The following is a 144,179-nucleotide window of genomic DNA, read 5'->3' on the forward strand; positions in this document are numbered from 1 at the left end:
GCAGCCTCCATCTTCCAGCATGTAGAAGAGAGTAGATTGAAGTCCTCCAAGTAGCATCGCATAGCATAATCCTACCCGGCGATCCCCTCCTCGTCGCCTTGTTAGAGAGCGATCACCGGGTTGTATCTGGCACTTGGAAGGGTGTGTTTTATTAAGTATCCAGTTCTAGTTGTCATAAGGTCAAGGTACAACTCCGGGTCGTCCTTTTACCGAGGGACACGGCTATTCGAATAGATAAACTTCCCTGCAGGGGTGCACCACATAACCCAACACGCTCGATCCCATTTGGCCGGACACACTTTTCTGGGTCATGCCCAGCCTCGGAAGATCAACACGTCGCAGCCCCACCTAGGCACAACAGAGAGGTCAGCACGCCGGTCGAAATCCTATGGCACAGGGGTCTGGGCCCATCGCCTATTGCACACCTGCACGTTGCGAACGCGGCCGAAAGCAGACCTAGCCTAGTAGGCGTTCCAGTCCAATCCGGCGCGCGCCACTCAGTCACTGACGTCACGAAGGCTTCGGCTGATACCACGACGTCAAATGCCCATAACTGTTCCCTCGTAGTTGGTTAGTGCGTATAGAACAAATGGCCAGACTCAGATCAAATACCAAGATCTCGTTAAGCGTGTCAAGTATCCGCGAACGCCGACCAAGGCCAGGCCCACCTCTCTCCTAGGTGGTCTCAACCTGCCCTGTCGCTCCGCCACAAAGTAACAGTCGGGGGCCGTCAGGAACCCAGGCCCACCTCTACCGGGATGGAGCCACCTGTCCTTTCAGCCCCCTCATCAGAATCACTTGCGGGTACTCAACGAGCCGACCCGACTTTAGTCACCACATGTGTCATGTATATAAAGTATATAGTATATACCCGTGATCACCTCCCAAAGTGATCACGGCCCAGTAGTATAGCATGGCAGACGGACAAGAGTGTAGGGCCACTGATGGAACACTAGCATCCTATACTAAGCATGTAGGATTGCAGGTAAAGGTAACAACAATAGTAGCAAGGATAGGCTATGCATCCGGATAGGATTAACGGAAAGCAGTAACATGCTACACTACTCTAATGCAAGTAGTATAGAGAAGAATAGGCGATATCTGGTGATCAAGGGGGGGGCTTGCCTAGAAGCTCAGCCGAGGAGGGGTCGTCAACACCGTAGTCGAACTGGGGGTCGCCGGCAGTCTCGGGGTCTACCGGAAAGAAGTAACGGAGGGGGAACACAATAAATAACAGAGTAATCAAGCATCATAAAGTGTAACATGGCATTACGAGGTGCTAGAGGTGACCTAACGTAGTAGGAGGTGATACCGGCGAAGGGGGGAAACATCCGGGAAAGTATCCCCGGTGTTTCGCGTTTTCGAACAGATGAATTGGAGGGGAAAAGTTGCGTGTTTGCTATGCTAGGGATGTGTGGCGGACGAACGGGCTGCGTATCCGGATTCGTCTCGTCGTTCTGAGCAACTTTCATGTACAAAGTATTTTGATCCGAGTTACGGATTATTTTATATTAAATTTTAAAGATTTAATTCATTTTTAGAATTAACAGAATTAATTTAATTAGAAAATGTAATTATGACGTCAGCGTGATGTCAGCATGATGTCATCAGTCAACCGTCTGTTGACTGGGTCAACACACGTGTGGGTCCCGTTCGTCATTGACTAAGAATAATTAATCATGATTAATTAGTTAACTAAGTGATTAGGTTAACCTAAACATAATTAATTAAGTTAATTAATTAATTAATATTTTTATTTTGTTATTTTTTAAGTCTTTTAATTTCCCCTTTTTTAACTTCTGAGGCGTGGGGCCCCCTAGTCAGTGGCTATGGGGGAGGTTAACGGGCGCACGAGCATGGGCGCCCGAGCAGGGTCGGGCGCGGCCCAGGTGGTGGTTGCGGCGGCCGGCGATGCGAGTGGCCGCGGGCGGGGCCACGGCAGGCGGTCGACGGCGAACGGCGCCGGCGGTGAGTGGCGCCAGTGGTGTAGAACCAGAAACAGGGGCCGGCCATGGCGCGGGGGCGCGGGCGGTAGGAGAAGGAGCAGCGCGCGGCGCGTGCAGGAGCAGAGGCGCGCGATGGAGCAACAGCAGGTACATGGCGACGCGTGGTCGCGGCCCGTGATGTGCGCGAGCGGACGACGGGAAGGGCGCGGGGAGCACGGTCGGGGATGGTGCCGTAACTTGCGAGGGAGAGAGAAGGAGTGGGGCTCACGGGGGAATCGTAGGGCACGGGCACTGGGTGTCGAGGAGGAAGACAGGGACGAGGTCGGCGACGGAGACGGGGAGGCGATCCGAGGCGGCGAGGATGAGGTGGCGCCGGGCGTCGGGGATCGGCTCGATTGCCGATCCAGATCGGGACGAGGGGGATCCGGCGGAGGGGGTCTCGACGCGGTGACGCAGCTACGGAGCCACGGGGCGCCGGCAAGGGGCGCAGGTTGCCTACCCCGATCCAGATCGGGGGAGCCAGAGAGAGGAGTGGGGCGCGTGGGGGGTGGTGGTTGCTGCGGGTGGTAGCTAGGGTTACGGGGGATAAGGGGAAACCGGGGGTGGGCCGATCGGCTGGCCTGGTTGGCCTATATGGGCCAGGGGCCCAGCAGGGGAGGGTTGTATCTTTTCCTTTTTATTTGTTTTGGTTCTTCCTTTTCCTTTTATTTATTTTTCTTTTTTTGTTTGATTTTATGTCTAAGGGTTATAGTTTTATAAAATACACAAATGGTTCCCGAATTAGTATTACTATATTTACTACTGCCACATAACTTTGGCACCTAAATAAAATATTTTCATAATTATTTAATATCTAAAAGTATTTAAATAATAGTTTTTGCTACTGTTTTATTACCATTTGAACATTTAAACATTTTATTAAAGTGTGGTTTCCTCACCACAATTAACTTTGCATTACTTGGCACAACTCGAACATTTTAGTTTTAATGTTTGAAAAGTTTTGTTGTTTGCCTTTAATTAAATTTTGATTTTGAATCGGTTTTGAACTAACCCGAGATTAACTCCGGTGACAGAGGTGACGTGGCATCATCAGTAGGGAATTACTGTAGCTTAATTATCCGGGCGTCACAGTGTCCACGGGAGCACAACCCACCTGGGCGCGCCCTGGTGGGTTGTGCCCACCTCGGCCGCCTCCCGCACCGCCTCTTTTCTCTATAAATACCCCCAAAATCCAAAAACCCTAGGGGAGTCGACGAAACACAATTCTAGCCGATGTAAGTTCTAGAACCACCAGATCCAATCTAGACACCATCACGGTGGGGTTCATCATCCTCATTGGTGCCTCTCTGATGATGCATGAGTAGTTCATTGTAGACCTATGGGTCCTTAGTTAGTAGCTAGATGGCTTCCTCTCTCTCTCTCAATACAATGGTCTCTTGGAGATATATTCGATGTAACTCTTTTTGTGGTGTGTTTGTTGGGATCCGATAAATTTTGAGTTTATGATCAGATTTATTGTATCCATGAAAGTTATTTGAGTTTTGATCTCTTATATGCATGATTACTTCTAGCTAGTATTTCTTCTTCAAATCTTTGGTTTAGTTAGGCCAACTAGATCGATTTTTCTTGCCATGGGAAGAGGTGCTTTGTGATGGGTTCGGTCATGCGGTATTCTTTTCCAGTGACAGATGGGGCAGCATGACACGTATTGATCATTGCCATTAAGGATAACAAGATGGGGTATATTCCTACATGAATAGATCTTGTCTACATCATGTCATCGTTCTTATTGCGTTACTCTGTTTTTCCATGAACTTAATACACTAGATGCATGCTGGATAGCGGTCGATGTGTGAAGTAAAAGTAGTAGATGCAGGCAGGAGTCGGTCTACTAATCTTGGACGTGATGCCTATATAATGATCATTGCCTGGATATCGTCATGATTATTTGAATTTCTATCAATTGCACAACAGTAATTTGTTTACCCGCCGTATGCTATTTTTCTCGAGAGAAGTCACTAGCGAAATCTACGGCCCCCGGGTCTATTCTTTATCATATTTGCTTTCCTATCTATTATTTGCCACTTTTATTTTCAGATCTATTATTCCAAAAACCCAAAAATACCTTGCTGTAATTTTTTATTATTTATTTTATTTCACATTTTATTGAGATCTATTTATCCAATCTACTACAAACCAATGTATCTTTTACCCGAGAGGGATTGACAACCCCTCTTACGCGTCGGGTTGCAAGTATTTGTTCTTTGTGTGCAGGTACCATTTACATAGTGTTGCTTGATTCTCCTACTGGTTCGATAACCTTGGTTTCATCACTGAGGGAAATAACTACCGTAGCTGTGTTGCATCATCCCTTCCTCTTCGGGGAAATACTGACGTGGACACGATCCATCATGTAATTAGTTACTCCTGCCTTTCTACTTCCTTTCGCTGATATGTGGGGCATCCGGCAACGGGGTCCACATGCCATGCACCAAATTAGAGTGTACAACTGCACGGTAGACTCACCCCGGTCGTAGCGCCGCAGTAATGCCCAATGAGCCATCAAATCACAAAAACCCCACCTTTCCGGCAGTAGTAGTAAGCTGGACGGACGAAGCATCAATATTTCAATCGGCCTGAATCCCCTTCTCCCTCGTCTGCTTGTTCAGAGAAAACCTCCTCTCGACTATTGCTTAGGGTTTTCCCATGGAGAACCAGGTACAAATTCTTCATCCATCCCTGATAAATTCTAGTCCTAGGAAGGCAACCGCCATCGTTGATGCATTTTTCTTCCTACAGAATCTAGTGTGTTTCATTTGCAATGCCCAAAGTGTGAGGACCATATAGGTTTATGCGCCCTTGGCGAGACGCCAGACTTGTTGTTTCTCATCCTAACACAAGATTTTAAAACGTGCACAATGTGTTCCTAGAATCCCCTTTTCTATCTGGGAGGGTTGGGGTTTTTTAACATGCTGTCGACTAATTTGGAAATTTGGATTGCTATATTTGGATAAAAGGTACAAGTACCATGTTCAACACTAACGTGAAAGAGGAAATTATTTCTAGAATAAATTGTGTTCTAATATTATTTTTCCTATAGTGCATCCCTTGCTCTGCCAGAACACATGTACTCACGAAGGTCGGCCTTGCCATAATTGAATACACCAGTTTAATGGTGACATTGGAGACACACCATGGATATAAGTTCACAGCTGGGTTCATGAACCAAGAAGATCGCTCCTTTTTTATGGCCGAACTTGGATAAACTTTCTCAAGTGTTACGCGCTGAAAGTTGGCACGCGAATGTTGATGGAAATAGCAGAACCTGGTCTCATCTTCCCTGTGACCTTCCACCCCGACGTCATTCCAGTAGTTCATCCATGTTAGTTTTGTATCTGGTTCTTGCATGTTGCCTCAATTATTTCTTAATCCACCCATTATGTCTAACTAATCAAAATCTGGCTTTAGAAGTAGCATTGTGATTCCCTTCTCTCATGAAGATGCTACTTCTAACTAATATTTCTTATAATTGGTGGCACGTGTAGGTTATTACAAAGTGCAAGACATTACTCGTATATTATTTGATAAGAACTCGACTATTACTGATGGCACTGAAGTTGACTGGGACGACATCCACCAGTTCCTACACTTTATTTATCGTCTTGAGGTCCTTGTGGGTCGTTTCAATAGTGGGAGGCCACATGGGATATGTGTCGCACGGGTGCACACGTTGAACAGGTCCAACTGTGTTAAGAAACTGATGGTACGAGTTGTTTTCTGTTGTATATATTTTTCATAAACTCTTGCTTATACACTGTTTTACAGTTGTGATCTTCTTGAAACAAAAATTGCCCAATTATATTGTTCCTATACAGATGCCTGACCATGGTCGGGTCAGACTTGCGCTTGGTCACAATATGATGTTTATGTCGACCTACTCCATTGCCCTTAGAGGTGAAAAGATACCTATTCATGGGTGGTCTCAAATAACGAAGGCCCGTCGATCTTGGAGAATAGGACAGAAGGTTATGTTCATGCTTTTCCATGGCTCTGAAATGAATATCCTATTTATTGACCACATTGCGAGATGAAGCCGCTTTCAAAAAGTTGAGGATGCGTGGGGTGGCGCCTGGGCCTTGTCCTGGGGCTTGGTGGCCTCACCCTAGGTTAACTGTAGGCAAAGTAGGACTGTTCGAGGTGTGCTTTGTACGGTTGGACCTGTATAAGTACTAATACTGCTTTCAGCTATGGTTGTAAGTACCCTTGCTGCTTTCCGTTAAGGTTGTTAAGTACTCCTGCTGCTTTTACACACTGTCGTGTTTCTTCACTCTTGTCTTCCTCCAGCCACCAAAACCAAACCAGCGCCGGAGGGGTCGCCTGCTCCCGCCTCCCACGGCTGGCTGCGCCCCAGCACACACAGTGCCGCCCCACCATCTCCTAAATCGTTAACACCGATGTCAGCCCCACCCCGCACCCGAACCAGTTAACCCTTGTACTCCCCTTCGCTTGTGACTTCGCCGCCGTATCTTCCCCGGCTTCTGTTTGTTCTCATCCGAGGCCTCGCTGTCGTCCTCCGCATGCCTTGGTGCGCTCGCCGCAGCGCCGCCCTCTCGCATTGTCAACATGGTCAACAAACGAGAGGAATCGGGATAGGAATGTAATTGGAGAGGATGACAGTAGGGACCCACCATGTCCATGGCCGTACGCACGCAAGTTCCTCATTTTTTGTTATATACAAGCAAAAAATAAAATGCTTCCTCCTAGTGGTTTGCTGACATCTGGGACCCACGACATTGTCAGCTTATAGTCAATGGACAAGAGAACTGCACAAGAGCGGCTGACACATGGGACGTAGTTGCTCGAGCAGTATTTTTTTGTTATTGTTGAGATGGAACAGGGTTTCAACTGGGTTGTGGCCCGTCTAGCCCAGGCTTCTATTTTACGTTCACCACATGACCACCACAACTATTTTTTGTTTGTGAAAATGACTAGCCTAGTTAATTTTATCTGAAGAATACCCAATCCAGGCATACCCAACCCAGGCCTACTTATTTTTCCCCCGCCCTGGTGGGCTGCAACTCTTTCAAGACGGCTGAAAATCTTAAAAGTAATATGAAATGGGCTGTAAATATAAAAAACACACGACAAATTGGCAATTACTCTCAAATGTCTGAATGTTTTCACATTTTCATAATCCAATTTCATTAGGTTTTAACCTAATTTATATATATTTTGAAAGTACTTTAAATCTGGCTCGACATTTCGGTATTGAAAATAGTTTAGACCCCCACCGTAATATGTGAAATTTCGTTTAAAGTTTTAACCCTGGCCTTGGCCAACAAAAAGAAAATGGACTGCAATAAATTGCATAAGAAGTTGCAAATGAGCTGTAAATTATTTAAAAAATACCAAATGCCTTGACTTGTGGGCCTATTAACTTGACGCGTATGCAAGATTTTTTTACTGATTATATATTAGTCAACAAATGATTCTAGCAGAAGTGACAACTGCATGTCAATCCAACAGCCGTCATGCTTCTTCAATCTCTAATGTTCTTATTCCAGCCGCAAAATCTAGTGTCGGCTAGACCACCGGCTCCCGCCTCCCATGGCCGGCTATGCTGCCGCGCAGGCCTCACTACCCCCTCCTACTCCCATCACTGGCCAGGCCATCCCACTACTCACCCACATCCCTCCACTATTGTGGCTTCGCCGCCTCCGGGTCATTCCCTTCCTGGGTCTCGACGTCGTCCACCGCGTTGGTGTCGTCGGCACGGCGTGGTCAACATTGTCAACAAACGACAACATCGGAAGAGGGATGTACGTGGAGAAGCTGACAGTAGGGACCCACATGGTCCATGGCCGCACGCAAGCAAGTACCTCCATACTACGCCAAAAAATGAATCATCCCCATGACAGCTGGGACCCACCAGCTATATCTTCGCACGGAAGGAAGTGCCTCCTTATTAAGCAAAAAATAACGATTGCTCCCCATGACAACTGGGGCCCACCAGATTTGGAGGCTGACTTGTGGCCCTACTAAGTTGACACGTACGCCGGGCTTTGTCAACTTAGTCAACAAACGATTCTATCAGTAGTGACCGTCGGATTATTAACATCCAATGGTCGTCCTGCTTCTTCAACCCCTGATTTTCTTGCTCCAGCCGCCCAAACCACCGCGTGTTTGTGCCTCCCATGGCCGGTTGTGCTGCCGTGTAGGCCTCACCGCCCCCTCCTACTCCCACCGCTGGCTAGGCCATCCCTCTACTCACCCGCACCTCTATTATTCTGCGGCGACGGCAGCTCACACCGCAGCCAAACCAGTCAACCCTCGTACTACCCTCCGCGTGTTCCCAGGCTCTGCATCATTCCCTACCTCACCGTCGTCCACCGCCTGGGTGTTGTCCGCGCGGCATGGTCAATGTGGTCAACGAACAATAGCCATCGAAAGAGGACTGTTCGCGGTGAGGCTGACAGCTGGACCCGCTAGCTACATCTTCGCTGGCAATGAAGTGCCTCCTTATTACGCGAAAAAATGAATCATCCCCCTGATAGTTCAGGCCCACCATCTATATCTTCGCATGCAAGGAAGTGCCTCCTTATTCTCCTTGGCAGCTGAGACCCACTCGTTCGAAGCGTATGTAGCATTGTCATTCTGGTCACAAACGTGAACGTACATACTGGTCCATTGGTCTGTCTGCCACGATGAACCATGGCCTAGTAAGGAGCGGTAGCTGTTCAGGTAGTCCCATCTAAATCGTGTACACATACATACAACCACGCTAGGAAAAAGATGGCCACATACGTACATATGGGCGTGGTCTCGAACGTGTACAATGACGGCGTCCTGTTCATCGGCAGCCAACCAGCTGGGTCGGACAGAGAAACAGCGTCGTGCTCATTGGGAGGAAACCGACTAGCCAGAATGCATCCTATTCAACGGGAGCCAACCGACTTGGATGGAACAGCCGAAACGGGGTCTGGCATACCGCAGAATGGAGGAAACGGACTTCTGCTCGGCTACCTATGGTCGAAACGGGATCCTGTTCATCGGGAGGGGTCTGGTGTACCGCAAAATGGAGGAAATAGACTTCTGTTCAAGCTTGTACGGTCAAAACGAGATCTTGTTGATCGGGAGGGGTGTGGCGTACCGCAAAACGGAGGAAACAAACTAATGTTTGCGCACCTACGGTCAAAACAGGGTCTTGTTCATCGGGAGGGGTGTGGCGTACCGCAAAACAAGACCCCATAGGCTAAAGTTCATCCACTGTCGACTTCCTCCAGCCTCCACCTGCTACTTTTCATCCACCGCCGACTTCCTCCATAGCCTGCAGCTGCTAGTGTTCATCCACCGTGGCTTACTCCTGCCTCCACCAGCTACTGTTCATCCACGGGCTACTGTTCATCCAGGCTCCACCGGCTACTGTTCATTCAGCCTCCACGGGGTCTTGTTCATCCAGCCCCAACCGGTTGGGGTGTGGTGACCTCCTTGTGGTCTTGTTCATCCAGCGGCAACCACGCGGGGTCCTGTTCATCCAACCCCCACCGGGCAATTGTTCATCCATAGCCAACCAACCAGTTCGGCTCACCACGTGTCGACTCATTCTACGTATCGCGTGTGCAGTAGCAATGCTCACTGTTCATCGAGAGGCAACCCAACACCGGCTGGCTACGTCTCGCACGAGGGCGATCGGCTTTAGTAAGCAGGAGCCGCGATCGATCGCTTGGGTTCGGTTAGCAGCAGTAGCGAAGGAATCGCTCGAATCAGTCAGCAGCGAAGGAATCGCTCGGGTTCAGTTAACATACAAGGGATCGATCGCTCGGGTTCAATAACATAGCTAGTGCAATCGCTCGGGTTCAGTAAGGGAACGTCTCGCTCAGGTTCAGTTAGAGCCAATGCCTCACACACACACGCGTACGAGAGAAATGCACAAATCGAGTGCATCGCTCAGCACCGACCACCCACCGTAACCGGGAGCTCCCCGAAATTTTGTTCGCCCTCGCTTCTACCAAGATTTTTTCCGTCATGGACGGCCCAAAGAATGTCATGCAGGTGTGTCTCCAGCCCGCCCAGGACGAAAAGCCCATTTTGATCATGATTTTTTGTCATAGAAGTAGGAGCCCACCACATCTATGATGATACATGTTTTTTTCACAATTGTTGTCATAGAAGTGTCATAAGCATGACAGAAAAAATTTCGTCCGGGCCACAATGTCAAAGATGTGTCTTTTTTGTAGTGCAAGCACCCGGTAACTTCTACGGCCGACAAGCTGCCCCTCAGTCCTACCGTGCATACCACTAAGCTTCCTGTCAATATGGGGGTCCCTTACACTCCTAACCTTGCTCTGCACAGAAGGGGGCTGGCAAGAAGAATGTGACTGAAACACTGGACATCACCACAAAGACTACTGTGATTCTAAAGGATGTTGGAGCAGCACAAGCTGATATGTTTTGCTTGCCCAACTGCAGTCTTGGATTGATCGTAGAAAGCCGGAACAAAGTATTAACGCTGCCCCTGTATCTTTTGCTTGCCCAACTGCTGGAGCTCCAATGATGGTGAAGCCTAACATGGATGGTCAAAAGGCTGTTACATTTGCTGAGCCCCTAGAGCAAGGTAAGTTTTTCATGGCAACCACTGTTTAGTTTACATTGGCAACTACAGTGAAATGTAGATGGCAACTACATTTCAAGTGTCATGGAATCTTTTATATTGTGTGATATTTATACAGCATTTTTCATGTTTTTGCCTTATATGACAAATGTCGTGCTATACTCATGGCATTTGTAGTTCAAGTGCCATGGCATTTTTTCATGCTTACCTCATATGGCATCTTACATGTTGTACTCATGGCAATTGCAGTTCAAGTGTCACAGCTTTTTTACATGCTTGTACTCATGGCATGGCAACTATCGTACTAGTGTTATCGCATTATTTTACATACTGCGGTTTTCCATGGTAATCGCCATTTGTTTGCCATGGCAACTTTCATCGTACATAGTTGGCAACTACAATTCAAGTATCATGGCGATTTTTTAATGATAGGCTCTTTATTTCAACCACTGTTACCCTACCATGACAACTTTTACCTAACACATAATGGCAAGTATAGTTCTTGTGTAATGGCATTTTTACATTATATGCTTTTAATGGCAGCCACTGATCATCTAGCATGGCAATCTTTCGTGAATCATGGACGTCGCAATCTTTCGTACATCTATTACGCATCCAACATTTTCCTGACATGTTGGCCTACTTTTTTCTTTCTTTTTTCATCTTTTATCTTGAAAACTGGTGACATGTAATTTGTGTGTAGGTACACCTGTTGAGGTTTCGCCTTCGCTTGATGAAGCTTGCAGTAATATGGAGTAGGACACACTTCTCAAAAAACTTCATACAACACCAGCAACTTCCAGGGCACGTCAGGTGGACCCAGTGGATGATGTTGTCAACAGTGTAACTCCGGGCTCCCTAAGGCAAGCAAGGGTCATTCAACCACCACCTGCAGAAGATTACCAGCCTGAAATTGTGGCTACAAAGGAGCAGCAGGCTTTGTACGAGATTTTCAGGCGTTTCAGGAATGCAAGATCGAACAACAAGCACATGGAAGCGCTGAGAGAGTAATGCCCTATTCTTTTCTCATTTGCCATGTTTTTTTCCTCATCTTGTATCTACTGGGTGCACTTGTTTCCTTTTTGCTGATGATGCTTGCCGATGTAATGCCTGTGTGCTTTCGTGCTTCACAAAACCATCTTTTATCTTCATGCCATGTCCATTTCTAGTACGTTTTTCAGATTTATGCCTTTTCCTTTTATATCATTTTCATCCAGCTCCTGTTTGGACAGAACTAAAATCATTCAATGCGACTCCACATACATCGACCTTGGGCATCTTGCGGGTCCGTTAGGCCTACGGGAAATTGTCTCAGAATGTAGTGTCATGTGGAATTGACTACATCACCCGACACGTGGACATTAGCGTCGACAAGGTCATCATGCCCTACAACGTCACTTCGGAAATAAGTGATGGTGACTTTCACCATTCTATATTAAGGAAACACTTTGGACCGCATGACGATTTCAAGATGACTTTGAAAAAAATTGTGAGTGCCCGGTCTCTCATAAATTTTAGTACATACGTTTTTTATTTCCCGCATTCTATTTTACTCCATACGCATTTCACCACATGAGGCAACTTCATTTTAACACGAATGTCAGCTTCACTTCAACAAACATGGCTATTTTAGTTCACAATACATGGCATCTCCAGCCAAACACTAGTTTTTTGCATTTTATAGTTGCCATCAATGTTTTTTGCAAATTTTCTGGCATGGCAACTTTTAATCTATCAGCACAAGTCCAAACAATATATTATTTTACTGCATGCATTAGTTTGAGATTCTCCATACTTATTTCCACCACTTGGATTATGTGCATGCAAATGTAATTTCATCTACATGGAAATTTAATTCCAAATCACATGGCCACTTGAAGGTTTTTATCATTCAAAACTCAAGTCACCAAGTGATGGCAATTTATTCTTGCATCATATGGCAACATCTACTCATTGTGCATGGCAATTATTTTATTTCTTGTAGATCATGTTCCCAATGTTCGAATATCATGCTCCTGATGACCCGGTAGACAAAGCTGGTCATTTCTACACCATATGCCTAGATTTGAAGTACCAACGTTACAAATTCCTTGACTCTGTGCGATCAGGACATGATCCATACCTCGTATCTCATGCTGAGTTCTTCATACAGAATGTCAAAGAAACTTGGAACCGTCATTACGGAAGCTCAAAAGTGAAGATCGGTCACTTTCCGATCGAGTACATCGCATCACAAAAACAAGGAAAAACATAAGAGTTTTGTAATCTTGGGCCTTAGTTGTGAATTGTGGTTTTCAAGTTGTACTTACACAATCACATCCTTTTGTCTCATGGTTTTTTCCTTTTACATTGTAGGAGTGACTGTGGCTTCTACCTACTCAAATGCCTTGCAAAGTGGGAAGGTCAGAAGGTTCCTATAATTAAGGATGCAATGGTCATCGAGCTCCGCAAAATCATGACATAGAACTGGGTGGCAAACCTAGATTTCAACCAGCGTCTGGGAGCAAGGATTTCCTCGATGATGTTGTCAATAAAGCAAACAAAAAGTACCACTAATTCTGCGTTGGTCGTTACCCAACCTATATCACATTCTTGCTTGGATGGATGTAAGGTATTTATGTTCTTCAAAACTCTAGCGTGTGATACGCTATGGCATTTACCTCACTCGTACTTTCTGTAATGGCTTTTTACGCCTTTATCATGTAATATATATTTGCACCACATTATGTCTTGAAGTACCATTTCCATGGTTTCTTATACGTGTGTCTGTAGTGGTTATACCTTTTTCCGAGAGCGATTGGAATTGCGTGATAGTGGTTATTGCAATAGGTTTTTTCTGCGGTGACAACATTAGTTTACTACATGGAAAATCTAGTTGCTCTCTCATGGCAATACCAATGCATATCGCATGGCAAACATATCTGCTCACATGTGTCAATTTCGTAAACAAAGGGTTTATTGACATAAATTCCCACATGGCAATTTTAGTTGTGACATCAGGGCAATTATGCCAATGTCCACATGGCAAATTTAGTACTAACCACATGGCAACTCTATCTTTGACTTCCTTTTAACTCTCTTTTTTATGATTAGCTACATGCTAATTTGCCATGGTTTTCTTTTTGCCATGCTAGCAGATCACTGAATGTCCTACCTATGTAAGACGTTGATGGCAGGTCCCTCATTGGTGGTTGATGCCATGCGCTATCCTCCCGTCCCGCACATTTCATATCCGTAAGTTTATTTATCAGGCCATCGTTTCTATGACATCGTTTAACATTGTTAGACCGTGTGCATCACCATTTTCTTCTTCTTTCCATACCTTGTTTTGCTGATGTTGTTCGAAATTGTCCTCCCGAAATTGCAGTACTTGTCGTTCCTTGTGGCATAGGTTGACATGGTAGTGCGTACGTTGTACTGTTATTGAAAGCACATGCAGGACATAACTCTCTTGTTATGCATGCTTGAAGTTATGCCAATCAAAACATTCGGACAGTTGCCCCCCGTAGGAGCACAAGCATGGCAATTGTTTTGGTTTTTGTTATATATACCCAGGTCTACATATTGTTGTAGCAGTGACAGCAACAGACTAGATGAAATGAGTTCATCATAGCCTAGATCATCCCACGTCAGCGCATGTGCATGTCCAAATAACAAGGGATTATATATATCTCCAGGATCCATCTTATTTTGGCCTTGATCGTATGCCCTCCTTTCAGCCATGTACACAAATTAGATATTGTTCTCTGTTAATAGCATGTTTTGATTTTTTTTAGGTTAACCACATGGTATATTGGCAACTTATTTTCTTTTTTCTCTTTGTTGTGACAACAAGTTATGGAAAAATATAAATAGTCGTACATGGCAACTTACTTGGACCAAGCATGGCAACTATAATGCAACTCTGGTGGCAACTATTTTTTGCCAGCAAGCAAATCCCAAACTTAAATAGCTACACATGGCAACTTACTAGAACCAAGCATGGCAACTACAACACATATCTGTAGGCAACTACTTTTTTTGAAATGTGACCACTCGTTACATTTTCCCGGGGGAGGGGAAGGGGTGGGGAGGGGTTGCATTCTGTCAATATAAGTACATGGCAATTTTTAGGACTTCATGATGGCAAATTCACTTTTTCCCCAATTTGTTAGGATGGCCAACAGGGATGGCAATTTCTATTAGTTTCATAAAGGGAATTTCATTTCTATCTGATCATTCTTGCGTTGCTGATCTCCCCTTTTTCCCTCAATTTGTCAAGTGAACTACTCAATTTCGTGGCAACTAGTTCACTGTAGATACTCCAAGGTTTTAGACGTGATGTGCATCCAAAAATTCAGGGAAAAAACATGCAAATTCACCCATGGTCGAACGGTTCCAAAAGGTAATGGATATGGGCATGGCAATGGCACAAACAACTGATGGCGGAAATCTTGAGGGAGGGGAGGGGTATGACCCGATTTCAAGGGAATAACTGACCTTGATTCAGCAGATCCTAGCTGTAGTCCTCTAGATCTAGCTTGGGTTTGCGTCGAGTCCCCATGGCAACTTGCTAGAAGGGGATCAGGGCAAGGGAGGGAGATGATCAAAACTGGTAGTGGCGGCTTTGAGGAGACTTTTTACACCGTGGGTCGGAGAGGGGTTTAGAGGTTTTTCGAGGAGGTGACTGTCCTGCAGTGGCCTGATACGTCTCCAACATTGTCATGGAGGAGAACGATCACCTATGGGGCAGGGTTGCCCCTTTGTGATTTGGCGGGGGACGATCACATTGCACAAAGAGCAGAGGCAGCAGGGCAGCGTGGTGAGGGACAACTCTCTTTTACCCAGGTTCGGGCCGCTTAGTAGTGTAAAACCCTACTCCTGCTTTGGTGAATTGATCTGGAGGAACACGAACACACGAAGCGCTCAAGCCGGGCAAGGGTGCCTCGGGGAGAGCGGCTACGTGTGTACAAGTGTTGAGGGATCAAAAGTTCGAACCTTTTGCTCGGTTGCCTTGGGCCTCCTTTTATAGCTTAAGGGGCGACCATAGTGGAAAAACAGTCATTATAGTATGATTAGATAGCTAACAGTGCTATCATACCTAACTCTGGTAGTTGAGACAAAGTGCATTAAATGCACTGCTAGGTGTCTTATGGAGAGGTAGCCCTGGCAAGGTTTCTCCACTGGTTGCCTAACTACCTCTTATTTGCATGACACGCCTCTGGGACGGGTGTCATTAAAGGTAATATCTTCTCCCGTAGGTTGCCACATTCTCGATAGGATCCACTTGGCCGCTCGAGAGCTTGACACCACACTGATAAGTAACTGGTGTGCGATGAGGTGGAGCGGCGGCGTCTTGGCGGAGGCCTCACGGCATGGAGCCTGCTGGGCTCTTGACTTGTGATTTTGTTTTGGTCTTGGAGGCCCCGGGGATCTTGCCGGGGCGGCTTGGCCTCGTCCCGAGGTGCGGTCTCGACCCTGCCTGACTTGCCTGCCCGTCAGGGGAGATCTTCCTGAGGGCTTCTCTGGTTGGTTTGGACTTCTTAATGCGCCCCTTTATCTCACGAAGAGCGGTTTCTCTGGCTTATCTCATGTCAGGCATTTATGCTTGATGTATGATCCACCGTAGACCTATGCACAAGTCCAGGCGGCAAACACAAATATTTGTTGCACTGACAGGAGCCCCAGGGCCTGGTCCATACGTGTCGCCGGGCATCATTGGGGTAGGCCCATCAAATGCACAGGTGTACATATTGGTCTTGCCGGGTTTGTGTTGTAGGGTGAAACCCTAAGATGGATCTTTTCACACTTGGAGGGGGAAAAGGATGAACACCAAGAAATCACAAAGAGGAATTCACTCCATCAATACCCAATTACACATCCACTAGAGTAGCACACAAGATCCACAAGTCACAAACATAATCAAAGGAAAGATACAATGGTAGAGTTCTTCCCACTCCTAGGAGATGAGGTCTTGATGAGGGTAGTCTTCTCCAAGATGGAGGTCTTGAAATCCACAAGTGGATCCTCTCCTAAGAGGCCTTGATCTCCAATGGAGGTGGTAGAAGGAGTAAAGCTCACAAATATCTCATCTAATACTTTGCTAACCCTAACATATGGTCTAGGTACGGTTTATATAGGCTTGGGGAGGTAGGAGACGAAGTGGATGCGAAGTGGAGGCCAAACAGCAATCTCAGCCGCCCATCATGTAGGGCCCATGCGCACGGGGTGCTACAGCCGTAGCTCCCTGTGTAGCCTGTGGGCACAGGGTCTCGGGGTCCGTGCGTATGGGGTCGCCTGGGACCTTCTGTCCAGATTGTTGGGGACTCCTTCCTTCTTGGCGACTTGGGGCGCTTCTCCTTGGACTTGGTGATGCTCCTTAGCTGCTTGGTGGTGTTCCTCTTCATAACTAATGAGGCATAGAGTATCTTGGTGAGGTAGCAACCAAGTTCCGTTTGTGTCCATATGCATATCAAGTCGGAAGGAGTTCACCTCGGTTTCCATTGCACGTGCTCTAGCTCTTGTCATGGGTCCATGTGGGGCTTGATGTGTTGGTGTAGAATCCATGGGGATGATGGAAGGATGCTCCGCATCAGTTTGGTGCTGCGTTTTTTAGAACTTCTTTGCTTCTTCATTAACCTGAACTTGAGTCAGCTCCCAGGGGTCCCATGATATCTTCAACACTCAGACGACGTGCGTCATTCATGTTGTAAACCAGGGGCGCCCACGTTCACAGGAATCCATTACAGCACCCGCACCCGCGCGTGAACCGGGGTAACTGTCATTTTAACTTTAGCTCACCCACTACACATGTCGTTTCCGCCACACGTGTCGCATGCATTCCGCGGGGTTGTTGGTGGACGCGTAGGGCGCGGGAACATGTGCCTTGGCAGAATACGCAGCGCCTCAGATTGGTGTAAAGGGGTGGCCGATGAATCTGGACGCCATCCAGGGGCGCAGAGGGGTGGATTGGGAGAGTGGGGCGGTTTCCCCAGAATAGTGGAGAGCCAGCCCCCCTCGCTCTCGCTATAAAAGGATGCATGAGGGGGGTGGCGATGCTCATCCACCATTCCTCCCTTCTCCAACCTTACTGCCACCTCCACCATGGCGAGAGGAAGAGGTTGCGCTCATGCTTCGACCGTAGCGACGAGAGCTTCTCTTCGACACCCTGCTCCTGCCTCCACTGCAGCTGCAGAGGCCGGATCCAGCGCACGAGTTGGAGCTGCAGGGCATGGACGGGGTCGACGCAGCACCCACGGTCGAGGTGGACGGAGCGGTGCGCTCGACGTTCCTTCCCTAACCGCTCCAACACCGATAGAAAGCCACGCGGGGGACACGGCGCTGGAGTTCATCGTCAATCTGCGCGATCCTCCGCGCAGCTGCCTGCGGCTCCCTCGCCCTTTTTCCAGGGAGATGGAGGTCGACGAGCCGCTCGGGCTGCGGCTGCTGTAATGGCGCCGTGTGGGTGAATGTCGAATTCCCCATGCCTTGAGTCATGCTTCTCAGGCGCGGTTGGTAGACCTGCCCGCGCCCACTACCGTGCGGAAGGGCATGTCCTCCGCTTCAAGTTGGTGGAGTCTGATATTCTCTCCATCAAGGTCTCCGGGCGCTCAGGTGCTCACCTTGGGTGCTGCACGGAAAGCTCGAGCGACGACAAAAGTTCCTCCTCGAGCGATAGCAAAGAGGAGGACACTGACGGCGAAGACGGCAACGACGAGCCCCCGGTCGTCAAGCATGAAGACGACGACTCGGACTCCGGCTGAACATCGGCCACACCATCACCATTAGCTAGGCGCCGGCGGCACCATCGTCTGCACCTGGACCCTGGTAGAGTGATTTGCTGGGGGCGCTTGGCCTGTACGTCACCGCTTCCTCTAGCTGGACCCGGCAGGCTCGTGGACTCCGTCTTCGTCTTCCCTGCCGGTGTCCCTGCTGAGCCGCGTCCCTCTGGTCCTGGCGGGGGTGACTAGGGCATCGCCTAGCCGCTCTCTCCGTCTCCGGGCTCTTCTTCCTTGCCGGCGAGGCGCCCTCCTAATTTTATAAGGTTGCATCCCGCTGGTCCTGACAGGGTCAGCCTGGGCTTCTGCCAGGCCCTCCTTTTGCCCTCTTTCCTTCTCAATGTAACTCCTAGGAGGAGAGGGACAAGAAAGGAATTACAGAGCACTTACCTTTTTAAAATCAAAAAAGTGTAGGCACTTTGCCAAATTTGAATCAAATTTATGTAATCCTTCATCCATGTTGATACTTGTATGATTTATACTTGTTTGTCCACACAATTTTGAGAAAAACGCTTGCCGGATACTAGCACATGTACTTAGACATACTGAAGGATGAGCCCTCAATACTCTTTTGTGGGAAAACTTTCCGGCAAAGCCTCTTGCCAGCCTATAACACAACTGCTATCAAACCTCGTTTAGTGAGCTCAAAAACGGGTTAGGAGCGTGACTAAAGGCTGGTCCCTTGCCAATCTCCCCAAATGTAGCTACAACCAACCTCGTCGAGTGCACTCAAATCAAGGATAGGAGCGCGAATGCTAGATGCGGCAAGGTTTCCTCGTGTGCAAGTTTCTCATACATAAGTATTACATGGAGTGATGGGGAGTTACAAACGAAGTAAACTTATCTCTTGTTGTTGAAAGGATCGAGAAGAGGGGTCTAGAGGGGGGTGATTAGACCCTCAACAAGTAAAAGTGGCAATTTTTAAGTTCTTCAAGTTGAGGTGGATTTTTAGCACAAGTTTAAGCATTCAAAATACATTTCAAGCAAGCATGGCAAGAATATGAGCAGCAGAAAGAGTAAAGCATGCTAATTGCAAGAAAGTAAAGGGATGGGTTTGGAGTGTGCAAACGCAATTAAGACACGGAGATTTTTGGCGTGGTTCTGATAGGTGGTGCTATCGTACATCCACGTTGATGGAGACTTCAACCCACGAAGGGTAACGGTTGTGCGAGTCCATGGAGGGCTCCATCCACGAAGGGTCCACGAAGAAGCAACCTTGTCTATCACACCATGGTCATCGCCCATGAAGGACTTGCCTCACATAGGCAGATCTTCATGAAGTAGGGGATCTCCTTTCCCTTACAAACTTCTTGGTTCAACTCCACAATCTTGTCGGAGGCTCCCAAGCGATACCTAACCAATCTAGGAGACACCACTCTCCAAAAGGTAATAGATTTTGTGTTGATGATGAACTCCTTGCTCTTGTGCTTCAAATGATAGTCTCCCCAACACTCAACTCTCTCTCTCTCTCTCTCGCACAGATTTGGATATGGTGGAAAGATGATTTGAGTGGAAAGCAATTTGGGGAAGGCTAGAAATCAAGAATCTTGTGGTTGGATTGGAATATCTTGATCTCAACACATGAGTAGGTGGTTCTCTCTCAGAAAATGTAAGCTGGAAGTGTAGGCACGTTCTAATGGCTCTCTCACATATGGAGAAGGGGTGGAGGGGTATATATAGCCTCCACACAAAATCAAACCGCTACACACATCTGACCCAACTCTGTCAGACCGAATAGAAGAACTCGGTGAGTCCGATTCGGTTCAAAATGTGAACATTAGGAATCTCTGTGGGACCGACAGGAACAACTCGGTGGGACCGATGTCCTAGGGCTTAGGTCAAACATCAATTCGGTGGCACCGATTGAATCAACTCAGTGAGACCAAAGTGAAGCAATAAGACAACAGAGAAAATGTCAAGCCAACTCGGTGAGACCGATCGCTATTTCAGTGAGGCTGAAATTATTGGAACAGGAAACAGAGAATTGGCAAGGCCATCTCGGTGAGACCGAGATCCGTATCGGTGTGACCGAACTGTTAGGGTTTCTAGCAGTGGCTATGTCAAATGAACTCGGTGGCGCCGGATAGAAGATTTCGGTGGGGCCGAGTTTGACTTTGGTTTTGGACATATTTGAATGAGAGAGTGGTTGAGGGTTTTGGAGCAATATCACTAAGCATTTTGAGAAAGTATACCATTAAGCAACACCTCACCCCCTTTTACTAGTATTGGCTTTCCTATGGACTCAATGTGATCTTGGATCACTAAAATACAAATGAAAAGTCTTGAGCTTTTGCCAATGCATGTCCTTGACACCTAGACGGGCTTCCACATCCTCTTGTCCTTTCCACGCCATTGTTGAACTTGTCAAAAATGCACTAGATAAAACCATTAGTCCAACAAGAGATATGTTTAATTACCAAAATCACCCAGGGAGCACTTGTGCTTTCAGTCTCCCCGTTTTTGGTAATTGATGAAAACATACATTAAATCTCTAGGTAAAAGATATGAAGAGTAACATGTAAAGCTTTGTAAGGACATGTAACATGCATAAGCTCCCCCTACATGTATGCAATCATGTGAAGATAGAATATACTAACATGTGAATGCATTACCATGATAGAGCAGGTAGAGAGTTACATGTATCTTGGCTATATGCATCAGAGATGCCACTAGCCATGCAATACCCCACCTTATATAATATTGTACAACATAAGGAGGAGTACGTAGGCACAATATTGCAATCGATGCCCTTGAATATTCAGTTTAGGTGATCTTTAGTTGGGGAGCGTTGGAATTCATGGATGCACTTGGTACGGAGATTGATGTAGGTCAAATTATCTGACCAACCTGATTCGTTGCACTGGAAGTTGGCTAGGAACGGAGTGTTTATGGTAAAATCTATGTATATGGATCTAATTAACTCTGGCCCAATCCCGAGATCGTTATATATTTGGAAGGTTAAGGTTCCCTTGCGTATTAGAATCTTTATGTGGTTTGTCCACAAGCAAGTGATCCTTACCAAAGATAAATTACTAAATCGACGGTGGGTATGCAGTTCACGCTGTTGCTTTTGTGATCATGATGAAATAATACAACACCTCTTCGTAGATTTCCCTCTCGCAAAATTACTTTGGCGAATGATTCATATAACCTTTAACATTATTCCTCCAGTTAGCATTGAATCGTTATTTGGGACATGGTTAGCTGGAGTAGAACATACTATTGCGTCTCGTATTCGGATGGGAATATGTGCGCTTGTGTGGGCTATATGGAATTGCAGGAACGATATGATTTTTAACAGGCAACATTGATACGTCTCCAACATATCTATAATTTTTGATTGTTCCATGTTATTATATTATCCATCTAGGATGATTTATATGCATTTATATGCTATTTTATATGATTTTTGGGACTAACCTATTAACCTAGAGCCCTGTGCCAGATTCTGTTTTTCCTTGTTTTTGAGTATCGCCGAAAAGGAAAACCAAACGGAGTCCAATTGACCTGAAACTTCACGGAACTTATTTTTGGACCAGAAGAAGGCCATGGAGCAAAAGAGACGGGCCAGAAGAGTCCCGGGCTTCCCACGAGGGTGGGGGCGCGCCCACCCCCCCCCCCCCCCCGGCGCGCCTCCCTACCTCGTGGACAGCCCGGAGACCCCCCTGACTTTTTCTCGACGCCAAAACCTCTTATATATACAGAAACCCCCAGAACATAACCTAGATCGGGAGTTCCGCCGCCGCAAGCCTCTGTAGCCACCGAAAACCAATCTAGACCCGTTCCGGCACCCTGCCGAAGGGGGGGTCCATCACCAGTGGCCATCTTCATCATCCCGGTGCTCTCCATGACGAGGAGGGAGTAGTTCACCCTCGGGGCTGAGGGTATGTACCAGTAGCTATGTGTTTGATCTCTCTCTCTCGTGTTCTTGACTCGACACGATCTTGATGTATCGCGAGATTTGCTATTATAGTTGGATCTTATGATGTTTCTCCCCCTCTACTCTCTTGTAATGGATTGAGTTTTCCCTTCGAAGTTATCCTATCGGATTGAGTCTTTAAGTATTTGAGAACACTTGATGTATGTCTTGCATGTGCTTATCTGTGGTGACAATGGGATATTCACGTGATCTACTTGATGTATGTTTTGGTGATCAACTTGCGGGTTCCGTGACCTCGTGAACTTATGCATAGGGCTTGGCACACGTTTTCATCTTGACTCTCCGGTAGAAACTTTGGGGCACTCTTTGATGTACTTTGTGTTGGTTGAATGGATGAATCTGAGATTGTGTGATGCATATCGTATAATCATACCCACGGATACTTGAGGTGACATTGGAGTATCTAGGTGACATTAGGGTTTTTATTGATTTGTGTCTTAAGGTGTTATTTTACTACGGACTCTTGAATAGATCGATCAGAAATGATGACTTTGAGGTGGTTTCGTACCCTACCATAATCTCTTCGTTTGTTCTCCGCTATTAGTGACTTTGGAGTGACTCTTTGTTGCATGTTGAGGGATAGTTATATGATCCAATTATGTTATTATTGTTGAGAGAACTTGTACGAGTGAAAGTATGAACCCTAGGCCTTGTTTCCTAGCATTGCAATACCGTTTACGCTCACTTTTATCACTTGCTACCTTGCTGTTTTTATATTTTCAGATTACAAAAACCTATATCTACCATCCATATTGCACTTGTATCACCGTCTCTTCGCCGAACTAGTGCACCTATACAATTTACCATTGTATTGGGTGTGTTGGGGACACAAGAGACTCTTTGTTGTTTGGTTGTAGGGTTGCTTCAGAGAGACCATCTTCATCCTACGCCTCCCACGGATTGATAAACCTTAGGTCATCCACTTGAGGGAAATTTGCTACTATCCTACAAACCTCTGCACTTGGAGGCCCAACAACGTCTACAAGAAGAAGGTTGTGTAGTAGACATAAAGCAGTTCCTGGCGCCGTTGCCGGGGAGGTGAGTGCTTGAAGGTATATCTTTAGATCTTGCAATCGAATCTTTTTTTTCTTGTTTTATCACTAGTTTAGTCTATAAAAGAAAACTACAAAAAAATGGAATTAAGGGTGCCTCATATGCTTCATCTTTTTAATGTCTTTCGTGAAAATGATGGGAAGGAAAATTGTGCTCAAGTACTAGAAGAAGAATTACATAGAATGCTTGGCATAAAATATGTGAATGATGAGCATGATTGCAATGTTGTTAGTATGAATTCTTTGAATACCCATGATGCCAATGATATGCAAAGCCACAAGCTTGGGGAAGCTATGTTTGATGAAGATGATATTTTTTGTCCCCTAAGTTTTGATGAGCAAATTTATTATGATGATAGCATGCCTCCTACTTATGATGATTATATTGATGAAAGTGGGTTTGGAAGAGTGTCAACTTTAGGAAGTAATGATCCCACTATTTTGGAGGGTGTTGAATCTTATAATATTTATGAAAGTGGATTTGGAGAGGTCATGAGTTTATTTAGTGATGAATCCACTATTTCGGAAGAGGTTCCAATTGATTATGAGAACAAAGTTGCTATCTATGATGATTATTGTGATGACTTGTATGCTTTTAAGAACAATTATAACCATGAAACTTGTCATCATGATTTTAGTTTTCAATTGGATTATGCCTCACATGATAATTATTTTGTTGAGTTTGCTCCCACTATTATTCATGAGAAGAATTTTGCTTATGTGGAGAGTAGTAAAATTTCTATGCTTGTAGATCATGAAAAGAATGCTTTATGTGATGGTTATATTGTTGAATTCATTCATTATGCTTTGAAAATTATTATGAGGGAGGAATATATGCTTGTAGGAATTGCAACAATATCAAGTTTCTTCTCTATGTGTTGAAAATCTTGAAGTTATGCTTGTTTTGCCTTCCTATGCTAGTTGATTATTGTTCCCATAAGTTGTTTGATCACAAAATCCCGATGCATAGGAAGTGGGTTAGACTTAAATGTGCTAGTCATATTCTTCATGATTCTCTCTTTATGTTTCAATTCTTATCTTGTATGTGAGCATCATTGAAATTATCATGCCTAGCTAGGGGCGTTAAATGATAGCGCATGTTGGGAGGCAACCCAATTTTATTTTTGTTCTTTGCTTTTTGCTCCTGTTTAGTAATAAATAATTCATCTAGCCTCTGGTTAGATGTGGTTTTATATTTTAATTAGTGTTTGTGCCTAGTAGAACCTTTGGGAAGACTTGGGTGAAGTCTTTATGATCTTGCTGTAAAAAAGAGAAACTTTAGCGCTCACGAGATTAGCTGCAATTTTTTACTGGAGAGTGATTTTAGGTTGATTCGTTTTGCAGATGATTAATAGAAAAATTACTCAGGTCCACCAATTTATTTCAGAATTTTTGGAGGTCCAGAAGTATACGTTTGATACAGATTACTGCAGACTGTTCTGTTTTTGACAGATTCTGTTTTCATTGTGTTGTTTGCTTATTTTGATGAATCTAAGAGCAGTATCAGAGGGTATGAACCATAGAGAAGTTGTAATACAGTAGATATTACACTAATATGAATTTATAATGAGTTGAAAACAGTACCTAAGTGGTGATTTATTTTCTTATACTAACGGAGCTTACGAGTTTTCTGTTGAGTTTTGTGTTGTGAAGTTTTCAAGTTTTGGGTAAAGATTCGATGAACTATGGAATAAGGAGTGGAAAGAGCCTAAGCTTGGGGATGACCATGGCACTCCAAGGTAATATTCAAGGACAACCAAGAGCCTAATCTTGGGGATGCCCCGGAAGGCATCCCCTCTTTTGTCTTTGTTCATTGGTAACTTTACTTGGAGCTATATTTTTATTCACCACATGATATGTCTTTTGCTTGGAGCGTCATTTTAATTTCTTTTGTTTTGCTTTCTGTTTGAATAAAATACCAAGATCTGAAATTCTTAAATGTTAGAGAGTCTTCACATAGTTACATAATTATTCGACTACTCATTGATCTTCACTTATATCTTTCGGAGTAGTTTGTCGTTTGCTCTAGTGTTTCACTTATATCTTTTTAGAGCACGATGGTGGTTTTATTTTCAAGAAATAGATGAAATCTCATGCTTCACTTATATTATTTTGAGAGTCTTAAACAGCATGGTAATTAGCTTTGGTTATAAATTTAGTCCTAATATGATGGGCATCCAAGAGGGATATAATAAAAACTTTCATATAAAGTGCATTGAATACTACGAGAAGTTTGATACTTGATGATTGTTTTGAGATATGAAGATGGTAATATTAGAGTCGTGCTAGTTGAGTAATTGTGAAATTGAGAAATACTTGTGTTGAGGTTTGCAAGTCCCGTAGCATGCACGTATGGTAACCTTGTGTAACAAATTTGAAACATGAGGTGTTCTTTGATTGTCATCCTTATGAGTGGCGGTCAGGGACGAGCGATGGTCTTTCCCTACCAATCTATCCCCCTAGGAGCATGCGCGTAGTGCTTGGTTTTTGATGACTTGTAGATTTTTACAATAAGTATGTGAGTTCTTTATGACTAATGTTGAGTCCATGGATTATACGCACTCTCACCCTTCCATCATTGCTAGCCTCTTCGGTATCGTGCATTGCCCTTTCTCACCTTGAGAGTTGGTGCAAACTTCGCCGGTGCATCCAAACCCCGTGATATGATACGCTCTATCACACATAAACCTCCTTATATCTTCCTCAAAACAGCCATCATACCTACCTATTATGGCATTTCCATAGCCATTCCGAGATATATTGCCATGCAACTTTCCACCGTTCCATTTATTATGACACGCTTCATCATTGTCATATTGCCTTGCATAATCATGTAGTTGACATCATATTTGTGGCAAAGCCACTATGCATAATTTATCATACATGTCACTCTTGATTCATTGCCTATCCCGGTACACCGCCGGAGGCACTCATATAGAATCATACTTTGTTCTAGTATCAAGTTGTAATCTTTGTGTTGTAAATAAATAGAAGTGTGATGATCATCATTAGTAGAGCATTGTCCCGAAAAAAAAGAGAAAGGCCAAAAAAAAAAAAGAAAGGCCAATTAAAAAAGGCCAAATAAAAAAATAAAAATAAAAGAAATAAAAGGGACAATGCTACTATCCTTTTTCCACACTTGTGCTTCAAAGTAGCACCATGATCTTCATGATAGAGAGTCTCTTATTTTGTCACTTTCATATACTAGTGGGAATTTTTCATTATAGAACTTGGATTGTATATTCCTACAATGGGCTTCCTCAAATGCCCTAGGTCTTCGTGAGCAAGCAAGTTGGATGCACACCCACTTAGTTTCTTTTGTTGAGCTTTCATACATTTATAGCTCTAGTGCATCCGTTGCATGGCAATCCCTACTCCTTGCATTGACATCAATTGACGGGCATCTCCATAGCCCGTTGATTAGCCGCGTCAATGTGAGACTTTCTCCTTTTTGTCTTCTCCACACAACCCCCATCATCATATTCTGTTCCACACATGGTGCTATGTCCATGGCTCACACTCATGTATTGCGTGAAAGTTGAAAAAAGTTTGAGAATACTAAAGTATGAAACAACTGCTTGGCTTGTCATTGGGGTTGTGCATGATGAGAGCATCTTGTGTGACGAAGATGGAGCATGGCCAAACTATATGATTTTGTAGAGATGAGCTTTCTTTGGCCATGTTATTTTGATAAGACATAATTGCTTGGTTAGTATGCTTGAAGTATTATTATTTTTATGTCAATATTAAACTTTTGTCTTGAATCTTATGGATCTGAATATTCTTGCCACAATAAAGAAGATTACATTGATAGATATGTTAGGTAGCATTCCACATCAAAAATTCTGTTTTTATCATTTACCTACTTGAGGACGAGCATGAATTAAGCTTGGGGATGCTTGATACGTCTCCAACGAATCTATAATTTTTGATTGTTCCATGCTATTATTATTATCCACCTAGGATGTTTTATATGCATTTATATGATATTTTATATGATTTTTGGGACTAACCTATTAACCTAGAGCCCAGTGCCAGTTTCTGTTTTTCCTTGTTTTTGAGTATCGCGGAAAAGGAAAACCAAACGGAGTCCAATTGACCTGAAACTTCACGAAACTTATTTTTGGACCATAAGAAGGCCATGGAGCAAAAGAGATGGACCAGAAGAGTCCCGGGCTGCCCACGAGGGTGGGGGCGCGCCCACCCCCCTAGGCGCGCCTCCCTACCTCGTGGACAGCCCGGAGACCCCCCTGACTTGTTCTCGACGCCAAAACCTCTTATATATACAAAAACCCCCCAGAACATAACCTAGATCGGGAGTTCCACCGCCGCAAGCCTCTGTAGCCACCGAAAACCAATCTAGACCCGTTCCGGCACCCTGCTGGAGGGGGGATCCATCACCGGTGGCCATATCCATCATCCCGGCGCTCTCCATGACGAGGAGGGAGTAGTTCACCCTCGGGGCTGAGGGTATGTACCAGTAGCTATGTGTTTGATCTCTCTCTCTCTCTCTCTCTCTCGTGTTCTTGACTCGGCACGATCTTGATGTATCGCGAGCTTTGCTATTATGGTTGGATCTTATGATGTTTCTCCCCCTCTACTCTCTTGTAATGGATTGAGTTTTCCCTTCGAAGTTACCTTATCGGATTGAGTCTTTAAGAATTTGAGAACACTTGATGTATGTCTTGTATGTGCTTATCTGTGGTGACAATGGGATATTCGCGTGATCTACTTGATGTATGTTTTGGTGATCAACTTGCGGGTTCCGTGACCTCGTGAACTTATGCATAGGGGTTGGGACACGTTTTCGTCTTGACTCTCCGGTAGAAACTTTGGGGCACTCTTTGAAGTACTTTGTGTTGGTTGAATTGATGAATCTGAGATTGTGTGATGCATATCGTATAATCATACCCACGGATACTTGAGGTGACATTGGAGTATCTAGGTGACATTAGGGTTTTGATTGATTTGTGTCTTAAGGTGTACTAGTATGAACTCTAGGATAGATCGAATGGAAAGAATAGCTTCATGTTATTTTACTACGGACTCTTGAATAGATCGATCAGAAAGGATAACTTTGAGGTGGTTTCATACCCTACCATAATCTCTTCGTATGTTCTCTGCTGTTAGTGACTTTGGACTGACTGCATGTTGAGGGATAGTTATATGATCCAATTATGTTATTATTGTTGAGAGAACCTGCACTAGTGAAAGTATGAACCCTAGGCCTTGTTTCCTAGCATTGCAATACCGTTTACGCTCACTTTTATCACTTGCTACCTTCCTGTTTTTATATTTTCAGATTACAAAAACCTATATCTACCATCCATATTGCACTTGTATCACCATCTCTTCGCCGAACTAGTGCACCTATACAATCTACAGTTGTATTGGGTGTGTTGGGGACACAAGAGACTCTTTGTTATTTGGTTGCAGGGTTGCTTGAGAGAGCCATCTTCATCCTATGCCTCCCATGGATTGATAAACCTTAGGTCTTCAAATTGAGGGAAATTTGCTACTGTCCTACAAACCTCTGCACTTGGAGGCCCGACAACGTCTACAAGAAGAAGGTTGTGTAGTAGACATCAAACATATTTTAAACTTTTTGCAGCTCATCTGCATAGCTACGACATGGATACGTACGTGGTCCTTACTCACTCCTACGGACTCCAGGGAGCCGTTGGTTACTGGGTGCAACTAGTGGGAGATGGTAGCACGGGCTGTATTCAACCGGTTTGGATGGCGGTCGCATAACAGGATAGGAGTCTAGGGATCTTGTCCTTTTATTCATATCGGTTGTGGTATTGATTTTTTATGAGTTCTTTGCTCCGTTTGTGAGCTGTGATATTTATTTGACCTTTTTATACTTCAAGACTTTTAATAATATGGTTGCATGCATCGCTCAGATGTAGAGGCCGGGGGCAAGCCTCCTTTTCCAAAAAAATGTTTATGAACCCCTCTTGCAAACAATATGTACATCAGCACGAGATCATCATGCACATGAGTGTGATGCATATACTTACCTTGTGGTCTAGAGATGACTTTGGAAAGAGTAGACTTGAGAAAACAGGGTTAGATAACACAAGAACACTCCTAGTAAAGCAATTTCAGAAAACCACAAAGATACCAAGACTGGGATGACATGTAATGGGTGAGTACTAAGTACTTCATTTAGATATTGACTTGTCCCCAAAGATCTAAAGATATGCAAGGTATTCGAAAGATTTTCCTCCCCTTGACATGGACTCTTTCTCCCCCTGAATCTGATATTGGATAATGGGAGAAGGTAGGCTGAGAGAAAATCAGAGCAAGAAAGGATAATATCAACCAAAATCACAGCAACAAGAATAATAGCAATAGCTAAGATCAAACATATTGACATGTCTTTCCCATCTTAAAGAGATGTGACTTCTCTCCTCTTTTGTCAACAAGCATCTATAGAAGAACTTACATGTGCTCATATGATAAGCTTTGATGGTCTCTCTCCCCCTTTGACATCAATTTCCAAGAAGGGCACTTCTGGAGCATGAGTCAAGTAGGTGTGGTCCTCAAGAGTCACTACAAAGCAACAGGTAGTCTGTGATGCTGATAGAGGATAGAATCATTGAGTGGAGCTGAAGAAAATAGGCAATAAGAAATGGCAAAACATTTTCTCAGAGTTGAAATCAGCGACGCCGATTGTTTTCCATCGGTGACGCCGAGATACCAGAGTTACAGACAGTCCCGATCGCTGAGACCGAAGCAGTCCATGTCGGTTGTACCGATGAAATTTTTACAAGGAGTACTTGTATTTTGGTCGAGCCGATAGGTTTGGATCGGAGGGACCGAGTTCAAATCAGAGTAAAGATTTTGTCAAACTTAGCTCACTTGGCAAATGAAATCTCACAAGGATTTGCAAGGAATTAACAGAAAGATTTGCAATGAATTAACAATAGGGTCACAGAAGAAAATCAGAAAAGAGATCTAGATGAAGTTTTTTTTTGCGAAGGAGGGAGATAAAATAGCAAGAAACATAAGCAAGAACACAAAGTAAATGAGCAAAGAAACGCTAGAGAACTTCATCTTAAAGGGGTCGGCGACAAAGTCACCTATGTTAGAGTATATTGACTGAGGAGTCAAGTGATAGCACTTGATCGTAGGTCTTACTCATCGTTTAAGCTCAAAATGTGGTTACCATTTTTCGTTTAAGCATTTTGATGTGTTCACATCTTATTGGGTTGCTTTGACTCATGACTTGGGGCAACGCTTCTCTAAGATGGAATGACTGTGACGCCCCCGATTCAATCGTACACTAATCATGCACGCAAACGTGTACGATCAAGATCAGGGACTCACGGGAAGATATCACAACACAACTCTAAAAACATAAATAAGTCATACAAGCATCATAATACAAGCCAGGGGTCTCGAAAGCTCGAATACAAGTGCTCGATAATAGACGAGTCAGCGGAAGCAACAATATGTGAGTACAAACATAAGTTAAACAAGTTGCCATAAGATGGCTAGCACAAACTGGGATACAGATCGAAAGAGGCGCATGCCTCCTGCCTGGGATCCTCCTAAACTACTCCTGGTCGTCGCCAGCGGCCTGCACGTACTAGTAGGCACCTCCGGTGTAGTAGGAGTCGTCATCGATGGTGGCGTCTGGCTCCTGGGCTCCGCCATCTGGTTGCGACAACCAGGTAGAAGGGAAAGGGGAAAAGAGGGAGAAAAGCAACCGTGAGTACTCATCCAAAGTACTCGCAAGCAAGGAGCTACACTACATATGCATGGGTATATGTGTAAAGGGCCATATCGGTGGACTGAACTGCAGAATGCCAGAATAAGAGGGGATAGCTAATCATGTCGAAGACTACGCTTCTAGCCACCTCCATCTTGCAGCATGTAGAAGAGAGTAGATGGTAAGTTCACCAAGTAGCATCGCATAGCATAATCCTACCCGGCGATCCCATCCTCGTCGCCCTGTGTGAGAGCGATCACCGGGTTGTATCTGGCACTTGGAAGGGTGTGTTTTATTAATTATCCAGTTCTAGTTGTCATAAGGTCAAGGTACAACTCCAGGTCGTCCTTTTACCGAGGGACACGACTATTTGAATAGATAAACTTCCCTGCAGGGGTGCACCACATAACCCAACACGCTCGATCCCATTTGGCCGGACACACTTTCTTGGGTCATGCCCGGCCTCGGAAGATCAACACGTCGCAGCCCCACCTAGGCACAACAGAGAGGTCAGCACGCTGGTCTAAATCCTATGGCGCAGGGGTCTGGGATCGCCCATTGCACACCTGCATGTTGCGTGGGCGGCAGGAAGCAGACCTAGCCTAGCAGGCGTTCCAGTCCAATCCGGCGCGCGCCGCTCAGTCGCTGACGTGAAGAAGGCTTCGGCTGATACCACGACGTCGAGTGCCCATAACTGTTCTCGCGTAGTTGGTTAGTGCGTATAGGCCAGTGGCCAGACTCAGATCAAATACCAAGATCTCGTTAAGCATGTTAATTGAAGTATCCGCGAACGCCGACCGGGGCCAGGCCCACCTCTCTCCTAGGTGGTCTCAACCTGCCCCGTCGCTCTGCCACAAAGTAACAGTTGGGGGCCGTCGGGAACTCAGGCCCACCTCTACCGGGATGGAGCCACCTGTCCTTTCAGCCCCCTCATCAGAATCACTTGCGGGTACTCAACGAGCTGACCCGACTTTAGTCACCACATGTGTCATGTATATAAAGTATATAGTATATACCCGTGATCACCTCCCGAAGTGATCACGGCCCAGTAGTATAGCATGGCAGACGAACAAGAGTGTAGGGCCACTGATGGAACACTAGCATCCTATACTAAGCATTAGGATAGCAGGTAAAGATATCAACAATTGTAGCAACAATGATAGGCTATGCAGCAGAATAGGATTAACCGAAAGCAGTAACATGCCACACTACTCTAATGCAAGCAGTAGAGAGAAGGAATAGGCGATATCTGGTGATCAAGGGGGGGCTTGCCTGGAAACTCTGGCAAGAAGGAGGGGTCGTCAACACCGTAGTCGTACTGGGTAGCAGCGGCGTCGGTCTCGGTGTCTAACGAGAGAAGAGGGGGAAGAAACAATAAATATAATGCCAACACAAGCGTGACGATACATGACATGTCAAGTAGCGGTGCTAGGTGTGCCCTAACGCGGTATGAGGTGATACCGGTGAAGGGGGGAAACATCCGGGAAAATATCCCCGGTGTTTCACGTTTTCGGACAGATGAAACGAAGGGGGAAAGTTGCATGTTCCCTAAGCTAGGGATGCGTGGCGGACGAACGAGCTGCATATCCGGATTCATCTCGTCGTTCTGAGCAACTTTCATGTACAAAGTTTTTCCATCTGAGCTACGGTTTATTTTATATTAACTTTAAAAGATTTAAATCATTTTTAGGATTTATTTAATTATTTTAAAACAACATTATCCAGAACAGTGCACGCTGACTTCAGCATGACATCAGCAGTTAACAGAGGAGTTGACTGGTCAACTGACGTGTGGGTCCCGTTCATCATTGACTGTTTAGTCTAATTTGGGTTTAACTAATCTAATTACGGTTTAATTAAACTAACTAGTTAATTAGATTAATTAAACAGGATTAATTAACTTAATTAATTAATTAATTTTTTAATTATTATTTACTTATTTACTTATTTATTTATTTATTTATTTAATTCTTTTTTTAATAAAACGTTCTCACGTGGGCCCCCTGTGTCATAGGCAGGGGGTTCTTAGCGGGCATCGGGCGTTGCGGGTTTACGGGCACGGGCGCCCGACAGGGCGCCGCGGGGCGCCGGCGAGGGCGTAACGGCTGCGCAGGGGCGCCGGCGTATGGGCGTCCGACGGTGCGGCTGGGGTGGACGCGGCGAGTGGAGAGGCGGCGCGCGTGCAGGGGAGGCGGCGGAGCAAGGCGGCTGTGACGAGCAGCAGCAGCAGCAGCATGGCGCGCAGCAGCGCAGCGCGGAGCGGGGAGGGGATGGTCAGCGTGGGCGGAGAGCGGGGCAGCAGTTGAGCGCGAGCGAGGGCACGGCAGGGCGTGTGCTGGGCGCGGCCGGCGCGGTCGCGGGGCAAGCGGCAACACGGGCGTGCGAAAGCAGCAGCAGTTGCAGGCGACGCCGGGGAGCGGTGGTCGCGGGGCGAGGGCCTGGCGCACAGGGGAGAGAGGAGAGGGGGAGCTCACAGGGGCGGTAGGGATTCGGGCAGCAGGGGTCGAGGAGGTCGTCGGGGACAACATGCGGCGAGGAGGCAGACAGGTGGGGAGGCTCCGGTGAAGTAGATCGACCGTGGGGTCGTGTGGTGGACGTGGGAGGAGGCGAGGTCGAATGCGGCGAGGTGGCATGTCGGGGGCGATGGACGATGGCGCGGCGGCATCCAGAGGAGGACTGGGGAGCGCGGTGGCGGTCTGAGGGCGACGGGCGGCGGGATCGACGATGGGGTCAGGGGGGTCGTTGCCTCGATCCAGAGGGAGTCGGGGGGAGGCAAAGTGATGGACCCCGATCCAGATCGGACCAGGAGGGGGGAGTTGCGATGCAGGGGGGAAGTGGGGCGATTGGAAGCTAGGGTTACGGGGGAGAGGGGATAAGGGAGTGGGGGCGGTGGCCAGCTGGGCCTGATGGGTTGGCCCAGTGGGGCTGGTGGCCTGCTGGCTAGCTGGGCCATTCGGCCCGGGGGGGGGGGGGGGTTCTTCTTTTTCTTTTTTTGTTTGTCTCTTTTGTATTTTCTGTTTTTGTTCTTTCCCTTTTTCTTGATTTTCTTTTATGTTTTCCCATATTTCCTTAACATTATAGTTTTGGAAAAATGCATAGGTTGCACCTAATTTTGTAAACTTAATTATGTCACATTCCGAACATTTTTGTTTTGATATGTGAAAAACTTTTATTGTTTGTCAAAAATATAATTTGATTTTGAAACGTTTTGATCTAACGTGAGGGTTAGCAACAGTGACAGAGGTGACGTGGCATCGTTAACGTGGGATTACTGTCGCTTAATTATCCAGGCGTCACAATTTGTAAAGGGGCAATATCGATCTCGACTTCATCAATTCTCCTCCACTACAAGAAATCTCGTCCCGAGATTTAGGAGGGGAGTGAGGGGGAGGGATTTGGTTACGAAATTCTAATGGGTCTTCTCGGTCTTGGTTACTCTTCTCGAAGAGGTCGATCCATTAAGTTGATGCCTTCATTCCTCTTCTCCGGGGCATCATGATGAAGTCGTCCTCCTTTCTTCGAAAACTCTGTCGTACTTACAAATAGGTAAGGGGATGCTCTACAATGATAGAATGGTATAAGGGGAAATCATTTGGGGTTACCCCGAATGAACACATGAGTATATCTCGAGTTGAACGAATGAAACATATCGAGAGTCAAGCAAGAAGGTACCATAAGAAGTTTCAAGTGGATAGACAATCGTTCGTTGCCTAAAAGAGAGTGTGCAAGGGTTCAGAGTAATGGGAATAAGTATTGTGTCTGATACTAGAATTGGTGATCTTTCGGAAGGTGGCTCATGAATTACATACGAGGCCACGCGGGAGGAATAACTCTGGAAACCAGGGGTGTATAGGAGAGTCAGGTTTCAATCCTGTGGAACTTGTGGATTATGGGCCCACCATGTGGGTTAAAGTAGGAAGGGCGGTGACATCTTGCACGGTCATGATAGCAAGGCATGTCAGAGGGTAGCCTGTCAGTTATATGTCAGCAACAATGTCGGTACCAAGGGCGAGGGACGAAGAGAACCATTTTCCTGCTCGTTGAATGAGGCGGACCAATAGGCAAAGTTCTCGTCCATCGGTGGTTACCGGAATGCTATCGACAAATGCAACAAGGTCTTACTGACACGGTTGTACACCAAGGTGTTTACATAAGCAGAAGAATATTACTGCTTAGATCATATGGATCACAAGGAAGGTTAAACAAATCAATGGAAAGGAGAATGTGGTCATCAGATCAAACAGAACAATGGAAAGGAAAATGTATTTGACACATGTACCAGGGGTATACCCTTCCCAAGGACAAGCAGAGCAAGATATCCACGATAGGAGATAATGTAGAAAACCCTTTAGGTAAGGGGAGAGAAATTTCATGACATTACCCATACAACGGTGTTTGGATAATTGAGCTAGAAACATTTAGCATTGGCTTCAAATGTTCTTGTTGAAAATCAGAGTACCACAGACATGCTTTGAGATAGCATTGACATGGTCTTCAAGCAAAGGTCGGACTTTGGATACTCAATGGATTCATTAGGAACAACTTATAGAATAAGTCTTTCAATTTCCTCATGGAAGAATGGTTAACATTGCTAAAATGAAGAACTATAACAATAGGCCCTCCAGCCAGGTGTACTAGGCATGACATCACCTTACCGGGTCATATAAAGACCAATGTTATAACTCTTGGAAAAATGTTCCAACCATCAAATCTGACAGAGATTCAGATCTAATAGGTGGCAGGATACCTCAGATTCAGGATGCCTGAGAAGGAAAGGTGCAACACAAATTGACGAGACAACATTGTAAGATTCTCCGAAAATGTACTATGGAAGCGAGTTTCGAAACAAGAGCTCTTCATTAAACAAATGAAGGGATAAGGAGGTAGCTGATGAACTCAGCGACAATTCATCGAGACTTCTAAAAGATGGGTTTCCACAATTATGTGAACAAGGAGATATCATTAGTCAGATCAAATGATATAATGATGCTCGAGGAAATCATACACAATTAAAAATGGTTGAAAGCTGCACCCGACATATGGGCTTAGGTAGCACAATCAATGTTAGAATGGTGATTAATTATCCAATAGTCTAAGAATGAACTGTCGACCATTAACTCCATTGCAAATAGGGTTGCTAGGAGTACATAATCCAAGTAGCATCGTTCACTTGTTGGTATTCCGGTTAGAATCAACATTGGGACCAAGAAAGAATGGTGATGGTGAGAAGTATCACAATACCAAGAAATTTTAAGAGGCGGAGCAATTCTCATGACCTTCTTGACATAAAAGATGGTAATACTTCAAGGTAGAGCATAACATAAGTCGGATAGCAAGGAACTCAAGGTACAACGCAAAACTAGAACAAGTTTTGTGTTGCGGAAATGCAAGAATGTTGTCGATGTTAACACAATCATCAAGGAGGAAAGGATGATATCTCTCATCATGGATTCGATTGATATTCTGGAAACATTTGTCGAGAGATTTCATGAAGATGTAATCGATCATCGATGACATCAAGTCAAAGGAATGATGAAGCGAAAGGTTATTGGAACCACGGGTACGACACAAACTCAAGTCCAGGCTTGCGGTTCAAGGCGAAATGATATGATGAGGAAGATCGACGTAAGCTTAGCTCATCATCTGTGCCCCGGGAATAAGGACCAGGTAGCATAGTTAAAATCATCACGACAATGATATAGCCAAACAGGCTAGGAATGGCGTGATCGGGTACAGACTCGTACTTAAAGAAGATTACTAAGAGTTGTTGAACCGTAGTGCAGACTCGGTTCAGTCATCGGTGTCTTTGAGTGGTTAATAACTCAGAGCCCATGAAAAATTGTAATCAGTGAGAATGTAGTACTTGATGAAGAACTCATAAGAAGTTATGCAGTTCCTAGATAATCTCGAGATAGAGGGGGGGTAATACTCGACGACCGATCAAAGTAGCGGTTGCGGAGATGTATTGATCTGCAGAAGACAAGTGTTTTCACTTGTCTGAGAAATGGTATTTAAAGGAGAAAATGGTCTGAACCACGACTGCAAAGGGTCAATTCACCGATATCAGATGATATTATATCAAGGAAATAGTTTATTATTACAAGAAGCTTCCATGATAGGATCTACATCGTGTCCATGGGCATGAACACAAAGTTCAAGGTCGACTCCCACTTCCTCAATGCATAACCTTTCATTCACTTCTTGGTCTTATTAAAAATGAGTTGATTGTGGAAACCTACCTGGGGAATTAACAGAGGAGTATGACCCGTGAAAACTTTCGGGTTCACACAGATTAAGAAAGGCATGGGTTCAACCCATCGGGGTACCTTAGGAACATAAACCACAATCTTTTAGAAGTAATTAATACAAGCTTGAAAGTAGAGCATGGTGTGCTGGAACGTTAGGGGACTAAATAGCCCTGCGAAACGGAAAGCACTTAGGGAGTTTGTAGATTCAATTCATACTGCCATCATGTGTATCTTAGAGACTAAGTTGGAGGTGGTCGATCAGTTTGTAATAATGCAACGCCTTGGTCCGGCGTATGATGGTTTCTTTTATCTCCCGGCCACTAACACCCGGGGAGGTATTTTCGTGGCGTGGGACTCCACTAAGGTGCAGTTGACAAATTTTGTTAACGACACAAACTTCATCACGGGTTATGTCACCCCGGTTGTAGGGCCGGCTTGGTGGCTAACGGTGGTGTATGGGCCACAGGAGGACGCGGAGAAAATTCTCTTCTTGGAGGAGCTCACGGCTAGAAGACAGCTCTGTCCGGGGCCCTGGATAGTCATTGGCGATTTCAATATGATTCTCTATGCACAAGACAAGAGCAACGCTCGCCTAGACCGCAGGATGATGAGCAGGTTCAAACGCTTCGTGGATGACAATGCGCTCAAGGAGCTTTTTCTACATGGCCGTAGATTCACTTGGAGTAGTGAGCGTGAGGTGCCTACCCTTACCAAAATCGACAGAGCATTTGTATCAATCGATTGGGAATTGGATCACCCAGAGTGCTTAATGCAAGCCCTATCCACCTCGACTTCTGATCACTGTCCGCTATATCTGGAGATGGAGGAACGACTGCATTACAAGAGGAGGTTCAGGTTTGAGAAATTCTGGACGAAGCTTGATGGTTTTCTGGATGTGGTAAAGGATGCGTGGGTCTGCGATAATGGCATCATGGACCCGTTTCACAGGCTGGATGTGCTGCTTAGGAACACGGCGAGAGCACTGGACGCATGGGGACAGAAAAGAGTGGGCAACATCAAGCTTCAGATTGCAGTCGCAAACCTTGTTATTTTGCGGTTTGACTGTGCACAAGAGATTAGGCTGTTATCGGAGGAGGAGCATAGGCTAAGAAGCAAGCTGAAACATGTTGTGTTGGGCTTGGCATCGCTGGAGAGAACGATTGCGCGGCAGAGATCGAGGATCTCTTGGCTTCAGGAAGGGGACGCAAACTCACAACTATTCCACCTGGTTGCTAATGGACGGAGGATGAAGAATTTCATACCAGCTCTTCACGTGGATGGTCAGGTCATAGCCGATCAGCATGGTAAAGAGAGGGCTTTTTTCAACGCTTATAGAGAGCTACTCGGAAGAGACGAGGCCCATGAGCACTCGCTCGACCTAGAGGCTCTAGGTATCCAGGCGGTGGATCTTATGGATCAGGAGCTAATTTTTTCAGAGGAGGAAATTTGGCAGGTGGTGAAGGAGATGCCATCGGATAGGGCCTCGGGGCCAGATGGCTTTATTGGCTTGTTTTTTCAAGCGGCTTGGTAGATCATTAAAGGAGATCTGATTGCAGCGCTGCAGAAGTTCTTTCTGGGCAATGGTTTCGGGCGGCTAAACCAGGCGATCATAACTCTAATCCCTAAATCTCCTGAAGCTTGCGGCATAAATGACTTTAGACCTATTAGCCTTGTCCACAGCATGCCCAAGCTCGCATCTAAGCTGCTGGCAACTAGATTAAGGCCGAGCATGGGAGAGCTTGTGCATATCAATCAGTCGGCGTTCATTAAAGGAAGAAACATTCATGATAATTTTCTGTTGGTCCGGCAAATGGCCCGAAGATTGCACAAAAGGAAGGCCAAAGGTGTGCTTTTGAAGCTTGATATCTCAAGGGCGTTTGGCTCGCTTTCATGGCCTTTTCTTTTTGAGATCCTAAGAGCAAAAGGGTTCTCTGAGCACTGGATTGCATGGATTGGTACCCTACTTACTTCGGCAAGTTCTAGGGTTGTGGTTGATGGATCTGCCGGGCTGAAGTTCATGCATGCAAAGGGCCTGAGGCAAGGAGACTCTATATCGCCACTCTTGTTCGTCATTGCCATGGATGTGTTAACTGCAATCGTGATAAAGGCACACGATTCCGAGGTGTTGAGTAGCATGAATGGTTGCACTCCTATGCAGCGGTTATCCGTCTACGCGGACGATGTTGTTTTCTTCATCAAGCCCACGGTGTCTGATCTGTGTTTTGTTAAAGAGGCGCTAGCGATCTTTGGGGAAGCTTCGGGACTGAGAATCAACTACAGCAAGTCTGCTGCTATTATGATCAGGGCGGAGGAGAGTGATGAACAGCTTGTGAAGGAGGCTTTACCCTGGAAGATGCAAACTTTCCCCTGCAAATATCTGGGATTACAGCTTAGCATCAAGCAGTTAAAGCGATCGGACTGGCAACTGGTGGTGGATGCTGCTCTGCACATTGTCCCGGGATGGCAAAGAGGATTCGTGACTCGGCCAGGTAGATTGATTTTGGTTAACCAGGTAATGAGGGCTAGGCCGACTCACCATTTGATTGTTGCCGAGGCACCAAAATGGGCATTGGAGCGGGTGGACAAGGGATGCCGTGCCTTCTTCTGGGCTGGTTCTGAGGAAATTCATGGTGGGCGGTGTTTGGTGTCTTGGAAACGTGTGTGTAGACCCAAAGAGCTTGGTGGGTTGGGTGTCATTGATCTACACAAGCAAGGGAACGCGCTTCGGATGAGGTGGGAATGGCTATCTAGGACTGACGCCACGCGGCCGTGGCAAGGCCTAAATTGGACTCCTGACAAGCAAGCAAGCGCAGCATTTGCTAGTCTTGTGAAATGGCAGGTTGGCGAGGGATCCAATGTTCTGTTCTGGAAGGATCGGTGGATTAGTGGGGCTACGATCGGGGAGCTAGCCCCGCTTATCTATAAACGGGTCAGAACACAAGTGGTGAATCGAAGGAGTGTGAAGGATGCGCTATGGATTCATGCATGGACTAATGACATCGCCGGGCAGCTAGGCACTGAAGAACTGACCCAATTCATTCGATTGTGGGAAATTTTGATGGATATACATCTGGAGCCGGGTACAGAGGACAAACCAATCTGGTCTTGGAACCGCGAAGGTGTGTACACAGCGTCCTCAACTTACACGATGCTTTGCATGGGAGGAATCCGGTTTCAGGCCTATGCTGCTTTATGGAAGTGTTGGGCACCGCTTGTGTGCAAGCTCTTCATGTGGCTGACGGTGCAATACAGACTCTGGACGGCTAACAGATGTTTTCGACATGGGTTCTAGGATCAAAGATCGCCATGCTACCTTTGCGAGCAGGAGGAGGACACGGTTGATCATATACGATGCAGTGTGTGTTTGCGAGGCAGGTGTGGTATAGTTGCTTTCTCAGAATGAACATCAATATAGATCTCTGCCCAACACACCATTCCACCATAGATGCTTGGTGGGATGCTGCGAGGAAGCATGTCCCGAAAAGGCTGAGGAAGGGCTTCGACTCGGTGGCCATATCGATCTGCTGGAATCTGTGGAAACAACGCAACGGAAGGGTCTTTGGGCGTAGTGACCTTAGGAATGTAGGTGGAACTGTGGATTTTATTTGGCAAGAATTGGCTATGTGGTCTAGAGCGGGAGCCACCGGACTAACCATGTGGTGTGAGTAGTAGGGTAGCTGTTGGATGAGTGGAGGGTTTGGTGGAGGGATCTTGTGAGGGCCTTCTACCGACCGTGTAATCTCTTGTAAATATTTTTCTCTCTTCTATAAAGCTATGGTATGCCTTTGGCATACCCTCGAAAAGAAAGTAGAGCATGGTCTAGAAAGCGGAGGATACAATTTACCAAAGGAATTATGTATCCGAGGAAAGGCTCACAAGGTTATTGAATAAGGAGGACACTGTCGAATAATAATCCAATAAAGGATCTGACGGTCCATAGCCGAGCTGATGTGAGCATCGGCACACAACCAGTTGAAGAAAGGATGCAAGGGCATCAGATTATAGAACATCTGAATGATTCGATGCTTAGATATCAAAGGAATTATGATTTCCAAATCGAAGGATCAGAAGCAGACGCTCTGATCAACGGTGGATAAGTTCAATAGACCTAAGGGTATAATTGACGGCAAATAGATTGGTCGAGAACAAGCTCATGTTGAAAATGACGTCTGAGCCAGAAAGATAATTTAAAAGGATCAACTGATGATTGCGTGCATTCGCACTCATGTTGAATCAATAGGATCAAAATAACGCTGTCTAAGGATACTAACGAATATTGCCAGACATATGGAAAGCATCCATAATGCAAGCAGACAGGTATTGCAGAGCAATAAGCTACTGAGGAATTTTGGAGGATCAAATAGTATTTCAAAGACCATTGTGAAACACATGAACAACTGGGGATGAGTGGATACTCGATAAGGGCGAGAAATTATCCGTAGGGGTATTCAGGTGGAAAGGAACTGCGAGGCAATAGGCATAAAGTATTCTCGGATCAATAGAGAGAATTTCAGGGTATCTTGTAATGACAAGATCAACTGGGAACGAAAGTAAGAACGACAAATGTATGTATTTATCCATAGGGATATTTCGGTGGTAGGGAATTGCAAAAGCAACGGACACAAAGTCTCGAGTGAACACCGGAGAGTATCTTCGGAATCCTTTGGTGCAGCAGGCGATCATTTGTGCTAAGGGCTCTCCGGGAGGAAGTAGTTACGAGAACCTAGAGTTAGAGTTAGTAAATTCACTTAACCCGAATAGATGAGAGGTCAGAGTCTCAGAGTATAGGTCGAGGAATAAAAGATCCTAATACCACCCAATGGCGACGTGGGCCCGTAAGGCGCACATCCATGTTAGTAAAAGTTTTGTAATGTCTAGAGTCGACTTCGGCCAAGGAGTATGGAAGGGGGATTCCTACAGGCAGTCGGCTCTGATACCAACTTGTGACGCCCCTGATTCAATCATACACTAATCATGCACGCAAACGTGTACGATCAAGATCAGGGACTCACGGGAAGATATCACAACACAACTCTAAAAACATAAATAAGTCATACAAGCATCATAATACAAGCCAGGGGCCTCGAGGGCTCGAATACAAGTGCTCGATAATAGACGAGTCAGCGGAAGCAACAATATGTGAGTACAAACATAAGTTAAACAAGTTGCCATAAGATGGCTAGCACAAACTGGAATACAGATCGAAAGAGGCGCATGCCTCCTGCCTGGGATCCTCCTAAACTACTCCTGGTCGTCGCCAGCGGCCTGCACGTACTAGTAGGCACCTCCAGTGTAGTAGGAGTCGTCATCGATGGTGGCGTCTGGCTCCTAGGCTCCGCCATCTGGTTGCGACAACCAGGTAGAAGGGAAAGGGGAAAAGAGGGAGAAAAGCAACCGTGAGTACTCATCCAAAGTACTCGCAAGCAAGGAGCTACACTACATATGCATGGGTATATGTGTAAAGGGCCATATCCGTGGACTGAATTGCAGAATGCCAGAATAAGAGGGGATAGCTAATCATGTCGAAGACTACGCTTCTGGCCACCTCCATCTTGCAGCATGTAGAAGAGAGTAGATGGTAAGTTCACCAAGTAGCATCGCATAGCATAATCCTACCCGGCGATCCCATCCTCGTCGCCCTGTGTGAGAGCGATCACCGGGTTATATCTGGCACTTGGAAGGGTGTGTTTTATTAATTATCCAGTTCTAGTTGTCATAAGGTCAAGGTACAACTCCGGGTCGTCCTTTTACCAAGGGACACGGCTATTCGAATAGATAAACTTCCCTGCAGGGGTGCACCACATAACCCAACACGCTCGATCCCATTTGGCCGGACACACTTTCCTGGGTCATGCCCGGCCTCGGAAGATCAACACGTCGCAGCCCCACCTAGGCACAACAAAGAGGTCAGCACGCCGGTCTAAATCCTATGGCGCAGGGGTCTGGGCCCATCGCCCATTGCACACCTGCATGTTGCGTGGGCGGCCGGAAGCAGACCTAGCCTAGCAGGCGTTCCAGTCCAATCCGGCGCGCGCCGCTCAGTCGCTGACGTCAAGAAGGCTTCGGCTAATACCACGACGTCGAGTGCACATAACTGTTCCCGCGTAGTTGGTTAGTGCGTATAGGCCAGTCGCCAGACTCAGATCAAACACCAAGATCTCATTAAGCATGTTAATTGAAGTATCCGCGAACGCCGACCAGGGCCAGGCCCACCTCTCTCCTAGGTGGTCTCAACCTGCCCTGTCGCTCCACCACAAAGTAACAGTCGGGGGCCCCAGGCCCACCTCTACCGGGATGGAGCCACCTGTCCTTTCGGCCCCCTCATGAGAATCACTTGCGGGTAATCAACGAGCTGACCCGACTTTAGTCACGACATGTGTCATGTATATAAAGTATATAGTATATACCCGTGATCACCTCCCGAAGTGATCACGGCCCAGTAGTATAGCATGGCAGACGGACAAGAGTGTAGGGCCACTGATGGAACACTAGCATCCTATACTAAACATTAGGATAGCAGGTAAAGATATCAACAATTGTAGCAACAATGATAGGCTATGCAGCAGAATAGGATTAACCGAAAGCAGTAACATGCCACACTACTCTAATGCAAGCAGTAGAGAGAAGGAATAGGTGATATCTGGTGATCAAGGGGGGGCTTGCCTGGAAGCTCTGGCAAGAAGGAGGGGTCGTCAACACCGTAGTCGTACTGGGTAGCAGCGGCGTCGGTCTCAGTGTCTAACGAGAGAAGAGGGGGAAGAAACTATAAATATAATACAAACATAAGCGTGACGATGCATGACATGTCAAGTAGCGGTGCTAGGTGTGCCCTAACGCGGTATGAGATGATACCGGTGAAGGGGGGAAACATCCGGGAAAATATCCCCGGTGTTTCGCATTTTTGGACAGATGAAACGGAGGGGGAAAGTTGCGTGTTTGCTAAGCTAGGGATGCGTGGCGGACGAGCGGGCTGCATATCCGGATTCGTCTCGTCGTTCTGAGCAACTTTCATGTACAAAGTTTTTCCATCCGAGGTACGGTTTATTTCATATTAATTTTAAAAGATTTAAATCATTTTTATGATTTATTTAATTATTTTAAAACAACATTATCTAGAACAGTGCACGCTGACGTCAGCATGACATCAGCAATCAACAGAGGAGGTGACTAGTCTACTGACGTGTGGGTCCCGTTCGTCATGGACTGTTTAGTCTAATTCGGGTTTAACTAATCTAATTACGGTTTAATTAAACTAACTAGTTAATTAGATTAATTAAACATGATTAATTAACTTAATTAATTAATTAAGTAATTATTATTTATTTATTTACTTATATATTTATTTACTTCTTTAATTCTTTTTTTAATAAAACGTTCTCAGGTGGGCCCCCTGTGTCATAGGCAGGGGGTTCTTAGCGGGCATCAGGCGTTGCGGGTTTACGGGCATGAGCGCCCGACTGGGCGCCGTGGGGCGCCGGCGAGGCTGTAACGGCTGCGCAGGGGCGCTGGGGTATGGGCGCCCGACGGCGCCGCTAGGGCGGACGCGACGAGTGGAGAGGCGGCGCGGGTGCAGGGGAGGCGGCGGAGCAAGGCGGCTGCGACGAGCAGCAGCAGCATGGCACGCAGCAGCGCAGCGCGGAGCGGGGAGGGGATGGTCAGCGCGGGTAGCGAGCGGGGCAGCAGTTGAGCGCGAGCGAGGGCACGACAGGGCGTGCGCTGGGCGCAGCCGGCGCGGTCGCGGGGCAAGCGGCAACGCGGGCGTGCGAAAGCAGCAGCAGTTGCAGGCGATGCCGGGGAGCGGTGGTCGCGGGGCGAGGGCCGGGCGCACAGGGGAGAGAGGAGAGGGCGAGCTCACAGGGGCGGTAGGGATTCTGGCAGCGGGGGTCGAGGAGGTCGTCGGGGACGACATGCGGCGAGGAGGCAGACCGGTGGGGAGGCTCCGGTGAAGTAGATCGACCGTGGGGTCGTGCGGTGGTCGTGGGCGGAGGCGAGGTCGAATGCGGCGAGGTGGCGCGTCGGGGGCGATGGACGACGGCGCGGCGACGTCCAGAGGAGGACTGGGGAGCGCGGTGGCGGTCCGGGGGCGACGGGCGGCGGGATCGACGATGGGGTCGGGGGGGTCGTTGCCTCGATCCAAAGGGAGTCAGGGGAGGCAAAGTGATGGATCCCGATCCAGATCGGATCGGGAGGGGGGAAGTGGGGCGGTTGGAGGCTAGGGTTACGAGGGAGAGGGGATAAGGGAGTGGGGGCGAGAATGGCCGGCTGGGCCTGATGGGTTGGCCCAGTGGGGCTGGTGACCTGCTGGCTAGCTGGGCCATTCGGCCCGTGGGGGTTCTTCTTTTTATATTTTTTGTTTGTTTCTTTTGTATTTTCTGTTTTTGTTCTTTCCTTTTTCTTTATTTTCTTTTCTGTTTTCCCATATTTCCTAAACATTATAGTTTTGGAAAAATGCATAGGTTGCACCTAATTTAGTAAACTTAATTATGTCACATTCCGAACATTTTTGTTTTGATATTTGAAAAAAAATTATTGTTTGTCAAAAATATAATTTGATTTTGAAACGTTTTGATCTAACGCGAGGGTTAGCAACAGTAACAGACGTGATGTGGCATCGTTAACGTGGGATTACTGTAGCTTAATTATCCGGGCGTCACAATGACATACCTTGGGTTGTGGTGTTGATCTTGATCATCTAGTCGAACTTGTGTTGGATGCTCAAGGTTGATGTAGTTCAACAAGAGTTGGGAGCACCACTTGGAGTTTGAGTTCATCTTCCTACATGGGTTAGACTTGCAAGGAAGAGCACTTGTGTATCCAAAATGACAATCATGAAATCACGAAGCATAACTGTACTTCTTATGGAAGCAGATATGTGCTTACATTAGATCATCATTGCATATCATATTTTATTGCATTTTGGCTTGATCCTAGAAATTCTACGCAACTCAAGGACCCACGGAGAGAGTTGGGGATTTCGTTATTTTCATACTTGAGTTTTCTCAAATTTTGAAAAGAGGATCGTTTGATTTTAATTATTTTTCTCTTCGAATATTTCTTTTATGAAAATAAAAGAGAGGGGATAAAATGACTTCCCCAAAATAAAGAAATATTGGAGATCTAATATTGAAAATCAAATAAGATTTTATTCGGAGTTTTTATCGCTATTTTATTTGAATTAGGAAAAATATGCGTTTCGCAAAATTTCATTAGAGGCCCAAATAAATGTTCACCTTGTCCGCCATATTTTTAGAGGTCGGGGAAAATTTATTTCAGGATTTTTGGAGTCCGTTTAGTATTTCTTTTCTTTGTTTTTTTGCGCGGAACTATTTAAAAAAAGTCAACCGACTTAGCCGGGCCGTGCCCGACTAGGACTCGCCCGGCCAGCCTTTATAACCAGCGCCCCCGACCCCGCAGCCCACCAGCCCGTCCCGCTGCCGAAACCCTACAACCATTGTGGGTAGAATGCTAGATGCCCGGTACCACGTTACTATTGTTTCTTTCTCCTCCTTCATATTGACCTTTTCTATCTTTGCCAATAAATGATGTGCTAGGGTGTATGTGCGACTCGTTCAGATCATGACTTCAAACAAATATAAAAAAAATTGAAGTATCCATGATTAGTACCAATGAATAGGATACCGACCAACCGTTACAGAGGCTTTTTCCTCGGTTCAATACATAATGACCGAGGCCAACTTTGGTTGGTTAATCCGATCAGTTCATCGATGGTCAGCTAACCCCCTGCCGCCGCCAGTGCCGCCGGACGCCGCAGCCGCCGCACTTCGCCGCCGCCCGCACCACCGCCCGCGCCACCCACCGCCCTGCCGCCGGACGCCGTCGCCGCCGCCAGCCGTCTCGCCGCTGATCCCGCCGCTCGCCGGAGTTGCTCGCCGCCGCCACCGGACGTCCGCCGGAGCCGCCGCCGTCCCGTCCCGAGGTAGCCGCCGCCGGTTTTTGCCGGAAAACCGTACGGTTGTTTTTTAAGGACCCGCGGTTATTTTTCTTTTAGATCGGTTTTATTTTTTCCAGTTTAGTTATTTAGCGAACGCTCGTTCGTACGTTCGTTCTAACGAACGGTTTTCACCCGTTAGCCGCAGACAGCGAACGTTCGTTCGTTAGCCTGTTCGTCAGTTTTTAGTTTTCCAGGGATTTTCCGCGATTATTTTCGATCTTGATTTCTGCCCTGATCTTCGTTTTAGTTTATCTTTTCGCTCGTTTATCAGAATCAGGCGATTCAAGGACCTAGATCTTCATCTCGAAACCCTCTTTCTGTTTATCCAACTTGAATAAGATTTTGGTACTGTAAAATTTGACTTTAGTCCAGTTTAGTAATCGGATCTTGTTTCTTTCGCAGTTTGAGTTTTGTTGCTCCGTTTGATTTGATTCTTTTTGCAAATCGGAGTTCTTCAGTTGAACTTTCTGGTTAGATCTTCTTATTTGAGTTTTACCCGTGCATCTTTGCTTGATTTCTTATGTATGCTATTGTTTTTTTGTGATAGAATTCCCGGAGTGCGAAGCGTGCTACTACGAGTCTCTAGGTTTTGTGGATCGTCAGCAAGGCAAGTAACACATTGATCATACTCTTTTCATACCCAGTTTTTATGCACTAGTTACAATCCTCATACATTGGATGATTAGGATGTGTTTAACTTGTGGATTTGGGAAGTAGTTGATGAGGTAGAACCTATTGCCCTGTTTATTATCAAACCCTGGGAGTTACTTCTACGTTATGCTTATATTGCCATGCTATGCTCGTAGACGTGGATTGGGTTTGAGTGTATCCATGACATATGTGAGTGTTAATTAATGGATTAACTTAAGGTGGCAACTTTAATACACATCTGGGTGGATTGTTTGTTTTGGGCACCTGGGGAATCCAGTGTTGTCCTAGGATATCCCAGGGTTATACCGTGCGATCATCCTACGGTCCGCCACCCAGGCTCAAAGGGATCATAAGATTATTCATGCTAGAAACTTCCGTGTGCAGCCACAAGCCATTATGGGCTCTGGCATAGTTGAGTATGTTGTGTGACCTCTTTCAGTGGTCGGCTAGCAGATGTAGAGGGAAAGTAGGTGTAACTGTCCACCCAGAGTAAAGAGTTAATGCTTCTGAAAGACTGTGTCTCAGTCATCCGTTTCTCAAACACCATGTAGTGCAAGAAATCCAACGGAGGAGATCGAGTCTTGTGGGGAAAAGTGTGCAAACCTCTGCAGAGTGTATAAACTAATCATGGTTAGCCGTGTCCCCGGTCATGAACATCTTGAGTATCTGGTACTTGAATTATTGATTTGATCTCATCTCTCTAAATAAATTTGTTGGGTTGTTAATGATTACTTTAATTGGGATTGAGATGGGGGAACCTTCTCAATGATGTTTCAACTACCATGTTAGTTAAATAAAATGTATTCCTTTATTGTAGGAAAAAATTGGCTTTTTGCAAAAATCATATAACCATAGAGCTTCCACCAGCCATATATGCATGTAGTGATAGCATTTATCTGTTCATTCCTCTACTATGTTATATTGCCAGCATATTCCATGTGCTGACCCGTTTTCGGGCTGCAACGTGTCATGTTGCACACTTTTCAGACGAGCAGTAAGGTTCGCTAGGCCGTTGTCGTGCACTCAGCTATGCCGTTGGAGTTGATGGACTCACTTTATCTTCTAAGTCTTCCGCAGTTATCCTATTTAGATGGCCTTAAGCCATATTTATTGTAATAAGTTCTCTTTGGAGACATTCGATGTAATAAGTGTGTGATTGCTACTCTATTATAAATCCTTCGAGTACTGTGTGTGTCAGCATTACCGATCCAGGGATGACACTGAAGCACAGAGACTTGACCGCCTGAGGTCGGGTCGCTACATGCTTCTCGTCGAAGCATGTATATTTTTTTCCTTTTCGAGAGGGACAACTGTGCTTTGGAAAAAAGCCTATATTTTGAAACCTAGGGAAAACTATGTGAAAACCAATAAGCCAAAAACCTGAAAAGACCCATCAAAATCCTAAAAATGCGTATAGAAAAAAATAAAAAAGACAAAATCCAAAGGGTGCGCATAGCTCGTGAGGCGGTGCGACACACCACTAGGCACGCTCCCAGGCCCAAAAAGTGACCCTTGTGGTAAACAGTTGGTTAGTTTTTTAGGGCAAACCATTTGGTCTCGATATTTACCCATTGGAACAACCTCGAAACGGAACATATTCTAGGCCATAAGCCGTTAACTGGGTTTTTTTAGCCATAAACCCCACGCTTCAGATCTTGTAGTCGTCACTATAATTTATGAAGTATTCATGCCATGTTTACAACAATTTTACATGGTTTTTGTATGATTTGATTAGAACTAACCCAGATTGACGCTGTTTTCAGCAGAACTACCGTGGTGTCGTTTTTTGTGCAGAAATAAAAGTTCTTGGAATGGGCTGAAAATTTACGATGATTTTTTATGGACCAAAAGAGACCCCCGAAGCTTCTTGGGAGGACCAGAAGACCCACAAGGACACGACAAGCTCGCTAGGCGTGCCCTACTCCCCAGCAAGGTGCGACCGAACTTGTCGCTGCCTCGTGGACCCCCTTGACATGAGACCGACGCCAAAAATTCCTATATATACCCAAAGCCCCATAAAGAACCCTAGATGAGAAGCTCCACCTCCGCAAGCCTCTGTATCCATGAAAACTCAATCGGGACCCTGTTCCGGCACCCTGCCAGAGGGGGAAATCATCACCAGAGGCCATCTTCATCATCCCGGCGGCCACCATGATGAGGAGGAAGTAGTTCACCCTCGGGGCTGAGGGTATGTACCAGTAGCTATGTTTTTTATCTCTCTCTCTCTCTCTTGTTCTTCATTTGGCACGATCTTGATATCCGCGAGCTTTGTCAATATAGTTGGAGCTTATGGTGTTTCTCCCTCTATCTTGTTGTGATGAATTGAGTTTTACCTCTGAGGTTTCAGTATTATCAGATTAAATACTTTTATGGATTTGGAAACACTTGATGTATGTCTCGCATATGAATACCCATGGTGACAATGGGGTATCATATTGATTCACTTGATGTATTTTTTGGCACTAAACTCATGGATTCCCGAGGTGACATTGGGGTAATCTATGCATAGGGGTTGATGCATGTTTTCGTCCTTGTTTCTCCAGTAAAAATCTTGCGGCACTCTTCGAAGTTATTTGTGTTGGATTGAATATTATGAATCTTAAGTTGTTTGATGCATATTGTATAATTGACCCACAGATACTTGTGGTGACATTCGAGTATCTAGGTGACATTAGGGTTGATTGATGTGTTTTCATATGTTGTTATTTTAGTACGAACTCTAGGGTTGTTTGTGACACTTATAGGGACGGCTCAATAGATTGATCGAAAAGGATAACTTCGAGGTGGTTTGCTACCTACAACAATTTCTTCTTATGTTCTACGCGATAGGAACTTTGGAGTGATTCTTTTTTGCGTGTTGAGGGATTGTTATATGATCCAATCATGTTTTCATTGTTGAGTGATTTTGCACTAGTGAAAGTATGAAACCTAGGCCTTGTTTTTAAGCATTGCAATACCGTTTGTGCTCACTTTTATCGTTTGCTACCTTGTTGTATAAAAATATATTTCTACCATCCATACTACACTTTTATCACCATATCTTCTCTGAACTACTACACCTATACAATTTGCCATTGTATTCGGTGTGTTGGGGACACAACAGACTCTTTGTTATTTGGGTGCATGGTTGTTTGAGAGAGACTATCTTCATTCTACGCCTCCCATGGATTGATAGTGAGGGAGTCCTGGATTAGGGGGTCCTCTGACAGCCGGACTATATACTCTAGCCGGACTGTTGGACTATGAAGATACAAGATTGAAGACTTCGTCCCGTGTCCGGATGGGACTCTCCTTGGCGTGGAAGGCAAGCTTGGAAATACGGATATGTAGATCTCCTCCCTTGTAACCGACTCTGTGTAACCCTAGCCCCCTCCGGTGTCTATATAAACCGGAGGGTTTTAGTCCGAAGGACAACAACAATCATACCATAGGCTAGCTTCTAGGGTTTAGCCTCTACGATCTCGTGGTAGATCAACTCTTGTAATACTTATATCATCAAGATCAATCAAGCAGGAAGTAGGGTATTACCTCCATCGAGAGGGCCCGAACCTGGGTAAACATCGTGTCCCCGTCTCCTATAACCATCCACCTTAGACGCATAGTTCAGGACCCCCTACCCGAGATCCGCCGGTTTTGACACCGACATTGGTGCTTTCATTGAGAGTTCCACTGTGTCTTCGCGATAAAGGCTTGATGGCTCCTTCGATCATCGACAACGATGCGATCCAGGGCGAGGCTTTCCTCCCCGGACAGATCTTCGTATTTGGCGGCTTCGTACTGCGGGCCAACTCGCTTGGCCATCTGGAGCAGATCGAGAGCTACGCCCCTGGCCATCAGGTTAGGTTTGGAAACTTGAACTATGCTGCCGACATCCGCGGAGACTTGATCTTCGACGGATTCGAGCCCATGTCTGGTGCGCCGCACAGCCACGACAAGCACGACTTAGCTCTGTCGTCGGCAGTGTTCGGGAGATCACACCTACAACTACTCCGGCCCTCACTCCGGAGCTGATCGTGCCGTCCGAGGACGGCTGGATAGACCCCGCCACGGAGGCCGCTCACACAGCGGCGATAGAGCCGAACGCTGATTTCACTTCCTATGAGACCCGTGTTGCCGGACACTTGGATTCGTCCCCGGCCACGGGCTCCGAACCGCCTGCGTCCGTGCCTATCGAATCTGATTGGGCACCGATCATGGATTTTTCCTCGGCGGATATCTTTCAGCACTCACCACTGGGCGACGTGCTAAACTCATTGAGGTCTCTCTCCTTGTCAGGAGACCCTTGGCCGAACTATGTCCGGCTAGAGTGGGATGCGGACGACGAAGAAATTCGCTGCCCACCCACCACCCACTTAGTAGCCACTGTTCACGATTTAACCGACATGCTCGATTTCGGCTCCGAAGACATCGACGGTATGGACGACGATGCAGGAGACGAACAGGAACCACCGCCCACAAGGCACTGGACTGCCACCTCATCATATGATATAAACATGGTGGACACCGCCAAAGAAGGCGATGGCGATAAGGCAACGGAGGATAATCCCTCCAAGAAGCAATCCAAGCACCGGCGTCAGCGGCGCCGCTCTAAGTCCCGCCATAGCAAAAGCAGCGATACCGGCACAAGAGACAATAACGCTCCGGATAGTGCCGAAGACGACGACAATCCCCTCCAGCCAGACCTCGAGCGGGAGGATGAACAAGCTAGCCCTCCGGAACAGGCAGCAGACGGAGAATCAGAGGATGACAATTACATGCCTCTCTCCGAAGACGAGGTGAGCCTCGGCGACGAAGAATTTATCATGCCTGAGGATCCCGTCGAGCAGGAGCACTTCAAGCGCCGGCTTATAGCCACAGCAAACAGCCTGAAGAAAAAGCAACAACAGCTTCGAGCTGATCAAGATCTGCTAGCGGATAGATGGACAGAGGTCCTGGCGGCCGAGGAATACGAACTCGAGCGCCCAACCAAGAGTTACCCAAAGCGCAGGTTGCTACCCCAACTCGAGGAGGAAGCATTAAAACCTACATTACCAGCGTATGATGCGGCTGATCGGCCACCTCGTGGCCGAGACAGAGTGGCATATCAGCCCGAAGTCCAGCCCGCACCCCGCCGCCATTCAAACAAAAATACCAAGGCCCGGGGCAACACGCGGGACATGCGAGACGTATTGGAAAACAGAGCAGTGCATACAAGATTGATCTACGGATCACGGGGTCGCGCCCCAATGCGTGACAATGATCGTCACGCCGGATACACTAAAAGCAAATCCGGCCAGGCCGAATACAGCAGACAAGACTCGTATGAACTGCGTCATGACATAGCCCGGCATAGAGGCGCCGCACACCCCCTATGCTTCACTGACAAAGTAATGGATCACGAATTCCCAGAAGGGTTTAAACCCGTAAACATTGAATCATATGATGGTACTACAGACCCCGCGGTATGGATAGAAGACTTCTTCCTCCACATTCACATGGCCCGCGGGGATGATCTACACGCCATCAAGTATCTCCCACTAAAACTCAAAGGGCCGGCTCGGCATTGGCTGAATAGCTTGCCGGCAAACTCTATCAGAAGTTGGGAGAGCCTGGCAAATGCATTCCTGGACAATTTCCAGGGCACTTATGTGCAACCGCCGGATGCTGACGATTTAAGTCTTATAACTCAGCAGCCAGGGGAATCGGCCAGGAAATTCTAGACCCGATTCCTAACTAAGAAGAACCAAATTGTCGACTGTCCGGATGCAGAGGCCTTAGCGGCATTTAAGCATAACATCCGTGACGAGTGGCTCGCCCGGCACCTCGGCCAAGAGAAGCCAAAATCCATGGCAGCCCTCACGACACTTATGACCCGCTTTTGCGCGGGTGAAGATAGCTGGTTGGCTCGTAGTAACAACACAGCAAGCAAACCTGGCACATCAGAGGCCAGGGATAGCAACGGCAAACCACGATGCAACAAACACAAGCGCCGCAAATATGGTGAAAACGCCGAAGATACGGTAGTTAATGCCGGGTTTAGTGGCTCAAAGTCCGGTCAGCGGAAAGGGCCACTCAAAAATAACAATTTGGGTCCATCCAGTCTGGACCGCATACTCGATCGCCAATGCCAAATTCATGGCACCCCAGGAACGCCAGTCACCCATACCAACAGAGAATGATGGGTCTTCAAACAAGCCGGCAGGGCAGGCACCAAAAACAGAGAGGGGGGTCTCAAAGCGATGATGGCGACGAAGAGCCCAGATCACCGAACACAGGAGGGCAAAAGAAATTTCCCTCGCAAATCCAAGCGGTGAACGTGGTAAACACCACCCAAATTCCCAACCCGGACCAGATACGCACCCTTAGGGATGCCGCCTTAACAGAACTAGTCGTCCCACAATATAAACTAGGGCCGGTCACCTTCTACCGCACGGATCGTCCGGTTAACGGCAATCAGGGCAATCCAGCCGCACTAGTCCTCGACCCAATAATTGACGGGTTCCACCTCACACGAGTCCTTATGGACGGAGGCAGCAATCTAAACCTGCTTTACTAGGACACAGTGCGCAAGATGGGCATCGATCATTCGATGATCAAACCCACTAAAGCCACTTTCAGAGGCATTATACCAGGTGTGGAAGCCAGCTGTACAGGCTCCATCGCCCTTGAGGTAGTCTTCGGACCACCAGACAACTACCGTACCGAAGAGTTAATCTTCAAAATCGTCCCTTTCCGAGTGATTATCAGGCACTGCTCGAATGAACCGCATTCGCTCGATTCAACGTGGTGCCACATTTTGCCTACCGTAAGCTCAAAATGCCCAGTCCACGCGGCATCATCACGGTCAACGGCAAGGACGAACTTTACTTCGGCATCAACGAGTACACCACTGACTTAACAGTAGAAGCAACGAGCAGCACCTTGCAGCCAAACCTCGAGTCGACGGCCAGGCTCCTGGACACCGTCAAAGGACTCCGAGCTACTTCGCGGCAGGATAGCCCGGCTCGTCCAGAGCTCAATTAAGCACTCCGGCGAAGGCCAAGACAGGCCGCACTTAGCGGCTCAACCGCTCTTCGGCACGCAAACATTTCTTACATTTCCTTCGCAGGTTCACCTTTGCACCGACCAGGACGGGCGATATGGAGACAGCTCGAACGCGCAAGGGAATCCTTAGATATTCCCCGCGATGACCATCTGACTATACTCCGGATCCGCACACAGCTTCCTCCCCCTGGTCTCAGCAGGTTCCACAGTCATATTTCCTTTTTATCACATTACCTGTACTTATACGCATCGACATACTATTCAAATACAACTTCTGAATTCATATGACGCTTATCTGCTGTTATTTCTTATTAAAATTCTTTTATCAAATGGCATCCGTACACCATGATATGCCTTCAAACATGCCAGGGGCTTCATTTCACCCATAATACGGCAATAAAGTCCGAACACCCTCGCGGAAGTTCGGCACCCCGAACCTATAGCATTATATGCATCAGCTCCGAGTCATGTCTTGGGTCAATAGTTGGGTTTGCCCGGCTCCCACGTTTTGGTACCTTACGTTCCGCTATATCGGCTAAGGTAGCACTGGGAGAACTACTGCGATTGTGTCCCGGTTCTTTCGGACGAGCACCTCAGTAGAGAAAGCCAAAAACTGACTATCATGATACGGCGAGAGCTGGTCAGCTGTTCGAGAGGTTGTAAAATCTTTAAGGATTTCTCCCGCATAATACCATAACCAATGCAGCGTGCGATGGATCGGTTGTTTCTTCCGATCAGGTGCTTATAGAGCCCCTCGTGCGGTCTTCCGAACACCAGGGGCTGCGCCTACCTTCCTAAAGCTCCTATTGCTAAGTGAGAGCGATAAAGCCCTATAGTCCGATTGCCTGGTTCGTTGTGCTGAACACCTCCTTCGAAGGACCCAAAACTGGGATAAAGAGTGATCAGGTCTATCCCGAACACCCCCGTACTTCTTACGTGGGGGCAGAAGCCGACGACTGGCCAACTCTCAGGATTAATATATAAAACGGTCGCGCAAGAGGATAAACTTTTATATAACAGGCAATAAATAATATAAATGACCTTTTTCAGACATTACAAAGGACAACATGATTTGCATTCATGAAAATATAATGTCCTTGTTACATAGCTCCGCTGCAAGGTAGGATCCTTTCAGGACACTCTCATAATATAATTCGGGCTTGCGGTGCTCCTTCCCCTCTAGCGGTCCTTCGGTCATCAGCTTTTCAGCATCCATCTTCCCCCAGTCCACCTTTGCGTGGGCGAAGGCCATTCACGCACCCTCTATACAGACCGACCGCTTGATGACATCAAGTCGAGGGCAAGCACTCACAAGCCGCTTCATGAGCCCGAAGTAGCTGCTTGGAATCGGCTCGGCGGGCCATAGCCGGATAATCAGATCCTTCATGGCTAGTTCCGCCGCCTTATGCAGTTCGATCAGCTGTTTCAGTTGATCAACAAAAGGCACCGGATAATTCGGTACCAAATACTGCGTCCAGAAGAGCTTCTCCGCAGTGTTCCTTTCTTCGGCTCGATAGAATTGGGCGGCATCCGATATGTTGCGGGGCAGCTCGGCAAATACCCCTGAGAAATCCGAATTCAAAATTAGAAACATAATTTTCTCCTTAAAGACTTGCTTTACATGGAAAAAGCCTTACCCGCCGCGATCTTCCTCGCCTCTTGGATCTCCTGCAGGGCGATTTGGGTTTCCCCCCGGGCATCGCTCGTGGCCTGATGCGCCTTGGTGAGTTCGGATTCTTTCTCCGTTAAACTCTGCTCCAAGGTCTCGCATTTCTTCACGGCCTCTTGCAGCTCCTGCTCAGCTTTAATAACCCTGGCCTCATACTTCTCACGAAGAGCCTGCTCTGTGGTTGCCTTTTCTCGGCCTCGGCCATAGCCTTCTTAAGAGCCTCGACTTCGGTCATCATCCCTAGCGCAAATCATGAAGCCTATTTCATCATATTGAAACTTCATTCGCAATAAACGCGAACAAGACTTGTGCATACCTTGTTTATCTCCCAACTGCATTTTCAACTGGCCAAGTTCTTCTTTGGCCCGCTCCAGACTTTGATTCAGTCCGGAGATCTCCGCAGTGTGAGAGGCAGCAGCCGCTACAGATCCCTGCTTATAAAAGAAGAGAAATAGATGTCATTCAATGAGTCTTCCTGCAAACATAAATTTGATCCTCTGTCCGGTTCTTTCTTTCACCGAACAGTGTATCAGGGGCTACTATCCATACCATGACACTCTTCAAAACCTCATAAAACATACCTCAAAACCTTTTATAAGGTTGATACAGGCTCCATTCAGTCCACTCTCAGCAGACTGAATCTTCTCAATCACCGCACCCATAAGGGCACGGTGTTCATCGACGATGGAGGCGCTCTTCAGTGCCACCAACAAAGCATCCGACACCACTGGTTGGACAGAGGTTGCCGGTGGAACAGGCATGCCCCCTCCAGCTGAGAGAGGCTGCCTGCCTTATTCTGGAGCCGTACTGGTCTCCGGAACTGCATCCGGCTGGGAGCTGAATTCCAGATGGCCCCCGCCGTCGGCTCCCATGGGAATTTTCTCCCCCATGTGTCCGGGCCCTGAAGTTTGACCTCCAGGCGCCGCCTTCACGGTCTTTTCCGCTCCTCCTGCGCCGGGGTCCCTCTGGGACGAAGCCTCGGTGATATTCACCTGTTTGAAGGAAGGGGCCTTCGGGGGCGTCCCGCTCTCCATAGCATCCGAGCTCAGTGAATCCTCCGATGAGGATTGTTTGGCACGGGACCTCGCCGGACTACCAAAAATATGGCTCAGGTTAAAATATTATGCCATGATGAGTCTGGACACATAAACGTACTCAGATTCAATAAACTCACGAATTCACCAGGGGCTGGGCCCTGGGATCCCATGCCGGGCCGCTATCGGCGGCGGCAGTGGACTCCTCCGGAAGAGGGGCATTTCCCCTTTTAGGCGACTCGGCTTCCAAGTGTGCGGAGGCCGTCCTCTTCCTTCTTCCCCCCGAAGGGGACTCATCTTCCTCCTCGTACTCTTCGGAGGTGGAACGGGCATCAGAACCTTCGGCTATTGTGTCCGAAGTGCCGTGGCAACGAAGGCTGCCCCGGGTATTTTTGGCCTCCTTCTCGGACGTCTTCTTCGGCACCTTGTAAGGCGCCGGGACCAGCATCTTCTTCAGAAGTGGGACGACCGGTTCTTCGGGCAGCGGGGGTGGACAATGGATCCGCTCCGCCTTCTTCGTCCAGCCCTAGGAGAGTTGTGGAAAACACATTAAGCGCTTCCGTTGGGTTATGCAGATAAAAAGTATGATGACTTACCAAACTTGCAGGGCGGGACAGTTGGTACCCGCGGTCTTCGGCGGAGTCCGGCCATGATTTGCTGGACTTGAAAAGCACCTTCCAGATGTCCTTGTGCGAGGTGCCGAAGAGCTCTCGCAGGGTTTGGTGCTTGGCCGGATCGAATTCCCATAGATTGCAAGTCCGGTGTTGACAAGGCAGGATCCGGCGAACTAACATCACCTGGACTACATTGACAATTTCAATGTTCTTGTCTCCCATATCTTTAACGCGCGTCTAGAGCACCGATAGTTCGTCGGACGAGGACCACTTCAGGCCCTTCTTGACCCAGGATGTAAGCCGCAGGGGGGCACCGGATCGAAACTCGGGAGTAGCGGCCCATTCCGTGTCGTGTGGCTCGGTGATGTAAAACCACTGCTGTTGCCACTCCTAGACGGAATCGTTAAAGGTGCCTGTTGGTCATGTAACATTGGGCATCTTGCTCACCATAGCACCCCCGCACTCAGCGTGCTCGCCACCCACTACCTTGGGCTTCACATTAAAAATCTTCAGCCATAAGCCGAAATGTGGCGAGATGCGGAGAAAAGCCTCACACGACAATGAATGTTGAGATGTTGAGGAAGGAATTAGGGGACAGATCATGAAGATCGATCCCATAATAATACATGATGCCGCGAACGAACAGGTGGAGGGGAAACCCTAACCCACGGACAAAGTGAGGGAGGAATACAACGCTCTCGTGGGGTTCCGGAGTAGGGACGATCTGTCCCGCCGTCGGGAGACGATGGCTGATTTTCTTGGCCAGATACCCGGCCTCCCGAAGCTTTTTGATATTCTTCTCCCAGACGGTAGAGGCCATCCATTTGCCTCCTGCTCCGGATCCAGACATTCTCGGAAGGCCTTTGTGGGTAGAGAAGATGAACGCTTGGGCGCTGGAGCTTGGGCGGAGGGGAATGGATCGGGAAGAAAGCATGGGTGCGAAAGGGAGTCCTTATCCCCTTATAAAGGCAGCAGGGATTCTGCGCCTCCCCACTTGCCTGGTAAAACCACTTATTCCCAAGCGCCGTAATTGATGGCGCGGTTGGGTTACCCACACCCGTATTGATGAGAATCCCGTGATAAGGGGACACGATCTCTGCTTCGACAAGACGTGCCAAGAAAACCGCCTCGCAACATGTGCAGTGGCTGGTTGAGGAAAATGGTTCGAATAATGACCGGGCCGTGGTGTGATGTCATGCTGCAGAATGTGTCAGCAGATTAGATTTGTGGAAATATTATTCTCTCTATGGTGGTATGTGGAATTTTTTTTGCAGAGCCGGACACTATCCTTGTGTTTGAAATCTTCTATGGAGTATTCGGAGGAGGAACCCGCCTTGCAATGCCGAAGACGATCTGCGCGCCGGACTCATCGTCATTGAAGCCTGGTTCAGGGGCTACCGAGGGAGTCCTGGATTAGGGGGTCCTCGGACAGCCGGACTATATACTCTAGCCAGACTGTTGGACTATGAAGATACAAGATTGAAGACTTCGTCCCGTGTCCGGATGGGACTCTCCTTGGCGTGGAAGGCAAGCTTGGAAATACGGATATGTAGATCTCCTCCCTTGTAACCGACTCTGTGTAACCCTAGCCCCCTCCGGTGCCTATATAAACCGGAGGGTTTTAGTCCATAGGACAACAACAATCATACCATAGGCTAGCTTCTAGGGTTTAGCCTCTACGATCTCGTGGTAGATCAACTCTTGTAATACTTATATCATCAAGATCAATCAAGCAGGAAGTAGGGTATTACCTCCATCGAGAGGGCCCGAACCTGGGTAAACATCGTGTCCCCCATCTCTTGTAACCATCCGCCTTAGACGCACAGTTCGGGACCCCCTACCCGAGATCCACCGGTTTTGACACCGACAGATAGACCTTAGGTCATCCACTTGAGGGAAAATTGCTATTGTCCTACATAACTCTGCGCTTGGAGGCCCAACACGAGTCTACAAGAAGAAAGTTGTGTATTAGACATCAAGCTCTTTTCTGGTGCCATTGCCGGGGAGGTGAGTGCTTGAAGGTATATCTTTAGATCTTGCAATTGAATCTTTTAGTTTCTTGTTTTATCACTATTTTGGTTTATAAAATAAAACTAAAAATAGAATTGAGGTTGCCTCATATTATTCGTCTTTATAATGTGTTTCTTGAAAATGATGGAAAGGAAAATTGTGCTCAATTGTTAGAAGAAGAATTCAATAAAATGTTTGGCATAAAATCTTTGAATGATGATCATGACTTCAATGTTGTTAGTATGCTTGCTATGAATATCCATGATGCTAATGATATGAAAAGTCACAAGCTTGGGGATTCTATGTTTGATGAAGATTATATTTTTAGTCCCCCAAGTTTCGATGAGCAAATTTATTATGATGAAACCATGCCTCCTATTTATGATGATTACAATTATGAAAGCGGATTTGGAGAGGTCATGACTTTATTTAATGATGAGTCCACTATTTTGGAAGAGGTACCAATTGATTATGAGAACAGAGTTGCTATCTATGATGATTATTGTGATGACATGTATGCTATAAAGAATAATGATAAGCATGAAACTTGTCATCATAATTTTAATTCTCAAAATTTATTATGTAAATCAAGTATCTCATGATAGTTATTTTGTTGAGTTTGCTCCCACTACTATTAATGAGAAGAAATTTGTTTATGTTGAGAGTAATAAAATTTCTATGCTTGTGAATCATGAAAAGAATGCTTTGTGGGATAGCTATATTATTGAATTCATTCATGATGTTACTAAAAATTAATATGAGAGAGGAATATATGCTTCTACATATCTCAAAAATATCAAGTTTCCTCTCTTTGTGTTGAAAGTTTTGAAGTTGCACTTGTTTTTCATTCCTATGCTGATTCTTGCTCCCATAAATTGTTTGATCACAAAATCCCTATGCATAGGAAGTGGGTTTGGCTTAAATGTGTTAGTCATATGCTTCATGATGCTCCTTTTATGTTTCAATTGTTCACTTTTATGTGAGCATCATTAAAATCATCATGCCTAGCTAAAAAGGCATTAAAGAAAAGCGCTTGTTGGGAGACAACCCAACATTTACCCCTACTGTTTTTGTGTGATCACATGATTAACATACTGTAGTAATCATGTTTTACAGCTTTTCTTTCAATAAAGTACCAAGTAAAGCCTTTGGGATAGTGTGGATGATGGTTGACTTGATTTTGCACAAAAATAGAAACTTTTGCGCCCAGTAACAGAATTGTTAAAAATCACTGGAGCATCAAAAAATTCTGAATTTTTCCACATTACTTATATATAAATTTTCTAAGTTTTCCTAACTTTTGGAGTTACATAAGTATGGTCATTATTCAGATCATTACAGATTGTTCTGTCTTTGACAAATTCTGTTTTCAATGCATAGTTTGCTTGTTTTATAGTTTCTATGGCTTATATTGGTCAATAAAATTGTATAAAATATAGGGTACAGTAGGCATTGTGTGAGAACAATTATGAATCATGTCTTGACAGCACCAAAGTGAATGATTTGTTTTACCATACTAACCCATCTCACGAATTTCCGTTAAATTTTGTGTCGTTGAAGTTTTCAAGTTTTGAGTGAGATGTCGATATGAGGAGAATAAGGTGTGGCAAGACCCTAAGCTTGGGGATGCCCAAGGCACCCCAAGGTAATATTCAAGGAATACCCACGCGTCTAAGCTTGGAGATGCCCCGGAAGGCATCCCCTCTTTCGTCTTCAACATTATCGGTAACCTCACTTGGAGCTATATTTTTATTCGTCACATGATATGAGTTTGCTTGGAGCATCATTTTATTTTATTAGGATTTGCTTCTATTATTTCAATTAATGTTTGGTATCTTTATTTCAATAAAAGTGTCAAGTATAGCCTTGACCATGCTTATTTTGCAAGTCTATATGTTGTTGTTTAAAAATAGAAAGTTTTCTGTTATGTTTTGATTATTTATGAATAGTCAGAACATGATAAAGTCTTGATATTTTTACACGATGAGCTATGATAAATTTTCTACAGTGTGGTAATTTTTAGAATTTTTGGTGTTAGGGAAGTATGGATATTTATTCCTCCTTTATATACTGTTCTGTTTAGACAGATTGTTGTTATGTTTGCATATGTTCGCTTGTTTAATGATTCTATTTGAGGATGGAAGTATTAAATATGCAGAGGCATTTAGTATGCAATGTTAAATAATAATTTTAATGATTTTCTACAGTAGAGAATGATAAGGTTATGCATTGATTTATACTAACTTATCTCACGAGTTCTTGTTGAGTTTTGTGTGGATGAAGTTTTTGAGATTTAGGGAAACTGTGATATGAGAGGAATTAAGGAGACACAAAAAGCTCAAGCTTGGGGATGCCCAAGGCATCCCAAGATAATATTCCAAGAAGTCTCAAGCACCTAAGCTTGGGGATGCCCCGGTAGGCAGCCCACCTTTCTTCATCAACAATTATCGGTTAGCCTCGGTTGAGCCTATGTTTTTGCTTCTTCACATGATGTGTGCTATTCTTGGAATGTCATTTTATTTTATTTTGTTTGTTGTTTGAATAAAATACTAATACCTAAAAAATTTAAATGAGAGAGTCCTCACATAGCTACATAATTATTCAACTACTCTTTGCGCTTCACTTATATATTTTGGAGTATTTTGTCATTTACTCTTGTGCTTGTATCCTAAGAGTAAATTGTTGAATGAATTGAGTATCATAAATCTAAAATTATATATGTTTCACATCCTTATCCCATGGGGAGTAATGGCTTCACACATAAGAAGTTAACAAACATAGCATTGGTCACTTGAACAATTCATGAAATAATATTGAAGGAAGAGAGATTTCACATATAAATATATTAGCTTGGACATCTTCTATGATTGTGAGCCCCCATTAATTATTTTCAAACTTGATCAAGTAGTTGATGTTGGACAAGGAAGACAACGTAATGAGTTGTGTTTGTTTATATTCACATAGAAGTTATATTGTCATGGATCCTCTAACATGTGGTGCTTGCTCATAATATTTTGTTGGCCAAAATTTTGTACTAAGTAGAGATACTACTTGTGCATCCAAAAACCCTTAAACCCAGTTTCTTGCCATGAGAGTCCACTATATCTACCTATGGATTGAATAAGATCCTTCAAGTAAGTTGTCATCAGTGCAAAAAGCAATAAAAAATTGCTCCTAAATATGTATGATCTTTTACTGTAAGGGAAAAATAAGCTTTGTACGAACTTGTGGTGGTGAAAAAATAAAAGCAACGGACTGCATAATAAAGGTTGTTGTCACAAGGGCAATATAAAGTGACGTTCCTTTGCATTAAGAGTTAGCACATCCAAAAATAAAAAGCACGCTGCTTCCCTCTGTGAAGGGCCTATCTTTTACTTTATGTATTTAATTTTATGCAAGAGTCAATAGTGTTCTTTTCTATTCTTATTTTTTATTTTTTTCTCTTTACAAGCATCATGTGGTGGGGAAAGATCTAGGCACATATATCCAGTTGAATATAGATGATCATGAGTTATTATTGTTGACAATTATCTCTATGATAAATAAGTTGGGAGGCGAAACATTAAGCCCTCATCTTTGTTTGTGTTCAATGGATGCTATTTGTTCTAAAAATAGCATTTGAGTGTCAGCAACCATGGAAGACTATATGATAGTTGAGAATGTGGGATTTGCTAAATCAAAGCTCTCACATAGATCCTTCTTGAAAATAAGATGAATTGAAATTGTTTGATGACTGAGAACATAGTTTGTTAGTTTTCAAGAAATTTTATGGTCTATACTTTAACTTGTGAATAGCTTGCTACTTGATCATGAGAAGTTTTATGAGATGAGCTACTGTTTATGATATATAATCATGCTAGAAAAAGTGTTTGAAACTATCATGATAAAACTTATGCACTATGCTAGCATTCACACTTCATAAATTATTTCTTTTATCATTTACCTACTCGAGGACGAGCAGGAATTAAGCTTGGGGATGCTGAAACGTCTCCAACTTATCTATAATTTATGGTTTGGGTATGATTTGATTAGAACTAACCCGGACTAACATTGTTTTCACCAAAACTATCGTGGTGTCATTTTTTGTGCAGAAATAAAAGTTCTCGGAATGGGCTGAAAATTTACGGTGATTTTTTGTGGACCAAAAGAGACCCACGAGGACACGACAAGCTCGCTAGGCGCGCCCTACCCCCTAGGGAGGGGTGACCGAACTTGTCGCTGCCACGTGGACCCCTTTGACATGAGACCGACGCCAAAAAATCCTATAAATTCCCAAACACCCAGAAAGAACCCTACCTGAGAAGTTTCGCCGCCGAAAGCCTCTGTATCCATGAAAACTCAGTCGGGACCCTGTTTCGGCACCTTGCTGGAGGGGGAAATAATCACCAGAGGCCATCTTCATCATCTCGGCGGCCACCATGTTGAGGAGGGAGTAGTTCACCCTCGAGGCTGAGGGTATGTACCAGTAGCTATGTGTTTGATCTCTCTCTCCCCCCTACCTCCCTCCCTCCCTCTCTCTCTCTCTCTCTCTCTCTCTCTCTCTCTCGTGTTCTTGATTTGGCACGATCTTGATGTCTGCGAGCTTTGTTAATATAGTTGGATCTTATGGTGTTGCTCGCTCTCTATCTTGTCGTGATGAATTGAGTTTTACCTTTGAGGTTTCACTATTATCGGATTCAATACTTTTACGGATTTGGGAACACTTGATGTATGTCTTGCGTATGAATACCCGTGGTGACAATGGGGTATCATATTGATTCACTTGATGTATGTTTTGGCACTCAACTCGCGGATTCCCGAGGTGACACTGGGGTAATCTATGCATAGGGGTTGATGCATGTTTTCGTCCTTGTTTCTCCGGTAGGAATCTTGGGACACTCTTTGAAGTTATTTGTGTTGGATTGAATATTATGAATCTGAAGTTGTTTGATGCATATCATATAATTGACACACAGATACTTGTGGTGACATTGGAGTATCTAGGTGACATTAGGGTTGATTGATGTGTTTTTATATGGTGTTATTTTAGTACGAACTCTAGTGCTATTTGTGACACCTATAGGGATGACTCAATAGATTGATCGGAAAGGATAACTTTGAGGTGGTTTGCTACCTACAACAATTTCTTCTTATGTTCTCTGCGATAGGAACTTTGGAGTGATTCTTTGTTGCATGTTGAGGGATTGTTAGATGATCCAATTATGTTTTCATTGTTGAGAGATTTTGCACTAGTGAAAGTATGAACCCTAGACCTTGTTTTTAAGCATTTCAATACCGTTTGTGCTCACTTTTATTGTTTGCTACCTTGCTATTTTTGTTTATTCAGATTATAAAAATATATTTCTACCATCTATAGTACACTTTTATCACCATCTCTTTGGCGAACTAGTGCACCTATACAATTTGCCATTGTATTGGGTGTTGGGGACACAAGAGACTCTTTGTTATTTGGTTGAAGGGTAGTTTGAGAGATACCATCTTCATCCTACACCTCCCATGAATTGATAAATCTTAGGTCATCCACTTGAGGGAAATTTGCTACTGTCCTACAAAACTATGTGCGTGGAGGCCCAAAATGAGTCTACAAGAAAAAAGGTTGCGTATTGGACATCAGTCTACGAATCTGAATGTAATTTTTATTATTTCTGGTATTCATTGTAATATCAAGATTGAAGATGAATAGATTGGATGTTTTTCCGCAAAGAAAACCATGCTTTATTATATAGTAATCTCAAGGTTTACAGGGATTATAAGGGGATCAGGGGGATCCCCTAGCCACACATGACGACCAACTTCTAAAGAACTAGAAATTTTCGCTAAATTATGAGCTTCCCAATTCGAAGAACGACCTGTAAAAATAAATTTACACTTGAAGAATACCCCCAATCGCAATACAATTTCCTTACCAATAGCTTTTCTTTAGGGGCTAAACCAAGTTTTATTGGTCAAATGCCATAGAGTGTGGAATACATCTCAGGTCATGGGGTTGTCCAAGCCACACATGGTGCCCCTGACCTAAAGAATGTGAAAACTTGGCTAGATTATGATCTTCTAACATAGAGTGGAACCCTAGGGGTGATCTTTCACGATTTGGAGGGGGATTCCTGAAGAACATACAAGAACACACCAGAGGTAATCACACAAGTCTACTAGATCCAATCACACATGCGCTAGATTCACATACACAAAGGGGATACAAAGGTCCAAATCCAACATAAGAAGATACAAGAGGTAACTAGTTCATCCCAATCCTTTGAGGAGTTGAGGTCTTGAATCCTAGAAGGATCTTCCCATGAAGGAGCCTTGATTCCCCTATGGGATCTTCTCCAAAGGAGGTCTTGAACTCGAATGGTGTGGTCTCTCTCTCTCTCTCAAGAGAAGAGTAGATATGAGCAAAGCTCACATACAAATGAGCTATCCATTTGCTAACCCTAGAAATGAGGAGGGGTGGTCTATTTATAGTCTAAGCCACGATGGGGTATGTGGGAGAGTGATGAGGACATCAATACCATTGTTACACCCACAGGCCCTACTACAACATATAATGGACCAATTACTAGAGCTCACGCACGCCAATTAAATTATCACGTACTTTCGTTTCATGGTAATGATTTTAATGTTCATGAGAATATGATGCTTCCTAAATTGGATACATTTTTTTTGCTTACAAATGAAGGGCCTGGCATGGATAAGAGGGATGAACACTGGAGCAAGACCAAGCATGGAGATGATGGCATGCGCAAGGGGAACAAGAACAGAGTTACAAGTGATGATTTCTGGACTTTGAAGCCACCATAATGAGTGCATGAAGCCTTGGACGAAATATACAAGATTCCACTTCATGAATTTCGTCTAGAGGCTATTCTAGGTGCTGCGTCACCTTATTACTGGGCTAGGCCCATGTAATTTCGAAATACTTAAGTATAGGATGTTTTTGGAGTCCGTATGTGTGGGGAAACAAGAGTTAGGGTTGGTTTCGGACCCCTCCTCCAAGGGCCACGAAATTCCCCCCTCTTCCTCTATATATACAACCCTTAGGGCGTCGTTTAGACTTTTGGTTTTGTTTAGATTAAAAGTTCGCCATAGTTGCAACTTCGCGTACTTCGTTTGTGTTCAACGACCAGACAAAGCCGTCACAGAACCCCACCTTCATTAATATAGTTTTCCTCTTATATTCGCAATATCCAAATTACAATCTTAGTTTCTTGATTGTTCTTCCTTTTCCTGCAGGAAACAGACCCTCGTGGTCAGGTTGAATCGTGCTCCGGCGTGGTCAATAACCCTCGGAAGTTGGTTTAGCGATTGCTAAGGCGCGACGTCTCGCACGTTCATAGTCGGATCGTCAAGGTCGACCCCCACAGAAAACGATAGCCACCATCTCATCGAAACATCGAGAAACCTTCGCCTCTATCAAGTGGTATCAGATTTCCAGGTTGCTCGGTGAGATTTTACAGTTTTTCATAGTTTAGATCGAGTCTGTTCTTCATACCTACAGTCCACGAAAAAGCCAAAAAATTTTGGGTTAGTTCGTCATATCCGAACCAGTCTGAGCCTTTGCATAGCCTTTTCAGTATTTTGCTTTGTTGAATTTGCGGTTGCATCGTCGTGTCAAGTTTCTGGTCTTAGCGTCTAGTTTCCCTTAGAGTTTCGAGTTCTATTCACAAGTTTTCACGCCGCCGCCGCACCATCGTCATCGCTCCTGCCATATACCACCACCACCAACATATTCCTTACCGTTGCCATATACATCTGCCTGTCCAACACCAATCTGAGTCCACATATACATCCGCCTATCCACCACCAATCCGAGTCCACATATACATCCGCCTGTCCACCACCAATCCGAGTCCACATATACATCTGCCTATCCACCACCAATCCTACTCCACATATACATCTGTCTGTCCACCACCAATCCGAGTTCTTTTCATATTAGATTTGTTTTCGAGATACATATATTTTTCGTTTCGTGTTTCCTTGCCTGAGTAGGTTTCGAAGAAAAAAAGAGTCTGGAGACCCCCGGGCAGTTTTTAGGCCAAAATTTTGGCAGGCAAAAATATTTTTCCCTATCCTGTTTTTAGGCTTTTCCGAGTCTTTAGAGACACTCGCCATCATAGTGATTTTTTGTCGCACTTTTCGTCGTCGCTGCTGTAGCGATCCGACCTCAGACGGTCAAATCTCTGTGTATAAGTGTCATCCCTGGATCGGTAATGCTGACACACACAGTACATGAAGGATTTATAACAGAGTTCAATCACACACTTATTACATCGAATGTCTCAAAAGAGACTTATTACAATAATATGGCTTAAGGCCATCTAACTAAAATAATAGCGGAAGCTTCAAAGATAAATGAGTCCATCAACTCCAACGACATAGCTGAGTGCATGACAACGACCTAGCGCACCTTACTCTTCGTCTGAAAAGTCTGCAACATAATACATTGCAGCCCGAAACGGGTCAGCACATGGAATATGTTGGCAAATAACACTATAGAGCAATGAACAGTAACAACTATCACTACATGCATATATGGCTGGTGGAGGCTTCTAAATTTATTTTTGCATAAAGCCAATTTTTCCCTACAACAAAGGAATATATTTATTTAACTACAAAGTTGGATGTTAAACATTGAGAGGGTTCCTCCAACTCAATCCCAAATTAATAATCATCAACCCAACAGGTTAATTAAGTAAAGTGATGAGATCAAATCAATAATTCAAGTACCAGATACTCAAGATGTCCATAACTGGGGACACAGCTAACCATGATTAGTTTGTACACTCTGCAGAGGTTTGCGCACTTTTCCCCACAAGACTCGATCTCCTCCGTTGGATTTCTCGCACTATATGGTGTTTGAGAAACGGATGACCGAGACACAGTCTTTCAGAAGCATTAACTCTTTACTCTGGGTAGACAGTACGACCTACATCCCCTACATCTGCTAGCCTACCACTGAAAGAGGTCACACGACATACTCAACTATGCCAGAGCCCATAATGGCTTGTGGCTGCACACGGAAGTTTCTAGCATGAATAATCTTATGATCCCTTTGAGCCTAGGTGGCGAACCATAGGATGATCACACGGGTACTCCGGGGTATCCTAGGACAACACTGGATTTTCCAGGTGCCCGCAACCAATCCACCCAGATGTGTATTAAAGTAGCCACCTTAAGTTAACCATTTATTATCAAATCTCACATCTGTCATGGATCACTCAAATCAAACCACGTCTACGAGCATAGCATAGCAGTTTAAGCATAACGTAGAAGTAACTCCCAAGGTTTGAAATAAAGGGCAATAGGTTCTACCATCATCAACTACTTCCCAGTACCCGCATGTTAATCAGACCCTAACCATGCAATGTTTGAGGGTTGAGACTAATGCATAAAAACTGGGTAATAAAGGGGTAAGATCAAAGTGTTACTTGCCTTGCTGATAATCTGAAAACCCTAGTGACTCGTAGTAGCACGCTTCGCACTCCGAAAACTCTATCGCAAACAAAAAATAGCATACATAAGCACTCAAGCATAAGTTGCAAGGGTAAAACTCAGATGAGAAAGTCCAAATTGAAAACACAAGGCAAGAGCTTCGATTTTCAAAAAGAATCAATCAAATCGGAGCTACGAAACTCAAACTATGATCAAAAGAAGTTTGAATTCGAATATGCTTGAAACCAAATTTTAAGTTGTCAAAACTATGTTCAACTTGATTATCTGGAAAGAGGGATTCGAGACGAAGATTTTGGCGTTTGTTTCACTGGATTTGGATAAACTGTTAAAAAGTTGCGAGGGTTTGAAGATCAGGGGCTAATGTGCGATAAAAATAATCACGAATAGGTCCCTGGCCGAAAATAAAATAAAAAGAAAAACACTAACAAGCGAACGTTCGCTGTCAGGGACAAACGGCCGAAAACGTTCGCTAACAGTGACATTCGAGTGAACGTTCGCTAATTAGCGAACTCGAAAAAAACCAATCTAAACTGATAATGAAAAACCTAAAAAAATCGGGCGGCGGTTCGGCGGTTTTACCGGTTCAACAGAAAAAACTGGCGGGTCTGTGGCGGTGAGATCCGGCGAGTCTGGCGAGGCGGCGTGCAGCGCGCGCAGCAGCAGCAGCAGCAGGCGGCGGCGGCGGCAAGAAGCGGCGGCGGCGATGGCTGCGGGCGGCGGGGTGGCGAGGAGGCGGCGGGGTGGGCAGCTTATAAAGAGGGGGGTGGCGGCGCCTTGGGGAAGGGGCGGTGCGGGGCGGAGTCCGGCTCGGACTCCCCTCGGCGTCCGTGCCTCACATGGCGTGAGGAAGGCGGCGGCGCGGGAGTGGGCCGGCCTACTCGGCTGGTCTTCGGCCCAGTCGGGCGGGAAAATATTTTTTTCTAAATAAAATTTCACACGAATAAAAATCCTAATAAAATACAAAAAAATCTAAAAATGCCAAAAACAATTTTCACTGTCTAAATAAAATATTTAGAACAAAGTGAACATTTTTCTGGCCTAAAAATGAAATTTTCAAAAATGCATATTTTTCTAATTCACATAAAATCTCAAATAAAATCCAAATAAAATATATATTTGATTTTAAAATTTTCCTCCAATATTCCTCTCTTTTTGAATAAGTCATATTATCTTCTCTCTTTTATTTTTAGTATTAGAAATATTTGGAGAGAAAAATATTAAAACCAAATTGATCCTCTTTTCAAATTTGAGAAAAATTCAAATATGAAAAGTTATGAAATCTCCAACTCTCTCCTTGGGTCCTTGAGTTGCTTAAGATTTCTGGGATCACAACCAAAATGCAAATAAAATATGATATGCATATGATGACCTATGTATAACATCTAAATTGAAAATTGGGATGTTACAAACCGACCCCCTTAAGATGAATCTCGCCCTCGAGATTCGGGTTGGCTAGATAATAGGTGTGGGTGGTCTTTCCGTAGGTCTTCTTCTCGCTCCCAGGTGGCTTCATCCTCGGTATGGTGGCTCCATTGCACTTTGCAAAACTTCATAACCTTGCTGCGTGTAACACGGCTGGCAAACTCGAGAATCTTGACTGGTTTCTCCTCGTAGGTTAGATCATTATCCAACTGAATTATTTCCAGGGGCACTGTATCTCTCACATTAATATCAGTCATCTCTGCATGGCACTTCTTCAACTGGGAAACGTGAAACACATCATGAACTCCTGACAAACCTTCGGGTAACTCCAACTTGTAGGCCACTTCTCCCATACGTTCCAAAACTCGGTATGGTCCTACAAATCTCAGGGCTAACTTTCCCTTAACTCCAAATCGTTTTACTCCTCGGAGTGGTGACACACGAAGATATGCTATGTCTCCGATTTCATAGACTACCTCCTTTTGTTTGGTGTCCGCATAACTCTTCTACCTGGACTGAGCTACCTTCAGTCTATCTCGAATCAACTTAACCTTCTCTTCAGATTCCTTAATTAAATCTGGTCCAAACAACTGATGGTCTCCAACTTCATCCCACATTAACGGTGTCCTGCACCTCCTTCCATACAAAGCTTCGAAAGGTGCCATCTTCAAACTAGCCTAATAACTGTTGTTGTATGAGAACTCTGCGTAGGGTAAATTATCATCCCAACTAGATCCATAATCTAGTGCATAGGCTCTCAACATGTCCTCCAGAATCTGATTGACTCTCTCGGTTTGTCCATCTGTCTGCGGATGAAAGGCTGTACTGAACTCTAGCCTGGTACCCAAAGTCTGGTGCAACTGGATCCAAAACTTCGAAGTAAACGGTGTTCCTCTATCTGATACGATGGTCCTCGGAACTCCGTGCAGACATACGATCCTGGTCATATATATCTTGGCCAACTTCGCACTCATATAGGTGGTTTTCACTGGGATAAAGTGAGCCACTTTGGTCAAGTGATCAACTACTACCCAGATAGAATCATATCCCGATCGGGTCCTGGGTAATCCGGTAATGAAATCCATGCCAAGCTTATCCCACTTCCATTCGGGTATCGGCATAGGCTGAAGCAATCATGCCGGCTTCTGATGCTCTGCCTTCACACTCTGACATACATCGCATACTGCTACATACTCGGCAATATCCTTCTTCATCCCTGCCCGCCAGAAACGCTCCTTCAAGTCCAAATACATCTTGGTGTTTCCAGGGTGAATCGAGTATGGCGAGTCATGAGCGTCCTGAAGTATTAACTTCCTGATCTCTGCATTATTGGGTACATATAAACGATCCTCAAACCATAAAGTTTCGTGCTCATCCTCATGAAAACCCTTGGCCTTTCCTTTGCTAATCTTCTACTTTATCTTGGAAATCTCCTTGTCGTCCTTCTGAGCTTCTCGAATGTTTCACAATAATGTAGGCTGAACCTCCATTGCTGAAACAAAACCGCTTGGAACTATCTCCAAACGAAGTTCCTTGAGATCATCAACTAACTCCTGTGGTAATCCTCCGCTTACGAGGTATTGACATAACTCTTCCGGCTCAAAGCTTCTCCTACGACATTGGCCTTTCCTGGATGATAGTGCAACTTCATATCATAATCCTTTATAAGCTCCAACCATCTCCTTTGCCTGAGATTTAGCTCCTTCTCAGTGAAAATCTACTTCAAACTCTTGTGATCCCTGTACACATCACAACGGTTTCCAATAAGAAAATGTCTCCAGGTCTTGAGTGCATGTACCACGGCTGCTAACTCCAAATCATGTGTGGCATAATTCAACTCATGAGGTCGAAGTTGTCGTGAGGCATATGAAACAACTCTTCCGTCTTGCATAAGTACACCTCCATGTCCTTGGCGAGAAGCATCGCAATACACTTGGAAATCCTTGCGTATATCCGGAAGAATTAACAATGGGGTTGTTGCTGCCTCTTGAGTTGGTTTTCCCTTGAAGAGGAAAGGGTGATGCAGCAAAGTAGCGTAAGTATTTCCCTCAGTTTTTGAGAACCAAGGTATCAATCCAGTAGGAGGCCACACGCAAGTCCCTCGTACCTACACAAACAAATAAGAACCTTGCAACCAACGCGATAAAGGGGTTGTCAATCCCTTCACGGCCACTTGCAAAAGTGAGATCTGATAGAGATGATAATATTTTTGGTATTTTTATGATAAAGATTTAAAGTAAAGATTGCAAAGTAAAAATAGATTGGAAACTTATATGATGGAAAATAGACCCCGGGGCCATAGGTTTCACTAGTGGCTTCTCTCAAGATAGCATAAGTATTAAGGTGGGTGAAAAAATTACTGTCGAGCAATTGATAGAAAATTGCATAATTATGAGAATATCTAGGCATGATCATGCATATAGGCATCACGTCCGCGACAAGTAGACCGACTCCTGCCTGCATCTACTACTATGACTCCACACATCAACCGCTATCCAGGATGCATCTAGAGTATTAAGTTCATAAGAACAGAGTAACACATTAGGCAAGATGACATGATGTAGAGGGATAATATCAAGCAATATGATATAAACCCCATCTTTTTATCCTTGATGGCAACAATACAATACATGTCGTTTCCCCTTCTGTCACTGGGATCGAGCAACGCAAGATTGAACCCAAAGCTAAGCACTTCTCCCATTGCAAGAAAGATCAATCTAGTAGGCCAAACCAAACTGATAATTCGAAGAGACTTGCAAAGATAACCAATCATACATAAAAGAATTCAGAGAAGATTCAAATATTGTTCATAGATAATCTTGATCACAAACCCACAATTCATCGGATCTCGACAAACACACCGCAAAAAAGAGTTACATCGAATAGATCTCCAAGAAGATCGAGGAGAACTTTGTATTGAGATCCAAAGAGAGAGAAGAAGCCATCTAGCTAATAACTATGGACCCGAAGGTCTCTGGTAAACTACTCACACATCATCGGAGAGGCTATGGTGTTGATGTAGAAGCCCTCCGTGATCGACTCCCCCTCCGGCGGAGCGCCGGAAAAGGCCCCAAGATGGGATCTCACGGGTACAGAAGGTTGCGGCAGTGGAAATAGGGTTTCGTGGTGCTCCTGGTCGGTTTCGGGGTATATGGGTATATATAGGAGGAAGAAGTAGGTCGGTGGAGCTGCGAGGGGCCCACGAGGGTGGGGGCGCGCCCAGGGGGCAGGCGCGCCTCCCTGCCTCGTGGCCTCCTCGTTGATTTCTTGATGTCCACTCCAAGTCGTCTGGATCACGTTTGTTCCAAAAATCACGCTCCCGAAAGTCATTCCGGTTGGACTCCGTTTGATATTCCTTTTCTGCGAAACACTGAAATAGGCGAAAAACAGCAATTTGCACTGGGCCTTGGGTTAATAGGTTAGTCCCAAAAATAATATAAAAGTGAATAGTAAAGCCCATTAAACATCCAAAACGGATAATATAATAACATGGAACAATAAAAATTATAGATACGTTGGAGACGTCTCAAGCATCCCCAAGCTTAATTCCTGCTCGTCCTCGAGTAGGTAAATGATAAAAACAGAATTTTTGATGTGGAATGCTACCTAGCATATTTCTCAATGTAGTTTTCTTTATTGTGGCATGAATGTTCACATCCGAAAGATTCAAGATAAAAGTTTAATATTAACATAAAAATAGTAATACTTCAAGCATACTAACCAGGCAATTATGTCCTCTCAAAATAACATAGCCAAAGAAAGCTCATCCCTACAAAATCATATAGTTTGGCCATGCTTCATTTTCGTCACACAAGATGCTCTCATCTTGCACAACCCCGATGACAAGCCAAGCAATTGTTTCATACTTTAGTAATCTCAAACTTTTTTCAAATTTCACGCAATACATGAGCGTGAGCCATGGATATAGCACTATGGGTGGAATAGAATATGATAATGGGGGTTGTGTGGAGAATACAAAAAAGGAGAAAGTCTCGCATTGACGCGGCTAATCAACGGGCTAGGGAGATGCCCATCAATTGATGTCAATGCAAGGAGTAGGGATTGCCATGCAACGGATGCACTAGAGCTATAAATGTATGAAAGCTCAACAAAAGAAACTAAGTGGGTGTGCATCCAACTTGCTTGCTCACGAAGACCTAGGGCATTTGAGGAAGCCCATTGTTGGAATATACAAGCCAAGTTCTATAATGAAAAATTCCCACTAGTATATGAAAGTGACAAAACAAGAGACTCTCTATCATAAAGATCATGGTGCTACTTTGAAGCACAAGTGTGGAAAAAGGATACTAGCATTGTCCCTTTTTTCTCTCTTTTTTTTCCTTTTTTCTCTTTTTTGGGCCTTCCTTTTTTTATTTGGCCTTTCTCTTTTTTTGGGACAATACTCTATTAATGATGATCATCACACTTCTATTTATTTACAACTCGACGATTACAACTCGATACTAGAACAAAATATGACTCTATATGAATGCCTCCGGCGGTGTACTGCGATGGGCAATGAATCAAGAGTGACATGTATGAAATAATATGCATGGTGGCTTTGCCACAAATACGATGTCAACTACATGATCATGCAAGGCAATATGACAATGATGAAGTGTGTCATAATAAACGGAACGGTGGAAAGTTGCATGGCAATATATCTCAGAATGGCTATGGAAATGCCATAATAGGTAGGTATGGTGGCTGTTTTGAGGAAGATATAAGGAGGTTTATGTGTGATAGAGTGTATCGTATCATGGGGTTTGGATGCACCGGTGAAGTTTGCACCAACTCTCAAGGTGAGAAAGGGCAATGCACGGTACCGAAGAGGCTAGCAATAATGGAAGGTTGAGAGTGCGTATAATCCATGGACTCAACATTAGTCATAAAGAACTCACATACTTATTGCAAAAATCTACAAGTCATCAAAAACCAAGCACTACGCGCATGCTCCTAGGGGGGTAGATTGGTAGGAAAAGGCCATCGCTCGTCTCTGACCGCCACTCATAAGGATGACAATCAAAGAACACCTCATGTTTCAAATTGTTACACAACGTTTACCAGACGTGCATGCTACGGGACTTGCAACCTTCAACACAAGTATTTCTCAAATTCACAACTACTCAACTAGCACAACTTTAATATCACTATCTCCATATCTCAAAATAATCATCAAGTATCAAACTTCTCCTAGTATTCAATGCACTTATATGAAAGTTTTTATTATATCCATCTTGGATGCCTATCATATTAGGACTAATTTTATAGCCAAAGCAGATTACCATGCTGTTCTAAAGGACTCTCAAAATAATATAAGTTAATCATGAGAGATCAATAATTTCTATAAAATAAAACCACCACCGTGCTCTAAAAGATATAAGTGAAGCACTAGAGCAAAATTGTTTAGCTCAAAAGATATAAGTGAAGCACATAGAGTATTCTAATAAATTCCGATTCATGTGTGTCTCTCCCAAAAGGTGTGTACAGCAAGGATGATTGTGGTGAACTAAAAAGCAAAGACTCAAATCTCACAAGACGCTCCAAGCAAAACACATATCATGTGGTGAATAAAAATATAGCTCCAAGTAAAGTTACCGATGGACGAAGACAAAAGAGGGGATGCCTTCCGGGGCATCCCCAAGCTTAGGCTTTTTGGTTGTACTTGGATTTTACCTTGGGGTGCCTTGGACATCCCCAAGCTTAGGCTCTTGCCACTCCTTGATCCATAATCCATCAAATCTTTACCCAAAACTTGAAAACTTCACAACACAAAACTTAACAGAAAATCTCATGAGCTCCGTTAGCGAAAGAAAACAAAACACCACTTCAAGTTACTGTAATGAACTAATTATTTATTTATATTGGTGTTAAACCTACTGTATTCCAACTTCTCTATGGTTCGTAACCTCCGATACTAGCCATAGATTCATCAAAATAGGCAAACAACACACGAAAAACAGAATTTGTCAAAAACAGAACAGTATATAGTAATCTGTATAAAACGCATACTTCTGGAACTCCAAAAATTCTAAAATAAATTGCTGGACGTGAGGAATTTATCTATTAATCATCTTCAAAAAGAATCAACTAAATAGCACTCTCCAGTAAAAAGTTGTTGCTAATCTCGTGAGCGCTAAAGTTTCTGTTTTTTACAGCAAGATCAAAAAGACTTCACCCAAGTCTTCCCAAAGGTTCTACTTGGCACAAACACTAATTAAAAGATAAAAACACATCTAACCAGAGGCTAGATAAAAGATTTATTATTAAACAGAACCAAAAAGCAATAAACAAAAATAAAGTTGGGTTGCCTCCCAACAAGCGCTATCGTTTAACGCCCCTAGCTAGGCATATATAATTTTAATGATGCTCACATGAAAGACAAGAATTGAAGCACAAAGAGAGCATCATAAAACATGTGACAAGCACATATAAGTATAACATACTTCCTATGCATAGGCATCTTATAGGCAAACAAATTATCAAGGAAAGCAAAAACTAGCATATGCAAGGAAGCGGAAAGAAACAATAGCAATCTCAACATAACGAGAGGTAATTTAGTAACATGAAAATTTCTACAACCATATTTTCCTCTCTCATAATAATTACATGTAGGATCATAAGAAAATTCAACAATATATCTATCACAAAACATATACTTAACACGATCCACATGTATGCAAAGTTGACGCTCTTCCAAAATAGTGGGATTAACATTAACTAAAGTCATGACCTCTCCAAACCCACTTTTATCAAAAATTTCATAAGATTGAACATTCTCCAAATATGTGGGATCTAAAGTTGACACTCTTCCAAACCCACTTTAAATTATATTGCAAACACTATTATCAATCTCATGTTCATCATGGGGCTTAAATAAATTTTCAAGATCACAAGAAGAATCACCCCAATCATGATCATTGCAACAAATAGTAGTCATAGCAAAACTAGCATCCCCAAGCTTAGGGTTTTGCATATTATTAGCACTATTGACATCAAGAGAATTTATAGTAAAATCATTGCAATCATGTTTTTTATCGAAGGAACTACCAAGTATGGGTGCAATAGCAACGATCTCATGTTTAACATAAGGAACTATAGCAAATTTGTCTTCATAAATATTGGCATCTTGGCCACAAGAATAGCAAGCATCATGTTCATCGAGGGATATTTCGATCAAATCATTGGGATCATAATTATCTATAGATTCATGCATATTGTTATTTTCTTTAGAAGCAACGGTCATTCTTTCAATAAATTCGTTGGCATGGACATTATGAGCATAGTTTTCATAGCAATATTTAAGTATGTCAAAATTTTCAGATTCGTAGAGAGTAATACCATACTTTTCAATCAAAGAAGCAACTTCATAAGCACCCTTAAAAGCAACAAATTCTTCAATTTGTTCGATATCATAGTAACTATAAACACCCTTTGCATAAGAAGATCAGATTTCATTATCATTAAACTCACATAGGTAGGGGAGGTGTTTTTTAGGGTTCTTAGAGCAACAAGTAAAATCACAAATTTCACAAAGATTCCAAGCATAACACAGCAATCTGTTTATTTGATCCCATAAGAGTCTCCCTTTTTCAGACAAACGGTGACGCACAAAATGAGCATGCTCATCTAAAGATTTCCCATCAACTAGGCTAGTTGGGGTTTCAGCATGAGCGCATAAGGATCGAAGATGATCCAAGTAGAACACTTTAAGTTGATCCATTACAATATATTTTTAGCAAGCAAGGATGCAAGCAAATAGAAGGCACGTAAACAGAAGGACGAACGGAAGAGGGGCGAATAAAACGGCAAGGGTGAAGTGGGGGAGAGGAAAATGAGAGGCAAATGGCAAATAATGTAATGCGAGGGATAAGAGTTTGTGATTAGTACTTGGTATGTCTTGACTTGTGCGTAGACTCCCCGGCAACGGCGCCAGAAATGGCTCGTTGATGGGAGATCAAATCTTGACTTGACTTGGTGTAAGCCTCCCCGGCAACGGTGCCAGAAATCCTTCTTGCTACCTCTTGAGCATGCGTTGGTTTTCCCTTGAAGAGGAAAGGGTGATGTAGCAAAGTAGCGTAAGTATTTCCCTCAATTTTTGAGAACCAAGGTATCAATCCAGTAGGAGGCCACACGCAAGTCCCTCGTACCTACACAAACAAATAAGAACCTTGCAACCAACGCGATAAAGGGGTTGTCAATCCCTTCAAGGACACTTGCAAAAGTGAGATCTGATAGAGATGATAATATTTTTGGTATTTTTATGATAAAGATTGAAAGTAAAGATTGCAAACTAAAAATCGATTGGAAATTTATATGATGGAAAATAGACGCGGGGGCCATAGGTTTCACTAGTGGCTTCTCTCAAGATAGCACAAGTATTACCGTGGGGGAACAAATTACTGTCGAGCAATTGATAGAAAAGTGCATAATTATGAGAATATCTAAGCATGATCATGTATATAGGCATCACGTCCGCGACAAGTAGACCGACTCCTGCCTGCATCTACTACTATTACTCCACACATCGACCGCTATCCAGCATGCATCTAGAGTATTAAGTTCATAAGAACAGAGTAACGCATTAGGCAAGATGACATGATGTAGAGGGATAAACTCAAGCAATATGATATAAACCCCATCTTTTTATCCTCGATGGCAACAATACAATACGTGTCGTTTCCCCTTCTGTCACTAGGACAGAGCAACGCAAGATTGCACCCAAAGCTAAGCCCTTCTCCCATTGCAAGAAAGATCAATCTAGTAGGCCAAACCAAACTGATAATTCGAAGAGACTTGCAAAGATAACCAATCATACATAAAACAATTTAGAGAAGATTCAAATATTCTTCATAGATAAGTTTGATCATAAACCCACAATTCATCGGATCTCGACAAACACACCGCAAAAAAGAGTTACACCGAATAGATCTCCAAGAAGATCAAGGAGAACTTTGTATTGAGATCCAAAGAGAGAGAAGAAGCCATCTAGCTAATAACTATGGACCCGAAGGTCTGTGGTAAACTACTCACACATCATCGGAGAGGCTATGGTGTTGATGTAGAAGCCCTCCGTGATCGATTCCCCCTCCGGCGGAGCGCCGGAAAAGGCCCCAAGATGGGATCTCACGGGTACAGAAGGTTGCGGCGGTGGAAATAGGGTTTCGTGGTGCTCCTGGTTGGTTTTGGGGTATATGGGTATATATAGGAGGAAGAAGTAGGTCGGTGGAGCTACGAGGGGCACACGAGGGTGAGGGGCGCGCCCAGGGGGCAGGCGTGCCTCCCTGCCTCGTGGCCTCCTCGTTGATTTCTTGACGCCCACTCCAAGTCCTCTGGATCACGTTTGTTCCAAAAACCACGCTCCCGAAGGTTTCATTCCCTTTGGACTCCATTTAATATTCCTTTTCTGCGAAACGCTGAAATAGGCAAAAAACAGCAATTTGCACTGGGCCTTGGGTTAATAGGTTAGTACCAAAAATAATATAAAAGTGAATAGTAAAGCCCATTAAACATCCAAAACGGATAATATAATAGCATGGAACAATCAAAAATTATAGATACGTTGGAGACGTATCAGCTATAACTAGGTGCTTCTTCAACTCCTGAAAACTAACCTCACACTCTTCGGTCCACTTGAACTTGGTGTCCTTCTTCAATAACTCCGTCATGGGCTTTGCAATCTTGGAAAAATTCTCAATGAATCTCCGATAATATCCTACGAGTCCAAGAAACTGCAGATCTCTCCAACTGAGGTGGGTGCCAACCACTCAGTGCAGACTCAACCTTGGTAGGGTCTACTGCTATACCTTCTCCTGATATAACATGTCCAAGGAATCCAAGTTCCTTCAACCAAAACTCACATTTGCTGAACTTGGCATATAACTGGTGTTCCCTAAGCTTCTTGAGAACTAAACGCAAATGCTCCTTGTGTTCCTCTTCATTCTTCGAGTATACCAAAATATCATCAATGAACACCACAACAAACTTATCCAAGAACTCCATGAACACCTTGTTCATCATACTCATGAAATAGGCAGGGGCATTAGTCAATCCAAATGACATAACCGTGTACTCATATAGCCCGTACCTTGTGGTAAATGTTGTCTTAGGTATATCCTATTCTCGGATCTTCAGCTGGTGGTATCCTGATCGCAGATCGATCTTGGAAAAGACTTTAGCTCCTTGCAGCTGGTCAAACAAATCGTTGATCATCGGTAGTGGGTACTTGTTCTTGATCGTCACTTCATTCAATGCACGATAATCAACAACCATTCTCATGGATCCATCCTTCTTCTCAACCAAGAGCACTTGGGCTCCCCACGGTGACGAACTTGGTCGAATGTAACCTTTCTCCAATAACTCCTTAATCTGCTTCTTAATCTCCTCCAGATCATTTGCGGGCATCTGGTATGGCCTCTTTGATATTGGTCCGGTGCCTGGCAACAATTCTATCAAAAACTCTTTTTCTTGATCCGGTGGCATGCCTGGTAGTTCCTCTAGATATACATCCAGGTAATCCTTCACAATAGGCACTTCCTCCTAAACAACTCCTGACAGGGAATTTACTTGGGTCCTCCTTGTCGCATGCCTAGATACATACTTAATCCTTTTTCCCTCAGGGGTGGTGAGAAGTATCAACTTACTAGCACAGTCAATGTTTCCTCCGTACTTCGATAGCCAATCCATGCCTAGTATTATATCCAATCCTTGTGACTCCAAAATTATTAGGTCTGAGGGGAAAACATGGCTACCAATGGTTAAGGGTAACCGATCACACCATCGGCTGGCCATATCCTCTGCTCCTGGCGAGCTTACTAACATGGGTGACCTAAGGGCTAGGGTTGGCAACTTAAACTTGTCCACAAATCCCCTTGATATGTATGAATGGGATGCACCAGTATCGAAAAGAACGAGAGCGGTAAATGCCTTAATCGAAAACTTACGGATAACTGCGTCTGGCTGCTCTTCAACCTCCTCCACGTTGATGTGGTTCACCTGACCTCTGGTGAAGGGATTCGGCTTCTTCCCAGAACTTCCATTGCCATTTCCATTCTTTGCTTCGGAACACTCGGTGGCGTAGTGTCCAGTCTTCCCGCACTTGAAACAAGTAATGTGACTTAGATCCTTCTTGGCGGGTGTGGTGGGGTTGGAACGGTTCTGGCTGCTGTTTCCTCCATTTCCATTCCCATTCCTAGGGCCACTATGATTATGCGAACTTCCTCCATTGCGAGTGTGGCCTCCATGGTTATGATGGGTGTGTCCTCCCGAGTTCGGGGTAAAACAAGGCTTCTGCTGAGCTCCTGAATTGTACTTCCCTTGTCCATACTTCCTTTTGCGGCTCTCTATCTGCTGCTGCTTGCCTTCAATCATAAGAGCCCTGTCTACTAACTCCTGGAAGTTAGCAAATGTTGCCACCATCAACTGCATACTCAGCTCATCATTCAGTCCTTCCATAAACTTCTCCTGCTTCGCGGCATCTGTGGCCACATCATCTGGGGCGTAGCGAGCTAACTTGTTGAACTCATCCACATACTGCCCCACAGTATGATTCCTTGGCGTAAGTTGCGAAACTCACGCTTCTTCATACTCATTGCTCCAGCTAAGACATGTGTTGTGCAGAAAGCTTGCTGGAACTGATCCCAAGTGACATTGGCTATGGGGAAAGTGGCGGTGTAATTCTCCCACCATGAGGTTGCGGGTCCATCCAGTTGGTGTGCGGCAAAGCGCACCTTCTCAGCGTCTGTGCAACCTGCGGTGGTCAACTCCCTTCCAATCCTGCGGACCTAGTCATCAGCAACAATCGGCTCGGTGCTACTGGAAAACACCGGCGGATTTAACCTCAGAAAACGGGCTAAGTTGTCAACTGGAGGTGGTGGCGGTGGGTTGTTGTTGTTGTTGTTGCCTTGGTTCTGGACTAGCAACTGCATCAAGGCATTCTGCTGTTGGATCAACTGAGTGAGCTCCGGTGGGAAGACAAATCCAGGGTAACGTCTCGGAGGCATCTGGTGGGTTTCGAGGGGAAATATTAGAATAGAGTGGGATCTAAAGAGAAATCACTACCCATATGCACATGAGACAAACACAAAATCATATCATATCACTCAATTCAAACAAGGGCATACAATCGATCTAACTACCGTTACAAAATACTCAGACTGTTTCTATATACATGGGGGAATACTACTGATAATATGGTGGTCGACTAGAGATTTTGATCGGTGGAAGACTCCATGATATCTGCTCCGGCTTCGTCTTCATAATCATCATCACTATCAGGGTCGGAGTCGGTGTCGTCGATGATGATGTAGTCTTCTGGGTGGTTGTCCTCCTCTGGCGCGGGGTCTCCCAGGAATATTCCTAGCTTCTTCTTCAGGACTTCATCCTAGCTTCTTCTTCAGGTCTTCATTATTCTCCAGTAGTACTGCAATCTCCTCCTCATATCCATCGCGTGTAGACTTGAGTTCCTCTTCAAGCTCCATGTTCCTGGTCATCTCCTTCTTCAGGTCGATCATGTTGGCGCGCATCTGGTTCTCCTGACGTTGAATGTGCTGGTTTAACTCCTGGATGTAGGCTGCAATGGACTTGTCCCTCCTAGTGCTGATCATATCCCATTGCTCATCTCGGCGCCCACATATCTGGTAGATGGTGTCCTTAAGATCCTTGTTGTATACTTCGCCGATGCGTCCCATGGCGATGTGAGCTGCCATGCTCTTTCCTAGACTCCAGGTTGCTGCATCAAAGGAAAACTCTATGGGCTCAGTAACTGGCGCGAATGTCCTCCCTGGAACATGCACTCGAACTATCCAACGCTCTTCTTCAGGTAGAGTGGCGGTGTAGGTCCCGGTGAAGCTTGGTATTCCGATGTTCAGGTACCTAGTGACTTCCTTCAAGTGTCGTCCAAAAGGTGTGTCTTCATCCGGTTGAGCAAACTTGTTCCTTGGGTCCGCCATCTATAGAGTGGAAAATGGAGAGGAGTCAGAAATGAGTAGAGAAGAGTGACCTATGGCTTTTCTTAGTGGTCGCATCCTACAGTCAGCGTGTGCTCTAATACCATCTTGTAGCGATCTGACCTCAGACGGTCAAATCTCTGTGTATAAGTGTCATCCCTGGATCGGTAATGCTGACACACACAGTACTTTAAGGATTTATAACAGAGTTCAATCACACACTTATTACATCAAATGTCTCAAAAGAGAACTTATTACAATAATATGGCTTAAGGCCATCTAACTAAAATAATAGCGGAAGCTTCGAAGATAAATGAGAACATCAACTCCAACGGCATAGCTGAGTGCATGACAACGACCTAGCACACCTTACTCTTCGTCTAAAAAGTCTGCAACATAATACGTTGCAGCCCGAAACAAGTCAGCACATGGAATATGCTGGCAAAATAACACTATAGAGCAATGAACAGTAACAACTATCACTACATGCATATATGGCTGGTGGAGGCTTCTAAATTTATTTTTGCATAAAGCCAATTTTTTCCTACAACAAAGGAATATATTTTATTTAACTGCAAAGTTGGTTGTTAAACATTGAGAGGGTTCCTCCAACTCAATCCCAAATTAATAATCATCAACCAAACAGATTAATTAAGCAAAGTGATGAGATCAAATCAATAATTCAAAAACCAGATACTCAAGATGTCCATAACCAGGGACACGGCTAACCATGATTAGTTTGTACACTCTGCAGAGGTTTGCGCACTTTTCCCCACAAGACTCAATCTCCTCCGTTGGATTTCTCGCACTACATGGTGTTTGAGAAATGGATGACCGAGACACAGTCTTTCAGAAGCATTAACTCTTTACTCTGGGTTGACAGTACCACCTACATCCCCTACATCTGCTAGCCTACCACTGAAAGAGGTCACACAACATACTCAACTATGCCAGAGCCCATAATGGCTTGTGGCTACACACCGAAGTTTCTAGCATGAATAATCTTATGATCCCTTTGAGCCTGGGTGGCGAACCATAGGATGATCACACTGGTACTCTGGGATATCCTAGGACAACACTGGATTCCCCAAGTGCCCGCAACCAATCCACCCAGATGTGTATTAAAGTAGCCACCTTAAGTTAACCATTTATTATCAACTCTCACATCTGTCATGGATCACCTGAACCAAACGACGTCTATGAGCTTAGCATAGCAGTTTAAGCATAACGTAGAAGTAACTCCCAAGGTTTGAAATAAAGGGCAATAGATTCTACTATCATCAACTACTTCCCAGTACCCGCATGTTAATCAGATCCTAACCATGCAATGTTTGAGGGTTGAGACTAATGCATAAAAACTGGGTAATAACGGGGTATGATCAAAGTGTTACTTGCCTTGCTGACGATGTGAAAACCCTAGTGATTCGTAGTAGCACGCTTCGCACTCCGGAAACTCTATCGCAAACAAAAAATAGCATACATAAGAACTCAAGCATAAGATGCAAGGGTAAAACTCAGATTAGGAAGTCCAAACTGAAAACACAAGGGAAGACCTTCGATTTGCAAAAAGAATCAATCAAATCGGAGCTACGAAACTCAAACTATGATCAAAAGAAGTTTGAATTCGAATGTTCTTGAAACCAAATTTTAAATTGTCAAAACCATGTTAGAGTTGATTATCTGGAAAGAGGGGTTCGAGACGTAGATTTTGGCGTTGGTTTCACTGGATTTGGATAAACGGTTAAAAAGTTGCGAGGGTTTGAAGATCATGGGCTAATCTGCGATAAAAATAATCACGGATAGGTCCCTAGCCAAAAATAAAATAAAAAGAAAAACACTAACGAACGAACGTTCGCTGTCAGGGACAAACGGGCGAAAATGTTCGCTAACAGTGACGTTCGAGTGAACGTTCGTTAATTAGCGAACTCAAAAAAAACCTATCTAAACTGATCTAACTTAAAACCTTAAGAAACCGGGCGGCGGTTCGGCGGTTTTATCGGTTCAACAAAAAGAACTGGCGGGTCGGCGGAGCCGAGATCCTGCGAGTCCGGCGAGGCGGGGCTCCGACGAGGCGGCGTGCGGCGACGACGAGCGGCGGTGGCGCGCGCAGCAGCGGCAGCAAGCGGCGGCGACGCAGGCTTACGGCAGCGGCGGTGGCTGCGGGCGGCGGGGTGGCGAGAAGGCGGCGGCGTGGGCGGCTTATAAAGAGGGGGGTGGCGGCGCCTTGGGGAAGGGGCGGCGCGGGGAGGAGTCCGGCTCAGACTCCCCTCGGCATCCGTGCCTCGCACGGCGTGAGGAAGGCGGCGGCGCGGGAGTGGGCCGGCCTGCTCGGCTGGGCTTCGGCCCACTCGGGCGGGAAAAGATTTTTTTTAATAAAATTTCGACTGAATAAAAATCCTAATAAAACATTAAAAAATCGAAAAATGCCAAAAACAATTTTCGCTGTCTAAATAAAATATTTAGAACAAAGTGAACATTTTTCTGCCTAAAGATGAAATTTTCAAAAATGCATATTTTTGTAATTCACATAAAATCTCAAATAAAATCCAAATAAAACATATATTTGATTTTAAAAAATTTCCTCCAATATTCCTCTCTTTTTGAAGAAGTCATATTATCTTCTCTCTTTTATTTTTAGTAGTAGAAATATTTGGAGAGAAAAATATTAAAACCAAATTGATCCTCTTTTCAAATTTGAGAAAAATTCAAATATGAAAATTTATGAAATCTCCAACTCTCTCCTTGGGTCCTTGAGTTGCTTAAGATTTCTAGGATCACAACCAAAATGCAAATAAAATATGATATGCATATGATGACCTATGTATAACATCTAAATTGAAAATTGGGATGTTACAGCTGCCCTGATTTCCGAAAAAAAATAGTCAAAATTTTTTGTGCCTATCCATTCAATTTGACATGGGAAGAGTTTTGAGACACTCGCCATTATAGTGATTTGTCGCAAAAAAAAAAGAGGAGCACAAAAAAATTCCAGAGTGGGATTTTCCCTTGTTTCTGTGTCGTGCCGTGATTTTGTTAGTGTTCTAGGCTCGCGTCTTTAGTACAGTCTAGCCTAGGACCAGCACAGTACAGTCGTTGAGCGTTTATTCAGCTTTGCATCTCTGAATTGATTATTGCTGACCGTTATTGCTACCATATTATAAGCCTTCCCAGCTCCACATACATCTACGTCGTGCGTTTGACTCTCCCTAGTAATCGCTCTATCCAAGCTTTGAGAGTTTTGACTACAACGGTTGCCAATCACCACCTGCTGCTTGGTAAGAAGTGGTAAGAATTTGAGATTCGCTTGACGGATTTGTGACTTTCCACAACACCACAGCCACATCCTAGTAGTCTATAAGATCATATTCTTGTGTTTTTCTCTTGCTGCTAACCATGGCAGGATCACAAGCCTACGAGACTGGCTGGGAGAACATGACGAACAAAGAGTTACATGATAAGTTTCAGCAAATGATGAGTGGACAGGTGGAAGATGTGCTAAACAGATTTGAACAGGCCATGGAGAAGATGGATGGCATTGAGAAGGCGTTCGAAACAAAGCTCGATAACAAGTTTAATGAATTGCTCGCGCGTCTTCCACAACCACCGCTCGCTGCACCTGTCGCACCTCTACAGCAACAACAACAACAACAACAACATCGCCTTCCAAATCAAGTGGGACAAGCACAACGCATTCCCCTTGACCTGGTCAAAATTCTGGTGCCGCTGTACCTACTGTTGATGCTTCTGTAGCTCCTGCTGCTACTGCAGAGGTGGAGGACCATTACGAGGATGAGGTTGATCAAAATCAGAACTACGTGCAACCACCAGCACCACCACCACCAGGTCGTCCTCATGCATATCATCGCAACGGTAGGGCTGCACCACCCCCTGAGGTACAAGATCATGACCATCTTGCTAAACTAAGATTGAATATTCCACCATTTGAGGGTAGATATGTTCCTGATATACATCTTACTTGGGAGTTAGAAACTAAACAACGATTTACATGTTTACAATATCCTGAGGAGAGACGTGTTCCTGCTGCTGTTTGTGCTTTCACTAGTTTTGTATGTGTTTGGTGGTCTGAACATTGTAGATTATATCCCATTCCAGCTACTTGGGCTGCTTTGAAAACTGCTATGCGTACTCGTTGGGTTCCACCTTATTATCAACGTGAATTACTTAAAAAATTGCAGCGCTTAAGACAAGGAAAAAATTCTGTAGAAGAATATTATCAGGAATTACAAACTGGCATGATTAGATGTGGTATTGTTGAGGAGAATGAAGCTATGCTTGCACATTTTATGGGTGGATTAAATAGAGAGATTCAGACCATTCTAGAGTATAAGGAGTGTTATAATATCACTCGTTTATTCCATTTTGCTTGTAAAGCTGAACGTGAAGTGCAGGATCGACAGGCATTGGCGCGGACTAACTTTTCTGCAGGTCGACCTTCATCATGGACACCGCGTGCATCCTCTACTTCCACATATTCTACTGCACCGACACCTCCATCAGTTGCCACCTCCAGCCGTGATGCAAGGAAGTAGGCACAACCACCACTATCTGCCAAGAGCACACCTATCGGGCCTGCCCAGAGTTCTTCTTCCATGGCATCAACAGGGCACACAAGTGATATTATTTGTCGTCGTTGTAAGGGACGAGGTCATTATGCGAGATAATGCAAATCTCAGCGTGTGATGATTGCTACTGAGGATGGTGGGTATGAGTCCGCTAGTGACTATGATGAGGAGACTTTGGCTCTTATTACACGTGAAGAACACGGTGGAGATGATTTTGAACATGAGACGCAAAACATGGCTCCTGAAGATGCTGACAGGTATGAATGTTTAGTTGCTCAACGTGTTTTGAGTGTGCAGGTCACACAAGCTAAGCAAAATCAGAGGCATAATTTGTTCCATACAAAGCGAGTTGTGAAGGAACGTTCTGTTCGCGTCATCATAGATGGAGGGAGATGCAATAACTTGGCTAGCATGGGGATGGTGGAGAAGCTATATCTCACCACAAGACCGCATCCTTACTATATCCAATGGTTCGATAACAGCGGCAAGGTTAAGGTAACACGTGTTGTTCGTGTGCATTTTAGTATCTCAACATATGTTGATTATGTTGATTGTGATGTGGTGCCCATGCAAGCATGTTCCTTATTACTTGGTAGGCCATGGCAATTTGATAAAATTCTATACACCATGGTAGAAACAATCAGTATACTCTTGTTCATAGGGATAAACATATTACTTTGCTTCCTATGTCTCCTGATTCCATTTTGAAAGATGATATTAATAGAGCTAATAAAGCAAAACAGGAGAAAAATAAGAGTGAAAATCAGATTGTGGCAAAAGAATTTGAGCAACAAATGAAGCCTGATAATAAACCATCTCATGTTGCTTCTGAAATTAAATTGAAAAGTGCATGTTTACTTGCCACCAAATCTGATATTGATGAGCTAGATTTTAGCAAATCTATTTGCTATGCTTTTGTGTGCAAAGAGGCATTATTTTCATTCGAGGACGTGCCTTCCTCTTTGCCTCCTACTATTACTAACATTTTGCAGGAGTTCGCTGATGTCTTTCCACAAGACGTGCCACCGGGATTACCACCTATTCGAGGGATTGAGCATCAGATGGACTTAATTCCCGGTGCATCGCTACCCAACCGTGCACCATACCGTACCAATCCAGAGGAGACGAAGGAGATTATGCGTCAAGTCCAGGACCTGCTCGACAAAGGTTATATACGTGAATCCCTTAGTCCTTGTGTTGTTCCTACTATTCTAGTGCCGAAAATGGATGGTACATCGCGTATGTGTGTTGATTGTAGAGGCATTAATAATATTACTATTCATTATCGTCATCCTATTCCTAGGCTAGATGATATGCTTGATGAATTGAGTGGCTCTACAATATTCTCCAAAGTTGATTTGCGTAGTGGATATCATCAAATTCGTATGAAATTGGGGGATGAATGGAAAACAACATTTAAAACTACGTTTGGATTATATGAGTGGTTAGTCATGCCTTTTGGGTTAACTAATGCACCTAGTACTTTCATGAGATTAATGAACGAAGTATTACGTGCTTTCATTGGACGATTTGTGGTAGTTTATTTTGATGATATACTGATTTATAGCAGATCTTTGGATGAACATTTGGAACATTTACGTGCTGTTTTTATTGCTTTACGTGATGCACGTTTGTTTGGTAACCTTGGGAAGTGCACCTTTTGCACCGACCGAGTATCTTTTCTTGGCTATGTTGTTACTCCACAGGGAATTGAAGTTGATAAAGCCAAGATTGAAGCTATTAAGAGTTGGCCGCAGCCCAAAACGGTCACACAAGTGAGGAGTTTTCTTGGACTCGCTGGTTTCTATAGGCGTTTTGTGAGAGATTTCAGCACCATTGCTGCACCTCTCAATGAGCTTACAAAGAAGGATGTGCCTTTTGTTTGGGGTACCACACAGGAAGAAGCCTTCACGGTATTGAAAGATAAGTTGACACATGCTCCTTTACTCCAACTTCCTGATTTTAATAAGAATTTTAAGCTTGAATGTGATGCTAGTGGAATTGGATTAGGAGGTGTGTTATTACAAGATGACAAACTTGTTGCATACTATTCTGAAAAATTAAGTGGGCCTAGTCTGAACTATTCTACTCATGATAAAGAATTATATGCTCTTGTTCGGACCTTAGAAACATGGCAACATTATTTATGGCTCAATGAATTTGTTATACATTCTGATCATGAATCTTTGAAACATATTAAAAGTCAAGCAAAACTGAACCGTAGACATGCTAAATGGGTTGAATTCATTGAGACTTTACCTTATGTCATTAAACACAAGAAGGGTAAAGAAAGTGTTATTGCTGATGCATTGTCTCGTCGTTATACTATGCTTTCAGAACTTGACTTTAAAATATTTGGTTTGGAGACCATCAAAGATCAATATGTGCATGATGTTGAATTTAAAGATGTATTGCAGAATTGTAAGGAAGGGAGAACATGGAACAAGTTCGTCGTTAACGATGGATTTTTGGTTCGTGCTAACAAGCTATGCAATCCAGCTAGCTCCGTTCGTCTTTTGTTGTTGCAGGAGGCGCATGGAGGAGGATTAATGGGAGACTTTGGCGTGAAGAAGACGGAGGATATACTTGCTACACATTTCTTTTGGCCAAAGATGAGACGGGATGTTGAGCGTTTTGTTGCTCGCTACACTACATGTCAAAAAGCTAAGTCACGACTCAATCCTCATGGTTTATATATGCATTTTCATGTACCTAGTGTTCCTTGGGAGGATATATCTATGGACTTTGTTTTAGGGTTACCTCGAACAAAGAAGGGGAGGGATAACATATTTGTTGTCGTGGATAGGTTCTCGAAAATGGCACACTTTATACCATGTCATAAAAGCGATGATGCTGTTAATGTTGTTGATTTGTTCTTTCGTGAAATTATTCGCTTTCATGGTGTGCCAAATACTATTGTTTCAGATCGTGATACTAAATTTCTTAGCCACTTCTGGAGATGTTTATGGGCTAAGTTGGGGACTAATCTCTTTTTTAGTACTACATGTCACCCCCAAACTGATGGACAAACTGAAGTAGTCAATAGAACATTGTCTACTATGCTTAGGGATGTTTTGAAGAATAACAAGAAAATGTGGGAAGAATGCTTGCCTCATATTGAATTTGCTTATAATCGTTCATTGCATTCTACTACTAAGATGTGCCCTTTTGAAATTGTGTATGGTTTCCTTCCTCGTGCACCTATTGATTTGTTGCCTCTTCCATCTTCGGAGAAGGTTAATTTTGATGCTAAACTACGTGATGAATTGTCTTAAAAATGCATTAGTTAACTAAGGAGAACATTGAGCGTATGAATGCTAAATATAAACTTGCTGGAGATAAGGGTAGAAAATGTGTTGTCTTTGCACCTGGAGATCTTGTTTGGTTACATTTGTGTAAGGATAGATTTCCTGATTTGCGCAAATCAAAGCTAATGCCACGTGCTAATGGTCCATTTAAGCTGTTAGAGCTAATAAATGATAATGCATATAAACTTGAGCTGCGTGCAGATTTTGGGGTTAGTCCCACTTTTAACATTGCAGATTTGAAGCCTTATTTGGGTGAGGAAGATGAGCTTCCGTCGAGGACGACTTCATTTCAAGAAGGGAAGGATGATGAGGACATAAATACCATTGTTACACCCACAGGCCCCACTGCTACATATACTGGACCAATTACTAGAGCTCGCGCACGCCAATTAAATTATCAGGTACTTTCGTTTCTTGGTAATGATTCTAATGTTCATGAGAATATGATGCTGCCTTAATTGGATACATTGCTTACAAATGAAGGGCCTGGCATGGATAAGAGGGATGAACACTGGAGTAAGACCAAGCATGGAGATGATTGCATGCGCAAGGGGAACAAGAACGGAGTTACAAGTGATGATTTCGGGACTTTGAAACCACCATAATGAGTGCATGAAGCCTTGGACAAAATATACAAGATTCCACTTCATAAATTTCGTCCAGAGGCTATTCTAGGTATTGCATCACCTTATTATTGGGCCAGGCCCATGTAATTTCGAAATACTTAAGTATAGGCTATTTTCGGAGTCCGTATGTGTGGGGAAACAAGAGTTAGGGTTGGTTTCGGACCCCTCCTGCAAGGGCCATGACATTCCCCCTCTTCCTCCATATATACAGCCCTTAGGGCATCGTTTAGACTTTGGATTTTGTTTAGATTAAAAGTTTGCCATAGCTGCAACTTCGCATACTTTGTTTGTGTTCAACAACTAGAGAAAGGCGTCACAGAACCCCACCTTCATTAATAAAGCTGTCCTCTTATATTCGTGATACGTCTCCATCGTATCTACTTTTCCAAACACTTTTGCCCTTGTTTTGGACTCTAACTTGCATGATTTGAATGGAACTAACCCGGACTGACGTTGTTTTCAGCAGAATTGCCATGGTGTTATCTTTGTGCAGAAACAAAAGTTCTCGGAATGACCTGAAACTTCACGGAGATTATTTTTGGAAATAATAAAAAATATTGGCGAAAGAATCAAGGCCAGGGGGCCCACACCCTGTCCACGAGGGTGGGAGGCGCGCCTGCCCCCCCAGGGCGCGCCCGCCTGCCTCGTGGGCCCCCTGGAGCTCCACCGACCTCAACTCCAACTCCATATATTCGTGTTCAGGGAGAACAAATCAGAGAGAAGGATTCATCGCGTTTTACGATACGGAGCCGCCGCCAAGCCCTAAACTCTCTGGAGGGCCGATCTGGAGTCTGTTCGGGGCTCCGGAGAGGGGAATCCGTCGCCATCGTCATCATCAACCATCCTCCATCACCAATTTCATGAATGCTCACCGCCGTGCGTGAGTAATTCCATCGTAGGCTTGCTGGACGGTGATGGGTTGGATGAGATTTATCATGTAATCGAGTTAGTTTTGTTAGGGTTTGATCCCTAGTATCCACTATGTTCTGAGATTGATGTGGCTATGACTTTGCTATGCTTAATGCTTGTCACTAGGGCCCGAGTGCCATGATTTCAGATCTGAACCTATTATGTTTTCATGAATATATGTCAGTTCTTGATCCTATCTTGCAAGTCTATAGTCACCTACTATGTGTTATGATCCGGCAACCCCGAAGTGACAGTAATCGGGACCACTCCCGATGATGACCGTAGTTTGAGGAGTTCATGTATTCACTATGTGTTAATGCTTTGGTCCGGTACTTTATTAAAAGGAGGCCTTAATATCCCTTAGTTTCCAATAGGACCCCGCTGCCACGGGAGGGTAGGACAAAAGATGTGATGCAAGTTCTTTTCCATAAGCACGTATGACTATATTCGGAATACATGCCTACATTACATTGATGAATTGGAGCTAGTTCTGTGTCACCCTCTGTTATGATTGTTACATGATGAACCGCATCCGGCATAATTCTCCATCACCGACCCAATGCCTACGAGCTTTTCACATATTGTTCTTCGCTTATTTACTTTTCCGTTGCTACTGTTACAATCACTACAAAACCCAAAAATACTACTTTTGCTACCGTTACCATTACTTCCATATTACTTTGCTACTAAATACTTTGCTGCAGATACTAAGTCATCCAGGTGTGGTTGAATTGACAACTCAACTGCTAATACTTGAGAATATTCTTTGGCTCCCCTTGTGTCGAATCAATAAATTTGGGTTGAATACTCTACCCTCGAAAACTATTGCGATCCCCTGTACTTGTGGGTTATCAAGACTATTTTCTGGCGCCGTTGCCTGGGAGCATAGCTCTATTCTTTGAGTCACTTGGGATTTATATCTGCTGGTCACTATGAAGAACTTGAAAGATGCGAAAACAAAAATTTATCCCTCAACTACGAGGGGAGGTAAGGAACTGCCATCTAGCTCTGCACTTGATTCACCTTTTGTTTTGAGTAAGCTTGCGACACCTAAACCTGCTTCTGCTATTAATTCTGATATGTCGCATGTTATTGATGATGCCACTTCTGCTATGCATGATACTTATGATGAAACTACTTCTATGCTTGATACTACTGTGCCACTTGGTGAATTTCTTGATGAACAACTTGCTAGGGCTAGTGAGAATGAAATTATTGAAAGTGATGATGAAGATTCTCCCCCTAGATATGAATTGCCTGTTGTGCCTGAGGGTTATGTTATGGATGAAGAAACTGCTAGAGACTTTCTTGCTTGCAATGATAGAAGTGATCTTAAGAAATTATTAGCTAAGCTGAAACAAAAATCTCTGAATGCTAGAATGAAATATGATCCTGCTTATGCTACTTCACCTATTTTTGTTACTGATAAGGATTATGAATTCTCTGTTGATCTTGATATAATTACTTTGGTTGAATCTGATCCTTTTTATGGCTATGAATCTGAAACTGTTGTGGCACATCTTACTAAATTAAATGATATAGCCACCATGTTCACTAATGATGAGAAAACTCGCTACTATTATATCCTTAAGATATTTCCGTTCTCATTAAAGGGTCATGCTAAGATATGGTCTAATTCTCTTGATCCTGGTTGTGTGCGTAGTCCCCAGGATATGATTTATTACTTCTCTGCTAAATATTTCCCTGCTCATAAGAAACAAGCTGCTTTAAGGGAAATATATAAATTTGTGCAAATTGAAGAAGAGAGTCTCCCACAAGCTTGGGGGAGGCTTCTCCAGTTACTTAATGATTTGCCTGATCATCCTCTTAAGAAAAATGAAATACTTGATATCTTTTATAATGGACTAACCGATGCTTCCAGAGACCACCTGGATAGTTGTGCTGGTTGTGTTTTCAGGGAAAGAACAGCTGATGAAGCTAAAAATTCTATTGAATAATATGTTGATAAATGAAAATAATTGGACACTTCCTGAACCAACTCCTAAGCCAACTCCGAAGAAAAGGGGTGTTCTATTTCTTAGTCCTGAAGATATGCATGAGGCAAAGAAATCTATGAAAGAAAAAGGTATAAAAGCTGAAGATGTTAAGAATTTACCTCCTGTTGAAGAAATACATGGTCTTAATTTACCGCCTGTTGAAGAAACACATGGTCTTGATAACCCGACACAGGTAGTAAAGGTAAATTCTCTATATAGATTTGATGAAGGTGATATTCCTCATTATAAGTCTGCTAGCCAATGCTTAGATGAGTTTGATAATTGGGATAATTAGATTTATGCCCCTAGTTGTGTCCCACTCGGCTGTTTTACCCCTAATTTCCAAAAGTCACTGCTTCTGTCCAAGTCACTTCGCTCCTCTTATGCTTTTTCCCTTTGACCATTTGATCGTCAGTTTGAAAACTTCATAACTAATTCATACTAAATCAAAAAAATGCAAATAAGATACCAAAATGTTTGGAAAAACATCACCTATATGTCAGTGTCATTTGCATTCATGAAAAAAATGTTTGAAAGTGCCCATCCGAGTTTTAGCTCTTATGCTTCCACCATGAATAGTAAAATCTAAAAAAATTCAGAAAATTCAAAACAAAATTTGGTGACAAAGAATGACAAATGTTTTAAGTGTTTGCCAAGTTTCATCAGGGAATGACATTCGTGGGTGCCCCAGCAAAAAAACAATCAGCACTCCAAAATAGATTATTTTTTTTGCCACGACTTCCACGAATGTCGTTCCCTGATGAAACTTGGCAAGCACTTAGAACATTTTTCGTTCTTTCCCACCATATTTTTTTTGAATTTTTTCAGATTTTACTATTCATGGTAGTCTCAAAAGAGCTAAAACTTGGATGTGCATTTTGCAACACTTTTTTCATGAACGCAAGTGACACTGACATATAGGTGATATTTTTCTGAACATTTTGGTATCTTATTTGCATTTTTCTGATTTAGTATGAATTACTTATGAAGTTTTCAAACTGATGGTCAAACGGTCAAAGGGAAAAAGCATAAGAGGAGCAAAGTGACTTGGACAGAACCGGTGACTTTTGGAAATTAGGGGTAAAACAGATGAGTGGGACACAACTAGGGGCATAAATCTAATTATCCCTTGATAATTTTATTGTCAAACAAGAAAACTTCAATGCTTATGTTGGTAGAGAATTAAAACGTAATGCTTACATGATTGAACACTTGAGTGATTATATGTCTAGAGCTAAAGGTGAACTTAAAATTATTAGTAAACATGCTTGTATGGTTACCACTCAAGTAGAACAAGTTCTTAAAGCTCAGAATGATTTGCTTAATGAATTGAATAATAAGAAGATTGATGATGCTGTTAGAGTTATGACTAGAGGAGGTAAAGTGACTCAGGAACCTTTGTATCCTGAGGGCCACCCTAAGAGAATTGAGAAAGATTCTCAGAGAAATTATGTTGATGCACCTAGTCCTTTTAAGAAGAAGAAAAAGAAAAATGATAGGACTTTGCATGCTTCTAGTGAACCTGTTATAGACACACCTGAGAATCCTAATGATATTTCTATTTCTGATGCTGAAACACAATCTGGTGATGAACATGAACCTAGTGATAATGTTAATGATAATGTTCATGTCGATGCGCAGCCTAGTAATGACAATGTGTGGAAATTGAACCTGCTGTTGATCTTGATAACCCACAATCAAAGAATCAACGTTATGATAAGAGAGACTTTGTTGCTAGGAAGCACGGTAAAGAAAGAGATCCATGGGTTCAGAAGCCCATGCCTTTTCCTCCTAAACCATACAAGAAAAAGGATGGTGAGGATTTTGAGCGCTTTGCTAAAATGATTGGACCTATGTTTTTGCGTATGCGTTTAACTGATATGCTTAAAATGAATCCTTATGCTAAGTATATGAAAGAAATTGTTACTAATAAAAGAAAGATACCGGAAGCTGAAATTTCCACCATGCTTGCTAATTATACTTTTAAAGATGGAATACCAAAGAAACTTGGAGATCCGGGAGTACCCACTATACCATGCTCCATTAAAAGAAATTATGTTAGAACTGCTTTATGTGATCTTGGAGCTGGTGTTAGTGTTATGCCTCTCTCTTTATATCGTAGACTTGATTTGAATAAGTTGACACCTACTGAAATATCTCTGCAAATGGCTGATAAATCAACTGCTATACATGTCGGCATTTGTGAGGATGTGCCTGTTGTGGTTGCAAATGTTACTATTTTAAGGGACTTTGTTATTCTTGATATTCCCGAGGACGATAGTATGTCTATTATTCTTGGAAGACCCTTTTAGAATACTGCAGGGGCTGTTATTGATTGCAACAAAGCCAATGTCACTTTTCATGTTAATGGTAATGAGCATACGGTACACTTTCCGAGGAAACAACCTCAAGTCCACAGTATCAATTCTATTGGAAAAATTCCATCGATTATTTTTGGAGGTTTTGAATTTCCTCTACCTACTGTCATGAAGAAATATGATATTCTTATTATTGGGGACGTGCATATCCCCGTTGAGGTAACATAGTGTTATTCGAAATTTCTTTGGTTTCATGCAATTTGGAATGAGTTTGTTAACAAGACCTGATCAACCTTGTTAGTGGATTCCTTTTGATGAGCATGAGATCGATGAAGTTAGAAAGCACAACTTTCTGTACCCTTCTTTTACTTTCTGTTATTTAGTTGAAATAAAGCAAAAATAGTATTTCCTGTCAGTTTTCTGAATTATCCATGCAATAAAAAATACCCCGAAAATAAAAGTTCTCCAAATGCCCCGAAATTGAAATATGATTTTTCTAGAATATTTGAGAATATCTGGCACTGAGAACACAGCAGGGGGAGCAAGCACCTGGCCATGAGGGTCCAGGGCGCGCCCACCCCTACAGAGCGCGCCCCCTGCCTCGTGGGGCCATGGTGGCTCCCCTCCACTTATTCCTGCACCCACACACTCTTCTTCCTCCCAAAAAAACCACCAACCAGCTCAAGCACGAGTTCTAGCTCATTTTGCTGCGATTTTCGATCTCCTTGCTCAAAGCACCTCTCACAAAACTGCTTTCGGGGATTGTTCCTTGGTATGTGACTCCTCCAATGGTCCAATTAGTTTTTGCTCTAGTTCTTTATTCATTGCAAATTTGTGCTGACTGGGTGACCATGTTCTTGAGCTTGCATGTCAAATTTACATGGTTCCAAGTAGTTCTAATGCATGATATAGTCTCTAGGCACTTGTGGGAGTAGTTGGTATTAGTTTTGTTGAGTTTGGTTCACTTTTATTTGAAGTTACTAAAATTTTCAGAAATTTTTCAGAGGAAGAAATATGTTTAGGAAAATGTACCAAGGTGGCCCTTCAAGGAAGCAAGGACCCAGGCTCGCAATGCGCGATGCCGACGATGAACCACCAAGGGATGCTCAAGTGCGGGCTTGTGAATGGCCTTTAGAGGACTTCATGGATCGAGAAGGAATCAAGGAAGAATTTAACGCATATGTGCGTAACACTGATCTTGTGAGCTTTGAGGCAGATAAGTGCCGTCTGTACCACTATCTCACTGATTCCTTTGTGAGGAGGTTTGAATTTTCATCATCACGCAATTCTCAAATTGTCCTATTTGATCTTTATGAAAATTCTTATACTATGGACTTAGAGGATTTTAATACTGCTTGCAAACTTCCACAATGGGGTAGTCCTAGTGAACCTCGCAAATCTGAATTTAGAGATTTTCTTGCTAGTATAACTGCGGGGGAATCTAGAGACATAACACAAGCTACCATAGGGAGCATTCATTTTCCTGCTATACATTATTTTGCTCTCTTCATAGGTAGGTGCATAAATGGTAAGGATGAAGCATGCCACATGTGTGTCCCTGATCTCAGTGTTCTCAGGAGTGCTGTATTAGGAGATAAACATTATAATTTGGCAGCCATTGTTGCACGTAGGTTGCATAATAATAGATTTAATGGAGATTTCTTTGGTGGAATTATGCAACCCGTTTAGCTAATTTTCTTAATATACCCATTCGCGATTATGATATGCAATTTCCTCCTGCTTATCTAGATTTTAATGCCATGGTTCACCATCGGTTTGTTGAGAGGAATGAACCACCTCTCCAGTATCGACTAATCTTTGACAGGCGTCACGCCGTCAATATTTTCCTCCCTGCTCCTACTCTCTTTGACTTTCAGGCAAAAGGGAGACATGTTATAACCAGGGAGGAGGCAAAAGAGTGCGAGAGGAGGACGGGGGCAGCTCGCCTCCAAGCTGTAGCCCACGATGCAATAGCCGCTGCATCTCAGTACGACCCCAGTTACAACTTCGGATATCCGCCAGGCCAGCCGTGGCAATAGACCAACTTAGGCCAAAAGCCTAAGCTTGGGGGAGTACGTATTTCTCACCGACATTACATCTATGTTCACACGCTCATGCTAGTTGTTGGTGCTCATACTCTTTCATTGTATTATCCATGCTAGTTTATTTTTCTTTTTTTATGCTTTCTTCTTGTGTGTTTGAAAAACCTTAAGAAAACCAAAAAAAATAGTTGTAGCTTTTAGCTAGTTTACTTTTCATGCTGCAGTAGTAGTAATTAAAAGAAAACCCAAAAATATTTCATGTTCTTCTTTTGCTTGTTGGGAGCTTTCCCGTGTAAATAGTTTTATTTCTTTTCTTTTCTTTGGGGGTCGATAGGAGAAGACCATAATGAAATTGTTGAAGTGGCTCTTATATGCATTATTGTTGATTTAACCAAGAGCCCATATTGCCTTGTCTTCTCCTGTTTATTGAATGCCTGCAAATTCCAGCTTAGTCCAATGCACGTGCACTATTATTATTATTCACATCGTTCGGTCGTGCAAGTGAAAGGCAATTATGACGATATATGATGGACTGATTGAGATGAGAGAAGCTGGTATGAACTCGACCTCTCTTGTTTTTGTAAATATGATTAGTTCATCGTTCCTGATTCAGCCTATTATGAATAAACATGTTCGCAATGACAATTAGAGATTATAGTTGCTTATGCCATGCTTAATTAGCTAGGAGTTTATAATGGTTTACCTTGCGTGCCAACATGCTATTAAAATGGTTGTGATGTGGTATAATAGGGTGGTATCCTCCTTTGAATGATTCGAGTGGCTTGACTTGGCACATGTTCACACATGTAGTTGAAACAAATTGAACATAGCCTTCACGATATTTATGTTCATGGTGGATTATATCCTACTCATGCTTGCACTCAATGTTTATTAATTTTAATGCATGTTCATGACTGTTGTCGCTCTCTAGCTGGTCGCTTCCCAGTCTTTTGCTAGCCTTCATTTGTACTAAGCGGGAATACTGCTTGTGCATCCAATCCCTTAAACCCCAAAGTTATTCCATGTGAGTCCACTATACCTTCCTATATGTGGTATCTACCTGCCGTTCCAAGTAAATTTGTATGTGCCAAACTCTAAACCTTCAAATGAAATTCTATTTTGTATGCTCGAATAGCTCATGTATCAACTAGGGCTATCTGTATCTTCCATGCTAGGCAGGTTATTCTCAAGAGGAGTGGACTCCGCTCCTCACTCACGAGAAAATGGCTGGTCACCGGGATGCCCAGTCCCATGCTTTATGCAAATCAATCAAAATAATTGCAAACAAAACTCCCCCGGGACTCTTGTTAGTTGGAGGCACTCGTTGTTTCGAGCAAGCCATGGATTGATGCTTGTTGGTGGAGGGGGAGTATAAACTTTACCATTCTGTTTGGGAACCGCCTATAATGTGTGTAGCATGGAAGATATCGCCATCTCTCGGTTGTTATGTTGACAATGAAAGTATACCGCTCAAAATATTATTTATCTCTATCTCAAAATCGAGCTCTGGCACCTCTACAAATCCCTGCCTCCCTCTGTGAAGGGCCTATCTATTTACTTTTATGTTGAGTCATCACCCTCTTATTAAAAAGCACCAGCTAGAGAGCACCGCTGTCATTTGCATCCATTACTATTAATTTATATTGGGTATCACTGGATATCTTTTACCATGAATTACAATGTTTAGTCAGTCCTTGATCTTTAAAGGTGCTTTGCATTTATGTTTTGCGGTCTCAGAGAGGGCTAGCGAGATACCATCTTGTTATACCATATCATGATTGTTTTGAGAAAGTGTTGTCATCCGATATTTATTATTATTGCTCGCTAGTTGATTATGACATTGACATGAGTAAACATGAGACCTAAGTGCTATTGTGAATATGGTTAGTCATAATCTTTGTTGAAAACTTGAATGCTGGCTTTACATATTTACAACAAGAAGAGCAAACAGAGTTTGTAAAAGTTTTTATTTATCACTTTCAGTTTATCAACTGAATTGCTTGAGGACAAGCAAAGGTTTAAGCTTGGGGGAGTTGATATGTCTCCGTCGTATCTACTTTTTCAAACACTTTGGCCCTAGTTTTGGACTCTAACTTGCATGATTTGAATGGAACTAACCCGGACTGACGCTGTTTTCAGCAGAATTGCCATGGTGTTATCTTTGTGCAGAAACAAAAGTTCTCGGAATGACCTGAAACTTCATGGAGATTATTTTTGGAAATAATAAAAAATATTGGCGAAAGAATCAAGGCCAGGGGGCCCACACCCTGTCCACGAGGGTGGGAGGCGCGCCTGCCCCCCATGGCGCGCCCCCTGCCTCGTGGGCCCCCTGGAGCTCCACCGACCTCAACTCCAACTCCATATATTCGTGTTCGGGGAGAAAAAAATCAGAGAGAAGGATTCATCACGTTTTACGATACAGAGCCGCCGCCAAGCCCTAAACTCCCTCGGGAGGGCTGATCTGGAGTCCATTCGGGGCTCCGGAGAGGGGAATCCGTCGCCATCGTCATCATCAACCATCCTCCATCACCAATTTCATGATGCTCACCGCCGTGCGTGAGTAATTCCATCGTAGGCTTGCTGGACGGTGATGGGTTGGATGAGATTTATCATGTAATCGAGTTAGTTTTGTTAGGGTTTGATCCCTAGTATCCACTATGTTCTGAGATTGATGTTGCTATGACTTTGCTATGCTTAATGCTTGTCACTAGGGCCCGAGTGCCATGATTTCAGATCTCAACCTATTATGTTTTCATGAATATATGTGAGTTCTTGATCCTATCTTGCAAGTCTATAGTCACCTACTATGTGTTATGATCCGGCAACCCCGAAGTGACAATAATCGGGACCACTCCCGCTGATGACCGTAGTTTGAGGAGTTCATGTATTCACTATGTGTTAATGCTTTGGTCCCGTACTCTATTAAAAGGAGGCCTTAATATCCCTTAGTTTGCAATAGGACCCCGCTGCCACGGGAGGGTAGGACAAAAGATGTGATGCAAGTTCTTTTCCATAAGCACGTATGACTATATTCGGAATACATGCCTACATTATATTGATGAATTGGAGCTAGTTCTGTGTCACCCTATGTTATAACCGTTGCATGATGAATGCCATCCGACTAATTATCCATCATTGATCCATTGCCTACGAGCTCGTCTCATATTGACATTTGAACCAGTCTGAGCCTTTGCATAGTCTTTTCATATCCATCATTGATCGAGTCTGTTCTTCATACCTACAGTCCACAAAAAAGCCAAAAAAATAGGGTTAGTTCAGCATATTCGAACCAGTCTGAGCCTTTGCATAGTCTTTTCAGTGTTTTGCTTTGTTGAATTCGCGGTTGCATCATCGTGTCAAGTTGCTGGTCTTAGCGTCCAGTTTCCCTTAGAGTTTTGAATTCTGTTCACAAGTTGTCACGTCGCCGCCGCACCATCGTCATCGCTCCTGCCATATACCACCACCACCAACATATTCCTTACCGCTGCCATATACATCTGCCTGTCCACCACCAATCCGAGTCCACATATACATCCGCCTATCCACCACCAATCCGAGTCCACATATACATCCGCCTGTCCACCACCAATCCGAGTCCACATATACATCCGCATGTCCACCACCAATCCGAGTCCACATATACATATGTCTGTCCACCACCAATCCGAGTTCTTTTCATATTAGGTTTGTTTTCGAGATAAATTTATTTTCCGCTTCGTGTTTCCTTGCCTCAGTAGGTGTCGGGACCCCGATTCCAAGTCACACCGATCTAGCCTGTAACACCTCATATCACTTTGCGGCCTCACGCACGGTATTCCCACGGGTGTCGCCTTACCATGGCCCGGGACCGTTTGCGCCTTTTGGCTCACGTATATGATAATGTCGCTAGCATCCATATGACAGAGAACCCGGGCCGACATGGCTAGTCGTGAACCCAAAGCGGCACTAACGTATGGGGACAGGCATACATGAATCAACATCGAACGTGTCGGTCAGCAGCATGCGAATCCGGGCTGTAGCACTGGGCTAACAGGACTCCGGGAACCCGGGCTATAGCAGGCTAGGCAGGACTCCGGATGTCACTGCGTGACATTTCCCCTAAGGGACAGACACAGGAACGATATGAAACACATGCCGGCCAGTCAAGTGTCCAGAGCAGTAGTGCTGGGCTAGCAGGACTCCGGTGAACCGGGCTGTAGCGGACTACTATGGCTCAAGGAGGCACTAGACTACATTTCCCCATAAGAGAGGCTGCTAAGGATAGACAACTAGATTGTCGGATCCCACACATACCAAGCATTTCAATCATACACACAATATGCTCGATATGTGCAGATACAACATGGCATCACAACAAGACTCTACGACTCAGAGTATTACTCATTAGGCCCCGAAGAGCCAGATATTACAAACATGGGTCTCATGACCCAACACTCAGAGCATACAAGTCAAACACAAGCGGAAGCTTAACATGTCTGAGTACAGACAACTATAAATGAAAAAGGCTGAGAAGCCTGACTATCTACTAGATCCTGCCGAGGGCACAAGATCGTAGCTGAGGTATCAAGCTAAACGTCGAAGTCCACGCGGAACTACTAGCGAGACTGAAGTCTCTCTGCAAAAACATAAATAAGCAAACGTGAGTACAAATGTACCCAGCAAGACTTACATCAGAACTAGCTACATATGCATCGGTATCAACAAAGGGGGGGTGGTGGAGTTTGACTGCAGCAAGCCAGCTTTGACTCAGTGGCTAACCTGAACTACAACTGCAAGCAACTCTTTTGAGGTGGCGCACACGAGTCCACATATTCACCATATCAATACTCCACTATGGACCCGCTCCCGTCTCCCTACGAGAACGCCATCCATAGCACTCACGCTTATCTTGCGCATTTTAGAGTATCCACTTTCACTTGTCTATGAACTGTTATAGGCAACCCAGAAGTCCTTTACCGCGGACACGGCTATTCGAATAGATCATATTAACCCTGCAGGGGTGTACTTCGTCACACACGCTCTCGCCACTTACCACCATGTACACGTCGTGTACCTCGGCAACCTTCAAGCGGAAGCCTGGCGAGGGAGTCGGCCACAGCCTACCTAAACACTCAAGTCTCTAGTCCAGGTTTATCGCCTATTCAGGTTCCATCCGCAGGGAGTCCGGCCGAGGTTTCCACATACGGCCCCGAACGATGTGTGCAGGGTTCCCGAGACACCAAACGGGCGCCCGGTACACCGTGCCACGTGCCTACCGCATCACAGCCCACCCCTCGGTCAGCGCTGTCCACGGCCTCCAGCATACTACAAACACCAGAAACTACTTGCAACTCCTGGACAGAGGACAAGGGTGATTAAGAAGCCGAGAGGGTCCATTGGTTTCGGGCCCAATGCGTGGTAGTAACTGTATCATGGATCACAAACACAGAACTCAGTTCCTGAGGACGGCTTCAATGAGACAACCCACCATGTACTCCTACATGGCCTCTCACCGAGGTTTTGCTTGCCTGGCACTTCTCAAGATATTATAGTTCTTCATCGGTGTCATTGAACTCATCGTCGGAATCACGGCTATCGAGAGGGGACAATACCGGCAACAGAGAGGAAACACAATCAATGCAATGCACAATATGATGCATGATCGTAACATGGCAATATGAATGTGTTTTGAGCTAATGCAGCTAGCAACATATTAAATGGAGTTGGTTTGAACCTTAGGTTCAAATTCAAACTCCATATAAGACATTTCAAATGCCATTTATTCAAATTGTCATATACAGTGGCTGTAAGTTGTTCAAACATGCATGAGGATGCCATAAACAGATTCTTTGGATTTTTCTGATAATTTTTCATATATAAATTATTTGATTTGGAGCTACGGTTGAATTTCTATGAATTTTAGAAGTTTGCACTATTTTCTAGAATTGCTGGATTATTTTAAATCCAGAAAAGGATTAATTGCGTCAGCACTGCGTCATGCCTGTGTCAGCAGGTCAGCAGCGCTGACCAGGGTCAAACCTGACGTGTGGGGTCCACACGTCAGTGACACCTGGTGCTAACCCGCGTTGATTAGCACTTCAACCTGCTGCGGGGCCCATTGTCAGTGGCTAAGGGCGGCTGAGCTGGCAGGGATTAGCGCTAATGACTGCGCCACGTCGGTCCTCGCCGGAGTTTCGCCGGCGACAACCAAAACTGCGGCGGCAACTCGCCGGACTTGAGCTACAGACGGCGGTTGAACGCACGGGAACCACCAGGAGGTAGCCCACGCTCTTCCGCATCCAGGGGAGGTGTCAGAAGGTCGCGGGGTGGCCTGGTTCGCCGGCGGCGAGCACTTGGGCGGCCGCCGGAGCTCGGGTGGGTGCGGGGGTTAGCGCTGCGGCTTGCAAACAAACGGGCTATCGCGCTAGAGTTGCTCTACGGAACGTCGCGAGTGCAACGGACGCACGCGCGGGGCCATTTGGTCGCCGGAGCCACGACGGCGACGAGCTCATGCGGCGGCGAGCTTCGGGCACGGTGGCTAGTCTAGCTAAAGCTCGCAATCGAGCCTGGGAGTAGGGGGAAACGGTTCAGGGGCTCACAGTGAGGTCGATGAGTAGCTCAGCGTGCTCGGGGAGGCGGAGACGGCGGCGAATCGCCGGTGAGGTTGCCGGCGGCCGAAAGTTGGGGATGAGCTCGGGGAAGACGCTAGAGGGCTCCCGCGGTCGAATGGGTTGGTGTTGACGACGCAGAAGGCGATGGCGGTTCCTCTGGACCCATCGGGGAGGCACGGGATGGACGGTGGCCGCGGTAATTTGCGTCGGCGACGACGAGCTCCGCTCGGGTGTGCTCGGGAGAGGGAGCAGAGGGCGAGGGAGAGAGCAGAGAGTGAGGGGGAGAGGCGAGGGGCTGCGGGGCGTCTCCGTGGCACATCTGGAGGGGTCGGGGTCGTGCGGCTGAAGCAGGAGGTGGCAAGGCGTCGTCGGCGCGCTCGCCACGCACCTGTCTGTCCTCCTGGCAGGAGGAAGAAGACCACTCAGCCCCTGGTGGGCTGGGCCTCTTCTGCCAGGTAAGGCCCAGGTGAGGTTTCTGTCTTTCCATAATTTCTGTTCTGTTTTCTATTTCTGTAATTGTGTTCTGGGCTTTATTAAAAATGCCAGGGCATTTCCAAAAATCATGAAACTAATCAGGGCTACTGTTTAGAATATATCCAACAGTAAACATTTTAGTTTATGATTATTTGAGCATTTCAAATATTTAATAGCATTTAAATGCCCAAATGCAAATAGAGTATGATTTAATCCAGAGCCCAAATATGTCATGGAAAAATGTGCATCACCTCTGGTTACTGTTTCCAGCATTTTCCAAGAGTGATGAACATTTTTTTAAAGCCATTTGGATTTACTAGAAATATTTTGGTTGAACCTAGTGAATCCCTTTTAATGCTAGGGTTTAGGCAATCCCCATTTCAAGTTTCTTTCAAAGCTTAAACATGATGCACACATGAAGTTAGCCTAGTGCAATGTCAGAAGCTAGGGATGTGACAACTCACCCCCACTAAACAAGAATCTCGTCCCGAGATTCAAGACGTGAGGTAAGAAGACAGAGGGTACACAAAGCTAACACGATCTTCATGATCCAATTGCTCTTCGCGAAGATGTTGATCCGTTGCTTCAATTAACGTTGACGTCTTTGCTTTTGAGATCTTCATCCGACACTATGACGACAAGGGAAACTCTATAGAAATCGATCTCCTTGAAGATCGAGCAACTCACGATCAACTCATGGAGTGAGACGTTGAAACATCTCTTGAGCTGAGACTCAACACATACATCGAGAGAGGGATGAAGTGAAACAGAGAACGAAGATTCAAGTTGATAAACACAATTCCACGTTGAATAAGACGGTGCATGGTTTCAAGGTAGCGAGGAGATAATTGCCATGATTCCATAACGGGGCACCTTGGGGAAGGTGACTCGTAGAACTATTCCTTAAGTGGCAAAAAGAATTACTTTTGATACATAGATCATTGAAACTCTTTATACCAGCTTAAGGCAAATCACAGCAATCGTTTGGCGGAGTTCGAAGGAATGGCATACTCGGACTAGAATGGATGATGTGAACTACCTTGTTGAAGACAAAGCAAGGGATGATTTTGCTTATCATCGGAAATGGATGGGACCCATGGTAGGATGGCACAATGACGGTGCAAGCTGGGAACAAAAATGCAAATGCTAGGAATGATTGTAGTAACTAGGGAGGAGCTCAACAGTAGAGAGTGAATCTACTGTTTGAAAGGTTTAGCATAACCGAAGGAAACTGGGAGCGGATCCCAGTTAATGCCGACGATAAAACCTAGTGCTTGTGCGTGCTCTCAAGAACTTGAGCATTTCCGTATTCATCAAGGTTGTACCAATATCCGTGTCAAGGATCCTGGCAACACAACATACCACCATGATGAATAGTGATGGACGATGCAGATGCAAAGGAAGATAACACCTTCTCAGATTTCACCTTAGCGAGGCCAGGGAAGCAAAATCTGGATGATCGACCGAGAGACATTTAGCACTCCGCTTCTAATGTTCTCCTTGATGTTCTAGCGTAACCCATTGGATGTGGTTTGGAATCTTGAACATCAAGTAGTAGGTCGGACTTCGGGTGCGCAGGAATCCATAAGGAATAACTAGTGGAATAAATCCTAAGAAATCCTTATGGGGAGGTGGCCAACTTACTCAATCCAGATACTACAATAATAGGTGTTCCGGCTGGGTGTGTTGGCCACGACATCCACTTTACCGATTAACGAGAGACCAATATTGTAGTTCTTGGAAAATGTTCCAACCATCATATCTGCCCGAGATTCAGATCTGGTTGGTGTCAGGATATTCCAGACTCATCAAGTCTAGAAGGAAAATGAAAGTTTGCAACACAAATCGACGAGATGACGTTGCGAGATTCTCAGGGGATGAACTACGATAGCAAGCTCCAAAACATGAGCTGGTTCTGCTACAAACACATGTGAACACGCTGTCCCAGACAAGCATGACCACATAGTAGTCTTATGATAAAACACTACCGAGTTCAGGTGGGGAACCATCATCTAGGGTGACGAAGTCTTGTGCATGACCTAGGATTTGCACAACAACTCCTTTTCCTTGAACAAATCAATCAGTGGCTTGGTGTGCTAGAGAATTCATATGGAATGAAGATGATCAGTCTAACAGACCACGGAATACTTCGCACGTGCATAACTGACTTGGGACGATTCCAGAGGAGGCAACATTGACTTTCTCAAATCCACGACGGCAACTTGCATCAGATGCACGTGAATTAGAGGAAGTCACTACTTTCATCCAAACATATGCTTCATGAACGGAACACGAAGATAATGCTTATAAAGTTTCCAATACTAGCTGGATGTTCAACACGAGTCATGGAGAAGGTAGCAGTGTTGCTGATGGGCTCGACAACAATTCATCCAGGTTTCCATGGAGATGGAATTTCATGATTATGTGAACAAGTGATAGCATTGGTCAGACCCAAAAGATATAATGGTGTATGCTCGAGGGATCAACCACGAGTAAGACAACATTATGAACATCGTTGGTTCTGATTTGATTTGATGATAGCCCATACTCAAATCAAAGTCTTGATACGACAATAGGTCCAACAACTGATCACACGGACCAATCGATGAAGATATCATCTATCTTCAACACACGCAAATATATCCCTTGAAATGAACTAAGCTGGCAAGCTTTTATCTTCCAACTCTCCAAGTTGTTGTTTAGCTTGACCAACTAGCTCAGGGTATCCAACACGGATTCTTGGAGAAGGGGTGGTTTACTGGAAAACCAACTTGTTCACGACTCAACATATCGGTCATGGACAACCTGGTGGTACTTCCAAGAAGATATTTGGAAAATCACGATCCACCGACATGTTATTAAGATCGAGAACAACCTTGCTTTTCAGGGCAAGACGATATGATCAAATAAGCAAGGGATTCAATCCTAACTCAAAGATCGAAAAGTACACCGGGAATATGGACTAGGTAGCACGATCATCCTCAGGATGGTGATTCAATAACCAACACGCTAAGAGTGAGAGTATTGTCCATTAACTACCAAGCAACAAGTTGCTCGGAGTACTGATTTCACACACCACAATTCACTTGTCGGCATTCCGGTTACAATAACACGGGAACCGAGGAATGAACAATGATAGCAAGAAGTATTACTGCGTCAAGAATTCATAGGAGGTGGTGCAATTCTCATGACACTCTTGACATAAAGATGGTAACACTCCAAGGTAGAACAGAACAAAAACTGGATTGGCATTTGATCTGTGGAATACAGCTACTTTGACCCGATCCTGGATATGGTTGAGGTACTGGAGTTTGTTTCTCCTAGTCATTCTGGAATAGAATGGCTTGACGGACCACAAGAATAATAGGCATTGATAACACAAATGCACAATTACTCCTGACTATCAATTGATAGACGAGGGCCAGAAAATAACTAAAGAGGGACAACCCAAGGGAACATATGTTTTTCTGAGTTGTGGATGCATGGATTAGTATGTCGAACAAATTCAACATATTTCTTCCGGGTAACCCATGCAGAGGAGGAAGGACTGGCAGAGTCACAATATGGATGGAGTACTCCTCAAGAGCGCTCTGGTTGTGATCTTTTGGTTAAAAGAACTTCTGCCATAAGGGTTCATGGTATTTGGAAGAAGGAAATACCACGGACCTCGAGGACTATCGCAAAGGTTACTAATATCTTTAAGGGAGCTAGCAAATACTAGCTACATGAATTAAGTAGAGTGAATCTTGGGTTCAAGAACCCAGGAATAGAATGCCTACTAACTAAATGGCATCACGGGATGCTTTCGAGAATATTGGCCAGAATCATCACACTGGGGATACAAGGCATTGCTAGATTACTGAGTGGTCCTCGATGACACCTAGGGTCATAATAATATCTCCAATATATATGTCAAGGCAACAGAGTACCTCAACTCAACGATTAGTGTGATTAACCTGGCCTAAAGGAACATCGACCAGAGGGAGATGATTTTGCAAATGCATCAGATAGTTTAGAAACCTGGGATGACTCGGATAGCATAACGGCTGTAAATGCTCAAAAGATTTGAGACATCCTGCAAAATGGTGGCATAACCACTTAGAAGCACAATATCAAGGTTCCGAGACCAACTATGAACACACGGAAGTAGTAGAGACTGAACTGAGGCTTGAAACCAACAATCCTACGAGTCTACGGATTAGTAACACGTGATCCTGATAGAAAGATGAGAATCCTAGTTCTTAATCCTCGTCGAAGAGAAGAGGGTGACTCAGATCAGAAGGGCATAAGGTAAAGGAGTAAAAAGAGCCTTACGTTCCTTCCCACAATCAATTCCCTTACATAACTAAAGCATTTCTAGACTCAACTTCGACCAGTTTGGCTTGGTAATCCTACAGGCAGCCTGGCTCTGATACCAACGCTGTCGGGACCCCGATTCCAAGTCACACCGATCTAGCCTGTAACACCTCATATCACTTTGCGGCCTCACGCACGGTATTCCCACGGGTGTCGCCTTACCATGGCCCGGGACCGTTTGCGCCTTTTGGCTCACGTATATGATAATGTCGCTAGCATCCATATGACAGAGAACCCGGGCCGACATGGCTAGTCGTGAACCCAAAGCGGCACTAACGTATGGGGACAGGCATACATGAATCAACATCGAACGTGTCGGTCAGCAGCATGCGAATCCGGGCTGTAGCACTGGGCTAACAGGACTCCGGGAACCCGGGCTGTAGCAGGCTAGGCAGGACTCCGGATGTCACCGCGTGACATTTCCCCTAAGGGACAGACACAGGAACGATATGAAACACATGCCGGCCAGTCAAGTGTCCAGAGCAGTAGTGCTGGGCTAGCAGGACTCCGGTGAACCGGGCTGTAGCGGACTACTATGGCTCAAGGAGGCACTAGACTACATTTCCCCATAAGAGAGGCTGCTAAGGATAGACAACTAGATTGTCGGATCCCACACATACCAAGCATTTCAATCATACACACAATATGCTCGATATGTGCAGATACAACATGGCATCACAACAAGACTCTACGACTCAGAGTATTACTCATTAGGCCCCGAAGAGCCAGATATTACAAACATGGGTCTCATGACCCAACACTCAGAGCATACAAGTCAAACACAAGCGGAAGCTTAACATGTCTGAGTACAGACAACTATAAATGAAAAAGGCTGAGAAGCCTGACTATCTACTAGATCCTGCCGAGGGCACAAGATCGTAGCTGAGGTATCAAGCTAAACGTCGAAGTCCACGCGGAACTACTAGCGAGACTGAAGTCTCTCTGCAAAAACATAAATAAGCAAACGTGAGTACAAATGTACCCAGCAAGACTTACATCAGAACTAGCTACATATGCATCGGTATCAACAAAGGGGGGGTGGTGGAGTTTGACTGCAGCAAGCCAGCTTTGACTCAGTGGCTAACCTGAACTACAACTGCAAGCAACTCTTTTGAGGTGGCGCACACGAGTCCACATATTCACCATATCAATACTCCACTATGGACCCGCTCCCGTCTCCCTACGAGAACGCCATCCATAGCACTCACGCTTATCTTGCGCATTTTAGAGTATCCACTTTCACTTGTCTATGAACTGTTATAGGCAACCCAGAAGTCCTTTACCGCGGACACGGCTATTCGAATAGATCATATTAACCCTGCAGGGGTGTACTTCGTCACACACGCTCTCGCCACTTACCACCATGTACACGTCGTGTACCTCGGCAACCTTCAAGCGGAAGCCTGGCGAGGGAGTCGGCCACAGCCTACCTAAACACTCAAGTCTCTAGTCCAGGTTTATCGCCTATTCAGGTTCCATCCGCAGGGAGTCCGGCCGAGGTTTCCACATACGGCCCCGAACGATGTGTGCAGGGTTCCCGAGACACCAAACGGGCGCCCGGTACACCGTGCCACGTGCCTACCGCATCACAGCCCACCCCTCGGTCAGCGCTGTCCACGGCCTCCAGCATACTACAAACACCAGAAACTACTTGCAACTCCTGGACAGAGGACAAGGGTGATTAAGAAGCCGAGAGGGTCCATTGGTTTCGGGCCCAATGCGTGGTAGTAACTGTATCATGGATCACAAACACAGAACTCAGTTCCTGAGGACGGCTTCAATGAGACAACCCACCATGTACTCCTACATGGCCTCTCACCGAGGTTTTGCTTGCCTGGCACTTCTCAAGATATTATAGTTCTTCATCGGTGTCATCGAACTCATCGTCGGAATCACGGCTATCGAGAGGGGACAATACCGGCAACAGAGAGGAAACACAATCAATGCAATGCACAATATGATGCATGATCGTAACATGGCAATATGAATGTGTTTTGAGCTAATGCAGCTAGCAACATATTAAATGGAGTTGGTTTGAACCTTAGGTTCAAATTCAAACTCCATATAAGACATTTCAAATGCCATTTATTCAAATTGTCATATACAGTGGCTGTAAGTTGTTCAAACATGCATGAGGATGCCATAAACAGATTCTTTGGATTTTTCTGATAATTTTTCATATATAAATTATTTGATTTGGAGCTACGGTTGAATTTCTATGAATTTTAGAAGTTTGCACTATTTTCTAGAATTGCTGGATTATTTTAAATCCAGAAAAGGATTAATTGCGTCAGCACTGCGTCATGCCTGTGTCAGCAGGTCAGCAGCGCTGACCAGGGTCAAACCTGACGTGTGGGGTCCACACGTCAGTGACACCTGGTGCTAACCCGCGTTGATTAGCACTTCAACCTGCTGCGGGGCCCATTGTCAGTGGCTAAGGGCGGCTGAGCTGGCAGGGATTAGCGCTAATGACTGCGCCACGTCGGTCCTCGCCGGAGTTTCGCCGGCGACAACCAAAACTGCGGCGACAACTCGCCGGACTTGAGCTACAGACGGCGGTTGAACGCACGGGAACCACCAGGAGGTAGCCCACGCTCTTCCGCATCCAGGGGAGGTGTCAGAAGGTCGCGGGGTGGCCTGGTTCGCCGGCGGCGAGCACTTGGGCGGCCGCCGGAGCTCGGGTGGGTGCGGGGGTTAGCGCTGCGGCTTGCAAACAAACGGGCTATCGCGCTAGAGTTGCTCTACGGAACGTCGCGAGTGCAACGGACGCACGCGCGGGGCCATTTGGTCGCCGGAGCCACGACGGCGACGAGCTCATGCGGCGGCGAGCTTCGGGCACGGTGGCTAGTCTAGCTAAAGCTCGCAATCGAGCCTGGGAGTAGGGGGAAACGGTTCAGGGGCTCACAGTGAGGTCGATGAGTAGCTCAGCGTGCTCGGGGAGGCGGAGACGGCGGCGAATCGCCGGTGAGGTTGCCGGCGGCCGAAAGTTGGGGATGAGCTCGGGGAAGACGCTAGAGGGCTCCCGCGGTCGAATGGGTTGGTGTTGACGACGCAGAAGGCGATGGCGGTTCCTCTGGACCCATCGGGGAGGCACGGGATGGACGGTGGCCGCGGTAATTTGCGTCGGCGACGACGAGCTCCGCTCGGGTGTGCTCGGGAGAGGGAGCAGAGGGCGAGGGAGAGAGCAGAGAGTGAGGGGGAGAGGCGAGGGGCTGCGGGGCGTCTCCGTGGCACGTCTGGAGGGGTCGGGGTCGTGCGGCTGAAGCAGGAGGTGGCAAGGCGTCGTCGGCGCGCTCGCCACGCACCTGTCTGTCCTCCTGGCAGGAGGAAGAAGACCACTCAGCCCCTGGTGGGCTGGGCCTCTTCTGCCAGGTAAGGCCCAGGTGAGGTTTCTGTCTTTCCATAATTTCTGTTCTGTTTTCTATTTCTGTAATTGTGTTCTGGGCTTTATTAAAAATGCCAGGGCATTTCCAAAAATCATGAAACTAATCAGGGCTACTGTTTAGAATATATCCAACAGTAAACATTTTAGTTTATGATTATTTGAGCATTTCAAATATTTAATAGCATTTAAATGCCCAAATGCAAATAGAGTATGATTTAATCCAGAGCCCAAATATGTCATGGAAAAATGTGCATCACCTCTGGTTACTGTTTCCAGCATTTACCAAGAGTGATGAACATTTTTTTAAAGCCATTTGGATTTACTAGAAATATTTTGGTTGAACCTAGTGAATCCCTTTTAATGCTAGGGTTTAGGCAATCCCCATTTCAAGTTTCTTTCAAAGCTTAAACATGATGCACACATGAAGTTAGCCTAGTGCAATGTCAGAAGCTAGGGATGTGACAGTAGGTTTCAAAAAAACGAGTCTGGAGACCACCGGACAGTTTTTAAGCCAAAATTTTGGCAGGCGAGAATATTTTTACCCTATCCTGTTTTTAGGCTTTTCTGAGTCTTTTGAGACACTCTCCATCATAGTGATTTTTTGTCACACTTTTTCGTCGTCGCTGCCCTAATTTCTGAAAAAAATAATCAAAAAAATTTCGTGCCTACCCTGTCAATTTGACTTGGGAAGAGTTTTGAGACACTCGCCATTACAGTGATTTTTCGTTAAAAAAAGAGCAGCGCAAAAAAAATCCAGAGTGGGCTTTTCCCTTGTTTCTGTGTCGCACCGTGATTTTGTTAGTGTTCTAGACTCGCATCTCTAGGACGGTCTAGCCTAGGACCAGCACAGTACAGTCGTTGAGCGTTTATTCAACTTTGCATCTCTGAATTGATTATTGCTGACCCTTTTTGCTACCATATTATATGCCTTCCCAGCTCCACATACATCTACGTCGTGCATTTGACTCTCCCTGGTAATTGCTCTATCTAAGCTTTGAGAGTTTTGACAACAACCATTGCCAATCACCACCTGCTGCTTGGTAAGAACTGGTAAGAATTTGAGATTCGCTTGACGGATTTGTGACTTTCCACAACACCACAGCCACATCCTAGTAGTCTATAAGATCATATTTTTGTGTATTTCTCTTGCTGCTAACCATGGCAGGATTACAAGCCGAAGAGATTGACTGGGAGAACATGACGAACAAAGAGTTACATGATAAGTTTCAGCAAATGATGAGTGGACAGGTGGAAGATGTGCTAAACAGTTTGAAGAGGCCATGGAGAAGATAGATGGCATTGATAAGGCATTCGAAACAAAGCTCGATAACAAGTTTAATGAATTGCTCGTGCGTCTTCCACAACCATCACCTGCTGCACCTGTCGCACCTCTACAACAACAACAACAACAACAACAACAACAACGCCTTACAAATCAAGTGGGACGAGCACAACGCGTTCCCCTTGAGCCTGGTCAAAATTCTAGTGCCGATGTACCTACTGTTGAAGCTTCTGTAGCTCCTGCTGCTACTGCAGAGGTGGAGGACTTTTATGAGGATGAGGTTGATCAAAATCAGAACTACGTGCAACCACCAGCACCACCACCACCAGGTCGTCCTCATGCATATCATCGCAATGGTAGGGCTGCACCACCACCTGAGGTACGAGATCATGACCATCTTCCTAAACTAAAATTGAATATTCCACCATTTGAGGGTAGATATGTTCCTGATATATATCTTACTTGGGAGTTAGAAACTGAACAATGGTTTACATGTTTACAATATCCTCAGGAATACTGGAGCAAGACCAAGCATGGAGATGATGGCATGCACAAGGGGAACAAGAACGGAGTTACAAGTGATGGTTTCGGGACTTTGAAGCCACCATAATGAGTGCATGAAGCCTTGGACCAAATATACAACATTCCACTTCATAAATTTTGTCCAGAGGCTATTCTAGGTGCTGCGTCACCTTATTACAGGGCCAGGCCCATGTAATTTCTAAATACTTAAGTATAGGTTGTTTTTGGAGTCCGTATGTGTGGGGAAACAAGAGTTAGGGTTGGTTTCGGACCCCTCCTCCAAGGGCAACGAAATTCCCCCTATTCCTCCATATATACAGCCCTGAGGACGTCGTTTAGACTTTGGGTTTTGTTTAGATTAAAAGTTTGCCATAGCTGCAACGTCGCGTACTTCGTTTGTGTTCAACGATCAGACTGAAGGAAATATGTCCTAGAGGCAATAATAAAGTTATTATTTATTTCATTATATCATGATAAATGTTTATTATTCATGCTAGAATTGTATTAACCGGAAACATAATACTTGTGTGAATACATAGACAAACAGAGTGTCACTAGTATGCCTCTACTTGACTAGCTCGTTGATCAAAGATGGTTATGTTTCCTAGCCATTGACATGAGTTGTCATTTGATTAACGAGATCACATCATTAGGAGAATGATGTGATTGACTTGACCCATTCCGTTAGCTTAGCACATGATCGTTTAGTATTCTGCTATTGCTTTCTTCATGACTTATACATGTTCCTATGACTATGAGATTATGCAACTCCCGTTTACCGGAGGAACACTTTGTGTGCTACCAAACATCACAACGTAACTGGGTGATTATAAAGGTGCTCTACAGGTGTCTCCGAAGGTACTTGTTGGGTTGGCGTATTTTGAGATTAGGACTTGTCACTCCGATTGTTGGAGAGGTATCTCTAGGCCCACTCGGTAATGCACATCACTATAAGCCTTGCAAGCATTTTAACTAATGAGTTAGTTGCGGGATGATGTATTACGGAACGAGTAAAGAGACTTGCCGGTAACGAGATTGAACTAGGTATTGAGATACCGACGATCGAATCTCGGCCAAGTAACATACCGATGACAAAGGGAACAACGTATGTTGTTATGCGGTTTGACCGATAAAGATTTCGTAGAATATGTGGGAGCCAATATGAGCATCCAGGTTCCGCTATTGGTTATTGACCGGAGACGTGTCTCGGTCATGTCTACATAGTTCTCGAACCCGTAGGGTCCGCATGCTTAAAGTTTGATGACGGTTATATTATGAGTTTACGTGTTTTGATGTACCGAAGGTTGTTCAGAGTCCCGGATGTGATCACGGACATGACGAGGAGTCTCGAAATGGTCAAGACATGACGATTGATATATTGGACGACTATATTCGGACACCGGAATGGTTCCGGGGGTTATCGGATATTTATCGGAGTACCGGGGGTTACCGGAACCCCCCCCCCCCCCGGGGAAGCTATTGGGCCTTATGGGCCTTAGTGGAAAGGAGAGAGGGAGGCCAAGAGGTGGCGTGCGGACCCCCTTGCCCCAATCCGAATTGGGAAAGGGAAAGGGGCGGCGGCCCCCCTTCTCCTTCCTTCTCTCCACTTCCTCCTTCCCCCTTCTCCTAGTTGGAATAGGAAAGGGGAGGGGGGCCAAACCTACTTGGAGTAGGATTGCCCCCCCTTGGGCGCGCCTCTCCCCTTGGCCGGCCCTCTCCTCCTCCCCCCATTTATATACGGAGGAGGGGGGCACCCCATAGACACAACAATTGATCTCTTGATCTCTTAGCCGTGTGCGGTGCCCCCTCCACATTAATCCACCTCGATAATATCGTAGCGGTGCTTAGGTGAAGCCCTGCGTCGGTAGAACATCATCATCGTCACCACGCCGTCGTGCTGACGGAAATCTCCCTCAAAGCTCGGCTGGATCGGAGTTCGAGGGACGTCATCGAGCTGAAAGTGTGCTGAACTCGGAGGTGCCGTGCGTTTGGTACTTGACCGGTCAGATCGTGAAGACGTACGACTACATCAACCGCGTTGTGCTAACGCTTCCGCTTTCGATCTACGAGGGTACGTGGACATCACTCTCCCCTCTCGTTGCTATGCATCACCATGATCCTGTGTGTGCGTAGAATTTTTTTGAAGTTACCACGTTCCCCAACAGTGGCATCAGAGCCAGGTTTTATGCGTAGATGTTATATGCACGAGTAGAACACAAGTGAGTTGTGGGCGATACAAGTCATACTGCTTACCAGCATGTCATACTTTGGTTCGGCGGTATTATTGGATGAAGCGGCCTGGACCGACATTACGCGTACGCTTATGCGAGACTGGTTCTACCGACGTGCTTTGCACACAGGTGGCTGGCGGGTGTCAGTTTCTCCAACTTTAGTTGAACCAAGTGTGGCTACGCCCGGTCCTTGAGAAGGTTAAAACAGCACTAACTTGACCAACTATCGTTGTGGTTTTGATGCGTAGGTAAGAACGGTTCTTGCTCAGCCCGTAGCAGCCACGTAAAACTTGCAACAACAAAGTAGAGGGCGTCTAACTTGTTTTTGCAGGGCATGTTGTGATATGATATGGTCAAGACGTGATGCTATATTTTATTGTATGAGATGATCATGTTTTGTAACCGAGTTATCGGCAACTGGCAGGAGCCATATGGTTGTCGCTTTATTGTATGCAATGCAATCGCCCTGTAATGCTTTACTTTATCACTAAGCGGTAGCGATAGTCGTAGAAGCATAAGTTGACGAGACGACAACGATGCTACGATGGAGATCAAGGTGTCGCGCCGATGACGATGGTGATCACGACGGTGCTTCGAAGATGGAGATCACACAAGATGATGATGGCCATATCATATCACTTATATTGATTGCATGTGATGTTTATCTTTTATGCATCTTATCTTGCTTTGATTGACGGTAGCATTATAAGATGATCTCTCACTAAATTATCAAGGTATAAGTGTTCTCCCTGAGTATGCACCGTTGCGAAAGTTCTTCGTGCTGAGACACCACGTGATGATCGGGTGTGATAGGCTCTACGTTCAAATACAACGGGTGCAAAACAGTTGCACACGCGGAATACTCAGGTTAAACTTGACGAGCCTAGCATATGCAGATATGGCCTCGGAACACTGAGACCGAAAGGTCAAGCGTGAATCATATAGTAGATATGATCAACATAGTGATGTTCACCATTGAAACTACTCCATCTCACGTGATGATCGGACATGGTTTAGTTGATTTGGATCACGTGATCACTTAGAGGATTAGAGGGATGTCTATCTAAGTGGGAGTTCTTAAGTAATATGATTAATTGAACTTCAATTTATCATGAACTTAGTACTTGATAGTATTTTGCTTGTCTATGTTGATTGTAGATAGATGGCCCGTGCTGTTGTTCTGTTGAATTTTAATGCGTTCCTTGAGAAAGCAAAGTTGAAAGATGATGGTAGCAATTACACGGACTGGGTCCGTAACTTGAGGATTATCCTCATTGCTGCACAGAAGAATTACGTCCTGGAAGCACCGCTAGGTGCCAAACCTGCTGCAGGAGCAACACCAGATGTTATGAACGTCTGGCAGAGCAAAGCTGATGACTACTCGATAGTTCAGTGTGCCATGCTTTACGGCTTAGAACCGGGACTTCAACGACGTTTTGAACGTCATGGAGCATATGAGATGTTCCAGGAGTTGAAGTTAATATTTCAAGCAAATGCCCAGATTGAGAGATATGAAGTCTCCAATAAGTTCTACAGCTGTAAGATGGAGGAGAATAGTTCTGTCAGTGAGCATATACTCAGAATGTCTGGGTATAACAATCACTTGATTCAACTAGGAGTTAATCTTCCATATGATAGCGTCATTGACAGAATTCTTCAATCATTGCCACCAAGCTACAAGAGCTTCGTGATGAACTATAACATGCAAGGGATGGATAAGACAATTCCCGAGCTCCTCGCAATGCTAAAGGCTGCGGAGGTAGAAATCAAAAAGGAGCATCAAGTGTTGATGGTTAATAAGACCACCAGTTTCAAGAAAAAGGGCAAAGGGAAGAAGAAGGGGAACTTCAAGAAGAACAGCAAACAAGTTGCTGCTCAGGAGAAGAAACCCAAGTCTGGACCTAAGCCTGAGACTGAGTGCTTCTACTGCTAACAGACTGGTCACTGGAAGCAGAACTGCCCCAAGTATTAGGCGGATAAGAAGGATGGCAAGGTGAACAAAGGTATATGTGATATACATGTTATTGATGTGTACCTTACTAATGCTCGCAGTAGCACCTGGGTATTTGATACTGGTTCTGTTGCTAATATTTGCAACTCGAAACAGGGACTACGGATTAAGCGAAGATTGGCTAAGGACGAGGTGATGATGCGCGTGGGAAATGGTTCCAAAGTCGATGTGATCGCGGTCGGCACACTACCTCTACATCTACCTTCGGGATTAGTTTTAGACCTGAATAATTGTTATTTGGTGCTAGCGTTGAGCATGAGCATTGTATCTGGATCTTGTTTGATGTGAGACGGTTATTCATTTAATCAGAGAATAATGGTTATTCTATTTATATGAGTAATATCTTTTATGGTCACGCACCCTTGAAGAGTGGTCTATTTTTGTTGAATCTCGATAGTAGTGATACACATATTCATAATATTGAAACCAAAAGATGCAGAGTTGATAATAATAGTGCAACTTATTTGTGGCACTGCTGTTTAGGTCATATTGGTGTAAAGCGCATGAAGAAACTCCATACTGATGGACTTTTGGCACCACTTAATTATGAATCACTTGGTACTTGCGAACCATGCCTCATGGGCAAGATGACTAAAACGCCGTTCTCCGGAACTATGGAGCGAGCAACAGATTTGTTGGAAATCATACATATAGATGTATGTGGTCCAATGAACGTTGAGGCTCGCGGCGGGTATCGTTATTTTCTCACCTTCACAGATGATTTGAGTAGATATGGGTATATCTACTTAATGAAACATAAACCTGAAACATTTGAAAAGTTCAAGGAATTTCAGAGTGAAGTTGAAAATCATCGTAACAAGAAAATAAAGTTTCTACGATCTGATCGTGGAGGAGAATATTTGAGTTACGAGTTTGGTCTTCATTTGAAACAATGCGGAATAGTTTCGCAACTCACGCCACCCGGAACACCACAGCGTAATGGTGTGTCCGAACGTCGTAATCGTACTTTACTAGATATGATGCGATCTATGATGGCTCTTACTGATTTACCGCTATCATTTTGGGGTTATGCTTTTGAGACGGCTGCATTCACGTTAAATAGGGCACCATCGAAATCCGTTGAGACGACGCCTTATGAACTGTGGTTGGGCAAGAACCAAATTTGTCGATTCTTAAAGTTTGGGGCTGCGATGCTTATGTGAAAAAGCTTCAACCTGAGAAATGTGTCTTCATAGGATAACCAAAGGAAACTGTTGGGTACACCTTCTATCACAGATCTGAAGGCAAGACTTTTGTTGCTAAATTTGTATCCTTTCTAGAGAAGGAGTTTCTCTCGAAAGAAGTGAGTGGGAGGAAAGTAGAACTTGATGAGGTAACTATACCTGCTCCCTTATTGGAAAGTAGTTTATCACAGAAACCGGTTCCTGTGACACCTACATCAATTAGTGAGGAAGTTAATGATGATGATCATGAAACTTCTGATCAAGTTGTTACCGAACCTCGTAGATCAACCAGAGTAAGATTCGCACCAGAGTGGTACGGTAATCCTGTTCTGGAGGTTATGTTACTAGACCATGACGAACCTACGAACTATGAAGAAGCGATGGTGAGCCCAAATTCCACAAAATGGCTTGAGGCCATGAAATCTAAGATGGGATCCATGTATGAGAACAAAGTGTGGAGTTTGGTTGACTTGCCCGATGATCGGCAAGCCATTGAGAATAAATGGATCTTCAAGAAGAAGACTGACGCTGATGGTAATGTTACTGTCTATAAAGCTCGACTTGTTGCAAAAGGTTTTTGACAAGTTCAAGGGGTTGACTACAATGACACCTTCTCACCCGTAGCGAAGCTTAAGTCTGTTCGAATCATGTTAGCAATTGCCGCATTTTATGATTATGAAATTTGGCAAATGGATGTAAAAACTGCATTCTTGAATGGATTTCTAGAAGAAGAGTTGTATATGATGTAACCGGAAGGTTTTGTCGATCCAAAGGGAGCTAACAAAGTGTGCAAGCTCCAGCGATCCATTTATGGACTGGTGCAAGCGTCTCGGAGTTGGAATAAACGCTTTGATAGTGTGATCAAAGCATTTGGTTTTATACAGACTTTTGGAGAAGCCTGTATTTACAAGAAAGTGAGTGGGAGCTCTGTAGATATTATATGTGGATGACATATTGCTGATTGGAAATGATATAGAATTTCTGGATAGCATAAAGGGATACTTGAATAAGAGTTTTTCAATGAAAGACCTCGGTGAAGCTGCTTACATATTGGACATCAAGATCTATAGAGATAGATCAAGACGCTTAATTGGACTTTCACAAAGCACTTACCTTGACAAAGTTTTGAAGAAGTTCAAAATGGATCAAGCAAAGAAAGGGTTCTTGCCTGTGTTACAAGGTGTGAAGTTGAGTAAGACTCAATGCTTGACCACTGCAGAAGATAGAGAGAAGATGAAAGATGTTCCCTATGCTTCAGCCATAGGCTCTATCATGTGTGCAATGCTGTGTACCAGACCTGATGTGTGCCTTGCTATAAGTTTAGCAGGGAGGTACCAAAGTAATCCAGGAGTGGATCACTGGACAGCAGTCAAGAACATCCTGAAATACCTGAAAAGGACTAAGGATATGTTTCTCGTTTATGGAGGTGACAAAGAGCTAGTCGTAAATGGTTACGTCGATGCAAGCTTTGACACTGATCCGGACGATTCTAAATCGCAAACCGGATACGTGTTTACATTGAACGGTGGAGCTGTCAGTTGGTGCAGTTCTAAACAAAGCGTTGTGGCGGGATCTACGTGTGAGGCGGAGTACATAGCTGCTTCGGAAGCAGCAAATGAAGGAGTCTGGATGAAGGAGTTCATTCGATCTAGGTGTCATACCTAGTGCATCGGGTCCAATGAAAATCTTTTGTGACAATACTGGTGCAATTGCCTTGGCAAAGGAATCTAGATTTCACAAGAGAACCAAGCACATCAAGAGACGCTTCAACTCCATCCGGGATCTAGTCCAGGTGGGAGACATAGAAATTTGCAAGATACATATAGATCTGAATGTTGCAGACCCGTTGACTAAGCCTCTTCCATGAGCAAAACATGATAACACCAAGGCTCCATGGGTGTTACAATCATTACTTTGTAATCTAGATTATTGACTCTAGTGCAAGTAGGAGACTGAAGGAAATATGCCCTAGAGGCAATACTAAAGTTATTATTTATTTCCTTATATCATGATAAATGTTTATTATTCATGCTAGAATTGTATTAACCGGAAACATAATACTTGTGTGAATACATAGACAAACAGAGTGTCACTTGTATGCCTCTACTTGACTAGCTCGTTGATCAAAGATGGTTATGTTTCCTAGCCATTGACATGAGTTGTCATTTGATTAATGGGATCACATCATTAGGAGAATGATGTGATTGACTTGACCCATTCCGTTAGCTTAGCACACGATCATTTAGTATTCTGCTATTGCTTTCTTCATGACTTATACATGTTCCTATGACTATGAGATTATGCAACTCCCGTTTACCGGAGGAACACTTTGTGTGCTACCAAACGTCACAACGTAACTGGGTGATTATAAAGGTGCTCTACAGGTGTCTCCGAAGGTACTTGTTGGGTTGGCGTATTTCGAGATTAGGATTTGTCACTCCGATTGTCAGAGAGGTATCTCTGGGCCCACTCGGTAATGCACATCACTATAAGCCTTGCAGCATTCTAACTAATGAGTTAGTTGCGCGATGATGTATTACGGAACGAGTAAAGAGACTTGCCGGTAACAAGATTATACTAGGTATTGAGATATCAACAATCGAATCTCGGGCAAGTAACATACCGATGACAAAGGAAACAACGTATGTTGTTATGCGGTTTCACCGATAAAGATCTTCGTAGAATATGTGGGAGCCAATATGAACATCCAGGTTCCGCTATTGGTTATTGACCGGAGACGTGTCTCGGTCATGTCTACATAGTTCTCGAACCCGTAGGGTCCGCACGCTTAAAGTTTGATGACAGTTATATTATGAGTTTATGTGTTTTGATGTACCGAAGGTTGTTCGGAGTCCCGGATGTGATCACGGACATGATGAGGAGTCTCAAAATGGTCGAGACATGAAGACTATATTCGGACACCGGAATGGTTCCGGGGGTTATCGGATATTTATCGGAGTACCGGGGGTTACCGGAACCCCCCCCCCCCCGGAAGCTATTGGGACTTATGGGCCTTAGTGGAAATGAGAGAGGGAGGCCAAGAGGTGGCACGCGGCCCCCCTTGCCCCAATCCGAATTGGGAAAGGGAAAGGGGCGGCGGCCCCCCTTCTCCTTCCTTCTCTCCACTTCCTCCTTCCCCCTTCTCCTAGTTGGAATAGGAAAGGGGAGGGGGGCCAAACCTACTTGGAGTAGGATTGCCCCCCCTTGGGCGCGCCTCTCCCCTTGGCCGGCCCTCTCCTCCCCCCTTTATATACGGAGGAGGGGGGCACCCCATAGACACAACAATTGATCTCTTGATCTCTTAGCCGTGTGCGGTGCCCCCCTCCACCATAATCCACCTCGATAATATCGTAGAGGTGCTTAGGCGAAGCCCTGCGTCGGAAGAACATCATCATCGTCACCAAGCCGTCATGCTGACGGAACTCTCCCTCAAAGCTTGGCTGGATCGGAGTTCGAGGGACGTCATCGAGCTGAACGTGTGCTGAACTCGGAGGTGCCGTGCGTTCGGTACTTGATCGGTCGGATCGTGAAGACGTACGACTACATCAACCGCGTTGTGCTAACGCTTCCGCTTTCGGTCTACGAGGGTACGTGGACATCACTCTCCCCACTCGTTGCTATGCATCACCATGATCCTGTGTGTGCGTAGGAATTTTTTTGAAATTACCACGTTCCCCAACACAGACAAAGGCGTCACACAACCCCACCTTCATTAGTAAAGCTTTCCTCTTATATTCGCAATATCCAAATTGCAATCTTAGTTTCTTGCATGTTCTTTGTTTGCTCACAGGAAACAAGCCCTCGTGGTCAGGTAGAATCGTGCTCCGGCGTGGTTAATAACCCTCGGAAGTTGGTTTAGCGATTGCTAAGGCGCGATGTCTCGCACGTTTGTAGTCGGATCGTCAAGGTCGACTCCCACAGAAAATGATAGCCACCATCTCACCAAAACACCGGGACACCTTCGCCTCTATCAGAGAGGGATACAAGGCCAAAGGCCTGGCTACGCACACGCAAGGTCGGACGTCCGGTGGTTACCGGATGTCTGGTCGCACGCGGGGGTCCAGACCTCCGGAGGGTGTCGGCTTCTGACATTTCTTCTCTGGACATGTGTCACCGAATATCCGGTCGGCATCGGTCGTCCGGTCGCTGGTACTTGTCAGACGTCCGGTGGTCGTCGGTCGTCCGTCCGCTATAGCACTCGCTGGTTTTAGTCTTTCTAGTCGTCTGTTCTGCATCAAGTACCGGATGTCCGGTGGCGTCCGGACGTCCGGTGTTTGTAGATTGTCGCAGCTCCGTTTCTTATGTCTTCACTTCCTCGCTTCCCTCGTGAATGGTGTAGTTGTACACTTGCGCTCACACTCCTCCTCATCGTCCGTAGCATTCCAAAAATACCTATGTATGCACACAGTGGAGTGTCAAGTAGTATACCATCTTAGAAGGGGTCAAGTGAGCACGTGTAAAGAGATGATTCACCTTTATGTATGTGAAGTGGATGTCGCACGTGTCACTTGCCAAATGGGCTCTTGACATGGTGATGTCCGTAGGATGCTCCGCATCATCCCCCCCCCTTGGGAAAGATCCGACCTCGGATCAAAAAACAAATCACCATGGTAAAGACATTACATCGCCTTGTAGAAGTGGACGCTCACCAAGCATTCGTCATCTTGGCGCTCGAAAAGGGCACTCTCTAATGTTGCATCGTCTTGTGATTCCTTCAAAAGGAGCAAGGACAACAAACACTTGGAAAAACAAATGTGGTTAGCGCTAGTGCAAAACCAAGCGTTCAAGTGGTGATTCACGCAACAAGTGTGTCATCATGCAAATCATATGGTTTGACAAAGGATTGTGACATGGCATGTAATCGCGTAAACTGAGCACAATCAAGCACATCATGGAAACAAGCATGCAAGTGTGAGGTAGAGATGCTAATATGTGTGTCAAGTGGACAAGCATCTACCTCAAGGTCATAGCAAACATGCATAAAGCGCTCAACAAATGGTCTATGGTATGCATAAGAATCATTCACAACACTAAATAAAATGAAGTGTCTAAACACATGGATCAAGTGCAAGACAATCCAAGCATAACGTCCATAGGGTGTAGTGAAAATCATGTGGCACTCAACACAATAGAAAGAGCAATTGTTCATCATGCATGAGGCAATCAAGTCAATCACATGACAAGCAATGGGACATGGCATATGTGAAGAAATGAGACATTGTTGCAACCAAGCATATGATAGTAACAAGTAATCCAAGAATTGGATGCAACACACAAGGTATATATGTCATGAGGCATGGCAATGTGTCAAATGTGAATGAAAGCAATATCACTAACATGTGTGTAATCAAGGGGTCCAAGATGACAAATAAGTCTCATGGTGCAAGCAACACAAGTAGTATGATCCACAATATTCATGCTCATGGTTTTGGGTTTCTCGAAAGAGAAGAATGTCACCTCAGAAGTGTGTCCTTGTGCGTCCTTCACAATGTCGAAGTGGTAGCAAATGCGTTGTATAATCTTCGTGGTAGAAGGTGGTTTGCTCTCAAGAGCTCGAATTGTAAACTCGCGTGAAGTGGAAGTTGACATGAAGTCAAAAGATCCTACACATACACACAACAAAGCAAAGAGTGTATGTGCATGGTAGATAAACACATCATCCATTATGGTGGTTCTCTTCTCTTGCACATAACCATTAGAAGGAAAAGTGCATAAATGATATGATGCAATAATGGCTATATTCATGGCACTAGACATATGGTGCAAAGAAGGAAGGATAGCATGCTTCACAAGAAATATCTCACAAGCTCCAAATATATGGGAGAAAGCTACGGGGGCTATCTCATTAGCAAGACTAAAATCATTGTTGCACTCAATACATGGCCAATCATCTAGCATGAGAGAGGAAACATATGGAGATGTATGACAATAAGCAATACCAATCAAGTGCAAAGCATGGCAATGGTTGTCATCAACCGCATGAAATGAGCAAGTATGAATCATCGGTGATGCAACATAGTCAAGCTTAGAAATCATGTCGTGCAAACTAGTGGAGCGAAGATGCAACACATTAGAGGAAATCATGGCAATCATGTCATGTGAGGAAATAATAGGCATAGACAATGCACATGACATATCGCAAGGACGAGAATGAAACATGATCAAAGTATCATCGTAGGCATGGGTCTCAAATGGAACATGGCAATAACAAGCAATATCTCCACCAAGCTTGCAAATACACATACAAGTATGAGAATCAATCATCATGTGTAATGCAAAGCATGGGTCACCAAAGCATGTCATCCAAATGGAAATGAGCATATCATGCAAAGTGAACATGGCAAAACGGGCAAATGATATGTAGTGGACAATAACCCATAACCATGTGAGGGCCATGTAGAAGAATTGCGCGAAGTCTCTACGCGAAGTGAACACTGGTAAGGACAATCCACGGGATACCAAATCATCATTGCTCTCTATAGCTCGTTTTATCAACTCATGGGATTGTGAAGTTGACAAGTATTCATGGGTATCTACACAAAAGAGACACAAACCAAAGAAAGTGTGTGCGTGGTAAATGTACACATCATCCATCATGATGTCTATGTGCACATGAGAGTTAGCACAAGATAGGCATCGCTCAAAGAAATTTGATGCATGGTATAAGAACGTGTCATCCATCATGAAAGATACTTGTTATGTATGACACGATGGGGACGCAAATTGAGCAACAAGTATATGGCACATCAACATCATTTTCATTCATGGGGAGCATATTGTGCACATAATTATTGGGATCATGCAATGGATGGGATTGACCAAAATCTCCTAACATGTATGAAGAAACTATGGGGGTCTCCTCATGAGCAATATCCACTACAAAAAAAATACACTTCCGTGATGATACGTGTTTGTCACAGTAGGTCACGTTTTCTGTCATGCATGTACATCCATGACAATTTTATGACAGAATCAAGATAGTCATACATGTGCTGTCGTAGAAGTGTTCCATGACATTACCAAAATTATCATCACGGAAGTGTCCACTTCGATGACAATAAATCACGCGTCATAGAAGTGCTTTCGTCAAGGGTGACCGACACATGGCATCGACTGTAACAGGTCACCGTTAAGCTATCGGGTCCGGTTTTGGATCCGATAACCCATTAACAGCCCGGACCAATGGGGATTTTCCACGTGTAAAATTCTCATTGGCCGGAGGAAACACGTGTTGGCTCAACGTTCGAACAGATGTCATCCACTCATTGGACAGGAGGCGCCTATGATACGTCGACACGTGGCACGGCCCAACAGAGGCCCATTCTGGTGAAAAGGTCGGCCCAGCTAATGGCCCACCATGTTTTTTCACACACTAGTGGGCTGGCCTATTAACAGCCTGCCATGTTTTGGGTCAAATTGAGGCCCATACCAGATCAGGCCCGTTCACAGCCTGCCGTGTTTTGGGCCGAATTATGGCCCATACCGGATCAGGCCCGTTAACAGGCCACCGTTCTTTTGGGCCCATACTAAGACAGGTTTGTATTTCAGCCTGTTAAATGGTACCAGTCAGTTAAATCTTCAGTCAAATTAAATGGGAAACTAATAAACCACGACCGATGTAGTACTAGTGTAGAGGGCGGCGCTTGTTAGCGGCCCATGGTCCATCTGGGACGTTGTCAGCCCGGTTTAACTTTAGGCCATTTAACGGCCCATGCAGAAACTGGGCTATTTCTTGTCCGAAGTAACTTTAGGCCTCTTAACGGCCCGTAGTCTTTGTGGATAAATTACAGCCCAACTGGCCTATCGGCCTGTTAACGGCCCGTGTAACAGTTGGGCCTAATTACAACCCGCGTTGAATCTGGCCTGCTTACAACCCATGTGATAATGGCTCGTGACACTTTTAGGCCTATGGCCCTCGTAGATACCGGCCTGCTTAAAGCCCATAATTTTGTTGGGCCAAACAGGCCTGAGATATATTTTGGCGTGTTAACTGCTCGTCCTATTTGGGCCAAAGATGGGCCTTAGGCAATTTCGGCCTGTATTAGACAGTGATTTTTTCGGCTCAACGCTAACCCAATCTGGGTTTTAGCCTATTAAAAGCCCATGGTATTCTCTGGCCCAGCTGGACAGAACTTTACTCGGCCTGTTAAAGGCGGGAAACAACTATAGGTTTAGACCTGCTAATGGCCCAAGATGATTATAGGCCCAGGTTTTGGCCCATATGAGTAACGGGCCGGCATGAAGACCAACAACACTGAGATCCACTGAACCTTCCGGCCTAAATTACAGCATACCGACCAAGAATAAACCTAGACTATACAACAAAGAAATTACAGCATATTACATCCCCTCGGCATCAAAGTTCGGCACCAGTGATAATAAAGGGCAACCAGACAGCAGATTACATAAACTGGACAGTTCGCCACCAGTGGAAGTTAACAGGCGGACAAAATAATAGACAGAACCAACAGCACTTCAACACAGTTCAAGAAAGGTTAGCACGGGCCAGGAGCTGCAGCGCAAGCAGCTTAGCAACCTGATGAGACTGTGCTTCTTTGGCGCTCATATCCACCAACTTAAGCTGCATAGCATCAATAAACGTCATGTACTTACGGTTAATCTTGCAGAGAGATTGGAGTTCCAGTCGTATTTGAGCGGAAGCATGTATTTCTGCTTGAATTTCAGACTGAAGAAGTCGAACAGATTCAGGCGGCGACTTCATCGAGCTTGCGTCACTTAGTAAGTTTGACACTACATCAAGATGTGACTTTGTGGTCGTATCCCTACCCTCAATATGTGTTGCCTTCTCCTCTGGAATATGTGTTAAAGGGACAAACAATGGGTTCGTCTCACTATCATTGTGGCAGTTCTTCCTAGCAGCAGTGTTATCACCCAGAAAGAGAAACAAGTAGGTAGATAACAGGTTTTGCATGTATAAGCATCAGCGTTGTCAATTCATCTCATTTCTTTTTCAGAAATAAAGAGACACGATTTAAAATAGCATTAACATAATAGGCATTGTTCATAGTTAAGACGACAGGAAATGGCATTGTGCAGGAGCGACCAGCTTCACCAGACCACTGGATTACAGATCAAGAACACAAGCATAGATGTAGTTCTAAACAACGTATAAGCATGAATGGTGAGTGCACTGTCAATTTATACCATTTCAGATTGGTAAATGAAGAGACACGATTTAAATAACATTAATATAATATGGCATTGTTCATAGTTGAGACATAGTAGGATATGACATTGTGCTGTTGTTGGTAGTCTCACCACACCACTGGATTACAGATCAAGAACACAAGCATACACATAGTGCTAAAGAAGATAACTTGCTATGTTTAGTTTAATTTACATGGTACGAATAAGGAACTAGATTGTACAACTAAAGACTGAAATTGAGAAGGACAAACTTATGTTTATGTACTTCTACTTTATAAACTTTGAACAAGCAATTTGATGCAGACGACAAAAATAAACAGCATTTGCACTCGTAGCTATCCAAATATAAACAAAAAAGTTTGAAGGCTCGAGGAGGACATTCTTACATTAGTAGTGAAGACAGGCTCTATAAAGGCCTTGTCCATATTGATGGGGGGCAATTCAAGAAGTTTACGGCACACTCTTCTTCAAGAGTATTGCCTTTATTCTACATTTTGTTAAGAGTAAATATAGATGTGAAAATATAGGAACAAATGGCGATTATTTAACTTAAGATGCAGAGTACAAATGTAAATACAGCATACATGCAGAAGGCACTCACAAGAGCAATGCGGAGCTAAACTTCTTCAGTAACATTGGTTTTATTCAATATTTTGGCAAGAGTAAATGTAGATCTGATGTGTAGAAAAATGGAGGACAAGGGAAAATAAGCTGCAAAGTGTACATGAAGAACTAGCTGACAAATATAAGTACAGTGATGAAGGACAACAAATACTTACAAGAACAATGCAGAACTAAATTTCTTCATAGGCATCGGGTTTATTCTACATTAATTTAAGCATTAATATAGATCTGATAATTTGGAGCGAACAGTGGATAAGCAAGCTATAATGCACAATGATGTCACATAATCCACCAGGTATGAATGTAAGGACAACAATAGGACAATAGGTACTCACAAGAGCAAAGCAGCGACCAGCATAGTTGCGATATCCTAGGTTTTGCAGCGCTGGTTCGATCGCCAATATACGTCGGGTGCTATGTGATTTCTCCGGTAGCACCACCTTTTTCAAGGACTTTGCTTGTACTCCTTCAGGTTCTGCAATCACCCTCTTCCTTTTGGATGTCTGAAACACAAGAACAACATTTGAATGGAAAAACATGGTATGACGACAAATGGAATAGGTGTTGATAATGGATGGGCATGGCATCTTCACATATATCATGAGTATACTAAGCAGATGGCGGTGCAATGAAGCAAAAGAAATGCAAGACAACTTATGCAACATATGTGCAACCAATAAAACCTTGCCAAATTAGAACAGGCACCTTATTGGGTGAACAGGATAGGCCATCTGCCTTTGACTCCTTGAGCTCAGAATAGTCATTAGGATCATATTCTGAATACGAATCTATAGGTCGAGAGCATGTGGGTTTCATTGCATCCACAATGGATCTCAATCCCTTGATGCCAAGTTTGTTACCCATTGAACTGTTCCGCAATATTCTTCTGATGTGTGCATTCTTATATTCATTGTGATTACGTACAATATCTGTAAAGCATGAAAACACAAATAGTAGTGAGATTATCTTTGTAATGCAGAGGATATTGTAATATAATAGAGGCTCCCTGTAAACCCTTGTGTGCTATCACTGGATTCTGATGAGAGAGCCCATGTGTGTTGTAATATGGTGAGTAGATTAATATAATCTGGCACAACTACACACAAAAAATAAGCTCCCTGTTGGGGGCCCCAGATGTAAGGATAGTTGGCAGACGATAGGTTCATAATATACCGTATAGAAAGTTTATTGCCAAACCATGATAACGAGAGCGTAGAGCCAGTAGGCAAATATTCGTGTAGATAATTGGGGTACACCATAACCACCATAAATAAATCGGGAAAGCGGAACTAGCTGGAAAACATAGGGTTTTACCGCTACTAATATGCAGCCTATCGATCACCTATAGGCCAGCTCTATTCATCTGGAGGCGCACAGCTGTTACTATTAGTTTAGTCTATCAAAGACCGCGCGGCTCCCATCATTTCAGGGGTATTATGGCAGACCAACTCGAAGTGCGAAATCATTTAGCAGAACCGGCCCAATAGAGGTGTCGACTGCAGATGTCCCTGCTCCCCTTCCTGACAAGGAACATACTGTGCTTACTAAAGAAGAACAGAAGAGGAACATGTTAAAGAATAGAAGAGGAAGCATATTCTGCATGTCTACATGCAAGTCGCGTGACTTTTGTCATTTGGGTCAGTCGACCATTTCAGGCGGTTGGATGAAGATCCTACGTCTCCTAACCCTTCTTCTTCCGCGTCTCTGATTCTTCCCATACAGAACACCGCACGGGCCACCGGCCGAACCACCGGCCCCGGCCGCTTGTGTTCCTCCACCACCCCCACCCCCACCCCCGCCCCCACCCACATCGAGTTTTCTTCGTTTGGCGAGGCCCCACCACCGCGCCCCACAACCACTGTCCCCACCCGAGCCCCTTCCTTCGCACCGGTGAACTCCGGCGAGCTCTCAAAAATTGACTGACCCAATTTTGAAATTTAGTCTACTATCATTTAACTAGTGTGGAATATAAAAGGGAAAACCATAAGCATTGCGAGTATAGTGGTGAGCGTGCCATGGCGGATCTGAAGGTGCAAACCGGACAAAGGCAACTTCACAACCAATCACTACAAAAAAAATACACTTCCGTGATGATACGTGTTTGTCACAGTAGGTCGCATATTTTGTCATGCATGTACATCCATGACAATTTTATGACAGAATCAAGATAGTCATACCTGTGCTGTCGTAAAAGTGTTCCATGACATTACCAAAATTATCATCACGGAAGTGTCCACTTCCATGACGATAAATCGCGTGTCATAGAAGTGCTTTCGTCAAGGGTGTCCGACACGTGGCATCCACCATAACGGAACGTCGTTAAGCTATCGGGTCCGGTTTTGGATCTGATAACCCATTAACTGCCCGGACCAATGGGGATTTTCCACGTGTAAAATTCTGATTGGCTGACGGAACACGTGTCAGCTCCACATTGGCACAGGTGTCACTCATCCAATGGGCAAGATGCGCCTATGATATGCTGACACGTGGACCGGCCCATAAAGTTTAAATGGGCCGGCCCAACTAAAGGCCCACAAGATTTTGCGGTCCATAATGGGCCAGCCCAGCAAAAGGCCTATGAGATTTTTCGTATCATAATGGGCCGGCCCAACTAATGGCCCACGAGATTTTGCGGGCCATAATTGCCCTGCCCGGCCAGCTAAAGGCCCGTGAGATTTTGCGGACCATAATGGGCCGGCCCAAATAAAGGCCCAACATTCTCAGTTAAGGCCTGTACGGCTAGTGTCAAATTGGCCCGTCAATGCCCCGTCGCGGCCCATGATCACTTCTGGCCCATTAACAGTCCGCTAAGTATATGGGCCGAATTACGGCCCGGTGTATTTCCAGCCTGTTAAAGGTCCTGCTTCATTTGGGCCCATTTACAGGCCATTGAAACTTTCGGCCCATAAACGACCGTGAAGGATTTGGGTCATATTCGGCCATGTCTGACATTCGGCCTGTTAGCGGCCCACCATAGATTTGGGCCACTTTCGTCCTGTTGTGATTTTGGGCCTGTTAACGTCGGACGAAATTCATGGGCCATATGTGGCCCAACGTCACATCGGGCCCATTAACGGCCCATATAAAAATGACGATAATCTAGCCCGACCGAACTTCCGGCCTGTTAAAGGCCCGTGTATTAGGTCGGCGCATTTACGGCCCGTCCAAATTTCGGCCTGTGAAAGATCCGCATCGTAAATGGGCCCAATCTCACTTTCGGTCTTTTAAAGGCCCATGTTTTTTATGGGCTTGAGATATTTACACCTGTAAACGGCCTATTGTTACTGAGGGCCCAAATTATGTTTAGGCCTGTTAAAGGCCCACTATGGGCACAGGCCTACCAGAAAAATATGAAATCTTATGTTGATTTAGGCCGAGATATTTTTAGTGGGCTACATGCAAATTTCAGCCCATAATCGTTTTTAGCCCAATTCGAATGGGCCCGACGAATGTTGGCATGTTGGGCTCCTACGAAGCTTTCGGCCGAATACATTACTAAGATAAACCTACACTATACAAAAATAGCGTCGTAATTATTGCAGCCTTTGGCAGCAGCATAAATGATGTATCACAACAAAAGGCCTGTTGGCATAAAGTTTACGGTCCTTGCAGATAAAAGCACCATCAGATGTATAGAAGCACATACCATTTGACCTGAGTGCTAATGTTTCAGGCTGTAGAATCTGATGGAGCAGCACGATCTTCACCTTTTTCCGCCATTGCTCTTGAACAACGAAGCGAATCTGATAGTCTGGTTTCAAAACCATTCATATCTTGACGACATTTGTCAACCAGTATTCTTGTTTCCAAAATGACGTCCATTAGGGATTGGACTTGTGTCTGGAGCACAGATATATCACTCTGTCTAGCAGGAAGATTTTGTTCAGTAGGCGATTTGGACGAGGTTACCTTGACAACCAACCCAGAATTATGCAGGAAGGTGCTTTTTGCACTGTTAGTGGAGAGATACTGACGCACTGCAGCAAGAGGTGACATTGTGCCTGTGGTAGCCTCATCACCTTCAGGTGGTTGTGGTTGTTCAATCATTTTTTCCATAGCTTCCTGAAAGTTTGAACTTGTAGATTAGTGTACCGGATAAGTTACTAATGAGACAAAAACAAACAAAGTAGGTTACACATTTATACATAACTTATTTTGGTGAACTACTGTAATACATTAGCATGTATTGTAGTGCCAACTACATAATAAAATAACTTTCGGAACATATGTCCATGTAGCATGCCTACTGTATTGTCTATTTCCTCACATTCGTTGACATCTAAGGATAAAGAGACATGGTTTAAAGTAGGATGAACATAGTATGACATCATTCATATCATGGGCAAACAGATATAAAACAAACAGGTTATTTTATCATTGTGTGCGCACGTGAACATAACAACTAGAATACAGATCAAGACCAAAAGAATATCCTTCATCTCTTTTAAACCATGTAAGGTGAAATGATACGTTAAGACAACTGTGTATAAAAGTGAACAGAGTAACTGACATTGGCTGCAAACCAAGTAGTTAAATGAACACATCACAGTACCAATCAGTTCAAAGGCAGGAGGAGTAAGGACTTACAATAGCGGCTTGAACTGGTGTGCTCATGCCCTTCATCTTGCTGGTGTGGCAATCCTTGAAGATTTGCACTGCATTCGGTTCAGGTTCTTTTTGGTCCGCACAGGCTTTCCTCCGTATTTGGAACAAGTCAATATAGATACGATAATATGGCACAGAAAAAAGAAGGAAGTAGCAGCTATTTACAAGAGCCTCGCAGTGTGCAATATAGCTACGAGATCTTGTTGTCTGTTGGAATTTAACTTTAGAACGGTTGGTCTTGTTCTTCAAACAGTTAGCCTAGAAGAAGATACACTTGTAAGGCACATACATAAATACAAGTTCAATATGTGGTCTGATCAAATACATATAGCCTACCTGATACTTTGGATCAGACCAGTGTTTAACGAGGGCTGTCCAGTCTTCATCTGTAATATATTCCACTGGAGATGTTTGGGCGATTTCATTGTTAGCCTTGCCTTCAAAGTGAGATTTTCTAAGGTGGTACCGATACTGTCGCAGAGCAGACTGAAAACATGAGTGCATGCTTGTTTTGTTGCATCATCTTTCAGATCCAACTTGAACTTCATCTGTTGAAAAAAGAATGTGAGTCTTATTAGGAGGAAGCTAGAAAGTATGGGACAGAGCAAGACAATATTACTAATTGCGATGAATAACATTACTTACGGATAAATGGTTAAGGAAGGTGTTAAACTGGGTATTGTCTTTCTCATTCCTGTACTGGATCCATGTTGGGAGGATACGTGCATGACACCTAACGGCAACGGCTGCCTCTCATACTAACTTGGCTGACTCTGTAGCATCACGTGGCCTTTTTAAACCTGCCTCAAAATGGATCTCCATTCTTCCTCCTTTAGATTTTGTTAATCTATCAAGCATTATCCCTGATGTCTGTTTCCGCTTACGTCGTGGTGCTAGTTCAACAACGAATATGGAAAGTGTTAGTGTACATCAAACTGTGAGAGTACATATAAAGGAGCATGCAACTGCAACTTGACTCGGTCAGGTACCGTCTTGGTGTTGATGCTCATGAGGTTCATCTGATCTTTCCAAGTCCTGTTGTGTCAGCAGTGCTTCGAAAGTAGTGTTAGGTGTGAAGGCAGCTTGGGAACTGGCCAGTTCTGGAGCAAACGAACGAGTAACTCGTTGGGATGCTGGTACAGTTGAAGCGTATGCTGCAGCTGGTGGAGCAGGTGATACTGTGTTTGTAGATTTAGCCGGTGGACTTGGACCTTCTACTGCACTATAAGTACCAGCAGAATCTGGATGGCCGATCCTTTTTCGTTTCACCCGAAGAGTAACACCACTCCCTACTATATTATTTTCCTTGCTCTTTTTTGACTTTGCCATGTCAAGCCGTACCCACAACACAAAAGAATAAAATCGCTCTTCAGAACTCATTGATGCATGATACAGACAAGCAATACTTTGATGTAAGACAACCGTATGAGGATGGAATATGTAAGGAAAACAGGACGGCATGACATATTCACAGCTACGATGTGTAAACTAAGCAGAAGGATCTTCAAGAAAATAGAAGTGATGCAAGCTAGACACCATATGAAAGATGCAACCAATATTACTCTGCCATGTTAAAAGTGTCTTGTCATAAGTGGCAATTCGAAAAATTAGAAGCAATACAACGTAGAAATCAATGCAAGACGCAACCACTATCAAACTGCCATGTTAAAAGTGTCCAATCATGAGTGACTGATGCGGGATACACAACAGCAGTACTTTGATGTAAGAACATGGTATGATAGATAGATGCAGTGTATTCTAGACACAGAACGCCATGTCATATGCACATGTATAACGTATGAACTCAGCAGGTGCAATTTAATCAAAATAGAAGAAATACAGGCTAGACAACATATGCAACATGAAACCAATTATCACACAGTCAACTTAGAGCAAGCACCTGCGATGGAGTACGGGAGATGAACTCATCATGTAGACTTGGGACTTCAACTTCATTAGCAGTAGCAGTGGCAAATCTAGAGAGTCTTTGTTTGCGTCGGTGCGGACGACCACCAACATCCCCTAACTTACTCTTTTCCTTCCTATTTTCTGATATTGACTTATGAAGTCAAAACCACAAGAAGATGAATAAAATTAGCTCTGCATAACTGGTCGATGCATGATACAGACGAACACTACTTTGATGTAAGGCAAGCGCATGATAGGAGGATGGAATATATACAAAAAAAGACAGCGTTTCATATTCACATGTACGATAGGAGGATGGAATATGTATGAAAAAATAGTAAGCGGAAGGCATTTCAACAAAATTAGAAGAAATGAAAGCTAGGCACCATATGAACATGCAACCAATATCACTCTATCAGGTAAAAAGTGTCTCATCGTAAGTGCCATTTCAAGAAATTAGAAGCAGTACAAGCTAGAAGACAATGCAAGATGCAACCTACATCACAGTCCCAAGTAAAATGTGTCTTATGGGTAAGTGATCGTTGCAGGTATAAGTTGTAAGCTACGCAGATGCAATTCAACATAATCAGAAGCAATACAAACTAGACATCATACGGAAAACGCAACCACATATAACAGTTCCAAGTTAGAGCAAGCTCCTGTGATGGTGGAGTAGGGGAGATGTGCTCATCATGTACACGTATGTTCTAGAAACAGGAACACGTGTCATATTCACAGGCATTATGTGTAAAGTAAGCAGATGCAATTCAACAAAGTTAGAAGCAATACAAGCTAGACATCATACGCAACATGCAACCACATATAATAGTGCCAAGTTAGAGCAAGCACCTGTGATGGTGGAGTAGGGGAGATGTGCTCATCATCTACACAGCTACGTTGACTGTCTAGCCTTGCGTTGTCTTGCGAATCTTGTTGGGAGGATGGTGGAGTAGAATCTGTAGAGAACCTCCATTTTAGTTGCTCGGAAGGACCACCATCATCCAATGCCTTGCCAATTTCCTTCAGCTTTATTGATTTTGCATTGTGAGGTCAAACCAACAAGAAAAAGGAATATAATTCGCTCTTTAGAACTCATTCATGCATGATACTGACGAACACTACTCTGATGAAAGGCAAAGTCATGATACGAGGATGGAATATGTACGAAAAATGGACGGCTTGACATATTCACACCTATGATGTGGTAACTAAGCAGAAGGCACTTCAACAAATTAGGAGCACTGCAAACTAGACACCATATGAAAGGTGCAATCAATATCACTCTGCCAAGTTAAAACTGTCTCGTCATAGGTGGCGTTCATCAAACTAGAAGCAATACATGCTAGAAATATATTCAAGACGCAAACCAATATCACACTGACAACTTAAAGGTGTTCCATCATAACTGACTGATGCAGGATACACAATAAGAGTAGTTTCATGTAAGAACATGGTGTGATAGACAGATATAGTATGTACCAAAAACAGGAAAGCGTGTCATATTCACACGTATCATGTGTAAGCTAAGCAGATGCAGTTTACAGTAATTAGGAGCAATACAAGCTAGACACGATATGCAACATGCAACCAGATATCACACTGCCAAGTTAGAGCAAGCACCTTGGATGGTGGAGTAGGGGAGCGGAGACTTGGACCTTGTAATGCACTATCAGTACAAGGAGAATCGGTACAGATGCTCCGTTTACGTTGCTGCAGAGGACCACCATCATCGCCTTCCTTACTCTTTTCCTTCCTCTTTCTTGATTTTGCCTTGTCAAGTCAAACCCACAAGAAAAAGGAATAAAATTTGCTCTTCAGAACTCATTGATGCATGATACTGACGAACACTACTTTCATGTAAGGCAGCCGCATGATAGGAGGATGGAATATGTATGAAAAACAGGACGGCGTGACATATTGACATGTATGATGTATAAAGTGTAAACTAAGCACAAGGTGCTTGAACTTGTTAGAATCAATGCAAGCTAGAAACCATATGAAAGATGAAACCAATATCACTCTGCCAAATTAAAAGGGTGCCCTAACAAATATATTTGACCAAATTAGAAGCAATACATGGCAACAGGCTAGAAATAATATGCAATATGCGATGAATGAAGGTGACGCATCGTAAGTGATTGATGCAGGATACAGAAGAGAGGTAGTTTCATGTAAGAACAAGGTTAACACATAGATGTAGTGTGTACCAAAAATTGGAAGGCATGTCATATTCACAGGTATAATGTGTAAACTAAGCAGATGCAATTTACCCTAATTAGAAGCATTACAAGCTAGACACCGTATGCAACATGCAACCACATATCACACTGCGAAGTTAGAGCAAGCACCTGTGATGGTGGTGTGGGGGAATTGCGGTCATCAACTAGAGAGCTACGTTGACTATCTTCATTTAGCCTTGCTATTTCTTGAGAATCATGTGGGGAGGATGACACTGCACTCTTTAAACGAGTATGGCGTCTCACAGTAACCCACCCGGGTGACTGTCTCATCATAAGTGATTGACGAGGGATACAAAAGAGCATTAGTTTGATGTACGGACATGGTTAATAGACATATGTAGTATATATCAAAAACAGGAAGGCATGTCATTATCAAAGGTATAATGTGTAAAGTAAGCAGATGCAATTTAACCAAATTGGAAGCAATACAAGCTAGACACCATATGCAACATGCAACCACATTTGACAGCGCGAAGTTAAAGCAAGCACCTGGGATGGTTGTGTGTGGCAATTGAGATCATCAACTGCAGAGCTACGTTTACTGTCTCCAACTGCTGACACTGCATCCTTTAGAGCGCTGAAACGCTTAGTGCTTATCTTCGAATTACACTGGAGCGACTTCTGTCTTTTCTTTTCAGCATTCATCAACACTGCGTCAGAGTCTGAAATACCCATGCATAAAAAAATAGTGTGAGTATGGGTGAAGTGTGTGCACAATTAGTACAGTGTAAAGGTAGCAGATAGCAGGTCGGTGAGAAATAAATGACGGGAGACATATGATAGCTCTACAACATGCATGGCACACTAAATTACTACAGGATTCTATGAAAATAACATTCGACTGAAAACAAATAGGTCAGTCCATTTTTTCTGCACCGTCTGATGTACAAAGAACGGGCAGATCGCCTTCATCTACCTCCAGCCAGTCAGTGTTGACGATCTTCCTCGAAACGGCAGCGACCACCGGCCCAGTCCCCTGCCTGCGCCCTCCCCTCGACCTCACCGCACCGCCGTGCTTGGCACCACCTCCCGGCAATCCATTCAAGCCCCGCCGACCTCCAGATCGGGCGCAAGTAGCTCGTGCGCCCCACACCCCTATGATAGACACCGATGTGCCGCTTCCCCGGCGAACAGGCGGACTAGGTGCTCCGCGCGCCTAAGCGGGTGCTGCTTCTTTTAATTGTGGTTTGACTGACCCTGAATTGTAATCCAGGCGGGCTACTGACCTCTAGCAAAGGTGAAATAGTAAAGGCAGGAAACCTTGTGCATTTAGTATCATGAAGAAGATGCAGTAAGAAGCGCTCAACTAGTTTCTTTCGTGGGATGAATACGGTGTGAGCAGAGACGTAAGGTTTGCATGAATAAGGGAAGAGGAGGACCTCTTTCTGCTGGCAGTGTTGTGTCCTCCTACTGTTTTTCCAACGATCTTCTTGTGGTTCGCTGGAAACGAGAAGTTGTGGAGGACGGTGCAGCCTTGGATGAACCCATGGCCAAGTTGTTGAGTGTGGTGCGGTGGCCGTCTGTCGGCGGCGGGGAAGCAGATCCGAGGCGGCGAACGACGGCGTAGCGGGAACAGCTCTGGTGCGGTGGACGGTTGCGAAAGTGGAGCGGCAGCAGTGAGGCGCGGGACGGCGTGGTCGGAGTGGTTCTGGTACGGTGCACGTCGGCGTCGGCGTCGTGGAGGCAGCTCTACATCGCCTTCAGCTGCTAAGTCCTTGAGGGCGTTGCGGTTGCGGGTGCGGTTGCGTTGGACGACGACGTCGCGGTACTGGCTCCGGCGTGATGGAGGAGGGCGGCGGTGGATTGGGCACTATGGGGTGGAGGACGGAGGAGGCTGGGGTTTCGCGGCTGGTGGAGAGGGCGTTTTGGCGCCCACGGAGTATGAATGGGGAAACGGAGGGAGGCGGGAACTAAGGGGGAACAATGTTTCGGTTTGGGATGCGCTTGTTTGAAATTTGGGGAAGTTACGAACTTTGCCCCCATCTAAAATTTCGGACATATTGCGGGTTGGGGGTAGGACAGTAATCTCAGGTGTCCCAAATGTGGGCGGGATAGATTTCAGCCGAGGGCATGGGTGTTTAGGCGCCCACGGCGTATGAATGCTTCTCGGAGGCGGTTGAGATTGGCGTCTTGGTGAAGTTACAAACCTACCCCGGTTTAGACCTTTGGACATCGGGCCGATAGGCTACAGGGGCCAGAGTCAGGACAATAATTTCCTACCACCAAACATTAGTCTTGCGTGGTTTCGGGTGACCAGAGGCCTATTTGGCGCTTCGTTCAATATTTGGGAGGAGAAGCATTAACGTTTTCGGTTCTCTTGAATTGAACATTCAGGATTTGTCAAACTTCACAAATCTTTACTCTTGAAAATCCTAAAGCTACGATTATTTTGGAATGGAGGTGGTACATTTGAATATACATTGTACACGAGTATATATTAAAAAATATGCAACTTACCTCAGTTCATGCATGGTTCTAGATATAATCTCCTTGGTTGCAAAAAAAAAGTCAGACATGCATATGAATATATATAGCATGTTCAAACGCACAACAAAGATTGATGCCCCCTTTTACATCTGATTTACAAATGCCATTATCTCGGGTTCAAATAGATGAATGCACTTCCTATGAATTCGAATCTTCGAACCCCCCTTTATGTTGAATTCGACTTGTATTCTATTTCGTAGCTAGCAATTTGGAATGTATCCATGCAAGTGACAAATGTATAAAGTGCTTCACACTACCAACATGGAGTGCACTAATTAATGTTTATATATGAATTGCAAAAGCATCCATTGCCTGTATTTCACACCGCTCTCACTCTATGGATCGATAATATGAAATAAACACATGCACATGCTAGAATTCAATAGAGTATGGGTGTCTGATAGACCGATTTTCATCCATACGCAATTTGCAAAATTCATGACCTCATCCAAAAATAATATTCCATTTATATTTTAATTTAATGCGTAGAACCGCCTTTTACATGTAGATGCACTACGCCTCGGCCCGTTCTCACAAACGTGCTATATATCTCTCTATCTACTGCATAAGTGCACACACTTTATATGCATCGGCATTTCTCTTTCACACATGCTCACAATCTCTCTCGGGGTGTCGGGGAGTCTCACGCACATGCTCTCTCTGTATCTCTCTCTCTCTCTCTTTCTGACTACTATGTACCACTCTTTTCACTAATCTCAGTTGGAAAACACTATTTCTCTCACATGCATATATACACACGCACGATCTCTACTAGCCCTTTATACGCACATATATGTGCCTACGTGTCTCCCGCACGCACATTATCTTTAGGCCTCTCTCGCACACATTGCCCCCCCCCAGACACACCTCTCTCTTAGTAGTTAGCAGATATGATTCCATCATATCATTCGGTAGGATATCCCTGACTGTTAGGCTGGATGGTAATACGAGGCAAAGTTTTACCCTAGTTCGGACCCTTGCAGTTGAGGAAAAAGCCTACTCCTGGTACTGTATATTAGTGATACTGGTGTGTACGAAGTACACGTGAATACCAGGCATTGTGCGTGTGTGTATACTATCGATGAACTAGCCCCCAAGCTTCTATAACATACTGGAGGCCTAGGGTTACAAATCATATATAGTCGGCTTATCACCAGTGGGGATAGAGTCCTCCGCGACTCTAGTAGCTAGCTTCGTGTTGTACGCCGAGTCCTCCACATGGGTCTTCGTATAACACGTCTCGATCCAACCTATGTGGCGCAGGATGGAACCGACCCATG

This window comes from Aegilops tauschii, chromosome 2 (assembly GCF_002575655.3).
Source record: "Aegilops tauschii subsp. strangulata cultivar AL8/78 chromosome 2, Aet v6.0, whole genome shotgun sequence".
In the NCBI taxonomy this organism is placed as follows: domain Eukaryota; kingdom Viridiplantae; phylum Streptophyta; class Magnoliopsida; order Poales; family Poaceae; genus Aegilops; species Aegilops tauschii.